Below are 144,179 nucleotides of genomic sequence, written 5' to 3'. Positions count from 1 at the left end.
TGAACATATACAGCTCAGGCAAAAATTAAGAGACCACCACATCAAATCCCTGTCATGGGCAGCCCAATCTCCAGACCTGATCCCCATTAAAAACCTCTGGAATGTAATCAAGAGTAGGGTTGAGCGAAACGGGTCGGCAATTTTCAGAAGTCGCCGACTTTTGGCAAAGTCGGGTTTCATGAAACCCGACCCGACCCCTGTGTGGGGGCGGCCATGAAGTCAGCGATCTTCTGAATCTGGAATCGGAATTCCGATACCGATTCCCGATATGTTTAAGATATCGGGAATTGGTATCGGAATTCAGATTTAAGTGTAAAATAAAGAATTAAAATAAAAAATATCGCTATACTTACCCTCTGATGCGCCCTGGTACTAAGCGGGAACCTTCCTTCCTTAGAATTAGCCTTCCAGGACCTTGCGGTGACGTCGCGGTTTGTGATTGGTCGCGCGGCCGCCCATGTGACCGCTCGCGCGACCAATCACAAGCCGCGACGTCACCGTGACGTCACCGAAGGTCCTGGAAGGGCTGATTCTTAGGAAGGAAGGCTGCCGGAAAGAAGCCGAGGGTGAGTATATTCCTATTAGGTATATACTCAACCTCGGACGCGCCCTGCTTCTTTCCGGCAGCCTTCCTTCCTAAGAATCAGCCCTTCCAGGACCTTCGGTGATGTCACGGTGACGTCGCGGCTTGTGATTGGTCGCGCGAGCGGTCACATGGGCGGCCGCGCGACCAATCACAAGCCGCGACGTCACCGCGACGTCACCGCAAGGTCCTGGAAGGCTGATTCTAAGAAAGGAAGGTTCCCGCTTAGTACCAGGGCGCATCAGAGGGTAAGTATGGCGATATTTTTTATTTTAATTCTTTATTTTACACTTAAATATGGATCCCAGGGCCTGAAGGAGAGTTTCCGCTCCTTCAGACCCTGGGAACCATTGGAAACCCAATGCACTGCATTGGGTTTCGAGTTTCGGCCGACCCCGACTTTTTTATAGGATCGGCCGATTTCACTCGACCCGACTTTTGAAAAAGTCGTGTTTCGTGAAACCCGACCCGATCCTATAAATGTAAAGGTCGCTCAACCCTAATCAAGAGGATGATGGATAGTCACAAGCCATCAAACAAAGCAGAACTGCTCACATTTTTGCGCCAGAAGCAGTGTGAAAGACTGGTGGAAAGCATGCCAAGAAGCATGAAAGTTGTGACTGAAAATCATGGTTATTCCACAAAATATTGATTTCTGAACTCTTCCTCGGTTTAAGCATTAGTACTGTTGTTTCTAAATTATTAGGAACTTGTTTTCCTTGCATTATTTGAGGTCTGAAAGCACTGGTATTTTTTTTATTTTATTTTGACCATTTCTCCTATTCAGAAAAAAACAAACAAAATTTATTGCTTGGAAATTCTGAGACGTTGTCAGAAGTTTATAGAATAAAAGAACAATTTCCATTTTATTCAAAAATATATCTATGAAGAGAAAAATCAGACAAACTGAAAATTTTACGGTGGTCTCTTAATTTTTGCCAGAGCTGTATATTATGAACACGTTTAGAAACAGCATATGTATTGTACCATTTTATTAATTAATATTGTCTCTAAACTTATGTCAGAAGGATTATCATCGGTGTGTTTTCATCGGATGTTATGGTCCTTTTATTTGGTAATTAATATTTTTATATCTGAAAAAATAATTCACATAGTCTTAAAAAGGGATTTTTAATTCTCTACTTTACAGCTCAATTTAAACCATGAAATACTTTTTTAAAATTTGATTTCCATGGTAACTTGGGCCGGTATATTAGCCCCAGTTACAGAGGAAATTAATCTTTCTGGCTATATAGCAGATATTTCTGTGTCTGCTAGTAACTCGCAGTGCTTCATATTCTGAATACACAGCATTTTTTCACCGCTGTGTATACATTGATACAGAAGGCACAAATGGTAATAATCCCTCTCTGCCATCTCTATGGGGGAGTGCAGCTGTGTCTGACAGCTGGCTCTCTGCTCTATGCAGTGGTATTTTAGAACTTCACTACAGAGTAGAAGATGGATGGCCCAGCCGTTTATTGTCCATGGGTGGTCCAGAAGTAGCTAATGGGAGTCTGGCATTTACATAGATAGGTGGTACTCGTGAGAACTTCTCTTTCAATCTGTGAGAGGGCTATCATGCATGCTTCTTCTCCATGGAGCACTACGTAGGACGCCATACCAGCTGCTATATTTTAAGGAGAACCTAATTGGCACACATGGAAATTTGCTTCCCATCTCTGCTGTTTTCTTCAGTAACAAAAACTCTGATAACAATCATAGCATTACCCTATATTTCACCAATATAACCAATGTATTACACTATTTTTCTATCCATTGTCTTAGATGTTTGAAAACAAGCTCAGTAATAAGTGCTGCTCATTCTTCGAATGCCAGGAAGGTGTGAGACGCTCAAAGATGGCGATCACTCCCAGAATCTCATTCCATTACCCATTAGAGCACAAATCATGATTGAGCAAGGAACACAGCCTCTAATTATAGGTCGTGCTGGTCAGTTCTGTAGCCATGCATTAGGGAGGGATTGGCTTTTGTTTGTCATTAATTACGGTGGCTCGAACATTTTTAGCCTTTTTGTTGCATTGTGCATTAATCAAGATTAATTAGGCTTCTTAATTAGCTGTAGACTGTAATTCGGCCATTAGAGTAGCAGGATTAAACCATGGACCTAGCACAGTGTGTCGGTGACAAGTGTAAAAGCAGCAGAAACCACCATTATAATCATTAAAATAACTTAGTTAACACAAAAAAATTAAATAAATATAGAAAATTGCTAGCACATATTGCCAAAATCTACAGGAATTTTCAAAAAGAAATGGTCCTACCCACCAGCAGCATGGTCAGATACATCAACTAACGATAAAAAGTACCAAAGTACCATGACTCCCTACTTTGAAAGACAGGAAAGAGAGACATGTATTGATGGCTCCCTGCTCCACCTCTTAATTCAAATGTATTTATGTAGTCATGACTCAGATACATGTGAAATAGGCCTCACGGGAAAATAGGCCAGCTTTACCAGCCCGTGAATGCCTACTGGATCCATTACAGTTGGAAAATATGCTGTCTACTTATCACTCCCTTACATTGAAATTACAACATCAATAAGGAAAAGTTGTGGAATTAAAGAAATCACTAGACGGATAGACATGCTAATGATATGCAAATGATGAAAAAATGGAAACTAGATTTTTAGACCATCTCTATTTATTATTGAATATGAGTGCCACGTATATCATGAGCATCATATAGCCTTGTGTTGCCATGTTTAAAAAGGGCTCCTGCGATACTGTGATGAAATGGCCACACCACTGGTTCTGGAAACCAAACCAATGTAATGCCGAGCTATTATTATGCCTGTAATAAAAAATTAGAGGTGTAGGCTACAATATATTATGCCACCCAACATCACAATCCCAGGAGTTGGGCTAATTTCATATTTTCTCGTGGAGGCCTCTTTATGGTGTTTGCCCAGGTGGTTTCAAGACCAATCTTCGGCTATCATTGCTTTCAAGACAAAAGTGGGACTCACCGCTGAAGAGAGATAGACTTTCATTCCAGCCTCCATTGCAGTCTTGCTCCATATCCTGATAGCCTTTAGGAGCGGTGGAATTAGGTCAATACATCCCCTGTAGCTGGATATCTGAATAATAGTTTGTGTAGACATTGGCACTTAAAGGGCCACTGTCACCCCCCCCCAGCCGTTATAAACTAAAAGAGCCACCTTGTGCAGCAGTAATGCTGCAGTCTAACAAGGTGGCTCTTTTAGTTTTTGATTCATTTATTACCTCAACAAAGCGTTTTAAAAATTGGCCACACATACCAGATATTGTACCAGGAGGCGGTCCGAATCGTCCTCTATGAATCTCCCAACTGCCGTCACTCTTCTCTTCAGGGCCGATGGTACCCGCCCCCTTCGCGTTGTTGCTTCTTAAATCCAGCGCCTGCGCTGTGCGTGCCTGACAGGGGCCTGTGCAGTGTTCTTTGTCAGTCACATCTCAGATGCCGGGTGCCTGACTGCGCCCTGTTACTGAATCCCCGCCCCGCACTGTGTTATTCATTATGCACAGTGCGGGGCTGGGGTTCCTGGGAAGGCGGGGGAGTGTCAGAGATGGGAGAGCGTCCGAGATGGGGGAGCGCCTGAACAGCGCAGTGCACATGCCCGGGAATGCCAGCCCCGCACTGTGCATAATGAATAACACAGTGCGGGGCGGGGATTCAGTAACAGGGCGGCCGCACTGCCCGTACAGGCGCAGTGAGGCACCCGGCATCTGAGATGTGACTGACAAAGAACACTGCGCAGGCCCCAGGCAGGCACGCACAGCGCAGGCGCCGGATTTAAGAAGCAACAACGCGAAGGGGGCAGGTACCATCGGCCCTGAAGAGAAGAGTGACGGCAGTTGGGGGATTCATACAGGACGCTTCGGACCGCCTCCTGGTACAATATCTGGTATGTGTGGCCAATTTTTAAAACGCTTTATTGAGGTAATAAATGAATCAAAAACTAAAAGAGCCACCTTGTTAGACTGCAGTATTACTGCTGCACAAGGTGGCTCTTTTAGTTTATAACGGCTGGAGGGGGTGACAGTGGCCCTTTAAGCTTGGTATTTGATGTCCAATTTCACTTGCAGTACAAAATGGATTTATCAAGGAACTAGTTCTATGGCCATTTATGGTGTGACATAGGGTGCTTTACCCAGACCCCCTCTAGTTTCATTCCAGTTACACAAAAAATTTGGTGTGACATTAACTGATTGTGGAAACAGTGGTACAACCATTTTTCGAAAATGTCCTAGGAGATATTTTTCAATACAAAAATGTCATGCCTCACACTGCTTGTGCTGCTATGTGTCTACATATGCTTTTATGTCCTACAGTGTCTCCAGATGTGTCTTCCATTGAGCACACCTGGAATGTCATTAGTCGGCAATTGCAAAGTGAGCTGCAAGATTTAGATCTTGATGATTTGCCCAAGTTCATTCCGCGTGACAGAACATTCCTCATACAACTATTATTAACGTCATTGATAAAAGCCAAGGCATGTAAATATGGGGATTTCTGCACATGGTTCTCATACTTGACACTAAATAAATCGAGATGTTTTGAAAATTTTGCTTTCATTTTTTCATCATTTGCATATCATTAATATGTCTATCGATTCTGTGATTTCTATTCCATGATTCTTACTAGTTGGTGTTTCAATTTTAACGTTGAAGAGTGTATTTTCAAGTTCTTATACAATAAAACAAGGAAAAATGACCCCATGTGCATTAGATTGAAGTAAGCGAATCTGGTCAGAGTAAGGGTACCGTTACACAAAACGATTTACCAACGATCACGACCAGCGAGAGGACCTGGCCGTGATCGTTGGTAAGTCGTTGTGTGGTCGCTGGGGAGCTGTCACACAGACAGCTCTCCAGCGACCAACGATGCCGAAGTCCTCGGGTAACCAGGGTAAACATCGGGTTACTAAGCGCAGGGCCGCGCTTAGTAACCCGATGTTTACCCTGGTTACCATCGTAAATGTAAAAAAAAAAAAAACGTACATACTTACATTCCGGTGTCCGTCAGGTCCCTAGCCGTCTGCTTCCCGCACTGACTGACTGCCGGCCGGAAAGTAAAAGCAGAGCACAGCGGTGACGTCACCGCTGTGCTCTGCTTTCACTTTACGGCTGGCACTCAGTTAGTGCGGGAAGCAGACGGCTAGGGACCTGACGGACACCGGAATGTAAGTATGTATGGTTTTTTTTTTTTTACATTTACGATGGTAACCAGGGTAAACATCGGGTTACTAAGCACGGCCCTGCGCTTAGTAACCCGATGTTTATCCTGGTTACAAGCGAACGCATCGCTGGATCGGTGTCACACACACCGATCCAGCGATGACAGCGGGAGATCCAGCTACGAAATAAAGTTCCAAACAATCTGCTACGACGTACGATTCTCAGCAGGGTCCCTGATCGCTGCTGCGTGTCAGACACAGCGATATCATATGGATATCGCTGGAACGTCACGGATCGTGCCGTCGTAGTGACAAAAGTGCCACTGTGAGACGGTACCCTAAGCCGACAGTCTAATGTTTATGAGAGCCTCATGACTTTCTGCTATCAGATGATGTAGACAGAGAAAGAATCTGGCCTGTTGGCTTTCTAATGGTCTATCCTACTTTTCTCTGAGAGGTTCTCTCATGAAGAACACATGAGCATTCAAGCTCTTATAGCCTTAAAGGACACTCAGTATTCATTTGCTATCCTTGTTGAGAGGGTCACCTCGGTTAACTAGGCTCCCTGAGCTGGTGACCATGTCCATTTGCAGTGGTATGGGAACTGCAGTGATAAATCTAAACCATACATCACCTGTTTTTCCTGTCTCACATAAGAAATGTATGGTCTTTTTTAGTTCCAGGGTTGCTCTAGCGATTTATTGTATGGCAATTTATAGTATGTACAGCTTGGCTCTTTCATTACTTTATGTATGGAGAAATGATTTGGCCACTATGTATTGGTTAAAGATTAGGGATGAGCGAACATGCTCAATGATACTCAGATATCACTTGAGTATTTGGGTGCTTGGGATTCGAGAAGTATTGGCTGGTGCTTGGATTTGAAGCTCAAATCTCCACCTGTTTGGCACTTGCTGCAGAGACAATGAGCATGCAGGGATTGCCTGCCAGTCACTGTAATGCTGTAGCCATCTAGTGGCATTACTATGATTGCCTCGCCACATTACCTCATCAGAGATTATAAAAGGACAGGTGCCGCCATGTTTGGCTCACTGATGACATTGCACAGCTCAGATTGATTGGAGGGAGAGAGCAGTTATCCAGACCTGTGTGTGCACAGTTTAATTAATCAGAGTACTCTAGTGTTGTTACTGGTTATTGAACCATCATACCAACAATCCTTCTAAGGGCTAATCATGTGATTTGCTGTTTGTATCAGATACAGTTATATGGAAAAGTGTTTGCCTCTTTCCTGATTTCCTATTATTTTGCGTGTTTGTCACACTTAAGGTACTGTCACACAGTACCATTTTGATCGCTACGACGGTACGATTCGTGACGTTCTAGCGATATCGTTACGATATCGCCGTGTCTGACACGCAGCAGCGATCAGGGATCCTGCTGAGAATCGTACGTCGTAGCAGATCGTATGGAACTTTCTTTCGTCGCTTGAACACCCGCTGACCTCGCTGGATCGTTGTGTGTGACAGCGATCCAGCGATGTGTTCGCTTGTAACCAGGGTAAACATCGGGTAACTAAGCGCAGGGCCGCGCTTAGTAACCCGATGTTTACCCTGGTTACCAGCGTAAACGTAAAAAAAACAAACAGTACATACTTACATTCCGGTTTCTGTCCCCGGCGTTCTGCTTCTCTCCACTGTGTGAGCGTCTGCCAGCCGGAAAGCGAGCACAGCGGTGACGTCTGACGTCACCGCTGTGCTTTCCGGCTATGGCGCTTACACAGTGGAGAGAAGCAGAACGCCGGGGGACAGACACCGGAATGTAAGTATGCACTGTTTGTTTTTTTTACGTTTACGCTGGTAACCAGAGTAAACATCGGGTTACTAAGCGCGGCCCTGCGCTTAGTTACCCGATGTTTACCCTGGTTACCGGGGACTTCGGCATCGCTCCAGCGCCGTGATTGCAACGTGTGACCGCAGTCTACGACGCTGGAGCGATAATCATACGATCGCTGCGACGTCACGGATCGTGCCGTCGTAGCGATTAAAATGGTACTGTGTGACAGTACCCTTAAATGTTTCAGATCACCAAACAAATTTAAAGATTAACATAGTAACATAGTAACATAGTTTTTAAGGTTAAAGGAAGACTTTAAGTTCATCTAGAACAACCCACAGCCTAACCTAACATGCCCCAACATGTTGATCCAGAGGAAGGCACAAAAAAAACCCATGTGGCAAAGAGTAAGCTCCACACTGGGGAAAAAAATTCCTTCCCGACTCCACATACGGCAATCAGACTAGTTCCCTGGATCAACGCCCTATCAAGGAATCTAGTTTATATAACATGTAACATTATACTTTTCAAGAAAGGTATCCAGTCCCTTCTTAAATTTTAATAATGACTCACTCATTACAACATCATACGGCAGAGAGTTCCATAGTCTCACTGCTCTTACAGTAAAGAATCCGCATCTGTTATTATGATTAAACCTTCTTTCCTCCAGACATAGAGGATGCCCCCTTGTCCACGTTTGAGGTCTATGAGTAAAAAGATCATTAGAAAGATCTTTGTACTGTATAAAAAAAAAAAGCACAAGTAAACAGAAAATACATGTTTTAAATGAAGGTCTTTATTATTAGGGGAAAAGGTAATCCAAACACTTTTTCACACAACTGTACATTCTGAATTTAGCCTAGAGACAGTTGCAGGAGCAGGGAGAGTGGCAGAATACAGCCTCTAGGCAAGGCTCAGGGCTTTGTAATCCGCTTCTAAATGTATAGCTGCTGCTCGTACCCACATTCTTTTTTTGGGGGGTGAAAAACTTGATCATGTTATCATCCATACAGTTTAATGTGCTTAGTGTTACATTACGGTAGTATATAAAACTCCATAAAATAGTATATAAAATTGCCCAAAAATGTTCAAAAATGTTTTTGTTGATTCAATTAGTCATCCATACACTTTAACACACTGCTTAGTGTTATATTACAGTGGTATATAAAACTATAAAAAACGTTCCAAAATGTTTTCTGCATTCAATTAGTCATCCACAGAGTTTTACATGTTTACTTAGTGTTACATGTTACAATATGGTGGTATATAAAACGCCCCAAAAATTAAATATTTTTTACTGGATTCAGTTAGTCATCCATACAGTTTCACATGGTTAGTGTTATAGTACAGTGGTATATAAAACTACAAAAAACATTCCGAAATGTTTTCTGGATTCAATTAGTCATCCATTAAGTTTAACGTGCTTAGTGTTGCATTGCAGTGGTATATGAAGCTCTAAAAACAAGTTCAAACATTTTTCTGGATTCAGTTAGTCATCAATAGAGTTTAGCATGCTTAGTGTTACATTTCGGTAGTATATAAAACTACAAAAAAAGACCAGTGATCCCACACTAGAACACTTTGAGGAGCTCTTTACAACATCATTTCTTGATTGTGATCTCCCACCCTGCATGTTCCAAGAGGGACAGTAGGAGATGCTATGTAGAGCTTAAAGCAGCCATCGTCACAAGGAAATGGCTAATGGGAATGGCAAACTTTGTCTAAGGAGATAGATGATGAGACACAGTTGCCGATAAGTCAGATTGTTGTTAAGTCATGAATTCAGGAGTACCAGGGTGCGGCGGTGGAAGAAGTGGTGCGTGAAGAAGTCACTGTTATGACCCCAATGGCAGAGGGTCTCAAAAGAACATACCAAGTCTGCAAACATAAAAAAAACAGCTCATAGGGCAGTGGTAACTGGGCTAACCGTATATCTAATCCTAGCACCACAAATAGCAGCAGCCGGGGAACGTGCCTACGTTGGTTCTAGACGTCTCGCGCCAGCCGGAGAACTAACTAACCCTAGAAGGGAAAAGATAGACCTTTCTTGCCTCCAGAGAAAAGACCCAAAAAGTTGGATACAAGCCCCCCACAAATAATAACGGTGAGGTAAGGAGAAAAGACAAACGTAAGAATGAACTAGATATTTAGCAAAGAGAGGCCCACTGACTAATAGCAGAATATAGTAAGATGACTTATACGGTCAGCAAAAACCCTATCAAAATTTCCACGCTGGATATTCAAGAACCCCCGAACCGTCTAACGGCCCGGGGGGAGAATACCAGCCCCCTAGAGCTTCCAGCAAAATCAGGAATCACATTTAGTACAAGCTGGACAGAAAATAAGAGCAATACAGATAACCAAAAAACAAGGAAGCAGGACTTAGCTTAATTTTGCAAGAACCAAGACCAGCAGACAGGAGCAAACAGAAAGGATCTGATTACAATGATGCCAGGCACTGGACTGAGGATCCAGGGAGTTTATATAGCAACACCCCTGGACTAACGACCCAGGTTGGTGCCCAACTGAGGAAAGACAATCCCAGAGTCATATCACTAGTGACCACAAGAGGGAGCCAAAAAAGTCTAATTCACAACAGTACCCCCCCTTTAAGGAGGGGTCACCGAACCCTCACCAGGACCACCAGGGCGATCAGGATGAGCAGCGTGAAAGGCACAAACTAAATCGGCCGCATGCACATCAGAGGCAACCACCCAGGAATTATCCTCCTGGCCATAGCCCTTCCACTTGACCAGATACTGAAGCCTCCGTCTGGAGAGACAAGAATCCAAGATCTTCTCCACCACGTACTCCAACTCGCCCTCAACCAACACCGGAGCAGGAGGCTCAACAGAAGGAACCACAGGCACAACGTACCGCCGCAACAAAGACCTATGGAACACGTTGTGAATGGCAAACGACACCGGAAGATCCAAGCGAAAGGACACAGGATTAAGGATTTCCAATATCTTGTAAGGACCGATGAAGCGAGGCTTAAATTTAGGAGAGGAGACCTTCATAGGAACAAATCGAGAAGACAGCCATACCAAATCCCCAACACGAAGTCGGGGACCCACACCGCGGCGGCGGTTGGCAAAACGCTGAGCCTTCTCCTGTGACAACTTTAAGTTGTCCACCACATTATTCCAGATCTGCTGCAACCTATCCACCACGGAATCTACCCCAGGACAGTCAGAAGGCTCCACATGTCCCGAGGAAAAACGAGGATGGAAACCAGAGTTGCAAAAAAAAGGCGAAACCAAAGTAGCGGAACTAGCCCGATTATTAAGGGCAAACTCAGCCAACGGCAAGAAGGTCACCTAATCATCCTGATCTGCAGAAACAAAACACCTCAAATAAGCCTCCAGAGTCTGATTAGTTCGCTCCGTTTGTCCATTAGTCTGAGGATGAAAGGTAGACGAAAACGACAAATCAATGCCCATCTTAGCACAAAAGGATCGCCAGAACCTGGAAACAAACTGGGATCCTCTGTCAGACACAATATTCTCAGGAATGCCGTGTAAACGAACCACATTCTGAAAGAACAAAGGAACCAGATCGGAAGAGGAAGGCAGCTTAGGCAAAGATACCAAATGGACCATCTTGGAAAAGCGATCACATACCACCCAGATGACAGACATGCCTTGAGACACCGGAAGATCTGAAATGAAATCCATGGAAATGTGTGTCCAAGGCCTCTTCGGGACAGGCAAGGGCAAGAGCAACCCGCTGGCACGAGAACAGCAAGGCTTAGCTCGAGCACAAGTCCCACAGGACTGCACAAATGACCGCACATCCCGTGACAAGGAAGGCCACCAAAAGGACCTAGCCACCAGATCTCTGGTGCCAAAAATTCCCGGATGCCCTGCCAACACCGAGGAATGAACCTCGGAAATGACTCTGCTGGTCCATTTATCAGGAACAAACAGTCTGTCAGGTGGACAAGAGTCAGGTCTACCAGCCTGAAATCTCTGCAACACACGTCGCAAATCCGGAGAAATGGCTGACAAGATAACTCCCTCTTTAAGAATACCAACTGGTTCTATGACTCCAGGAGAGTCAGGCACAAAGCTCCTTGAAAGAGCATCAGCCTTCACATTCTTTGAACCTGGTAAATACAAGACCACAAAGTCAAAACGGGAGAAAAACAATGACCAGCGGGCCTGTCTAGGATTCAGGCGTTTAGCAGACTCGAGATACATCAGATTTTTGTGATCAGTCAAGACCACCACACGATGCTTAGCACCCTCGAGCCAATGACGCCACTCCTCAAATGCCCACTTCATGGCCAACAACTCCCGATTGCCAACATCATAATTCCGCTCAGCAGGCGAAAACTTCCTAGAGAAAAAGGCACATGCTCTCATTACAGAGCAACCAGGGCCTATCTGCGACAAAACGGCCCCTGCCCCAATCTCAGAAGCATCCACTTCAACCTGAAAGGGCAGTGAGACATCAGGCTGGCACAAAACAGGCGCCGAAGTAAACCGGCGCTTCAACTCTTGGAAAGCTTCCACGGCAGCAGGAGCCCAGTTAGCAACATCAGAACCTTTCTTGGTCATATCCGTCAAAGGTTTAACAACGCTAGAAAAATTAGCGATAAAACGACGGTGGAAGTTAGCAAAACCCAAGAACTTCTGAAGACTTTTAACTGACGTGGGCTGAGTCCAATCATGAATAGCTCGGACCTTGACTGGGTCCATCTCCACCGCAGAAGGGGAAAAAATAAAACCCAAAAAGGGAACCTTCTGTACTCCAAAGAGACACTTTGAGCCCTTAACAAACAAAGCATGCTCACGCAAAACCTGAAACACCATCCTGACCTGCTCTACATGCGAGTCCCAATCATCAGAAAAAAACAGAATATCATCCAGATAAACAATCATAAATTTATCCAGATACTTCCGGAAAATATCATGCATAAAGGACTGAAACACTGAAGGAGCATTAGAGAGCCCAAAAGGCATCACCAAGTACTCAAAATGACCTTCGGGCGTATTAAATGCAGTTTTCCATTCATCTCCTTGCTTAATGCGCACAAGGTTGTACGCACCACGAAGATCTATCTTGGTGAACCACTTGGCACCTTTAATCCGGGCAAACAAGTCCGACAACAGAGGCAAAGGATACTGAAATTTAACAGTGATTTTATTCAGAAGCCGATAGTCAATACAAGGTCTCAAAGATCCGTCCTTCTTGGCCACAAAAAAGAATCCCGCACCAAGAGGGGAAGAGGATGGACGGATATGCCCCTTCTCCAGAGACTCCTTGATATACGAACGCATTGCGGTATGCTCAGGTACAGACAGATTAAATAGTCTTCCCTTAGGAAATTTACTACCTGGAATCAAATCTATGGCGCAGTCACAGTCCCTATGAGGAGGCAGAGCACTGGACCTGGACTCGCTGAATACATCCTGATAATCAGACAAATACTCAGGAACTTCCGAAGGAGTAGAGGAAGCAATAGACATCGGCGGGGAATCAACATGAATTCCCTGACAGCCCCAACTTGACACAGACATTGCTTTCCAATCCAAGACTGGATTATGGGTCTGTAACCACGGCAGACCCAAAACGACCAAATCATGCATTTTATGCAGAACAAGAAAACGAATCACCTCCCGATGTTCAGGAGTCATGCACATGGTTACCTGTGTCCAAAACTGCGGTTTATTTTCCGCCAATGGCGTAGCATCAATACCTCCAAGAGGGATAGGATTTACCAAAGGCTCAAGAACAAAACCACAGCGCTTGGCAAATGACAGATCCATAAGACTCAGGGCAGCACCTGAATCCACAAACGCCATAACAGGGTAGGAAGACAATGAGCAAATTAAAGTCACAGACAAAATAAATTTAGGTTGCAAATTACCAATGGCGACAGGGCTAACAACCCTTGTTAGGCGTTTAGAGCATGCTGATATAACATGTGTAGAATCACCACAGTAAAAACACAACCCATTCTGATGTCTATGATTTTTCCGTTCATTTCTAGTCTGAATTCTATCACATTGCATTAAATCAGGTGTTTGTTCAGACAACACCACCAGAGGATTAGCAGTTTTGCGCTCCCGCAAACGCCGGTCAATTTGAATAGCCAGCGCCATGGAATCATTCAGACTTGTAGGAATGGAGAAACCCACCATCACATTCTTAATGGCTTCAGAAAGGCCATTTCTGAAATTTGCGGCCAGAGCACACTCATTCCACTGAGTAAGCACGGACCATTTCCAAAATTTTTGGCAATACACTTCAGCTTCATCCTGGCCCTGAGAAATAGCCAGCAAGGCTTTTTCTGCTTGAATTTCAAGATTGGGTTCCTCGTAAAGCAATCCGAGCGCCAGAAAAAACGCATCAATATTTGCCAATGCCGGATCTCCTGGCGCTAGCGAGAAGGCCCAATCCTGAGGGTCGCCCCGTAAGAAAGAGATAACAATTTTAACTTGCTGAGCTGAGTCTCCAGATGAACGGGGTCTCAAAAGAACATACCAAGTCGGCAAACATAAAAAAACCAGCTCATAGGGCAGTGGTAACTGGGCTAACCGTATATCTAATCCTAGCACCACAAATAGCAGCAGCCGGGGAACGTGCCTACGTTGGTTCTAGACGTCTCGCGCCAGCCGGAGAACTAACTAACCCTAGAAGGGAAAAGATAGACCTTTCTTGCCTCCAGAGAAAAGACCCAAAAAGTTGGATACAAGCCCCCCACAAATAATAACGGTGAGGTAAGGAGAAAAGACAAACGTAAGAATGAACTAGATATTTAGCAAAGAGAGGCCCACTGACTAATAGCAGAATATAGTAAGATGACTTATACGGTCAGCAAAAACCCTATCAAAATTTCCACGCTGGATATTCAAGAACCCCCGAACCGTCTAACGGCCCGGGGGGAGAATACCAGCCCCCTAGAGCTTCCAGCAAAATTAGGAATCACATTTAGTACAAGCTGGACAGAAAATAAGAGCAATACAGATAACCAAAAAACAAGGAAGCAGGACTTAGCTTAATTTTGCAAGAACCAAGACCAGCAGATAGGAGCAAACAGAAAGGATCTGATTACAACGATGCCAGGCACTGGACTGAGGATCCAGGGAGTTTATATAGCAACACCCCTGGACTAACGACCCAGGTTGGTGCCCAACTGAGGAAAGACAATCCCAGAGTCATATCACTAGTGACCACAAGAGGGAGCCAAAAAAGTCTAATTCACAACAAGTCACTGACCCAACCTGGGAAGCTGGCATGCAGACAGATGCCATCAGTGCTGAGTGGAATGGATCTGCAGCACCAAAAGAGGCAGTAAGAGGCAGTGAGGTGACAAGAGGGAGAGTGTGGGCAAATGTTTCGCAGAGCACCGGCACTTGTGAATTGCTCCGTCAAAGATTTAGGTGTTCCACTGTTCTGAGACAAAAACAATGGTCATTTGCAACCTGTGCCATGCCAAGATCAGCAGGGGCCTGACCACTAAGAGCATAACCATGCGTATGATCAGGCACATGTCTTCTAAGCACCCGAATTAGTGGGCAAAATTCCTAGGTCCACGATTGGTGCCAGCAGCTGCCACCACTGCCTCTTCCTCTGTGCTAGGTGTTTCGCAATCCCCTGCACCTGTCCTTGCACATTCTGAGGCACCATCACAGGCACTTCAAAAAGTGTCCCAGCACAGCGTTCAGCTGCTCATATAACAGGCCTTGAAATGAAAAAGATAGTTCCCATCCACCCACCCAAAGATCCAAAGGCTAAACTGGCACATTTCCAGGCTGCTTGCCTTGGAAATCTTGCCATTTAGGCTTGCAGACATGGAGGATTTCTGCCTACTCATGGCTGTAGCCATCCCTTGGTACTCGGTCCCCAACCGCCACTATTTTTCCCTGTGTGGTGTCCCCGCCTTGTACCAGCACATGTCCAGAAACATCACCCGTGCCCATACCAACTTGGTTATTGGGATTGTACACTTAATGACTGACATATGGACAAGCGCTTGTGGCCAGGGATGCTACATTTCCCTGACTGCATACTGGGTGAACATTGTGGAGGCTGGTGTCGAATCCCACCCTGGCTCAGCACATGTGCTACCTACGCTGATGATTGATGGCTCATCTTCTATCAAGGTTTTCTCCAACTACTACACCAGTTCCTGCACCCCCTTCTGTTTCTTCTTATCCTCCATGTCCAATTTGGTGTCTCAGAACACGTCGTCCACATCTGTCTTTGTGACGCAGCAACGAGCTCTTCTAAAACTGATTTGTCTAGGAGTCAAACCACATACCATGGCAAAATTATTGGAAGGCTGTATCCATATAGCAGTTGTCAAGCTTCGCAAGCTCCCACATGTATCATTCTTGGCCTATGTGTGATACTTGGTGATTCATTGGTTTTTGAAAACCTACCCAGATTTGCTAGAGTTTCTGGTCAAGGTGCACCATGTCAGCACCCATTTCTGCCAGTTGGCTACAGCTGCTAGCACTCTGACAGTACTGCAGCAGTGCATGGAAGTGAAAGCTCACCAACTGGTTTGCAACATTATCATGCATTGGAAAGCCACACTGTAGATGTTGGCATGGCTTTGTGAGCAGCAGAGGCCAATTGTCATATACCAGCTAAAATATGCCAGTCAGTATTCTGGGCATCATCCGCACATAACAGCTGAAAAGTGTGCATGGATTACTGACATTTGAGTGGCTCTCCAAGACGTTGAGGACTGCACAAAGATGTAAAGCAACAATGACGCCATAATCAGTGCAACAATCCCGCTTCTGTGCCTACTTAAGCAATTGCTGCTGACAATTAAAACTGAAGTTTTGCATGCATATCAGGTGGAGATGGAGGAGTACAGAGAGATACTACCTAGCCCACCTTCATCTCATCTCCTCAGTGTGGATTGGGTAACAATGAGGAGGTGTAGAATGAGTAATAGGAGGAGAAACAGCAACTACTTGCTAGCACAACAGAAGCTAGTATCGACACAAGCTTTTTCTGTCTATCCTACATGAATGAGTTGAGGAGGGGAATGAGGAGGAAGAGATGGAGGTGGAGAAGGAGATGGAGAGTAGGCATGGAGGAGACAGGGAAGTGTTAGCTCTATGGAGCTTGGCACATATGGCCCACTTTAGGGCCATAGGGTCGCCTTATATTCAACTTATCCAAAAAAGAGTACTGGTTGTTTACCCTGCTAGACACATGTTACAAGAAGAACCTTGCATCTCTTGTTCCTGAGGCGAAGAGTTCTACTAAAATGGTCCTATACTTGAACGCTATTGTGGAAAATATGTTGAAATTCCCACCAGTCAATGCTAGTGGTAGAGGGCAAGCTTCTTTGCCCAACCAAGGAGGAGCAACGAAAAGGCACACACCAGGTACAGCAGAGGCCTTTCTCATGAGACCTTCCAAGCGTCCATGCCCTGATGACCATGACTTTTTGACAAAGAGGGAAAAGTTTTTAAAGATGGTCAAACAATACCTGGCTGACAAAACCAGCTTACTCCCTGAGGCTAAGTTCACATTTGCGTTGTGCGCCGCAGCGTCGGCGACGCAACGCACAACGCAAATGTAAACGCATGCACAATGCAGCGTTTTGTGACGCATGCGTCCATTTTTGCATGGTTTTCGGCGCAAAAAAAACTGCAACTTGCTGCGTCCTCTGTGCCCTGACGCATGCACCACAGTAATGCATGCGTCACAAAACGCAAGTGCAACGCATGTCCATGCGCCCCTATGTTAAATATAGGGGTGCATGACGCATGCGGTGACGCTGCAGCGCCCGACGCTGCGGCGCCGAACGCTAATGTGAACGTAGCCTAATTCCTCTGTGACTTTCAACTATTAGGTCTCAAAGCTGGACACCTTGTATGAGCTGTCCCTCTATGCCTTGGAGGTGTTGTCCTGCCCTGCTGCTAGCATCTGAGTGGATTTTTAATGCCACCGAGGGGTTCATAACAGACATGCGCTTTCACATGTCAACATAAAATGCTGACAGGCTCATTCTGATAAAAATGAATAAAGCATGGATTAACCCTGACCTTTCCATGCCACACGATGACAGCAGCACATAATGAACTTTTAATCTTCAATATTTGAAAGAGACCTGACAGTTGTTGCCTTCAAGGATCTATGGATGACCCTCCTTATAATTTTTTCCTGTCTTTGCATTGTGTGTAGAAGTGCCACCAAACTATACTTATTTTTTATATGAGGCACTCCAGTTGGTACCTTCATGTGTGTATGGATTACCCTGCTTGTAATTTTTGGCAGGCTTTGCACTGTGTGCAGACATTTTATGAATATGGGAGTAACACAACTACATTTTGTTCACAATGTTTGAATGAGATATTACAGTTGCTGCCTTGAAGGTTGTATGGATGACCCTACTTGTAATTTTGGCAGACTTTGCACTGTATGCAGATCTGTTATGAATGTTAGAGTACCACAACTACACTTTGTTCACAATATTTGAATGAGATACTGCAGTAGGTGCCTTAAAGGGTGCATGGATGACCCTGCTTGTAATTTTTGGTAGGCTTTGCACTTAGTGCAAAGCCTTTTTGAGTCTAGGAGAACCACTACATGACAATGCAAACAGTATGTGCATAAGACCCCCCTTTAAGTCTAATACTGGGTGTATCTGAGTTAATCTGCCTTCAAATTTTTGGCAGTTCTTGCTTCCTTCATATATTCATATATTCCACTGCAATTTCCAATTTTTACAAATTATTTCAATTTTGGTTTACTTAAATTATTCTTTTTTTTTATCCTTTTTACATTTCGCCTTATATGCAACTCATTATACAGTAAAAAATGTTTCTTAACATTATTTTTCCTGTCCAATTTCTCATTAATTTTGGATGTTTTATTGTCAGTCCTTAAACTAATGTGGAAGTGTGACACCATTGTTCTCAGCAGCAATCTGGGAGTCTGAGATGCTTTCAGGGGTCTTCAGCCATGCTATTCTTCTTTCATTTGGCACTTTTTCCATCCATTTCAACATTTTCACTGCCCCCCAGATCTCCTTGTAGGGTCTGTCAGAAAACTGCTCATATTTCTCATTGATTCCCATTATACTCGGAATGATTATCTGAGCAATAATTGCTCAGTTCGAGTAATGGACATTCAAGCATTTTAGTGCTTGCTCATCCCAACGCACCAGGTCTGAAGACTAGAGATGAGGTCATGCAGGGCCAACAAATCAAAAGAGACACTAGGGATGTTGAGAGGCAAGAAGTGGTTCTCAAAGCTCCTATCTAGCAACTATGGAATACTGTTGTTACCACTGGAAAAGAGTCCTGTAAATTGATTCGCTGATCTCTAATATTATTATTATTTAAGCACTGTTTGGTAGAACTTACTTTATACTGCACTGATACTTAGGTAATGTATAGTTTACTGTTTTGTTCTATATGTTAGGAGTAATATATGTCCAATGCATGTCACAGTTACTTAGGCCTCAGTTAGCGCTTTATGGCGGAACACTTTGTGCCCGAATCATTAAGCTTAGGCTACTTTCACATTTCCGTCGGTACGTGGCCGTCGCTAAGAGTCGGCGCGACGTACCGACGGACGTTGTGAAAATTCGGCACAACGTGGGCAGCGGATGCAGTTTTTCAACGCATCCGCTGCCCATTCTAAAGTCCTGGGGAGGAGGGGGCTGAGTTCCGGCTGCGCATGCGTGGTAGGAAATGCAGAACCCGACGTACGATAAAAGTTCCCTTGAATGTTTTTCTGTGACGGTCCGCCAAAACACGACACATCCAGTGCACGACGGACGTGACGTATGACCATACGTCGCGATCCGTCGGCAATAGAAGTCTATGGGAAAAAACGCATCCTGCGGGCACATTTTTTTCCCTAAACGACGCATTGCGACAGAGGCCAAACGACAGAAGTGTGAAAGAAGCCTTAGTGTTGTGCATAACAGTTTTCCAGGTTGCCCAGTGTGGCTCAGTGATGTCATCTACCTAATCACATTTAAGACACATAAGGACACAAAGCAGTGTCCTAGTATTGACACTCTAAGCCAGGGGTGGCAATTAATTTTCCTGAGGGGCCACATGAGAGACCATGACTGTTGTGGAGTGCCGAACCAATAGGTTGAAATGAAATAAGCTCAATATTAATATCATCAAATAATTATTAATAATAACAATTATAATAAATATTAATTATCATTCAATATTGAGCAGAATTAAGTATGCCGACATTACCCTATATACCATTTGAACTCGAATACAGCCTGTCCTATATATCGTATGAGTCCCACACAGCCCGCCGATGTCCAGCATATGAGGCCCACACAGCGTCCCCATGTCCAGCCCACACAGCCTCTCCATGTCCAGCATATGAGGCCCACACAGCCTCCCCATGTCCAGCATATGAGGCCCACACAGCCTCCCCATGTCCAGCCCACACAGCCTCTCCATGTCCAGCATATGAGGCCCACACAGCCTCCCCATGTCCAGCATATGAGGCCCACACAGCCTCCCCATGTCCAGCATATGATGCCCACACAGCCTCTCCATGTCCAGCATATGAGGCCCACACAGCCTCCCCATGTCCAGCATATGAGGCCCACACAGCCTCCCCATGTCCAGCATATGATGCCCACACAGCCTCTCCATGTCCAGCATATGAGGCCCACACAGCCTCCCCCATGTCCAGCATATGAGGCCCACACAGCCTCCCCATGTCCAGCATATGAGGCCCACACAGCCTCCCCATGTCCAGCATATGAGGCCCACACAGCCTCCCCATGTCCAGCATATAAGCCCCACACAGCCTCTGCATGTCCAGCATATGAGGCCCACACAGCCTCCCCATGTCCAGCATATGATGCCCACACAGCCTCTCCATGTCCAGCATATGAGGCCCACACAGCCTCCCCATGTCCAGCATATGAGGCCCACACAGCCTCCCCATGTCCAGCATATGAGGCCCACACAGTCTCTCCATGTCCAGTATATGATCCCCCACAGCCTCCCCATGTCCAGCATATGATGCCCACACAGCCTCCCCATGTCCAGCATATGAGCCCCACACAGCCTCTGCATATCTAGCATGAGCCCCACACAGCCTCCCCATGTCCAGCATATGAGGCCCACACAGCCCGATGTCCAGCACATGAGGCCCACACAGCCTCCCCATGTCCAGCATATGAGGCCCACACAGCCCCTGATGTCCAGCACATGAGGCCCACACAGCCTCCCCATGTCCAGCATATGAGCCCCACACAGCCTCTCTAGTACATGAGGCCCACACAGCCTCCCCATGTCCTGCATATGAGGCCCACACAGCCTCCCCTTGTCCATAGTAAGATCCCCATAGCCTCCCCATGTCCACAGTAAGTCCTCCATAGCCTCCCCATGTTCACAGTAAGACCCCCATAGCCTCCCTATGTCCACAGTAAGTCCCCCATAGCCTCCCCATGTTCACAGTAAGACACCCATATCCTCCCAATGTCCACAGTAAGACCCCCATAGTCTACTCATGTCCATAGTAAGACTCCCATAGCCTCCCCATGTCCACAGTAAGACCCCCATAGCCTCCTCATGTTCACAGACGCCCATAGCCTCCTGATGTCCACAGTAAGAGCCCCATAGCCTCTCCATGTGCAGCCAAACATATACATAAATAACTAAAGAAAAACACATACTCACCTCGGTCACATTCCCCGGCACTCTGTTTCTGCTCCTGTCTCGGTGTCTCTGGTGCGCTGACTCTCTGCACTACACAGCAGATGCGATGAAATGATGTAATCGTATCAGCTGTTTCACATGCTGATTGGTGGAGAAGAGCAGAGGCCCCTCCTCCACAAATGCAGTCAGCATGGATATAGACAGCGAAGACAGCGAGCGGGCACGGTGCGGACTGTGGGTGACTGTTTTCAGCCCCTTGGCTGTCTCGTGTCCGACAGCCAGAGGACCAGATGTGGTCCCTGGGCCGCACTTTGCCCAGGTCTGCTCAGGACTTATGTTTGATGTGTTCCACCTTATCAGCATACTGTGCTTCAACTTGCTTTCTTCCTTGCTTGGTTCCTCTTCATCCATCCTGCTGCTCCTGAGATTCCTGACTTTGTCAAGCTCTCACTTCCCACTTGCTTTTCTGCTTGATGAACCAATGCCTGGGATCCGTGTGCCCACTGGTACGGGAGGCAGTAGATAGAAAAAATAATTATCAACTTTGAGAGTCCTCATTGATTGATACTTTTTAATGGTAATTTGATGACACATAACAAGCAAAGCTTAAACCAAATTCTGAACATTTACATATACATAGAAAATCTGACATAAGGATTGTACAGTTAATAAGTCAAATTATGTTAAGCAGAACAATCATTATGAGAAGGAGATAAAAAGTTGTGGCTGCAAATATTGGTGCAGCTCTTTGATAAGGAATGTGAAAGCTTTTTTGTCCACTGATTAAGGTCTGGAACAATGGTTTTAATCAAAACTGCACCAAGCAGCTTAGTATTCTATACATCTCTGGAATCAGAGTCACTGCCCCTACATCATTTCTGCTGCTCCCTTAAGAATTCTGTTTTTTTTTTTTTTTTAAATCCACCATATGGTTCCAGAAATATGGACCTTGTTACACTTCTGCCCCAGCTCTGCAGGGCTTCGTCACCTTCTCCTATAGCCTCTGTTCTCTATTATGCTCCATGCAAGTGACCTAGCGTGGTCCCATGTGATTATAAGGCCCATCAAGACACAACCTGTGTTCTGGTACTAAGTCTTTTAGTTTTCACGTGCCCTGTATGCCGGCTGCCTTGAGTGTTTTTAGTACTTGCTTAATACCAGCTTTCTGGTGTCCTGCCTGCCTGTGGCAGCCAGTGCCTCTAGTGCCTGCACTATACCTACATTCCTGTGTTCTGTATGTCTGCTGCCTTCAGTGTTTTTAATACCTACCCCATACCGGATTTCTGGTGTCCTGCCTGCCTGCAGCCTCCAGTACTTCTGATGCCTGCTCCATACCAGATTTCTGGTGTCCTGCCTGCAGCCTCCAGTGCTTCTAATGCCTGCTCCATACAAGATTTCTGGTGTCCTGCTTGCCTGCAGCCTCCAGTGCTTCTAATGGCTGATACATACCAGATTTTTGGTGTAATGCCTGCCTGCAGCCTCCAGTGCTTCTAGTGCCTGCTCTATACCTGTTTTCAGGTATCATTTCTGCATGCCGCCTCCAGTGCTTCTAGTCCATATATCTTACCTACCTGCTGTATCAATCCCCGAGATCCGTGTGCCCACTCGGACTTGGCCAAAGAGGATCTACGTCATTGGCTTGCATCGCTCTAGAGGCCAGGAGAGAAGACGGAAGCTGCGGTGCCAGGATTCAGGATGAGGTGAGTATAAACTTCATTATTTGTTATATGAACGGGCTGTGGGGCCATCATACTATATATATGGGGGCTGGGACCATCATACTGTATATATGGGGGCTGGGGCCATCATACTGTATATATGGGGCTAGGGCCATCATACTTTATATATGGAGGAACTGGGGCCATCATACTGTATACTGTATGTGGGGGCTGGGGCCATCATACTTTATATATGGGGGAAACAGGGGCTATCATACTGTAATACTGTATATATAGGGGCTGGGGCCATCATAGTTTATATATGGAGGAACTGGAGCTATCATACTGTATATATGGGGCTAGGGCCATCATTACTTTATATATGGGGGGAATAGGGGCTATCATACTGTAATACTGTATATATGGAGGCTGGGGCCATCATACTTTATATATGGGGGCTGGGGACATCATACTTTATATATGGGGGAACTGGGGCCATCATACTGTAATACTGTATATATTGGGGCTGGGGCCATCATACTTTATATATAGAGATACCTAGAGCCATCATAGTCTATGTATGGGGATGGGGCCATCATTCTGTATACAAGGGGGGAACTGGGGCCATCATACTATATATATGGGGGCTGGGGCCATCATACTTTATATATGGAGGAACTGGTGCCATCACACTATATATATGGGGGAACTGGGGCCATCATACTATATATATTTGGAGGAACTGGGGCCATCATACTATACATATATGAAGGAACTGGGGCCATCATACTATACTTGGGAGAATTGGAGCTATCATACTGTATATAGGGGCTGGGGTCATCATACTATATATATGGAGGAACTGGGGCCATCATACTTTGTAAACTGGGGCCATCATACCATACATGGGGGAAATGGAGCCATCAAACTATATATATATATATATATATATATATATATATATATATATATATATATATATATATATATATATATATACTGTATATAGGGGCTGGGGCCATCATACTTTATATATATGGAGGAACTGGGGCCATCATACTGTATATATGGGGGCTGAGTCCATCATACTATAAATGGGGGAACTGGAGCCATCATACTATATATATGGGGGAACTGGGAACATCATACTACATATATGGGGAGAACTGGGGCTATCATACTATATATATGGGGAGAACTAGGACCATCATACTATATATATGGGGGAACTGGGGCCATCCTACTATATATATATGGGGAGAACTAGGGCCATCACAATGTATATATGGGGGAACTGGGGCCATCATACTATATACAAAGGGGAACTGGGCCATCATACTATATACATGGGGGAACTGGAGGCATCCTACTATATAAATGGGGAGAACTGGAGCCATCCTACTATATACATGGGGAGTACTAGGGCTATCATACTATATATACGGGAATCGGGGCCATCATACTACATACAAGGGGGGAACTGGAGCCATCCTACTATATACATGGGGGGAACTGAAGCCATCCTACTATATACATGGGGGAACTTGGGCCATCATACTTTATATATAGGAGAATTAGGGCTGGAGTTCTAGATTTCTATGCAGCTGCACACTCTGGTCCGAGTGCCGGCGGCAGTGCCGGGTACTGATGCGAGAGACTCACGCGCATCACACTCGCAAGTGTGACCCCGGCCTAACAGAAAAAGTGACTCAAACAATGAAAACCAGTCTGAATAGGTGCACTCTGTCCTTCACCATGCAGTGATTTTAATGACATCTAATCACATCAGGTTCCAACAAACCCATAAATGTAGGCTTTATATCCATCCATACATTCAGAGATTAGCCCTATAGGTAAGTGTTCACACTAGGCAGCTAGGTCGGGGACCCATCCGATTCATGAGATTACCTTGATGATAGTGGATGGGCTCACATTATTTGGCCAAATTTTGTGCTAAGCATCTCATGTGTACTTTTCCTAAATTTCAAAAGCCATTTTGCTATTCACACTTCATGTATTTCATATTGACATGCTTTAAAACTATTGAGTGCAACTATTTTTTGTATTTTGATATACTGTATAAGTTGTTTTTTTGGTATGCACCTATTCAGACTAGTTCTCATTGTTTCAGTCATTTTTTACTTATATGGGGAGAACTGGGACCATATAAGTATAAGTATATATATGGGAACTGGGGCCATCATGCTATATATATGGGAGAGCTGGCGCCATCCTACTATATATATGGGAGAACTAGAGCCATCATACTATATATGTGGTGAAAACTGGGGCCATATATAGGGGCAGTGGGGACAATGATACTATATAAAGGGGTCATGTGGGGTCTATCATACTATATATGCGGGGCAGTGGGGACATCACATTGTATATAGGGGCTATGTAGCCATTTTACTATATGGAGAGCTGTAAGGTCCTCATTGTATAATAAAGGGCTTTGAGGACCACCATATTGTGTATTGGGGGCTGTAAGACCATCATTCTGTATAGGCAGAGCTGTGTGGGCACTCAGGACATTATTTGTTATAAATGGGGACATTAATAGTTTTGATAGGGGCACTCGGGTTCCAGTATTTTTTTTGGGTGGGGAGTGGGGACATTGTTATCTTGAAATGGACATTCAAGTGTATTTTTATACATTTCAAACGTCCAAACTCATAAATATAACCTCCAAACGAATACAACTAATCAAGTCCCTCATATATATAATAAAGAGGAAACAAGAGGAAAAACAAAAATCACGTATCATTAAAATCAAATGATTTTTTAATGTATAAATATTAAAAATAAAACAAGGGAAAATCACAAACAATTGAGGGTCAAGCTAGCAGTAAGCTAGGTTCTGGTACTATATCAATGTAGTAATCTAGATTCTGGTAGCATATGCATGCCGTAAGCTTGGTTCTGTTCCTGTATCTATGTAGTAGACTTAGTAAGCTTGGTTCTGCACCCTTATCTCTGTAGTAAGCTCGGTTTTGCTCCCATATCTCTGTAGTAAGCTCAGTTCTGCGCCCATATCTTTGTAGTGAGCTTGGTTCTTCTCCCACAGCTCTTTAGTAAGCTCTGTTGTGAATTCTGCTTTTGGGTTCCCTCCGGTGGTAGTAGGTGGTAATGCAGTTGTCCCTGGGTTGCAGTCCTAGTCAGGTGTGTCTGCTGATTGCAGTTCTGACTGGGGTATTTAGGTGTGCAGGATTCATTAGTCCTTGCCAGTTGTCAATTGTTGTTGGGAGGTGTTGGATCTCTGCCTGGTTCCTCCTGCCTTTCTGCCAAATCAGCAAAGATAAGTGTCTGGTTTTTTTTCTGTGGCTCACATGCTGTGTGCTTCACAATTCAGTGCTATTCTTTGTGTTTTCTTGTCCAGCTTAGATTGTGTCAGTATTTTCTCAGTCTTGTTGGATTCCCTGGAGTGGCAGATATACATTCCATGTCTTTAGTTAGATTGTGGAACTTTTTGTATTATCTGCTGTGGATATTTTTGGAAGGGTTTTAATACTGACCGCCTAGTAATCTGTCCTATCCTTTCCTATTTAGCTAGTGTGGCCTCTTTTGCTAAATCCTGTTTTCTACCTGTGTGTGTCTATTCTTCTCCTACTCACAGTCATTATTCATGGGGGGCTGCCTATCCTTTGGGGGTCTGCTCTGAGGCAAGGTAGCATTCCTATTTCCATCTATAGGGGTAGTTAGTCCTCCGGCTGTGTCGAGGTGTCTAGGGTATTGTTAGGCACAGCCCACGGCTACTTCTAGTTGCGGTGTTAGTTCAGGATTTGCGGTCAGTACAGGTTCCACCGACTCCAGAGAAAGTTTCATGCGGCTCCAAGGTCACCAGATCATAACAGTACAACTGGCCAATAATGAGTTAAATGCATCTCAGAAGAAGGGAAGAAATGTGTTGAGCCATTTTTTTTTTTGCAGTCTGTTTTGTCTTTTCTTCCCTCTTTATTTATGGGTGGCTGAGGAGTCTTGTGCCAGCATGGATGTTCAGGAATTAGCTTCTCATGTAGACCAGCTTGTTGCTAGGGTACAGGGTATTTCTGATTATATTGTTCAGACTCCTGCTTTAGAGCCGAAGATTCCTACTCCTGATTTGTTTTTTGGTGATAGGTCCAAATTTTTGGGTTTTAAAAACAATTGTAAACTGTTTTTTGCTCTGAGACCGCGATCCTCCGGTGATTCCATTCAGCAGGTTAAAATTGTCATCTCCCTGCTGCGTGGCGATCCACAGGATTGGGCATTTTCCCTGGAATCTGGGAATCCGGCCTTGCTTAATGTAGATTCCTTTTTTCAGGCTTTAGGATTATTATATGATGAACCGAATTCTGTGGATCAAGCAGGGAAAACCTTGTTGGCCCTGTCTCAGGGTCAAGAGGCGGCAGAATTGTATTGTCAGAAATTTAGAAAATGGTCTGTGTTGACTAAATGGAATGATGATGCTTTGGCGGCAATTTTCAGAAAGGGTCTTTCTGAATCCGTTAAAGATGTTATGGTGGGGTTTCCCACGCCTTCCGGTCTGAGTGATTCTATGTCTCTGGCCATTCAGATTGATCGGCGCTTGCGGGAGCATTAAACTGTGCGCGCTGTGGCGTCATCCTTAGAGCAAAGTCCTGAGCCAATGCAGTGTGATAGGATTTTGTCTAGAACGGAATGACAAGGATTCAGACGTCAGAATAGGTTGTGTTATTATTGTGGCGACGCTTCTCATGTCATTTCAGTCTGCCCTAAGCGGACAAAAAGGATCGCTAGTTCATTTACTATCAGTACTGTATAACCTAAATTTCTGTTATCGGTGTCCTTGATCTGCTCATTGTCATCATTTTCTGTCATGGCGTTTGTGGATTCAGGCACCGCCTTGAACTTAATGGATTTTGAGTTTGCCAGGCGTTGTGGTTTTCCCTTGCAGCCTTTGCAGAACCCTATTCCTTTAAGGGGGATTGATGCTACACCTTTGGCTAAAAATAAGCCCCAGTTTTGGACACAGGTGACCATGCACATGGCGCCAGCCCATCAGGAAGATTGTCGATTTCTGGTGTTGCATAATTTGCATGATGTTATCGTGCTGGGTTTCCCGTGGTTGCAGGTACATAATCCTGTGTTGGATTGGAAATCTATGTCTGTGACTAGTTGGGGTTGTCAGTGGGTTCATAATGATGTTCCTTTGAGGTCAATCTCCTCTTCTTCCTCTTCTGAAATTCCAGAGTTTTTGTCTGATTTTCAGGATGTATTCGATGAGCCCAAGTCCAGTTCCCTTCCACCGCACAGGGACTGTGATTGTGCGATTGACTTGATTCCAGGCAGTAAGTTTCCTAAGGGCCGACTTTTCAACCTGGCTGTGCCTGAACATACCGCTATGCGGAGTTATGTTAAGGAGTCTTTGGAAAAAGGGCATATTCGGCCATCTTCTTCACCGTTGGGAGCAGGTTTTTTTTTTTGTTGCTAAGAAGGATGGCTCCTTGAGACCTTGTATTGATTATCGCCTCTTGAATAAGATCACGGTCAAGTTTCAATACCCTTTACCTTTGCTTTCCGATTTGTTTGCTAGGATTAAGGGGGCTAGTTGGTTTACGAAGATTGACCTTCGGGGGCATATAATCTTGTTCGTATTAAGCAGGGTGATGAATGGAAAACTGCGTTTAATACGCCCGAAGGCCATTTTGAATACCTTGTGATGCCATTCGGGCTCACTAACGCTCAATCTGTTTTTCAATCCTTCATGCATGATATCTTCCGGACTTATATTGATAAATTCTTGATTGTATATTTGGACGATATTTTGATTTTTTCCGATGATTGGAAGTCTCATGTGGAACAGGTCAGGATGGTATTTCAGATCCTTCGTGACAATGCTTTGTTTGTGAAGGGGTCTAAGTGTCTCTTTGGGGTGCAGAAGGTTTCTTTTTTGGGCTTTATTTTTTCTCCCTCATCTATGGAGATGGATCCGGTTAAGGTTCAGGCCATTCATGATTGGATTCAACCCACATCCGTGAAGAGCCTTCAGAAATTTTGGAGTTTTGCAAATTTTTATCGCCGTTTCATTGCTAACTTCTCCAGCGTGTTTAAACCCTTGACTGATTTGACGAAAAAAGGCGCTGATGTGGCGAATTGGTCCTCTGCGGCTGTCTCTGCCTTTCAGGAGCTTAAACGCCGATTTACTTCTGCTCCTGTGTTGCGCCAACCAGATGTTTCTCTTCCGTTTCAGGTTGAGATTGATGCTTCTGAGATTGGGGCAGGGGCCGTTTTGTCTCAGAGGGATTCTGTTGGTTCTTTGATGAAACCGTGTGCCTTCTTCTCCCGCAAGTTTTCGCCTGCTGAACGCAATTATGATGTCGGCAATCGGGAGTTGTTGGCTATGAAGTGGGCGTTTGAGGAGTGGCGACATTGGCTTGAGGGAGCTAAGCACCGTATTGTGGTCCTAACCGATCATAAGAATTTGATTTACCTCGAGTCTGCCAAACGGCTGAGTCCTAGACAGGCTCGATGGTCCTTGTTTTTTTCCCGTTTTGATTTCGTGGTTTTGTATCTTCCGGGTTCTAAGAATATTAAGGCTGATGCCCTTTCTAGGAGTTTTTTGCCTGATTCTCCTGAGGTCCTTGAACCGGTCGGCATTTTGAAAGAAGGGGTGGTCCTTTCTGCCATTTCCCCTGATTTACGGCGGGTTCTTCAGGAATTTCAGGCTGATAGACCTGACCGCTGTCCTGTGGGAAAATTGTTTGTTCCTGACAGATGGACTAGTAGAGTGATATCTGAGGTTCACTGTTCTGTGTTGGCTGGCCATCCTGGTATTTTTGGTACCAGAGATTTGGTTGGTAGGTCCTTTTGGTGGCCTTCGTTGTCACGTGATGTGCGTTCTTTTGTGCAGTCCTGTGGGACTTGTGCGCGGGCCAAGCCTTGTTGTTCCCGTGCTAGTGGGTTACTTTTGCCATTGCCGGTCCCTGAGAGGCCCTGGACGCATATTTCTATGGATTTTATTTCTGATCTTCCGGTTTCCCAGAGGATGTCGGTTATCTGGGTTGTTTGTGACCGGTTTTCTAAGATGGTTCATTTGGTGCCTTTGCCTAAATTGCCTTCCTCTTCAGAGTTGGTTCCGTTGTTTTTTCAGCATGTGGTTCGTTTGCATGGTATTCCGGAGAATATTGTGTCCGACAGAGGTTCCCAGTTTGTTTTTAGGTTTTGGCGGGCCTTTTGTGCTAGGCTGGGCATTGATTTGTCTTTTTCTTCTGCATTTCATCCTCAGACAAATGGCCAGACCGAGCGAACTAATCAGACTTTGGAGACTTATTTGAGATGCTTTGTGTCTGCCGATCAGGATGATTGGGTGGCCTTTTTGCCATTGGCCGAGTTTGCCCTTAATAATCGGGCTAGTTCGGCTACTTTGGTTTCGCCTTTTTTTTGTAATTTTGGTTTTCATCCTCGTTTTTCTTCTGGGCAGGTTGAGCCTTCTGATTGTCCTGGTGTGGATTCTGTGGTTGACAGGTTGCAGCAGATTTGGGCTCATGTGGTGGACAATTTGGTGTTGTCTCAGGAGGAGGCTCAACGTTTTGCTAACCGTCGTCGGTGTGTTGGTTCCCGACTTCGGGTTGGGGATTTGGTTTGGTTGTCTTCCCGTCATGTTCCTATGAAGGTCTCTTCCCCTAAGTTTAAGCCTCGGTTTATTGGTCCTTATAGGATTTCTGAGATTATTAATCCGGTGTCTTTTCGATTGGCGCTTCCGGCCTCTTTTGCTATCCATAATGTCTTCCATAGATCTTTATTGCAGAAATATGTGGTGCTCGTTGTTCCCTCTGTTGATCCTCCGGCCCCTGTTTTGGTTGATGGGGAGTTGGAATATGTGGTTGAGAAGATTTTGGATTCTCGTTTTTCGAGGCGGAGGCTTCAGCACCTTGTCAAATGGAAGTGTTATGGCCAGGAGGATAATTCTTGGGTTTTTGCTTCTGATGTCCATGCTGCTGATTTGGTCCGTGCCTTTCATCTGGCTCGTTCTGATCGGCCTGTAGGCGCTGGTGAGGGTTCGGTGACCCCTCCTCAAGGGGAGGGTACTGTTGTAAATTCTGCTTTTGGGTTCCCTCTGTTGGTAGTAGGTGGTAATGCAGTTGTCCCTGGGTTGCAGTCCTGGTCAGGTGTGTCTGCTGATTGCAGTTCTGACTGGGGTATTTAGGTGTGCAGGATTCATTAGTCCTTGCCAGTTGTCAATTGTTGTTGGGAGGTGTTGGATCTCTGCCTGGTTCCTCCTGCCTTTCTGCCAAATCAGCAAAGATAAGTGTCTGGTTTTTTTTCTGTGGCTCACATGCTGTGTGCTTCACAATTCAGTGCTATTCTTTGTGTTTTCTTGTCCAGCTTAGATTGTGTCAGTATTTTCTCAGTCTTGTTGGATTCTCTGGAGTGGCAGATATACATTCCATGTCTTTAGTTAGATTGTGGAACTTTTTGTATTATCTGCTGTGGATATTTTTGGAAGGGTTTTAATACTGACCGCCTAGTAATCTGTCCTATCCTTTCCTATTTAGCTAGTGTGGCCTCTTTTGCTAAATCCTGTTTTCTACCTGTGTGTGTCTATTCTTCTCCTACTCACAGTCATTATTCATGGGGGGCTGCCTATCCTTTGGGGGTCTGCTCTGAGGCAAGGTAGCATTCCTATTTCCATCTATAGGGGTAGTTAGTCCTCCGGCTGTGTCGAGGTGTCTAGGGTATTGTTAGGCACAGCCCACGGCTACTTCTAGTTGCGGTGTTAGTTCAGGATTTGCGGTCAGTACAGGTTCCACCGACTCCAGAGAAAGTTTCATGCGGCTCCAAGGTCACCAGATCATAACAGTACAACTGGCCAATAATGAGTTAAATGCATCTCAGAAGAAGGGAAGAAATGTGTTGAGCCATTTTTTTTTTTGCAGTCTGTTTTGTCTTTTCTTCCCTCTTTATTTATGGGTGGCTGAGGAGTCTTGTGCCAGCATGGATGTTCAGGAATTAGCTTCTCATGTAGACCAGCTTGTTGCTAGGGTACAGGGTATTTCTGATTATATTGTTCAGACTCCTGCTTTAGAGCCGAAGATTCCTACTCCTGATTTGTTTTTTGGTGATAGGTCCAAATTTTTGGGTTTTAAAAACAATTGTAAACTGTTTTTTGCTCTGAGACCGCGATCCTCCGGTGATTCCATTCAGCAGGTTAAAATTGTCATCTCCCTGCTGCGTGGCGATCCACAGGATTGGGCATTTTCCCTGGAATCTGGGAATCCGGCCTTGCTTAATGTAGATTCCTTTTTTCAGGCTTTAGGATTATTATATGATGAACCGAATTCTGTGGATCAAGCAGGGAAAACCTTGTTGGCCCTGTCTCAGGGTCAAGAGGCGGCAGAATTGTATTGTCAGAAATTTAGAAAATGGTCTGTGTTGACTAAATGGAATGATGATGCTTTGGCGGCAATTTTCAGAAAGGGTCTTTCTGAATCCGTTAAAGATGTTATGGTGGGGTTTCCCACGCCTTCCGGTCTGAGTGATTCTATGTCTCTGGCCATTCAGATTGATCGGCGCTTGCGGGAGCATTAAACTGTGCGCGCTGTGGCGTCATCCTTAGAGCAAAGTCCTGAGCCAATGCAGTGTGATAGGATTTTGTCTAGAACGGAATGACAAGGATTCAGACGTCAGAATAGGTTGTGTTATTATTGTGGCGACGCTTCTCATGTCATTTCAGTCTGCCCTAAGCGGACAAAAAGGATCGCTAGTTCATTTACTATCAGTACTGTATAACCTAAATTTCTGTTATCGGTGTCCTTGATCTGCTCATTGTCATCATTTTCTGTCATGGCGTTTGTGGATTCAGGCGCCGCCTTGAACTTAATGGATTTTGAGTTTGCCAGGCGTTGTGGTTTTCCCTTGCAGCCTTTGCAGAACCCTATTCCTTTAAGGGGGATTGATGCTACACCTTTGGCTAAAAATAAGCCCCAGTTTTGGACACAGGTGACCATGCACATGGCGCCAGCCCATCAGGAAGATTGTCGATTTCTGGTGTTGCATAATTTGCATGATGTTATCGTGCTGGGTTTCCCGTGGTTGCAGGTACATAATCCTGTGTTGGATTGGAAATCTATGTCTGTGACTAGTTGGGGTTGTCAGTGGGTTCATAATGATGTTCCTTTGAGGTCAATCTCCTCTTCTTCCTCTTCTGAAATTCCAGAGTTTTTGTCTGATTTTCAGGATGTATTCGATGAGCCCAAGTCCAGTTCCCTTCCACCGCACAGGGACTGTGATTGTGCGATTGACTTGATTCCAGGCAGTAAGTTTCCTAAGGGCCGACTTTTCAACCTGGCTGTGCCTGAACATACCGCTATGCGGAGTTATGTTAAGGAGTCTTTGGAAAAAGGGCATATTCGGCCATCTTCTTCACCGTTGGGAGCAGGTTTTTTTTTTTGTTGCTAAGAAGGATGGCTCCTTGAGACCTTGTATTGATTATCGCCTCTTGAATAAGATCACGGTCAAGTTTCAATACCCTTTACCTTTGCTTTCCGATTTGTTTGCTAGGATTAAGGGGGCTAGTTGGTTTACGAAGATTGACCTTCGGGGGCATATAATCTTGTTCGTATTAAGCAGGGTGATGAATGGAAAACTGCGTTTAATACGCCCGAAGGCCATTTTGAATACCTTGTGATGCCATTCGGGCTCACTAACGCTCAATCTGTTTTTCAATCCTTCATGCATGATATCTTCCGGACTTATATTGATAAATTCTTGATTGTATATTTGGACGATATTTTGATTTTTTCCGATGATTGGAAGTCTCATGTGGAACAGGTCAGGATGGTATTTCAGATCCTTCGTGACAATGCTTTGTTTGTGAAGGGGTCTAAGTGTCTCTTTGGGGTGCAGAAGGTTTCTTTTTTGGGCTTTATTTTTTCTCCCTCATCTATGGAGATGGATCCGGTTAAGGTTCAGGCCATTCATGATTGGATTCAACCCACATCCGTGAAGAGCCTTCAGAAATTTTGGAGTTTTGCAAATTTTTATCGCCGTTTCATTGCTAACTTCTCCAGCGTGTTTAAACCCTTGACTGATTTGACGAAAAAAGGCGCTGATGTGGCGAATTGGTCCTCTGCGGCTGTCTCTGCCTTTCAGGAGCTTAAACGCCGATTTACTTCTGCTCCTGTGTTGCGCCAACCAGATGTTTCTCTTCCGTTTCAGGTTGAGATTGATGCTTCTGAGATTGGGGCAGGGGCCGTTTTGTCTCAGAGGGATTCTGTTGGTTCTTTGATGAAACCGTGTGCCTTCTTCTCCCGCAAGTTTTCGCCTGCTGAACGCAATTATGATGTCGGCAATCGGGAGTTGTTGGCTATGAAGTGGGCGTTTGAGGAGTGGCGACATTGGCTTGAGGGAGCTAAGCACCGTATTGTGGTCCTAACCGATCATAAGAATTTGATTTACCTCGAGTCTGCCAAACGGCTGAGTCCTAGACAGGCTCGATGGTCCTTGTTTTTTTCCCGTTTTGATTTCGTGGTTTTGTATCTTCCGGGTTCTAAGAATATTAAGGCTGATGCCCTTTCTAGGAGTTTTTTGCCTGATTCTCCTGAGGTCCTTGAACCGGTCGGCATTTTGAAAGAAGGGGTGGTCCTTTCTGCCATTTCCCCTGATTTACGGCGGGTTCTTCAGGAATTTCAGGCTGATAGACCTGACCGCTGTCCTGTGGGAAAATTGTTTGTTCCTGACAGATGGACTAGTAGAGTGATATCTGAGGTTCACTGTTCTGTGTTGGCTGGCCATCCTGGTATTTTTGGTACCAGAGATTTGGTTGGTAGGTCCTTTTGGTGGCCTTCGTTGTCACGTGATGTGCGTTCTTTTGTGCAGTCCTGTGGGACTTGTGCGCGGGCCAAGCCTTGTTGTTCCCGTGCTAGTGGGTTACTTTTGCCATTGCCGGTCCCTGAGAGGCCCTGGACGCATATTTCTATGGATTTTATTTCTGATCTTCCGGTTTCCCAGAGGATGTCGGTTATCTGGGTTGTTTGTGACCGGTTTTCTAAGATGGTTCATTTGGTGCCTTTGCCTAAATTGCCTTCCTCTTCAGAGTTGGTTCCGTTGTTTTTTCAGCATGTGGTTCGTTTGCATGGTATTCCGGAGAATATTGTGTCCGACAGAGGTTCCCAGTTTGTTTTTAGGTTTTGGCGGGCCTTTTGTGCTAGGCTGGGCATTGATTTGTCTTTTTCTTCTGCATTTCATCCTCAGACAAATGGCCAGACCGAGCGAACTAATCAGACTTTGGAGACTTATTTGAGATGCTTTGTGTCTGCCGATCAGGATGATTGGGTGGCCTTTTTGCCATTGGCCGAGTTTGCCCTTAATAATCGGGCTAGTTCGGCTACTTTGGTTTCGCCTTTTTTTTGTAATTTTGGTTTTCATCCTCGTTTTTCTTCTGGGCAGGTTGAGCCTTCTGATTGTCCTGGTGTGGATTCTGTGGTTGACAGGTTGCAGCAGATTTGGGCTCATGTGGTGGACAATTTGGTGTTGTCTCAGGAGGAGGCTCAACGTTTTGCTAACCGTCGTCGGTGTGTTGGTTCCCGACTTCGGGTTGGGGATTTGGTTTGGTTGTCTTCCCGTCATGTTCCTATGAAGGTCTCTTCCCCTAAGTTTAAGCCTCGGTTTATTGGTCCTTATAGGATTTCTGAGATTATTAATCCGGTGTCTTTTCGATTGGCGCTTCCGGCCTCTTTTGCTATCCATAATGTCTTCCATAGATCTTTATTGCAGAAATATGTGGTGCTCGTTGTTCCCTCTGTTGATCCTCCGGCCCCTGTTTTGGTTGATGGGGAGTTGGAATATGTGGTTGAGAAGATTTTGGATTCTCGTTTTTCGAGGCGGAGGCTTCAGCACCTTGTCAAATGGAAGTGTTATGGCCAGGAGGATAATTCTTGGGTTTTTGCTTCTGATGTCCATGCTGCTGATTTGGTCCGTGCCTTTCATTTGGCTCGTTCTGATCGGCCTGTAGGCGCTGGTGAGGGTTCGGTGACCCCTCCTCAAGGGGAGGGTACTGTTGTAAATTCTGCTTTTGGGTTCCCTCTGTTGGTAGTAGGTGGTAATGCAGTTGTCCCTGGGTTGCAGTCCTGGTCAGGTGTGTCTGCTGATTGCAGTTCTGACTGGGGTATTTAGGTGTGCAGGATTCATTAGTCCTTGCCAGTTGTCAATTGTTGTTGGGAGGTGTTGGATCTCTGCCTGGTTCCTCCTGCCTTTCTGCCAAATCAGCAAAGATAAGTGTCTGGTTTTTTTTCTGTGGCTCACATGCTGTGTGCTTCACAATTCAGTGCTATTCTTTGTGTTTTCTTGTCCAGCTTAGATTGTGTCAGTATTTTCTCAGTCTTGTTGGATTCTCTGGAGTGGCAGATATACATTCCATGTCTTTAGTTAGATTGTGGAACTTTTTGTATTATCTGCTGTGGATATTTTTGGAAGGGTTTTAATACTGACCGCCTAGTAATCTGTCCTATCCTTTCCTATTTAGCTAGTGTGGCCTCTTTTGCTAAATCCTGTTTTCTACCTGTGTGTGTCTATTCTTCTCCTACTCACAGTCATTATTCATGGGGGGCTGCCTATCCTTTGGGGGTCTGCTCTGAGGCAAGGTAGCATTCCTATTTCCATCTATAGGGGTAGTTAGTCCTCCGGCTGTGTCGAGGTGTCTAGGGTATTGTTAGGCACAGCCCACGGCTACTTCTAGTTGCGGTGTTAGTTCAGGATTTGCGGTCAGTACAGGTTCCACCGACTCCAGAGAAAGTTTCATGCGGCTCCAAGGTCACCAGATCATAACAGTACAACTGGCCAATAATGAGTTAAATGCATCTCAGAAGAAGGGAAGAAATGTGTTGAGCCATTTTTTTTTTTGCAGTCTGTTTTGTCTTTTCTTCCCTCTTTATTTATGGGTGGCTGAGGAGTCTTGTGCCAGCATGGATGTTCAGGAATTAGCTTCTCATGTAGACCAGCTTGTTGCTAGGGTACAGGGTATTTCTGATTATATTGTTCAGACTCCTGCTTTAGAGCCGAAGATTCCTACTCCTGATTTGTTTTTTGGTGATAGGTCCAAATTTTTGGGTTTTAAAAACAATTGTAAACTGTTTTTTGCTCTGAGACCGCGATCCTCCGGTGATTCCATTCAGCAGGTTAAAATTGTCATCTCCCTGCTGCGTGGCGATCCACAGGATTGGGCATTTTCCCTGGAATCTGGGAATCCGGCCTTGCTTAATGTAGATTCCTTTTTTCAGGCTTTAGGATTATTATATGATGAACCGAATTCTGTGGATCAAGCAGGGAAAACCTTGTTGGCCCTGTCTCAGGGTCAAGAGGCGGCAGAATTGTATTGTCAGAAATTTAGAAAATGGTCTGTGTTGACTAAATGGAATGATGATGCTTTGGCGGCAATTTTCAGAAAGGGTCTTTCTGAATCCGTTAAAGATGTTATGGTGGGGTTTCCCACGCCTTCCGGTCTGAGTGATTCTATGTCTCTGGCCATTCAGATTGATCGGCGCTTGCGGGAGCATTAAACTGTGCGCGCTGTGGCGTCATCCTTAGAGCAAAGTCCTGAGCCAATGCAGTGTGATAGGATTTTGTCTAGAACGGAATGACAAGGATTCAGACGTCAGAATAGGTTGTGTTATTATTGTGGCGACGCTTCTCATGTCATTTCAGTCTGCCCTAAGCGGACAAAAAGGATCGCTAGTTCATTTACTATCAGTACTGTATAACCTAAATTTCTGTTATCGGTGTCCTTGATCTGCTCATTGTCATCATTTTCTGTCATGGCGTTTGTGGATTCAGGCGCCGCCTTGAACTTAATGGATTTTGAGTTTGCCAGGCGTTGTGGTTTTCCCTTGCAGCCTTTGCAGAACCCTATTCCTTTAAGGGGGATTGATGCTACACCTTTGGCTAAAAATAAGCCCCAGTTTTGGACACAGGTGACCATGCACATGGCGCCAGCCCATCAGGAAGATTGTCGATTTCTGGTGTTGCATAATTTGCATGATGTTATCGTGCTGGGTTTCCCGTGGTTGCAGGTACATAATCCTGTGTTGGATTGGAAATCTATGTCTGTGACTAGTTGGGGTTGTCAGTGGGTTCATAATGATGTTCCTTTGAGGTCAATCTCCTCTTCTTCCTCTTCTGAAATTCCAGAGTTTTTGTCTGATTTTCAGGATGTATTCGATGAGCCCAAGTCCAGTTCCCTTCCACCGCACAGGGACTGTGATTGTGCGATTGACTTGATTCCAGGCAGTAAGTTTCCTAAGGGCCGACTTTTCAACCTGGCTGTGCCTGAACATACCGCTATGCGGAGTTATGTTAAGGAGTCTTTGGAAAAAGGGCATATTCGGCCATCTTCTTCACCGTTGGGAGCAGGTTTTTTTTTTTGTTGCTAAGAAGGATGGCTCCTTGAGACCTTGTATTGATTATCGCCTCTTGAATAAGATCACGGTCAAGTTTCAATACCCTTTACCTTTGCTTTCCGATTTGTTTGCTAGGATTAAGGGGGCTAGTTGGTTTACGAAGATTGACCTTCGGGGGCATATAATCTTGTTCGTATTAAGCAGGGTGATGAATGGAAAACTGCGTTTAATACGCCCGAAGGCCATTTTGAATACCTTGTGATGCCATTCGGGCTCACTAACGCTCAATCTGTTTTTCAATCCTTCATGCATGATATCTTCCGGACTTATATTGATAAATTCTTGATTGTATATTTGGACGATATTTTGATTTTTTCCGATGATTGGAAGTCTCATGTGGAACAGGTCAGGATGGTATTTCAGATCCTTCGTGACAATGCTTTGTTTGTGAAGGGGTCTAAGTGTCTCTTTGGGGTGCAGAAGGTTTCTTTTTTGGGCTTTATTTTTTCTCCCTCATCTATGGAGATGGATCCGGTTAAGGTTCAGGCCATTCATGATTGGATTCAACCCACATCCGTGAAGAGCCTTCAGAAATTTTGGAGTTTTGCAAATTTTTATCGCCGTTTCATTGCTAACTTCTCCAGCGTGTTTAAACCCTTGACTGATTTGACGAAAAAAGGCGCTGATGTGGCGAATTGGTCCTCTGCGGCTGTCTCTGCCTTTCAGGAGCTTAAACGCCGATTTACTTCTGCTCCTGTGTTGCGCCAACCAGATGTTTCTCTTCCGTTTCAGGTTGAGATTGATGCTTCTGAGATTGGGGCAGGGGCCGTTTTGTCTCAGAGGGATTCTGTTGGTTCTTTGATGAAACCGTGTGCCTTCTTCTCCCGCAAGTTTTCGCCTGCTGAACGCAATTATGATGTCGGCAATCGGGAGTTGTTGGCTATGAAGTGGGCGTTTGAGGAGTGGCGACATTGGCTTGAGGGAGCTAAGCACCGTATTGTGGTCCTAACCGATCATAAGAATTTGATTTACCTCGAGTCTGCCAAACGGCTGAGTCCTAGACAGGCTCGATGGTCCTTGTTTTTTTCCCGTTTTGATTTCGTGGTTTTGTATCTTCCGGGTTCTAAGAATATTAAGGCTGATGCCCTTTCTAGGAGTTTTTTGCCTGATTCTCCTGAGGTCCTTGAACCGGTCGGCATTTTGAAAGAAGGGGTGGTCCTTTCTGCCATTTCCCCTGATTTACGGCGGGTTCTTCAGGAATTTCAGGCTGATAGACCTGACCGCTGTCCTGTGGGAAAATTGTTTGTTCCTGACAGATGGACTAGTAGAGTGATATCTGAGGTTCACTGTTCTGTGTTGGCTGGCCATCCTGGTATTTTTGGTACCAGAGATTTGGTTGGTAGGTCCTTTTGGTGGCCTTCGTTGTCACGTGATGTGCGTTCTTTTGTGCAGTCCTGTGGGACTTGTGCGCGGGCCAAGCCTTGTTGTTCCCGTGCTAGTGGGTTACTTTTGCCATTGCCGGTCCCTGAGAGGCCCTGGACGCATATTTCTATGGATTTTATTTCTGATCTTCCGGTTTCCCAGAGGATGTCGTTTATCTGGGTTGTTTGTGACCGGTTTTCTAAGATGGTTCATTTGGTGCCTTTGCCTAAATTGCCTTCCTCTTCAGAGTTGGTTCCGTTGTTTTTTCAGCATGTGGTTCGTTTGCATGGTATTCCGGAGAATATTGTGTCCGACAGAGGTTCCCAGTTTGTTTTTAGGTTTTGGCGGGCCTTTTGTGCTAGGCTGGGCATTGATTTGTCTTTTTCTTCTGCATTTCATCCTCAGACAAATGGCCAGACCGAGCGAACTAATCAGACTTTGGAGACTTATTTGAGATGCTTTGTGTCTGCCGATCAGGATGATTGGGTGGCCTTTTTGCCATTGGCCGAGTTTGCCCTTAATAATCGGGCTAGTTCGGCTACTTTGGTTTCGCCTTTTTTTTGTAATTTTGGTTTTCATCCTCGTTTTTCTTCTGGGCAGGTTGAGCCTTCTGATTGTCCTGGTGTGGATTCTGTGGTTGACAGGTTGCAGCAGATTTGGGCTCATGTGGTGGACAATTTGGTGTTGTCTTAGGAGGAGGCTCAACGTTTTGCTAACCGTCGTCGGTGTGTTGGTTCCCGACTTCGGGTTGGGGATTTGGTTTGGTTGTCTTCCCGTCATGTTCCTATGAAGGTCTCTTCCCCTAAGTTTAAGCCTCGGTTTATTGGTCCTTATAGGATTTCTGAGATTATTAATCCGGTGTCTTTTCGATTGGCGCTTCCGGCCTCTTTTGCTATCCATAATGTCTTCCATAGATCTTTATTGCAGAAATATGTGGTGCTCGTTGTTCCCTCTGTTGATCCTCCGGCCCCTGTTTTGGTTGATGGGGAGTTGGAATATGTGGTTGAGAAGATTTTGGATTCTCGTTTTTCGAGGCGGAGGCTTCAGCACCTTGTCAAATGGAAGTGTTATGGCCAGGAGGATAATTCTTGGGTTTTTGCTTCTGATGTCCATGCTGCTGATTTGGTCCGTGCCTTTCATCTGGCTCGTTCTGATCGGCCTGTAGGCGCTGGTGAGGGTTCGGTGACCCCTCCTCAAGGGGAGGGTACTGTTGTAAATTCTGCTTTTGGGTTCCCTCTGTTGGTAGTAGGTGGTAATGCAGTTGTCCCTGGGTTGCAGTCCTGGTCAGGTGTGTCTGCTGATTGCAGTTCTGACTGGGGTATTTAGGTGTGCAGGATTCATTAGTCCTTGCCAGTTGTCAATTGTTGTTGGGAGGTGTTGGATCTCTGCCTGGTTCCTCCTGCCTTTCTGCCAAATCAGCAAAGATAAGTGTCTGGGTTTTTTTCTGTGGCTCACATGCTGTGTGCTTCACAATTCAGTGCTATTCTTTGTGTTTTCTTGTCCAGCTTAGATTGTGTCAGTATTTTCTCAGTCTTGTTGGATTCTCTGGAGTGGCAGATGTACATTCCATGTCTTTAGTTAGATTGTGGAACTGTTTGTATTATCTGCTGTGGATATTTTTGGAAGGGTTTTAATACTGACCGCCTAGTAATCTGTCCTATCCTTTCCTATTTAGCTAGAGTGGCCTCTTTTGCTAAATCCTGTTTTCTACCTGTGTGTGTCTACTCTTCTCCTACTCACAGTCATTATTCGTGGGGGGCTGCCTATCCTTTGGGGGTCTGCTCTGAGGCAAGGTAGCATTCCTATTTCCATCTATAAGGGTAGTTAGTCCTCCGGCTGTGTCGAGGTGTCTAGGGTATTGTTAGGCACAGCCCACGGCTACTTCTAGTTGCGGTGTTAGTTCAGGATTTGCGGTCAGTACAGGTTCCACCGACTCCAGAGAAAGTTTCATGTGGCTCCAAGGTCACCAGATCATAACAAAGCTCTGTTCTGCTCCCATGTTTCTGTAGTAAGCTCGGTTCTGTTCCCATATCTCTGTAGTAAGCTCCGTTCTGCTCCTATATCTCTGTGGTAGCTCGGTTATGCTCCTATATCTCTGTAGTAAGCTCTGTTCTGCCCCCTTATCACTGTAGTAAACTCAATTCTGCTCCCTTATCTCTGTAGTAAGCTCTGTTCTGCTCCCTTATCTCTGTAGTAAGTTCTGTTCTGCTCCCTTATCTCTGTAATAAACTCCATTCTGCTCCATTATCTCTGTAGTAAACTCCATTCTGCTCCATTATCTCTGTAGTAAGCTTGGTTTTGCTCCCTTATCTCTGTAGTAAGCTCAGTTCTGCTCCCTCTTCTATGTAGCAAGCTCTGTTCTGCTCCCTTATCTCTGTAGTAAACTTTGTTCTGCTCCATTATCTCTGTAATAAGCTCGGTTCTGCTCCCATAACTCTGTAGAAAGCTCTTTTCTGCTCCCATGTCTCTGTAGTAAGCTCGGTTCTTCAGTTCTGCTCCTATATATCTCTAGTAATGTCGGTTCTGCTCCCTGATCTACATAGTAATCCATCCTTCTTGTGTCTATGTAGTCAGCTTGCTTCTGTTACAGTATCTATGTTTGCAGTAAGCTTGGTTCTGCTCCCATATCTATGCAGCAAGCTCCATTCTATTTATATCTCTATGTACAAGCCTGTTTTTAAAGCCTGTTATCTCTGTTGCTTTAATGCAGCAGCCAGCGGTAAGTAGGGCAAAGGTGGGCGACTGCAACTCAAGGGCCACTGCCTTGTGATTGCCCCCCAGGCTGAAAAGTGCCAGCCAGCCCCTGCTTATCTTTATGGTCTTTACTAAGGGATGTGGCTTACATGATCCTCTGGGGTGTGTCTTTAGGCTGTTCTACATTGTTACCCTCAGTAAAGACCATAAAAAGTAACACTAACTAAAAAGTCCCATATCTCTGGAACTGTGTGGCTGATTTAAAAAAAAAGTAAAGAAATTCTAATAGTCATATGAGCAGCAAGAACAAAATAAGATAAAAAACTTTCCCATTTTGACATAGTGACAAGTCCTCTTTAAGGTTTTCTATGGCTTGGAAGTTTCATGGAGTCATGCACACGAAGCCTTAAACAAGCCATCACAGAGGCTGAAGGACAGGCATTGTTTTTCATTGATTCTGTCAGCTCATTAAGGATACAGGATATGTGAGTATCATCTCCAATATATTCTGTCATTTAATTTGACAATGGGTTTGTGCTTGCGGCTGACATCCTGGAATTGTTCCATGAAGTGGAGACATTGATTTCAGATTAATGTTTCATTCTCTCCAATCAACAGATCTCCATCCAATGAATCATATGTGACATGGTGTTAGAGTAGAGCTTTGTCACCCGGTAATCTTCTCCACCATTAATGAGGCACAGCTGGTGGCCATGGTCATCACTGTTTTATGCTACAGTTACAGCTGAGGTTTCACGGCATTGGTAGAGTCACTGCAGTTTTACTAGAGATCTCACAGTATATTTATAATAACACAAGTTTGATCTGGAGGTTTCCCGGGGCTATTGATAATCACAGCATATACTATTAGTGAGCTCTTGGCCTCTTTCACACTTCAGTCTTTTTGTTTCAATCACAATCAGTCATTTTGTGATAAAAACGGATCCAGCAAATGTTGGTGCTGGATCCGTTTATTTCTCATAGACTTGTATTAGCAACGGATTGTGACGGATGGCCTTCCGTTTCATCCATCAAATGACGGATTCGTTGTGAATTGTGTGTCCGTCGGGTAGAGACAACACAGCTAGAAACATTTTTTGTGAATGTCGGAAAATCGCGCAGCGACGGATCCTGCACTGTCCGTCATAGGCTATAATGGAAGCCTATGGACGCAGAATCCGTTGCTGTGTTTCAAAAGACGGAATCCAGCGACGGACTCCGTTTTTTGAAACAGAGCATGCCTGGCAGGATTTCTGATACTTTTCCATTCAGGGTAAAATTCTCTCTCTCTCTCTCTCTCTCTCGCTCGTATTTCTGACCAGCCGCTTCACCGATGCTTCCACCTTGTGCCAGCCATTACACTGGTTGCCCATTCGCTACACAATATATAAACTCATATCTCTCACCCTCAAAATCCTCCAACCTATATCTTCTCCCTCATCACTCTCTATCGCCCAACACATGCCTTCCCTCATTTCTGTCCTAAGACTAACATCTTCCATAATTTAAACCTCGCACCTCTGTCTCCAAGATTTCTCCTGTGCTGCACCAGTTCTCTGGAATGCATTACCCCAGACAATTCGACTGATTCCTAGCCCTCATGTTTTTAAGTGTGTTTTAAAAACACATCTCTTTAGACAAGCCTATCATATTAACTTAATAACCTAACTCTCCCATGTTCCCTCCTTCTAAATATTATTCAGAATCTGCTCTCTCCTATTCATCTCTCACCACACCCTCCATTTACTTGATAACTACACTTAAACTTACTGGCTGATGACTGGATCTTGCAGCTTTATATGAAAATCCCTATTTATTATCATTGCTGGACCTGAAATAACAAGCACTTTTCACCTATTGTGTCTCCATATGTCCTTGTAGATTGTAAGCTTGTGAGCACAGCCCTCACTCCAGGGGTGGGGAACCTTTTTCCAGTCGGGGGTCATTTGGAAATTTCTACCATCATTTGGGGGCCACAAAAATAATGATCACCTTGAAAATTATCCCGGTATATTTAGTCAAACAATTAATTACGGTAACTCTCCCTTAATGTGATGGCACCACAGGAGACAGTGGGGTCATATAAATTAGTGGGGGCATAGACATCACAGGAGATGCTGGGACATATTCATCACTGGGGAGGCTGTGGGGAATAAACAACACTGAGGGGCTATATACATTACCAGGAAGCACGGACAGCACTGGGGATGTATATGTCCCTGGGGGGAATATACATCAATGGTGGGGTCACATACATCACTGGGGGCTATATACCTCACAGGTGGGGGGATATACAGCACTGTGGGGATATATAGCACTTCTGGGGTAAATGCTAAATACAGCAATGTTGAATATACATATCACTTAAGGCGCATACAGCCCTGGGGGGTATATGCAGCAATGGGGGAGCACTGGGGGAGGGGGATATACAGCACTGGGAGGAGGGGGGATATACAGCACTGGGGGGACAGGCATCGCCGGGCAGGCACATAGATCACCTGGTGGGACTCAGAGATCACCAGGGGGACACATAGATCACCGGGGAGTGGCATGAAGATCATAAGGGGGCAAACAGATCATGGAGGGGCATATAGCTTGGGGGCACATAACTAGAGGGGATAGAGATCACAGGGGGCACAGAGAACACATGGGAGCACAAATATCACAGTGGGTACATAGCAGGGGGGCACAGGGATCACAGGGGGCACATAGATCACAGGGGGCACAAAGCTGGGAGCCACAGAGATCACAGAAATCACAACTCACTAGCAGACAGGCACAGAGCTGCCAGCACAGAGATTGCTCTGGACTCTCTGGCAGCAGCTCCTCTTCCAGGACAGGAATATGGGAGTGCATTGGGCACTAACCATGCCCACCCCAATGACATCATCATTCATGTGCAGGCAGGCAGCATTCTGTAATGAATGCTGCATACTGTGCACTTGGGGATTAAAGGACCGGCAGCTGGCAGGATACGGCTGCTGCCCGAGCATTGTGGACTCTGGGGACCTGCCTGCGGGTTGCATGAAAAGTCACTGCGGGCCGCATTTGGCCCACGGGCCGGAGGTTCCCCACCCCTGGTCTAAACTGTCTTGCCTTGTATAGAATTTACTCTCTGTTTATGTCCCCAATTAATTGTAAAGTGCTGCAGAATATGTTTATTTATTATTATATTGTATTGGAATTCTCCAGGTATTTAAAATAGATGATGAACTGTAGATTTTACTGGAGTTCTCCTGGTATGAGGATAATCACGCAATATTGTACTGGAGGTCTTCTTGTATATGGATGATCAATTATAAATTTTACAGAAGGTCTCCTGATGTATGGATAATGGCTGTACTGGAAGATTCCCAGTATATGGAAAATGATTGTATATTGTACTGGAGGTGCCCTAGTATATGAATATTCACTGTATATTGTACTAGAGGTTACGCGATATGTGCATAATTACTGTAGATTGTAATGGAGGTGTTGTGGTGAATAGATAATACAGTTGTACTCACAAGTTTACATACCCAGCCAAATTTTTGCTCTCTTGGCCTTTTTTCAGAGAATATGAATGATAACAGGAAAACTTTGTCTCGACTCACGGTTAGTGGTTGGTTGAAGCCATTTATTGTCAAGCTACTGTGTTCAGAATGACAGCCCAAAACATCCAAATGACCCTGATCAAAAGTTCCCATACCCCATTTGTTAATACCGTTTATTGACCCTCTAAAATCAATGACAGCTTGAAGTCTTTTGTCGTAGTTGTGGATGAGGTTCTTTATTTTCTCAGATGGTAAAGCTTCCCACTCTTCTTAGCAAAAAGCCTCCAGTTCCTGTAAATGCCTGGGCTGTCTAGCATGAACTACGTGCTTGAAATCTCCCCAGAGTGGCTCAATGATATTGAGGTCAGGAGACTGAGATGGCTACTCCAGAACCTTCACTTTGTTCTGCTTTAGCCAATGAAAGGTCGATTTGGCCTTGTGTTTTGGATCATAGTCATGTTGGAACGTCCAAGTACGTCCCATGCAGGGCCATATTTGCCACTAGGCACTTGAGGGCACGTGCCTAGGGTGGCACGATGCGGGGGGCACCTGAGCAAGTTTTTTTTTTTTTTTTTAAAGTCCGGAGTCACTGGCTGCCCGCCCACCTCCCCTTCAAGATGGAGCGGGGGAGCAAAGCCATGCATACAAGATGGGACAGGGAGAGTAGAGCCATGCATACATGGGATGGGGGGAGCAGAACCATGCATACAAGATAAGATGGGGGAGCAGAGCCATGCATACAAAATGGGACGGGGGAGAAGAGCCATGCATACAAGATAGGATGGGGGGAGCAGAGCCATGCATTCAAGATGGGAGGGGGGAGCAGAGCCATGCATACAAGATGGGATGGGGGAGCAGAGCCATGCTTACAAGATGGGACGGGGCAGCAGAGCCATGCATACAAGGGAATGGGGCGAGCAGAGCCATGTATACAAGATGGGATGGGGGAAGTAGAGCCATACATACAAGATGGGATGGGGGAGCAGAGCCATGCGTACAAGATGGGATGGGGGGAGCAGAGCCATGCATACACGATGGGACGGGGGAGCAGAGCCATGCATACAAGATAGGATGAGGGGGAGCAGAGCCATGCATACAAGATGGGAGGAGTGAGCAGAGCCATGCATACAAGATGGGATGGGGCAGCAGAGCCATGCTTACAAGATGGGACGGGGCAGCAGAGCCATGCATACAAGATAGGGGGGGAGCAGAGCCATGCTTACAAGATGGGACGGGGCAGCAGAGCCATGCATACAAGATAGGGGGGGAGCAGAGCCATGCATACAAGATGGGACAGGGGGAGAAGAGCTATGCATACAAGATAGTAGGGGAGCAGAGCCATGCATACAAGATGAGGAGGGGGGAAGCAAAGCCATGCATACAAGATGGGAGGGGGGAGCAGAGCCATGCTTACAGGATGGGAGGGGGGAGCAAAGCCATGCTTACAAGATGGGACGGGGGTGCAGAGCCATGTATACAAGATGGGAGGGGGGTGCAGAGCCATGCATACAAGATGGGATGGGGGAGCAGCACCTTGCATACAAGATAGGATGGGGGGAGCCGAGCCATGCATACAAGATTGGACAAGGGAGCAGAGCCATGCATACAAGATGGGACAGAGGGAGCCATGCATACAAGATGGGTCGGGGGGAGCAGAGCCATGCATACAATATGGGACCCAGGGGCGGGAAAGCATACAAGATGGGACCAGGGGAGCCATGCATACAAGATTGGATGGGGGAGCCGAGCCATGCATACAAGATGGGACTGGGGGAGCAGAGCCATGCATACAAGATGGGACTGAGGGAGCAGAGCCATGCATACAAGATGGGACTGGGGGAGCAGAGCCATGCATACAAGGATGTGATGGGGGAGCTGTTGTGAAATTGGATTCTGGGCTCCCCCGGTGGCCACTTGTGGAATTGTACTTGTGTGCATCATCCCCTCTGTTCACCTGCTCCTATCAGGATGTGGGAGTCGCTATATAACCTTGCTCCTCTGTCAGTTTCATGCCGGTCAACAATGTAATCAGAAGCCTTTCTGTGCATGTTCCTGCTACTAGACAACTCCCAGCTAAGTTGGACTTTTGTCCTTGTGTGTTTTTGCATTTTGTTCCTGTTCACAGCTGCTGTTTCGTTACTGTGTCTGGAAAGCTCTTGTGAGCGGAAATTGCCACTCTGGTGTTATGAGTTAATGCTAGAGTCTTAAAGTAATTTCTGGATGGTGTTTTGATAGGGTTTTCTGCTGACCATGAAAGTGCCCTTTCTGTCTTCTTTCTATCTAGTAAGCGGACCTCGATTTTTGCTAAACCTATTTTCATACTACGTTTGTCATTTCATCTAAAATCACCGCCAATATATGTGGGGGCCTCTGTCTGCCTTTTGGGAAAATTTCTCTAGAGGTGAGCCAGGACTGTCTTTTCCTCTGCTAGGATTAGGTAGTTCTCCGGCTGGCGCTGGGCATCTAGGGATAAAAAAACGTAGGCATGCTACCCGGCCACTTCTAGTTGTGCGGCAGGTTTAGTTCATGGTCAGTATAGTTTCCATCTTCCAAGAGCTAGTTCTCATATATGCTGGGCTATGTTCTCTCGCCATTGAGAATCATGACAGGGAGCAGAGCCATGCATACAAGATGGGATGGGGGAGCCATGCATGCAACAGTGGGAGCCACACTAAGCAGGACAGGATGGGGGAATCACTCATACTGGGTTAGCAAAGAGGGGACAATGCATACCCGGCTTATACTCGAGTCAATAAGCTTACCCAATTTTCCGTGGTAAAATTAGGTGCCTCGGCTTATACTCGGGTCAGCTTATACTCGAGTATATACGGTATTTAATATATACACATATATGTGTGTGTGGCTATATATATATGGCTTTGTCGCCATAAAAGGAGGGGGGCCCAGACACAGTTCTTGCACAGGGGCCCCAAGCTGTCCATGTCCGCCCCTGCCCAGGGATCAATTGTACTCGCATCTTACAGAAGTGAGTACAATTGAGGCTCTGACTGCTGGGTCAGAGCGACGTGATCTGCATGATCAGATCTTGTGATCACACTGCTGACGTCGCTCACTTGCACTGCAGAGGCCATATTTGCCACTAGGCACTTGAGGGCACGTGCCTAGGGTGGCACGATGCGGGGGGCACCTGAGCAAGTTTTTTTTTTTTTTTAAAGTCCGGAGTCACTGGCCGCCCGCCCACCTCCCCTTCAAGATGGAGCGGGGGAGCAAAGCCATGCATACAAGATGGGACAGGGAGAGTAGAGCCATGCATACAACATGGGATGGGGGGAGCAGAGCCATGCATACAAGATGGGACGGCGGAGCAGAGCCATGCATACAAGATGGGACGGGGGAGCAGAGCCATGCATACAAGATAGGATGGGGGGAGCAGAGCCATGCATTCAAGATGGGAGGGGGGAGCAGAGCCATGCATACAAGATGGAATGGGGGAGCAGAGCCATGCTTACAAGATGGGACGGGGCAGCAGAGCCATGTATACAAGGAATGGGGCGAGCAGAGCCATGTATACAAGATGGGACGGGGGAAGTAGAGCCATACATACAAGATGGGATGGGGGGAGCAGAGCCATGCATACACGATGGGACGGGGGAGCAGAGCCATGCATACAAGATAGGATGGGGGGAGCAGAGCCATGCATACAAGATGGGAGGGGTGAGCAGAGCCATGCATAGAAGATGGGATGGGGGAGCTGAGCCATGCATACAAGATTGGATGGGGGAGCCGAGCCATGCATACAAGATGGGACTGGGGGAGCAGAGCCATGCATGCAAGATGGGACTGGGGGAGCAGAGCCATGCATGCAAGGATGTGATGGGGAGCCAGGCATACAAGGATGGGAGAGCCATGCATACAAGATGGGATGGGGGAGCCATGCATACAACAGGGGGAGCCACACAAAGCAGGACAGGACAGGGAATCACTCTTACTGGGTTAGCAAAGAGGGGACAATGCATACCCGGCTTATGCTCGAGTCAATAAGCTTACCCAGTTTTCCGTGGTAAAATTAGGTGCCTCGGCTTATACTCGGGTCCGCTTATACTCGAGTATATACGGTATTTAATATATACACATATATGTGTGTGTGGCTATATATATATATGGCTTTGTCGCCATAAAAGGAGGGGGGCCCAGACACAGTTCTTGCACAGGGGCCCCAAGCTGTCAGTGTCCACCCCTGCCCAGGGATCAATTGTACTCACATCTTCAGAAGTGAGTACAATTGAGGCTCTGACTGCTGGGTCAGAGCGACGTGATCTGCATGATCTTGTGATCACGCTGCTGACGTCGCTCACTTGCACTGCAGAGGCGAACACTGGTGGTAAGTGCTCCAGTGGAGCTGAAGACATCAAAGATTAAGTGCACGGGGGGCATTTGGAGTGGGGATTGGGGGATTTATTATGTGGGGATGGGGAGATTTATTATGTGTGGGGAGAATTGGAGTGGGGATGGAGGGACATATTGTGTGTGGGAGATTTGAGGACACAAAATGAAGAGCAAAGGGGGAGATGGGGAAACAGTACAGGGGAATGAGGGGCATGTATGAGGAAACAGTACGGGGGAATGGGGGCATGTATGAGGAAACAGTATGGGGAATGGGTGGCATGTTTGGGGAAACAGTATGGGGAATGGGGGGCATGTATGAGGAAACATTATGGGGGAATGGGGGGCATGTATGAGGAAACAGTACGAGGTAATGGGGGCATGTATGAGGGAACAGTATGGTGAATGGGGGGCAAGTATGAGGAAACAGTACGGGGGAATGGGGGCATGTATGAGGAAACAGTACGGGGAATGGGGGGCATGTATGAGGAAACAGTATGGGGGAATGGGGGCATGTATGAGGAAACAGTACGAGGTAATGGGGCATGTATGAGGAAACAGTACAGGGGAATGAGGGACATGTATGAGGAAACAGTACAGGGGAATGAGGCACATGTATGAGGAAACAGTACGGGGGAATGGGGGGCATGTATGAGGAAACAGTATGGGGAATGGGGGGCATGCTTGAGGAAACAAAATGGGGGCATGCATGAGGAAACAGTATGGGGGAATAGGGGGGTATGTATGCGGAACCAGTACGAGGTAATGGGGGCATGTATGAGGAAACAGTATGGGGAATGGGGGGCATGTATGAGAAAACAGTACTGGGAATGGGGGGCATGTACGAGAAAACAGTATGGTGGGATGGGGGCAGACCGTATGGGGAGCAAACAAGGGAATGCATGTGGACACAGTATGAGTAGAGATGTGAAAAATGTATGTGGACAGAGTACGGGGAGTGATGATGGGATGTGTGCAGACACAGAATGGGGAGTCAGGTGAGCAGGCAGTATAGCAAGTGAGGGGGTAAATATATGAGGAGACAGTATGGTGAACAGGAGGGATGTGAGGAGACAGTATGAGGAGGGAGGGGAATAGTGTGAGAAGACAGTATGGGGGAGAAAAGTGAGTGGGCACAGAATAGAAACTGAGTAGTGGGGGAGTAGCATGGGGAGACAGTGTAAGGGCACAGCCAGGAGGGGACAGTATACCAAGGAGGGGGGATGTGATGAGAGAGTACAGTATAAATACAGGGCCCTATAGGGGGGGACACAGTGTGAGAGGACAGTGTGAAGAAGGGGCCGGTATGGAAAGGAGAGGTCAGTGTGAAAAGCATGTACCATAAGATGGACAGTGTGGGGGTCATATTTTGTGCAGACAATATAGTGAGGGGCAATTTTTTTATTCAGGAGCATTATAATGACACTTGTATTTTTAAGGGCATCATGTGGAGATTTTCTGCAAAAGAGCAGAGAAGATGGAAGTCTGCAGAGACGGCTGTGGATGAGAAAAGTCGTCATGGAGTCTGGACAAAATGAAGAAAAGAAGGAGAATGACTCCAGAGACAACATCATCTATAAGGTACCTGAATCTAAATGTTATTTGTGATACTAACTAACTCTCATGTTTTTATTTATGTTAGGAGCATTAAATGGGATGTCCAGGTTTGTGATGAGTCTGCAGTCATTCTTTGTGTCTGCAGACTTCTGAATTCTCACAGTGCGCCCTGCATGCTGTCAGTATTCTCTAGTGCTGATGATTTACATTCATGCCGTCATGTGCTGACTAGACATATGTGGCCTCCGTCATGGAAAATGAACTGAGTGAGGCCGGGCACATCTAGTCGGAATGTGGTCAGAAGTATACAAATTACATGCTTGTGCTGACATGACTGTCCACCGGCAAGGGAGAATCCTAAAAGTATGCAGTGCATTCGTTGTGAGAATTCAGAAGCTGTGATGTCAGGATTCAGCTCTGCAGGTTCCAGTAGTCATCACATGGACACTTCAATCACATGCGACTTTCAAATTTATGGTCCTGTGACAACAAGCTTCTCTTCCTGCTTCTCTCAGTTTTTCACTAAACATTGAGAGCATTAGGGAGAGGAGCTCGTTGATACATGACTAAGTGTGCAAATCGCATTTAACCTTGGTAGGGGGGTAGGCCAGTCTGGCAGAGGGATGTCTGTGCACAGTGCAGCGCAGGCAGGGACTGAGGGTGTGCACAGAGAGAGAATGGAGACCCGGAGACTGCCCATCCCAGTTTACACCGTAGCCTGGAGCCCTCATTATCGTAGGAATATGTCAGCTAATAAATTGCTTTTCTAAAGCTTTATAGTGTAGTTTTAGGTCAAGGAGGGATAGTTAGTGATGAGCTAGCAAGGTGCAGGGACAGGTAGTGATGGCTACTTGTGGACATGTGCGGCACTTGCGGTTTTGCACTTGCAGTGAGACAAAAAAAACACTGCTAGCAGTGTTTTTTTTTCCATTGCTGCAAGTACCACATTTGCCGAAACATGGCAAAGCTGCAAGTGCCGCACATGTCATCAAGTCCCATAGAGAATGAATGAGGCCGAGCGCAGTGTTGCAGTAAGTGGTCCGTTACGCTGCAGATGCAGAAAAACTGCTGGATCTGCTGCAAAAGGCTACTTTCACATTTTTGCCAAAGTCACTGCCGATAGTGTTATCACACCAATGGGGGAGGCAGCACTAAAAGTGCCTAGGGCAGCATAAACTCTAAATACGGCCCTGGTCCCATGCGCAGCTTCCGGGCTGATGAGTGCAAATTTGCCTCCAGTATTTGCTGATAAAGTGCTGTGTTCATCTTTCCTTCAACTTTGACCAAGTTTCCTGTGCCTTTGTAGCTCACACATCCCCAAAACATCAGCGATCCACCTCCGTAATTTACAGTAGGAATGGTGTTCCTTTCATCATAGGCCTTGTTGACCTCTTTCCAAATGTAATGTTTATGGTTGTAAGCAAAAAAGTTCAATTTTGGTCCCATCACTCCAAATTACCTTTTTCCAGAAGTTTTGAGGCTTGTCTCTGTGCTGTTTTGCGTATTGTAGGGGAGACACTTTGTGGCATTTGCACAGTAATGGCTTTATTCTGGCGACTCAACCATGTAGCCCATTTTTCTTCAAGCGCCTCCTTATTGTGCATCTTGAAACAGCCACACCGCTAGTTTTCAGAGAGTCCAGTATTTCAGCTGATGTTATTTGTGGGTTTTTCTTTGCATCCCGAACAATTTTCCTGGCATTTGTGGACAAAATTTTTGTTGGTCTACCTGACCATGGTTTTGTTTTTAAAGAGCCCGTGATTTTCCATTTGTTAATCACAGTTTGAGGGCTGCTGACTGGCATTATCAATTCCTAGGATATTATTTTGTATCTCTTTCCTGTTTTATACAGTTCAACTACCTATTTCCGTAGATGCATTGATAATTCTTTTGCTTTCCCCATGACTCACAATCCAGAAATGTCAGTGGTGGGATGAAAGATGCAAGAGTCTGTCTAGATCCCAGAAAATAGCTCATCTTTTATGCACACACAATGATTACAAGCAAACAGATCACAGGTGAGTAACTGAGGATGTTACCTTTAGTAGTCATTCAAACCCATTTGTGTCAACTTCTGTGCATGTTATCAGGCCAAAATCACCAGGGTATGTGAACTTTTGATCAGGGTCATTTAGATGTTTTGGGTTGTCATTATGATTTAACCCCTTAGTGACAGAGCCAATTTGGTACTTAATGACCAGGCCAATTTTTACAATTCTGACCACTGTCACTTTATGAGGTTATAACTCTGGAACGCTTCAACGGATCCTGCTGATTCTGAGACTTTTCGTGACATATTGTACTTCATGATAGTGGTAACATTTCTTCGATATTACTTGCGATTATTTATGAAAAAAACAGAAATATGGCAAAAAATTTTAAAATTTTGTGATTTTCAAACTTTGTATTTTTATGCCCTTAAATCAGAGAGATATGTCACAAAAAATAGTTAATAAATAGCATTTCCCACATGTCTACTTTACATCAGCACAATTTTGGAAACAACATTTTTTTTTTTAGGGAGTTATAAGGGTTAAAATTTGACCAGCAATTTCTCATTTTTACAACACCATTTTTTTGTAGGGACCACATCACATTTGAAGTCATTTTGAGGGGTCTATATGATAGAAAATAACCAAGTGTGACACCATTCTGAAAACTGCACCCCTCAAGGTGCTCAAAACCACATTCAAAAAGTGTATTAACCCTTTATGTGCTTCACAGGAACTGAAAAAATGTGGAAGGCAAAAATGGACATTTAACTTTTTTTTGCAAACATTTTACTTCAGAACCATTTTTTTTTATTTTCCCAAGTGTAAAAACAGAAATTTAACCATAAATGTTGTTGTGCAATTTCTCCTGAATACGCTGATACCCCATATGTGGGGGAAAACCACTGTTTGGGTGCACCGTAGAGCTTGGAAGAGAAAGAGCGCTGTTTGACTTTTTCAGTGCAGAATTGGCTGGAATTGAGATCGGATGCCATGTCACGTTTAGAGAGCCCCTGATGTGCCTAAACAGTGGAAACCCCCACAAGTGAAACCATTTTGGAAACTATACCCCTTAAGGAACTTATCTAGATGTGTGGTGAGCACTTTGAGCCCCTAAGTGCTTCACAGAAGTTTATAAAGTAGAGCCGTGAAAATAAAAAATCGCATTTGTTTACACAAAAATGATCTTTTCGCCCACAAATTCTTATTTTCACAAGGGTAACAGGAGAAATTAGACCACAAAAGTTGTTGTACAATTTCTCCTGAGTACAGCGATACCCCATATGTGGGGTTAAACCACTGTTTGGGCGCACCGCGGAGCTTGGAAGAGAAGGAGTGCCGTTTTACTTTTTGAATGTAGAATTGGTTGGAATTGAGATCGGACACCATGTCGCATTTGGAGAGCCCCTGATGTGCCTAAACAGTAGAAACCCCCCACAAGTGACCCCATTTCGGAAACTAGACCACATAAGGAACTTATATAGATGTGTGGTGAGCACTTTAAACCCCCAAGTGCTTCACAGAAATTTATAAAGTAGAGCGGTGAAAATAAAAAATCCTTTTTTTTTCCTCAAAAATGATTTTTAGCCTACAATTTTTTATTTTCTCAAGGGTAACAGGAAAAATTGGACCCCAAAATTTATTGTTCAATTTATTCTGAGTAGGCTAATACCCCATATGTTGGGGTAAACCACTGTTTGGGCGCATGGCAGAGCTCGGAAGGGAAGGAGCGCAGTTTTGGAATGCAGACTTTGATAGAATGGTCTGCGGGCGTTATGTTGCGTTTGCAGAGCCCCTGATGTACCTAAACAGTAGAAACCCCCCACAAGTGACCCCATTTTGGAAACTAGACCCCCAAGGAACTTATCTAGATGTGTGGTGAGAACGTTGAATGCCCAACTGCTTCACAGAAGTTTATAATGCAGAGTCGTGAAAATAAAATTAAATTTTTTTTTCCACAGAAAAGATTTTTAAGCCCCCAAATTTTTATTTTGACAAGGGTAACAAGAGAAATTGGACCCCAAAAGTCGTTGTCCAATTTGTCCTGAGTACACTGATACCCCATGTGTGGGGGGACCACTGTTTGAGGGCATGGCAGAGCTCGGAAGGGAAGGAACGCCATTTTGTAATGCAGACTTTGATAGAATGGTCTGATGTACCTAAACAGTAGAAACCCCCCACAAGTGACCCCATTTTGGAAACTAGAGCCCCCCAGAAACTTATCTAGCTGTGTGGTGAGAACTTTGAATGCCCAAGTGCTTCACAGACGTTTATAATGCAGAGTTGTGAAAATAAAAAATATTTTTTTTTCCACAAAAAAGATATTTTAGCCCCCAAGTTTTTATTTTCACAAGGGTAACAGGAGAAATTGGATCCCAAAAGTTGTTGTCCAATTTATCTTGAGTACGCTGATGCCCCATATGTGGGGGTAAACCACTGTTTGGGTGCACGGCAGAGCTCGGAAGGGAGGGAGCACCATTTGACTTTTTGAGCGCAAAATTGGCTGTGGCGTTTAGAGACCCCCTGATGTACCTAAACAGTGGAAACTCTCCAAATCTAACACACCCCTAAGGCTTCTTTCACACTTAAGTTGTTTGGCTTCAGTCAGATCCGACATAGTGACGGATCGACGGATCCGTCACAATTGTTGAGAAAACGGTTCTAACGGATCCGTTTTTTTGATGGATCCGTTACTTGGGGTTGTCTGGGAAAAGTATCTACTATTTGGAGCATGCGCAATTGAAAAAGCGGATTGGGGCGACGGATCCGCCGAAATGACGGTAACGACGGATCCGTCACCCATAGGCGGCCATACTATGGAATGACGGACGAGACGGATCCGTCGCGAACCGCCATTTCGGCGCAGACAAAAAACGTTACAATGGCCGTCAATATCTATATGACGTCTGCCAAATTTTGACGGATCCGTCGCATGGCGGATGGAATGGATGACCATCCGCCACAATCCGTCGCTAATGCATGTCTATGGGAAAATAGCGGATGCGCCAAAAAAAATGTCGGATCCGCTATTTGACGAAAATGGTGGTTTCAGACTGACGCCAAAAGACTGAAGTGTGAAAGAGGCCTAACCCTAATGCCAACCCGATCCATAATCCTAATCACAACCCTAAGGATAATCGCAACCCTAACCCCAAAACAACCATAACCCTAATCAGAACCCTAAATCCAACACACCCCTAATCCTAATCTCAACCCTAACCTCAAACCTAACCCTAATCCTAATACACCCCTAATCCCAACCCTAACCTTAACCCTAATCCCAAACCTAACCCTAATCCCAAACGTAACCCTAATGCCAACCCTAATCCAAACCCTAATCCCAACTCTAACCCTAACTTTAGCCGCAACCCTAGTCCTAACTTTAGCCCCAACCCTAACCCTAACTTTAGCCCCAACCCTAACCCTAAATTTAGCCCCAACTCTAACTCTAGCCCTAACTTTAGCCCCAACCCTAACCCTAGCCCTAGCCCTAACCCTAACCCTAACCCTAACCCTAAATTTAGCCCCAACTCCTCTAGCTGCCAGTCGGCAGATCATGGCGGGCGCACTGCGCATGCGCCCGCCATTTTCTTACCGAAGGAAGAAGCCGGCGGCCAGAAGAGGACACAGGAGGACCCAGGGACACCGGTAAGTATGATAGGGTCCCCGAATCCCCCTATTTCTCTGTCCTCTGATGTGCGATCACATCAGAGGACAGAGAATTACACATCGCTTTTTTTTTTTTTTTTTGCGGTCGCCGGTAAACAGTTAATTACCGGCGATTGCAAAGCAGGGGTCGGTGAAAACCGACCCCGATCATGTTCTTTGGGGTCTCGGCTACCCCCAGCAGCCGAGACCCCAAAGATCTCCGGGGTGCCGGCCGGCGGGCGCACTGCGCATGCGCCCGCCATTTTTTTGCCGGAAGAAGATGGCGGCGCCCATCGGGAGCCACAAGGAGCACCGGGGGAAACAGGTGAGTATCGGGGGGCCATCGGGGGCTATCGGGGACCCCATTTCTCTGTCCTCAGATGTGCGATCACATCGGAGGACAGAGAAATTAAATGGGAAATCGCGTTTTGTTTTTTTTTTGCGATCGCCGGTAAACGGTTAATTACCGGCGATCGCAACTCGGGGGTCGGTAAAAAACCCCCGAATCATGTTCTCTGGGGTCTCGGCTACCCCCGGTAACCGAGACCCCAGAGAAAATCCGACTCTGGGGGGCGCTATTCAGTTTAAGTACCATTAGCGGCCGCCGTTAAAAGGCGTATCGGTGGTTAAAAAGAGAAAACAGTAGTTTGACAATAAATGGCTTCACCCAACCACTAACCATGAGTGGAGAAAATGTTTTGCTGTTATCATTCATATTCTCTGAAAAAAAGGCCAAGAAAGCAAAAATTCTGCTGGGGTATGTAAACTTTTGAGCACAACTGTATCTGTAGATTATACTGGAGGTCCCTTAGTATATAGATCTAGACTGTAGATTGTACAGTCAATATGTCATTGTATAACTGCAAAGTCATATGTGACAGGGGCAAACATTTAATTGATGCAGCCTGTGCACCCTCACAGGGGTCCAAGAGGCAAGGGGGTCCACTGGTATCTTCAAAGCTAGTGGAACTGTATATTATGATGATCAATAGACTGCAAAGGGCTCTCTTCTGTCTGTGTCAACCACTGATACGTGCTAATATCTAACCATAGACTAATGTACGGGTTAAATTTTTGTTTTCTTCCTTTTTTTAAGGAGAAGGAGAAAGAGGGAGATGCAACTCATGGCAGTCAGAAATTGCGTTTTGCTGTGCAGCAATGTCCGGTGATTACGTTTTATTTAAATAAAATTACAATTTAGTACAGACTAGTTTATTTTTATTTTAAGGAATAAAGTATGTTTATGCCTTTATATGTTGTTTATGCTGCATTTCTGTAATAGGAAATATTTTATTACTTGCTATGATCATACTTTTTCATACTCTTTGCATACACAACCTGAGAGGCTGGGGAACATTTAATTGAAATCTTAAAAATATTTAACTTTCATCTGATAAGGAAATTGCAATTCTCTAGGCTGATGCTGTGCTCCTTGCTTGCAGCACTGATTTAGTCGTTCACCGGGACACCATTTACAAAATATTTTGGGGGTGGAAAAGATTTTAAAGAACAGAACAAGAATGTCTTGTGGAGGTTTGGAAAGTTCTGGTCTTTTAGTTTAATTTTGTCATAGACATTTGGCAAAGAAGACAGTTGCCATTAGTATAGCTTGAGAAACGTAAATTATATTATATACTTTATGCTGACTTGATAAAATATGTAAAGGTCAGAAGGAAGACAGTGGCTGGAAAAAATGTCAACCTCCATTGGTATCTTCTCAAAAGGAAGGACACAAACTACAGCTTGGTCAACGGTGGCTGGAACCTTGGACACCATGGGCAGCATGAATCAGAGCCTGGCTTCGGAGAGATGTGACTTGTCCAGTATGGCCCCAAGGCAGTGTCTCTCTGCACTGTTGCAGGTAAATTACAGGTCTCTGTGCATATAAAGAGGAGACCTGTCAATATCCAGCAGTGGGGTGTTGAGAAGCTGGCCTATGATTGAACCAAACAAGTCATGTGTCACCCTATAGCATTTAAGAGTAAAGGCCCCGTCTCACATAGCGAGATCGCTAGCGAGATCGCTGCTGAGTCACAAGTTTTGTGACGCAACAGCGACCTCAGTAGCGATCTCGCTATGTGTGACATGTACCAGCGATCAGGCCCCTGCTGTGAGATTGCTGGTCGTGTCGGAATGGCCTGGACCTTTTTTTGGTCGTTGAGGTCCCGCTGACATCGCTGAATCGGTGTGTGTGACACCGATCCAGCGATGTCTTCACTGGTAACCAGGGTAAACATTGGGTTACTAAGCGCAGGGCCGCGCTTAGTAACCCGATGTTTACCCTGGTTACCAGCGTAAATGTAAAAAAAAAAAAAACAGTACATACTCACCATCTGTTGCCCGTCAGGTCCCTTGGCGTCTGCTTCCTGCTCTGACTGAGCCGCCGTAAAGTGAGAGCACAGCAGTGACGTCACCGCTGCGCTCTGCTCTCACTGTATGGCGGCTCAGTCAGAGCAGGAAGCAGACGGCAAGGGACCTGACGGGCAACAGATGGTGAGTATGTAGTGTTTTTTTTTTTTTACATTTACGCTGGTAACCAGGGTAAACATCGGGTTACTAAGCGCGGCCCTGCGCTTAGTAACCCGATGTTTACCCTGGTTACCCGGGTGCTGCAGGGGGACTTCGGCATCGTTGAAGACAGTTTCAACGATGCCGAAGTTGTTCCCCTGATCGTTGGTCGCTGGAGAGAGCTGTCTGTGTGACAGCTCCCCAGCGACCACACAGCGACCACACAGCGACGCTGCAGCGATCAGCATCGTTGTCTGTATCGCTGCAGCGTCGCTGTGTGAGACGGGGCCTTAGATCATACCTGGATACAACAACGTAGCCATGCTTAGGTTTATGATTTGGCCAGCATGAATCTACTGGCAAGAAGATCTTAAAATGTAAAATCTGGATAGATCAAAAGTGCATAGATAGGGTAGTACCATAAGGAACAACATAGAAATGAGGGTGATGGTAGTGCTCACCTGTAAGAGTTGTGTAAGGACATAACACCTGTAGAAGCCTGATGTGCCATAGCTGAAGTCATGTCGCAGGCTGGAGGAAAGTATAGTCCAGATAGCAGTTTGGCAAAGTTGTGATTATCAAGATATGCAGGCTGGGTATTACTGTAACTCTATGTACTTTTATTTATTATTGAAGCTTAGTATTATTTCATTTTGGGATTTGTCTTATCACCGTGAATCAACACTTAGTGCAGCTTGGTCTGTGGAGCCACTGGGTGATAGCTTGGTGGGTGGAGCCTCTGAGAGAACTACTAAAAATAGCTGTAACCGTTATTCCAGTCCGAGTTGCATTGAGCACCTCAGAGTGCAGTCACCAGCCAGTGAACCAGCCAAAAACCATGTGAGGGAATTATTTTTCCCCTTCCAGAGGGCCGAATAGAGATGGACTGACCAAAAGAAACTTGTAGGATAGCCTGAGGAATATCTCACAGAACATCAATAAACGTGTCCTACTTATATCTGCTCACCGTATATGACACTATAACAAATGCTATAAATTACACCGATAAAACTTAACATTTACTGATTTAGATAATAATAAAATTTACAACATACACGACCTAAAAACATATATGACTGCTATCAAAGATACAAGGTGCACACGTTCCCTATGGGACCAACTATCTGTTTCCTACCTTGCAGCGGAGGTTGGCACCCTATAAGACCTGCGCATTGGCGCCCCCGCTCACCGTCGACTAACCCCAACTGACCCTGTTGGGCCCTATCGTGAGGAAAATACACAATCAGCAGACCTTACAGACAGACAAGATGGACAGAGACCGGCAGGTGCTGGATGGACACTGCTCCCCACTGTGCGAGAGGTTTTATCGCTCCTTAGAACATAGTCAGATAAGTTACTATTTTGTTCAGTTATGATATGGGTATGTCTCCTGATGAACCTACAAAGGGGAAACGCGTCGAGCAAAGCATACTCAAGGCTATAAGCTAGGCATAATTTAATGCTCTTACATACTTGGTCATACTTTAAGTCACGGGGTTAACGGCAATTGATGCACTTTATATGCACTATTTTTTGCACTTTTATTTTGCCTGCACTGTGTTATTACACTTTATCCCGCCTGCCATTATATGACAATCCAATACCTATTTGAGGGTTTAATAGGGAAAGACGACTAGAGCGGGGGCGCCATTTGCGCAGGATTATAGGGTGCCAACCCCCGCAGGCAGGTAGGGTGAATATATAGGTGCAGCCTAGGCTCAGATTGTGCAATACGATATACGAGTCAGTACTCGTTGCACGTCCTTTGCACCGAACCATAAGTGCAATAGTATCTCTTTATTGAGTACAATATTCCCCTAAGTGACTTTTCTATTTATGTTTTGTCTTGTCTGTCTGTAAGGTCTGCTGATTGTGTATTTTCCTCACGATAGGGCCCAACAGGGTCAGTTGGGGTTAGTTGACGGTGAGCGGGGGCGCCAATGCGCAGGTCTTATAGGGTGCCAACCTCCGCTGCAAGGTAGGAAACAGATAGTTGGTCCCATAGGGAACGTGTGCACCTTGTATCTTTGATAGCAGTCATATATGTTTTTAGGTCGTGTATGTTGTAAATTTTATTATTATCTAAATCAGTAAATGTTAAGTTTTATCGGTGTAATTTATAGCATTTGTTATAGTGTCATATACGGTGAGCAGATAGCCTGAGGACTATGACTTCTGAGGCAGATGGAATTCCCTGGTCTGCACAGCAGCCTTAGCTTACCACAATATTATGCTGTGGACTGGAGGGTGGTTCCCCATAATGGAGATGGGAAAACAGGAATCCTACAACATAACGAAGGTCTGAGGAAACCGGGATATGGGGGTCTACTGGGGAACGTCTCCCCAGTGAGATAGAAGAAGACTGTATCGTGTCTGCTTGGATATCAGAATAGGCTCTGTATACATTTGCTGTTTATCACGACTTATATGTGCCGTTTCCTGCATTTGTTGCTAAGTGCCAGCCTGAGGAACTTTGTCATCTTCACATGTAATGTTATGCCTTCTATGGCTGGGATCCTTTTTGAGTGTGTTACAAGTAAAAGTTTTATCTGTTTTTAAAGTTAATCTGCCTCCTGACTCTCATGTCTCCCTCCTCACCAAAACCATGTGGAAAGCCACCACTACCACCACAGAAAGACAGGGAACAGTATAAGAACCAGTGTTAACACCCACACACCCACATCCTTGTACCAATTTTTTCACTGCACCAGAGTGCCAGGCACCGGGCATGGCCTTCAAACCCCATGTAGGGATTGGCTCGGGTGAGCAGTGGTAGGGCCGCAGTAATGAGGCAACACACAGGCTTACAGTCCAAACTTCCGTGGTTTATTGGCACTTTAAACATTCCATGACAGAAAGTAAGAGAAAAAACCAAACATACTCCAGCTTGGAGAACCACTGGTCTCAGACTCACCCTTACACGGGACAGGCTTAACTAAGCGGCTGCCAAGTCAGCGGCTTCCGCCAGGTGCCATTCCCAGGGTTGCTAACAGTCATGTCACCGTCCTTTGTGGCATATGTGGCAGAGAAAAACAGTTCAGGCTCATTCCAGCCCAGCTCCAAACCCAGAATAACATGTGCCAAACAAAAGAAACTCCATTACATAGTCTATAGCAACACCCACAGGTGAGGTACCCATCACATGGGCTGATTACGAGATTGTGACATCACTGCAGGTCCTCAACCTTAGGAAAATAACAGGCCAAAACTTATCCTGCTGGGATAAATATATCTTCCGTCCAGCACTACATCTTTTATTGCACCACATACCTCCCCCCTTTGTTCAACCCTATGGGGGTGGACACATGACATTACAGTGGACTCTGGACAGGGCATCTGCATTCCCCTGTAGTCTGCCTGCCCTATGTTCTACTGAAAATTTTAAATTTTGCAGGGACAGAAACCATCTGGTAACTCGTGCATTTCTTTCCTTAGCTTGACTCATCCATGTAAGAGGGGAGTAGTCAGTCACCAAGCAAAATTTTCTCCCCAGCAAATAATAGCGAAGAGACTCAAGTGCCCATTTAATGGCCGGGCACTCTCTCTCCACAATACTGTACCTGCTTTTGGCTGGGGTAAGCTTCCTGCTCAGGAAACTAATGGGATACTCTTCCTTATTAATTTCTTGAGACAACACGGAACCAAGACCTATCTCAGAGGCATCGGTTTACACGATGAACTCTCTTTTGAAATCGGGTGTAATCAGAACGGGTGTACCACACAGTACTGATTTTAACTTTACAAAGGCCTCTTCTAACTAATCATTCCATTGGACCATCACAGACTTCCTCCCTTTCAAGCAGTCTGTTAGAGGCGCGGACAATGTTGCAAAGTTGGGAACAAATCGCCTGTAATATCCCACTAAGCCTAAAAAGGCTTTTACCTGTTTGGTTGTGAGGGGATGGGGCCAGTTCTGAATTGCCTCCACTTTGTTTATTTGGGGCTTAAGGACCCCTCTCCCAATGACATAACCCAAGTACCAAGTTTCCTCCAACCCTATGGAACACTTCTTAGGATTGGCTGTTAGCCCTGCTTGTCGGAGGGAATCTATCACCGCCTGTACCTTGGGTAAGTGACTTTCCCATTCTGCACTGTACACAATAATATCATCCAGATAGGCTGAGGCATAACGGCGATGGGGACGGAGAACAATATCCATTAGCCGTTGGAACATCGCCGGCGCGCCATGCAAACCAAAGGGTAATACCTTATACTGAAACAGCCCTTCGGGCGTTACAACGGCCATTTTTTCCTTAGCTGCCTTTGTTAGGGGCACCTCCCAATACCCTTTTGTAAGGTCAAGGGTTGAAAAATACCGTACCTGCCCAAACCGCTCTATCAACTCATCCACCCGGGGCATAGGGTAAGCATCAATTTTGAAACTTCATTAAGTTTTCAGAAGTCATTACAGAATCTGAGCATCCCATCAGGCTTAGATATTAGGACTATTAGACTGGCCCAGTCACTCTGCGACTCTTCTATGACCCCTAATTGTAACATATTTTCCACCTCCCATGATATGTCTTGGACCTCAGGCACCAGATATGGCTTTAATCGGACTTTGACCTGTGGCTCCGTAACAATGTCATGTTGGACTATGGAGGTACGTCCAGGGAACTCAGAGAAAACGTCCGTATTTCAGCTAACAAACTCCCGGACCTCCTGAACCTGTTTAGGAGACAAAGTATCTGGTATTTTGACTACAGACAAGGCTTCTCCTGACTCACTCAGCGGTAATGGAACCTTCTCTACAGGAAATGCAGGCAGCGGACTATCCCCGCCAAGGTGGTCTCTGTCTTTCCACAGTTTAAGCAAATTAATATGATAAACCTGCTCTGGCTTCCTCCGACCTGGTTGATGTACCTTATAGTCAGGGGCGGACTGGGCCGGGTGGCAGGAATGCATATGCCCCCCGGGCCGGTGCCTGAGCAGCTGCACAGGGCCGCTGGAGGACCGGCAGCGATTTTAATACATAGCGCGCCGGCCCTTTAAAACTAAGCCAGGTCCTGTGTGTGCGCGTTGCCCGCACTGATAAGTGCCGCAGCGGCCCACGCTAGTGCACTAGCACGGCCGCGGTCGTAGTTCCTGCGCGTGCTCGTCTGCTGCCCGTTTCAGCGCGGGCAAGCAGGAGACCACGCGCACACGTGTTATTTGAAAAGGCCGGCGCGCGCATAGGACGCCTCCACCTGACTGTGTCTGACGCTGGCCGGCCTATACCAGCGTCAGAGAAGACTGCTCACCAATGCCTGGGATCCTCTTCACCGCCGACGCTGGAGAGGACCCGACCCACCTCAGCTCTTCATCCTCCCGACCTCCCCCCCCAATCTCAGGGACCTGGGTGAGTCCCAAGATGATTTTTTAATGTATATACAGCAGTTGCACCTATATAATGTGTATAGACTGCTATATATATGTTATATAGGTGATACTGCTGTATATAATCACTATACCACTAAAATGTATGTAGAGCAGCCTATATCTTATATAGGTGACACTGCTACTGATGTGTATATACCTTATATAGGTGACACTGCAGTGTGTGTGTGTATACATACTGTATATACAGTGTACTGTACACATACATGTATGTATACACATATATGTACATGTATACACAGCAGTATCACCTATATAACGTATATACACATCAGTAGCAGTGTTACCTATATAAGATGTAGACTGCTATACATACATTATATAGGTAGTATAGTGATTATATACATCAGTGTCACCTATATAATGTATATTTAGTAGTCTATACACATTATATAGGCAATACCGCTACTGATGTGTATATAGGTGATACTGCTGTGTATACACTCACCGGCCACTTTATTAGGTACACCATGCTAGTAACGGGTTGGACCCCCTTTTGCCTTCAGAACTGCCTCAATTCTTCGTGGCATAGATTCAACAAGGTGCTGGAAGCATTCCTCAGAGATTTTGGTCCATATTGACATGATGGCATCACACAGTTGCCGCAGATTTGTCGGCTGCACATCCCAAAGATGCTCCATACAAGGCAGGATGGATCCATGCTTTCATGTTGTTTACGCCAAATTCTGACCCTACCATCCGAATGTCGCAGCAGAAATCGAGACTCATCAGACCAAGCAACGTTTTTCCAATCTTCTACTGTCCAATTTCGATGAGCTTGTACAAATTGTAGCCTCAGTTTCCTGTTCTTAGCTGAAAGGAGTGGTACCCGGTGTGGTCTTCTGCTGCTGTAGCCCATCTGCCTCAAAGTTCGACGCACTGTGCGTTCAGAGATGCTCTTAGGCCTACCTTGGTTGTAACGGGTGGCGATTTGAGTCACTGTTGCCTTTCTATCAGCTCGAACCAGTCTGCCCATTCTCCTCTGACCTCTGGCATCAACAAGGCATTTCCGCCCACAGAACTGCCGCTCACTGGATTTTTTTTCTTTTTCGGACCATTCTCTGTAAACCCTAGAGATGGTTGTGCGTGAAAATCCCAGTAGATCAGCAGTTTCTGAAATACTCAGACCAGCCCTTCTGGCACCAACAACCATGCCACGTTCAAAGGCACTCAAATCACCTTTCTTCCCCATACTGATGCTCGGTTTGAACTGCAGGAGATTGTCTTGACCATGTCTACATGCCTAAATGCACTGAGTTGCCGCCATGTGATTGGCTGATTAGAAATTAAGTGTTAACAAGAAGTTGGACAGGTGTACCTAATAAAGTGGCCGGCGAGTGTATATGTCGTTATATAGGCGATACTGGTGTGTGTGTGTGTGTGTGTGTGTGTGTATGTGTGTGTGTGTATACACACACGTACATATATACACAACAGTATCACCTATATATAACATATATACACATCAGTAGCAGTATTGCCTATATAATGTATATAGACTGCTGTATACATGACATAGGTGATACTATCATTATATACAGCAGTAGCAGTATAGCCTATATATCGTGTATCCAACATTTGCAGTATCACCTGTATAATGTATAGACTACTGCATATACGTTGTATAGGTGATACTGCTGTGTATAGCAGCACTATCTATCTGTGTCTAATATATATATATATATATATATATATATATATATATATATATATATATATATAATTTTATCTTTTCAGTTTCATCTATATAATGTGTGTACACCAGTCACAGTATCACATACAATATATAGGTGATACTACAACTATACACATCAGTCGCAGTGTCAACTATATATTGTACATACAGTAGTTTCAATGTGATATATATTCAGCAGTCGCGGTGTCTCCTATGTACGTCAGCCTCGGTGTCTCCTACGTGATGTATGCATCATAACATAGTATAATGCTGTCCTCATAACATAGTATAATGCTGTCCTAATTACCGTATATTGTAGAGATGTGTGTGTGTGTATATATTTTTTGAATATAGATATATTATATATAGAGAGGGAGAGTGTAGTGATGTTTGAATAGTGTAGCGATGTTTATATAGTATGGCGCTATGTATATAGTGTGGAATTCACACTATATATACACTGCTGCCACATCTCTACACTATCTACTATATAATTGTCTAAGGGTCACTTCCGTCTGTCTGTCTGTCCTTCTGTCTGTCACGGATATTAATTGGTCGCGGCCTCTGTCTGTCATGGAATCCAAGTCGCTGGTTGGTCTCGCCAGCTGCCTGTCATGGCTGCCGCGACCAATCAGTGACGGCCACAGTCCGATTAGTCCCTCCCTACTCCCCTGCAGTCAGTGCCCGGCGCCCACTCCATATTCCCCGAAGTCACCGCACACAGGGTTAATGCCAGCGGTAACGGACCGCGTTATGCCGCGGGTAACTCACTCCGCTATCGCCGCTATTAACCCTGTGTGACCAAGTTTTTACTATTGACGCTGCCTATGCAGCGTCAATAGTAAAAACATCTAATGTTAAAAATAATTTTAAAAAAATAAAAAATCATTATATACTCACCTTCCGCCGCCTTTCCCACTCCTCGCGACGCTCCGGTGACCGGTCCATGCAAGCAGCAGGTTCCGTTGGCAAGAATGGTCTGCGAGAAGGACCTGCAGTCACGGTCATGTGACCACGACGTCATCACGGGTCCTGCGCGAGAAGGACCTGCGATGATGTCACGGTCAAGTGACTACGTGGCTGGGCAATATACTACGTCACTGGGCAATATACTACGTGACTGGCCCATATACTACGTGGCTGTGCAATATACTATGTGGCTCTGTGCTGTATACTACGTCGCTGTGCAACATACTATGTGGCTCTGTGCTGTATACTACGTCACTGGGCAATATACTACGTGGCTGGGCAATATACTACGTGGCTCTGTGCTGTATACTACGTGGCTGGGCAATATACTACGTGGCTCTGTGCTGTATACTACGTGGCTGGGCAATATACTACGTGGCTGGGCAATATACTACGTCACTGGGCAATATACTACGTAGCTGGGCAATATACTACATGACTGGCCCATATACTATGTGGCTGGGCAATATACTACGTGGCTCTGTGCTGTATACTACGTGGCTGGGCAATATACTACGTCACTGGGCAATATACTACGTCACTGGGCAATATACTACATAGCTGGGCAATATGCTACGTGACTTGCCCATATACTACGTGGCTGGGCAATATACTATGTGGCTCTGTGCTGTATACTACATGGCTGGGCAATATACTACGTGGCTCTGTGCTGTATACTACGTCACTGGGCAATATACTACGTGGCTGGGCAATACACTACGTGGCTCTGTGCTGTATACTACATCGCTGTGCAATATACTACGTGGCTCTGTGCTGTATACTACATTGCTGTGCAATATACTACGTGGCTCTGTGCTGTATACTACGTAACTGGGCAATATACTACGTGGCTGGGCAAAATACTACGTCGCTGGGCAATATACTACGTCACTGGGCAATATACTACGTGGCTGGGCAATATACTACGTGGACATGCATATTCTAGAATACCCGATGCGTTAGAATCGGGCCACCATCTAGTATAATATATACACTGCTCTATATTCCTTAACACGGTATATAATATGCCTCTGTGTATATAATAGATTGTATTTTACCGTATAAACTCGTGTATAAGCCGAGTTTTTCAGCATATTTTTTTTGTCCTGAAAACACCCCCCTCGGCTTATACACGAGTCATTGTCCCAGAAAAACGGAGGGGGAGCAGCGAGTCACAGAATATTCCAGTGCCGTGAATATTCATTTCTCTTATAGCGTTCACAGCCACAGCCGCCGGCTTCCAGCACACATTCTACTTACCTTCACTGCGCTCCCTCGCTGCATCTTGTTCCGGCGCCAGCAGCTCTTCAGGCCGAGCGATCATGTGTCTTCCTCTCATTAAGGTAATGAGTATTCACCCCTCTCCACTCCCATAGGCGTGGGTAAATATTCATTACCTTAATGAGTGGGGGACACTTGATCACCCGGCCACAGGAGCTGCTGGCACCAAAACGAGATGCTGTGAGAGCATGCAGGAAAAGTAAGTAGGATGTGTTTTTTTTTTTTTTTTATCGGAACCATGCATACATGAACAAGGAAGGAACCATGCATACAAGTACGGGGATAAGGAGCCATGCATACAAGGAAGAGGATAAGGAGCCATGCATACAAAAATGGGAATAAGAGGCCCATGCATACAAGGACGGGGATAAGGAGTCATGCATACAAAGATGGGGATAAGGCGCTAAGGAGCCCATGCAGACACGGATGGGATAAGGAGCCATGCATACAAAGACGGGGATGAGGAGCCATGCCTACAAGGACGGGGATAAGGAGCCATGCATACAAGGACGGGGATAAGGAGCCCATGCAGACAAAGATGGGGATAAGGAGCCATGCATACAAAGACGGGGATGAGGAGCCATGCGGACAGGGACGGGGGAGCCATGCAGACAAGAATGGGGATGAGGAGCTATGCATACAAGGACTGGGATAAGGAGCAATGCATACAAGGACAGGGATGGGGGAGCCATGCAGACAAGGATGGGGATAAGGAGCCATGCATACAAGGACTGGGATAAGGAGCAATGCATACAAGCACAGGGATGGGGGAACCATGCATACAAGGACAGGGATGAGGAGCTATGCATACAAGGACGGGGATAAGGAGCCATGCATACAGGGACAGGGGAGCCATGCATACAAGGATGGGGATGTGGGGACAATGCATACCTGGCTTATACTCGACTCAATAAGCTTTCCCAGTTTTTTTTCTGTCAAAATTAGGTGCCTCGGCATATACTTGGGTCGACTTATACTCAAGTATATACTGTATATTGTGGAGCTGTGTATACTTCTACTGTCCTGCATAAATGGTGTAATTCTTAGTATCTATTCTTATTATGTATGTGTGTGTATCTGTCTATCTATCACTCTGATTAATTGTGAGAAAAGTAGCATACTCCTTATTGGCCCATGTGGCAACGTTTCGGATCCATAACTGCACATTTCTCTGATATGGAAGTGAAATGTTGCCATATGGACTAATATAGAGTATAAAAAAAAAAAATCGGTTCCATTTTCTTCCACAAAAGTGGTACGATTCTCTTTTCACTTGCTGTCCGTGTGCAGTCATTTTTTTTTTTCTCAGCAGATGTTGCAGTCTGATACACGGCGAGTCAGACCATTGAGAAGATGGAGAAATTAATTTCTCCGTCTCCTCCACACTTGTGCTGCGAGAGCATTGGAGCACTGACACTTGGCTCATGCTCACAGCAGAGCAAGAGCCAAGTATCATTAGCAGATCACATCCGATGCCATATGCTAGTCTTATTCCACCCTAATGAGCACCTTTAAGCTGATGGTATTAAATGGCAACATCACGTGAATGAGGTACATGTGTACACTCGATGTTGCATACTAGCCGGACTTATGACCAACCCAGTCGTAGCTACATAATATGGGGGGGGATGTGGAAACCACAGAAATATGACAAATAGAGGTAAACTAAATGTAAAAAAGCAATCTTTATTAAATGCAAATTACATGCAATTTTAAAAATTCGGACAAAAACATGGAACACAGTGACGAAATAGTGCAGAATACAGAAGGACTGCTGCCTGTGCAAAAACAGGACATGCAGATAAGGAACTGGCTCCTAGTTGTACCTATATGATGTTATAAATAGGGGATGTAGCAAACCACCTAAACCACCTACTATATATATATAGTTGGTGTGCATGTGTGCCTCATTTGTCAGACCCTAAAACACATAATGCGATAGCTAATACTGTCCTAACGGTCATGACCGGTAGGCAAGTGCATGTAATGGGCCCAAATATATAGAACAGTGTATGGTGACAAGTATAGGAGGTCACACAGATGATACCAATGTATCGGACTACACCCAAAGCTACTACCCCATAGCCGCAAAAACTACAGTGCAAAGACTCCTCACATAACTATTAAGCAGACACCGCTGCTCCCAAGTATATTACCTGATGCGGCCAGCTAACTGTTAACTGCCAGATCCTTAGACTGCAATCTAAGGATCTGGCAGTTAACAGTTAGCTGGCCGCATCAGGTAATATACTTGGGAGCAGCGGTGTCTGCTTAATAGTTATGTGAGGAGTCTTTGCACTGTAGTTTTTTGCGGCTATGGGGTAGTAGCTTTGGGTGTAGTCCGATACATTGGTATCATCTGTGTGACCTCCTATACTTGTGTCACCCTACACTGTTCTATATATTTGGGCCCATTACATGCACTTGCCTACCGGTCATGACCGTTAGGACAGTATTAGCTATCGCATTATGTGTTTTAGGGTCTGACAAATGAGGCACACATGCACACCAACTAATATATATATATATATATATATATATATATATATATATATATATATATATATATATATATATATATATATATATATATATATATATATATATATATATATATAGTAGGTGGTTTAGGTGGTTTGCTACATCCCCTATTTATAACATCATATAGGTACAACTAGGAGTCAGTTCCTTATCTGCATGTCCTGTTTTTGCACAGGCAGCAGTCCTTCTGTATTCTGCACTATTTCGTCACTGTGTTCCATGTTTTTGTCCGAATTTTTAAAATTGCATGTAATTTGCATTAATAAAGATTGCTTTTTTACATTTAGTTTTCCTCTATTTGTCATATTTCTGTGGTTTCCACATCCCCCCACCTAATGAGCACCTGTATTAAAGGGAACCTGTCACCCCCCCCTGGCGTTTTTAACTAAAAAAAGCCACCTTGTGCAGCTCTAATGCTGCATTTTGTGAAGGTGGCTCTTTTAGTTCTGGTCCCTTCCAACGCTGAAGTAATCGTTTTTAGAATTTGCCTGTCATACCTGTATTTTGTCAGGGGGGCATGTCTTTTCCCCTCTGACACAAATGCCTCCCTCAGTACTCTGTGTGCCAGGTGCCACCTCCTCTTCCTTCATTAGCGTCCCCAGCGCCTGCGCTGTAAGTTTTTTTCCGAGCATGCGCAGCTTGCGCTGCCCTTCCAACTTACAACGCAGGCGCCGGGGGCACTAATGAAGGAGAGGAGGCGGCACCTGGCTCCGGAGCAGAGACTGCTGGGCGGCAGGAGGAGCGCTGGTCCCCTGTGAGGGAGATGGCCCCTCTGCTGTGAGTCCTCTGCAGAGCGGTCACTGGGCGCTGTCCTCCTCAGTCCTCTGCCATCCTCTGGGCTCTCCTCATCCCTGATGCCTGCCTGCGGTGTAAAGAGCACCATGTAAATGGACCTGTGTTCGATCATGCGCACTGCGGCGCCATTCACATGTGGCTCTTCAAATAACGCCTTTAAGAGGAGTGTTGAAGGGCAGGACAAAGTATAGCAAAATTCACTGATCAGGATGGGGAGTTTTATAGTATGTGGGCTGGTAGGGTTTGTGTGGCAGGGCTGTTTTTTTTTTGTCCCAGTCCGGCCCTGTGTGTGTGTGTGTGATTATACAGTGTGTGCATGAGATTATACAGTGGGGCTGTGCCTGTCATTATACAGTGGGGCTGTGCGTGTCATTATACAGTGGGGTTGTGCCTGTCATTATACAGTGGGGCTGTGCCTGTCATTATACAGTGGGGTTGTGTGTGTGACTGTCACTGTATACAGTAGGACTGTGTGTGTGTTATATATATATATATATATTATATTCATTTGCATGCTTGCAGTCACAAGACCACCTGTTCCCGGCGCCGGCACCAGAGAATCCTCACAGTGTGCACGATATGGGGATTCACACACAGTGACTGTAGACATGTAGCTTAAGATCCGACAACCTTTTTAAGGATGGGCCGCGACTCATGGGCCACTGCTGTGTGGTTGCCCCCCAGGCTAATATTTGCCAGCCAGCCCCTGCTTATAGTCTACCGGTCCCACCTTCTCCATAATCTCATAGGGCCCCTGCCACCTTGCCAGAAATTTGCTGTCCACTGTAGGCACAAGTACCAATACCCGATCCCCAGGACTAAAGGTTCTTACCCGAGCCTCCCAGTTATAGACCTGACTCTGAGACCGTTGTGCTGCTTCCATATGTTCCCGGACTAATGGTAGGACTGTCTCCATCCTTTCCTGCATTTTTGCAACATGCTCTATTACACTCTTGTGGGGGGTTGGTTGGTTCTCCCAAGCCTCTTTGGCTATATCAAGTAAACCCCGGGGATGTCGGCCATACAATAATTCAAAGGGCGAGAACCCCGTAGATGCCTGCGGCACCTCCCGTACTGCAAACAACAAATATGGGAGTAAAAGATCCCAATCCTTCCCATCTTTAGAAACTTTTTTTTTAGCATGCTCTTTAGCGTCTTATTGAATCTTTCTACCAGCCCATCTGTCTGGGGATGATAAACTGAGGTGCAAAACTGTTTGACATTTAACAAGCGGCAGAACTCTTTCATAATTTTTGACATAAAGGGGTTCCTTGGTCTGTTAAAATCTCTTGCAGAATCCCCACCCTAGAAAACATACCCATGAGTTCCTTTGCTATGAGCTTAGCTGACGTGTGGCGCAGCGGAACAACCTCAGGATACCGGGTGGCATAATCTAGAAATACTAAAATGTGTTGGTGTCCCCTTGCTGACTTATTGACAAGACCGACCAGATCCATTGCCACTCTGTCGAAAGGCACCTCTATAATAGGTAAAGGCACTAAAGGACTCTGAAATTGTGGCTGGGGACTGGTTACCTGGCACACAGGACAGGAATTACAATACCGTTTAACTTCTTCATGGACCCCTAGCCAGTAAAACCGCTGCAAAATTCGGTCTAGGGTTTTCTTTTGGCCCAAATGCCCACCGAGTACATGCGCATGCGCTAGGTCCATTACCAGCCTACAATAGGCCTGAGGTACCAATAACTGCTCTACCATTTCCCCACGTACTTTCTCAACTCGATACAACAGGTCTCGGTTTAGCTCAAAGTGTGGCAACTCGGTGGCTGCCCCAGGTTGTTGGGGTTCCCCGTTAACAAATAGTACATTTTCCCTGGCCCGAGTCAAAGTAGGGTCTCAGAGTTGTGCTGTACCAAAATTATCGCACGATACATTTAAGTCTAACAATTCAGGTCCTGGCGGCAAGTCTTCCACATCCCTGGCCAACACTTCTATGGCAGAATTTTCCCCCTCCTCCACCAAAGGTGAGGCCACCCCTACCGCTAACACTTTTTCCTCTGGGCTTCCAGGTTCATGCCCCACTTCTGGAGAATGTAACCTGGTTGTCACCGGTGTCAGCAGTTGTCCACTGGGTGAGACCACTGTTGGCCAAAGTACAGAAAATAAAGGAAAATATCTACCAAGTATCAATGCATAATGTAGGTTAACAACAACCCCCACCTCGTGGCACCGCCTCCCCGCTGGCGTGTTTATCACCACTAGTGTGGTAGGATAGTCTTTTAAGTCCCCTTGTATACATAACACCCCAATTTTCCGACCAGTGTACTCACTGGACTGAACTAGACTGGCTTGTACCAGAGTCACGAGACTCCCTGAGTCCAGTCGGGCCACGGATGGGGTACCCTTTACATCCACCTGTCCCATATTGGATCCCTCCTGGATGCCTGTAGCGCAAATCAGTTCAGCATAATTGGATTGGCGATACCCAAAGTTTGTCTCCATTGACTCAGCCAGGTGGGGGCAATCAGCTCTCATGACTAGGCTCCTGGCACCGCCAGCAGACTATGGGGCTTCTTTCTCTTTCAGACAAGTCTTGAGTGGCCTTCCTAGGCTCTGCTCACCGAGCCAGGGGTGGAGATTTAGGGAATCGTCCGGACACCTTCTGGGGAGTCCCTCCCTGGAGCTCTTTGGTTGCCCCATATCGTTCTATCAGGTCCATCATCTGGAGCGCATTAGTAGGGGATGCTTGCCCGACCCATGATTGGAGGGAGTGGGGCAAACCCCTCCAAAATATATCAGTCACTATGCGGTCCAGCATGGCCAAGGGAGACAGTACCTCAGGCTGCAACCATTTCTGAAATAAGTGGAACAGGTCATAATACTGAGAGCGAGCTGGCTTGGAGGGGTTAAACTCCTACTGATGTACCCACTGGGCCCGGACCAACACATTTACCCCAAGACGTGCCAGTATCTCACCCTTGACGACTGTGCAGTCCTCCCTCTGCTCGGGGGGTAGGACTTGATAGGCTTTCATAGGTCCTGGAGCCAGAAACGGAGCAATGACTTCTGCCCACTGGTCCCGGGGTAGTCTCTCCCGCTCAGCCACTCCCTCAAACATCTCCAGGTATGTCTCGACGTCATCGGATTTCTCCATTTTGGGGATCGCTGTACAAACCGCTTTCCGGACATCATGGATTCCCCGTGAAGCTCCTCTTGTCTGCGATGCCGTGATATGCTGTATCAACAGCTGGTTGGTTTCCTGCTGCTGCTTCATAGCCTGCTGCTGTTGTCACATAGCATCCACAAGCACTTTTATTGTGGCCTCCATTTCTGCAGAGTTCCCCAACTGGGTCTGCGCCACTCCTTTCACCCAGGACATAAGCCGGAGTTCAGAGTAAAAATAAGCAAAAATAGCCTGGCCTCACTGCGATTGCTCGCATTCGAACACCAAAATGTAGGGATTTGCTCGGGTGAGCAGTGGTAGGGCCGCAGTAATGAGGCAACACACAGGCTTACAGTCCAAACTTCAGTGGTTTTTAATGGCACTTTAAACAGTCCGTGACAGAAAGTAAGAGAAAAAAAACAAACATACTCCAGCTTGGAGAACCACTGGTCTCAGACTCACCCTTACACGGGACGGGCTTAACTAACCGGCTGCCAGGACAGCGGCTTCCGCCAGGTGCCATTCCCAGGGTTGCTAACAGTCATGTCACCGTCCTTTGCGGCATATGTGGCAGAGAAAAACAGTTCAGGCTCATTCCAGCTCCAAACCCAGAATAACATGTGCCAAACAAAAGAAACTCCATTACATAGTCTATAGCCACACCCACAGGTGAGGTACCCATCACATGGGCTGATCACATGGTCGTGACATCACTGCAGGTTCTCAACCTTAGGAAAATAACAGGCCAAAACGTATCCTGCTGGGAGTAATATATCTTCCGTCCAGCACTACACCTTTTACTGCACCACACCCATAAAAGCAAAAAAGGATCTGACCCATGCCCCGTGTAATGAGTTTAACTTTCTCAAAGTAAAAAACAAAAATGTAACTTTTTTTTGTAGTAAGAAAGGTGCAGAGTCACATTAGTGTGACTAAAAAAAGCTTGAATATCTTCTCTGGATCTCATCCTTTTCAAGAGTGCAGCCCAAACATTGTGATAATCTCTACTTTGCCAAAAATTCCGTAAAAAAGGCTCATCTGGTGGAATCTCCTAGCAATATGTTATAAAGAGCAAATGGGACCAGGAGCAATAGAGCAGGGGAACATGTTTTGATGAACACCATGTTAGCCAGTGGAGACCAGGACAGTGATATATGCAGGATGTGTGACAGACAAGTAGAGCAGGAACACCAAAAGAAGTAGAGCCAGCTGTTTGGATACACACAGAGGTATAGTAGATGCAGAGCAACGGCTATGTGTTACAGCCAGGACTTGCCTCTAACAATCGCATGGTAAAATGATGCATTGCCCACGGTTATTGACCTGTTACATTCCCCTGTCAAACCTTGACAGAGGCATTTAACACTCGCCGGCATGGGAGTTCATCATTCCATGTGCTTATCGGCGTGCCGTAACACGATCGTGGGTCGCTAATTGGATGCTATGACAGTAGGGGGTCTGTTGAAGATCATTGCGCTTGTCATTATGGAGTTCCCTTGACACCCTGCCTGTGGCCAGGCTTCAGAGGAGACTGATTTCTGCTATATACAAACGATTGCAGCTTCAAGTCCACTAATGGGACTATTAAAGCATTGAAACATGTGAAAAATGTTTTAAAACATTAAAAAATAATTAAAGTTCAAATAATATCCTTTTTCCCAAACCATAATTAATAAAAAATGTAAAAAATGCACATATGTAGTGTCACCATGTTCAGAAAAGTCTGATCTATCAAAATACATAACCCAATTAGTAAACACCGTAAATGAAAAAAAATAATGACAAAATTATGTTTTTTGGATGCTGCAATACCACAAAAAATGCAGTAACAACAAATCAAAATGTTATATCTATTCCAAAATTATATCAATAAATGAATTGTGTCACCCTGTAAGGGGGTACAAGGACTAGTTTGTGCCCCACTCCCTCGCCTGTGTTCTTACGTCCATGACAAGCTGGTATATTTAATACATTATGCTGTGAACTGCATAATGCTGCTATATGGTATATGACTGTTAAATGTTATGTGCACTGTAAGATTGCTAATGCCATGCATTTGTTATTGTCTAGGGAAAGTGCAGTATTCTGATTGGCCCACTAGAGGGGGCACAATAGTATAAGACATCAGTAGGATAGGAACTAGTTAATTAGGAGGGGCCAACTGTGTAAGGTGTAGAGAGCTTCCTGCATTTAGTCAGAATGGCCTCACAGCCCATGCAGGGCAGTTGAGCCATGTAAAGTTTCTCAAGGTAAAGAGCCCAGCTCATCCAGGGCTAGCAGTAACGATTGCCGGTGAAGCAGAGGAATACAGGGCAGCTTTGTCATGATGGCTGTCAGCTACTTAGGAAGATGCCTGCTTGTCTGGGGCGAAACAGACTGGAAACTCCTACAGTTAGTCAGACTGGTCAGACCGAATGCTGTGGTACCGGGGACAACGATGTGACCCGGTGATACTCCTGAAGAAGAGAGGGACAGCACAGAGACAGAAAATGTCGTGCCTTGTGAAGTATCTTGTGCTGTACCTAAATGTGAACTGGAGGAGCTGAGAAAGGAACAGAAATTGTTTGTTTTAAGTTGGAACTTGACTCTGTCTCTCTTTATATAGAATCTCAAGAAAGAACCCCCCAACAAGAGGGGACCCAGATGGACAGGAAAGTGGATAAAAAGGTACGCTACCACTGGGACATTGTGTGCATGTGACGGAGGGCCAGGGTGCGCTATAGCAGCCATCATTGAAAGCCACGATTACAGCCCTGGCCCCCGTTACAACCACACAAAAAATAAGTCATCACACAGCTTCATCGCCCAAAAAATTAAAACGTTATGGGTCTCAGAAAATGGTATCACAACAGCCTTTTTGTTTTTTCAAGCTTCTGATTTTTTTTTCACCACTGAAATAATAAAAAACTGGACAAGTGGACATGTTTGGTATCACTGTAATTCTACTGAGGAGGAAAATCATATTGTGAGATAATATTTACTACAAAATATATACTGTAAAAACAGATCCCAAAAAAACAATGTTAGGGTACGTTCACACAGGACTTTTTTGCTGCTTTTTTTTTGCTGCTTTTTTTTATGCTAATTTAGGTGCGTTTTTTTGGTGCGTTTTTGGTGCGTTTTTTGGGTACGTTCACACAGGACTTTTTTGCTGCAGATTTTTGCTGCAGATTTTTGCTGCTTTTTTTATGCCAATTTTCAGCTGCTAGGACACCTCACAATGGCTCTTCACACCTTACTACCAGGAACTCCCTCACAATAGATCACAATCAGGACACCTCACAATGGCTCTTCACACCTCACAATGGCTCTTCACGCCTCACAATGGCTCACAATGGCTCTTCACACCTCACTACCAGGAACTCCCTCACAATAGATCACAATCAGGACACCTCACAATGGCTCTTCACACCTCACAATGGCTCACAATGGCTCTTCACACCTCACTACCAGGAACTCCCTCACAATAGATCACAATCAGGACACCTCCCAATGGCTCTTCACACCTCACAATGGCTCACAATGGCTCTTCACACCTCACTACCAGAAACTCCCTCACAATACATCACTATCAGGACACCTCACAATGGCTCACAATGGCTCTTCACACCTCACTAACCACACCCTTAAGCTCTTGGCTGTGAGATCCCTTCCTGCTGGCCATGATTTTCTGCACAAAAAACGCAGCAAATAATGCTACATGCGTTTTTTCAGCGTTTTTGCAGCGTTTTTTTCATCACCCATTCAAGTCAATGGGTGAAAAAACGCTGCAAAAACGCAGCAAAAACGCTGAAAGAAGTGACATGCCCTATGTCCAAAAAAAGCAGCAAAGCAGAAAAAACTGATCAAACAAAAAACCAACGTGTGTGCATGAGATTTCTGAAATCTCATAGGCTTTACTGGTACTGTAAAAAGCAGCTGAAAATTAGCATAAAAAAAAGCAGCAAAAAAAAGCAGCAAAAAAGTCCTGTGTGAACGTACCCTTAGAATTGATTTTCATAATTTTTCCACACTTGGAATTTTTTTCCCGTTTTCCTGTACACTGTGTGATTAAATATATGGTGTCATTCAGAAGTATAACTCGTCCTGCAAAAAAACGCTCTTATATGTCTATGGGAACAGAAAAAAAAGTTATAGCTCTGGGAAGAAGATGAGGAAAAAGTAAAAATGCAAAAAAAGAAACTGGCTGCATCGGGAAGGAGGTAAAGACCTTGGGTGATCATGTCATGGATAGTTTTATTTTTACTAGAGTTATTATCCATGGATTAGCTGCACAGGGAGTCAGAAATCAGATCAGTGGAGTATGCCAGTTTGGTGGTTGAGGGTCATGTGCCTGGATCGTATATAAAAGAAAGTAATACAATCGCAAGTCAGATGAGTGGTGTGATGGTCAAATCTGTAAATAGTTGTCAAATACAAATGCTACACTCTACACCCTACACGCTACACGCTACACCCTACACTCTACACCCTACATGCTACACGCTACACTCTACACCCTACACGCTACACTCTACACCCTACACGCTACACGCTACACTCTACATGGTACACTGTTGTGAAATTGGATTTTGGGCTCCCCCGGTGGCCACTGGTGGAATTGAACTTGTGTGCATCATCCCCTCTGTTCACCTGTTCCCATCAGGATGTGGGAGTCGCTATTTAACCTTGCTCCTCTGTCACTTCCATGCCGGTCAACATTGTAATCAGAAGCCTTTCTGTGCATGTTCCTGCTACCAGACAACTTCCAGCTAAGTCGGACTTTTGTCCTTGTTTGTTTTTTGCATTTTGTTCCAGTTCACAGCTGCAGTTTCGTTTCTGTGTCTGGAAAGCTCTTGTGATCTGAAATTGCCACTCTGATGTTATGAGTTAATACTAGAGTCTTAAAGTAATTTCAGGATGGTGTATTGATAGGGTTTTCAGCTGACCATGAAAGTACCCTTTCTGTCTTCCTGCTATCTAGTAAGCGGACCTCGATTTTGCTAAACCTATTTTCATACTACGTTTGTCATTTTCATCTTAATCACCGCCAATATATGTGGGGGCCTCTGTCTGCCTTTCGGGGAAATTTCTCTAGAGGTGAGCCAGGACTATATTTTCCTCTGCCAGGATTAGTTAGTCCTCCGGCCGGCGCTGGGCGTCTAGGGATAAAACGCAGGCTACGCTACCCGGCTACTGTTAGTTGTGCGGCAGGTTTAGTTCATGGTCAGTTTAAGTTTCCATCCTTCCAAGAGCTAGTTCCTATGTATGCTGGGCTATGTTCTCTTGCCATTGAGAACCATAACAGTACACCCTACACTCTACACCCTACACGCTACACGCTACACTCTACACTCTGCACCCTACACGCTACACCCTACACTCTACACTACACGCTACACCCTACACCCTACACGCTACACTCTACACCCTACACTCTACACCCTACACTCTACACTCTACACCCTACACGCTACACTCTACACCCTACACGCTACACTCTACACCCTACACACTACACGCTACACGCTACACTCTACATCCTACACGCTACACTCTACACCCTACACGCTACACTCTACACCCAACACGCTACACTCTACACCCTATACGCTACACCCTACATTCTACACCCTACACCCTACATGCTACATGCTACACGATACACGCTAAACTCTACACCCTACACGCTACACTCTACACTCTACACCCTACACGCTACACGCTACACCCTACACTCTACACCCTACATGCTACATGCTACACTCTACACCCTACACGCTACACCCTACACTGTACACCCTGCACGCTACACCCTACACGCTACACGCTACACTCTACACCCTACACCCTACACGCTACACCCTACACTCTCCACCCTACACCCTACACGCTACACGCTACACCCTACACGCTACACCCAACACTCTACACCCTACACGCTACACCCTACACGCTACACTCTACACGCTACACGCTACACTCTACACCCTACACAGGTCAGTATTGGAGTGTAAAGGTACTGTCACACTCAGCAACTTTGCAAAGAGAACTACAACAATCCGTGACGTTGCAGCGTCCTGGATAGCGATCTCGTTGTGTTTGACACGCAGCAGCGATCTGGATCCCGCTGTGCCATCGCTGGTCGGAGCTAGAAATCCAGAACTTTATTTCGTCGCCAGGTCGGCGTGTATCGTCATGTTTGACATCAAAAGCAATGACGCCAGCAACGAGCATAGGGGGCGTCGCAGCATCTCCTTCTAGCCAGTCGGTACACTCCGGCTGTTTGACATGGAGCTAACAACCAGCGAGAACGAGAAGTGAGTCGCCGTTACTCTACTGGATCGCTTCTGCATCGTTCTGGAGTTGCTGTGTTTGACGTCTCTACAGCGACCTAAACAGCGACACTCCAGCGATCTAGTTTAGGTCGGCTCGTTGTCTATATCGCCGCAGCATTGCTGAGTGTGACGGTACCTTTAATCCACTATAGATCATCCATTAAAAATTGTAACATGAGGTATAATCTGCTCCAGAATGTAAAAGTTCTTATATCTGGTGCCCTCCTTTTCTAAGGTACTCAAAACAATAAATTGCTATCACACTCAAGATAGATCATATGTCCACCATGAAACCTGGTCATCTAACATATTTCACGCTCCAAATGGTACCTGCATGTTTTTCTTACCCGTAACTCTATTTGTTCCCCTCTTCAAGAACTTGCCCCAATCTTTTTCTCCATTACTGTTTAATATAACCTCAGTGGCCTCATCTCTTCCTTCGCTGTATAATAAATTTTGAACAATTCTTTAGGAAAAACAAGTTTATTGCAACAGGCAATGCTTAATAAGAAAAATAAAGGAAAAGGAAGGAAAAAAATATAAACCAGATAGACAGAGCTATTCATATACAACGTGAATATGAAGAACACTTCAGACCTAAAGAAAGGACTAGACTTTCTAAAGATGTAGTAACTGTACGGATAATAAAAGATATTTATACCATAGACTGAGTATAACACACTCTCACCAACAGAGTGAAGTATTCTACTAATTTGTCCTTCCAGTCCTTCCCCGAGCCCTTATCATACATCATACATCTTATTATCCACAAATATGTGGCATGTACTGTATTGAACGGGTCAACAGGTCCGTGGTTGTAGATTCACAAATGAGAGTTATAATTGGGTTTCAACTTTGATTCTCTCCGCCTATAAATGTATTTTTCCTATAAGATCATTACTGGGTAACGTTCACAATGGACACAGAAGGAGGCTCATCTGTCGCTCAGAACAACAATAGATTTTCTTTCACAAACTAATTTCTCAAGGAAATTGTAATGCTCCACTGCATTTACTGAAGCCTCCTCCATATACATTACATCAAGTCCAATTACACACAGAGCCCATATATTATGTGGAGAACACCATTCATGGAATCCTTGTGATCTGTATCATGAAGGTCAGGAAACTTCTACAGCTGAGGATGTGTTAACAGTAGATAAGAGAGGCCTGTGTAGACTGTTCAACTGCAAAGTGGACCAAAGGGCCTACATTGGCCACAGATGATTTAAACACCTTATTGTAAGTCATGTTGCAATTCAATTGCTATTCTCCAACAGGAGGCACCGAAGTTCTATCCCTCATCCTCTTTGAAGAGGTTATTTGCAAAATAATTTAAATTCCTAGAAGAGCATTGCATGGCCTATAAGTGTCCTATGCCACCTTAGTTCCCTCCATAAGGAAAAATGTTTCCCCTTAGACCTCAAGTCAGAGAAATCTCACCCAGCCTAATCATACCTCCTAATTTGCACTGATGAGGAGCAAACACCCTGAAACACGTGTCTGCAATGGATTGTTTAGTTTGTTCTTTTATAATAAATCATGTGGTAAGGCTCTTTAAAGGATCAATATTTTGGTTTGTGTCACCATTTTTCAAGACTCATATCATTTGTATTTTTTGGTCAATGGAGCTGCATAAGGAGTTGTTTTTTTGCACGCACGATGAGCTGACAATTTTATTGAAACCAAGTTAGGGTACATATGAAGTTTTCATTGACATTTAATTGTATCATTTTAGGGAGGAGTGGTGCCTCAAAAAACACAATTCTGGAGGTTTTTAAAAATCTAATTATGACTTTTACCATATGAGTTAATTCATTTTATATTTTGATAGACGAGACTTTATTTGATGCCGTGATTTGAAAAATGTTTATTTTTATTTTATCTGTTTAGTTTTAATGGGGAAAAGGGAAGTTATTCAAATTTTTATGTTTCTTAATTTTTTGGTTATATTTAAAAAAAAAAATTACAATCGAGTTGAGCTTCCCTGGAGTACCAAAAAGATAGTGATGACGGCTTTAAATAGGTCCCCAGCTGCCATGTTAAGCTATTGGTGCATGCGATCACATTGCAGAGCGCGGATGGGGGTTGATGGGTGCGAGCACCGGAAATTGGTATACTTAAACATCATCATTGTAGATTGGCATTAACATTTGAAAGGTTAACACCAGCAATTGGATCGCAGCACTGACCGCTGCTAGAGACAGATGTCAGTTTTGTAGTATAGCCAACATCTACAGCATGTGGAGGGAGTAATGAAAAAAGGTGGAGAAAACTGCACATCCCAAATCCTTGTATAAAAACATCCAAATTGTATACTATCTTAAATAAAAAAAACAGCATATTGTAATATTGCATATACTTTTTGCATATTGATCACCTCCGGTCACAGATATGGGCTGATGGGACTGATACTACCATCAGCCTACACCTGCTGTCGCTGATAGGAGCGAGAGCGTGTGCCGGACTATTCATCAGCTGGCGCCTGTGCTATAAATAAATATTAAAAAGTAGTAATCCCATCAGCCAACGCCTGTGACTGAGGGTAAACTTTCTACCGCCTCTCACAGCTGCTAGCTCATACTGTCATTTGACAGTGTGGGAGCCACAGCTCTCCGACTGGTCATAATAATCTTACCGCCGATCAGACTGCCAGTGTTTTTCTCGCAATGTCATGCAGATGACAGTGTAGGTACCACCCGATGTTCAGGGTGCAGGACCCGAATTGTAACACAGACTTCCTGGAGAAGGCTGTGTTCAGGGTCAGTGCCCGAACAGTAGGTGTTCAGTAGGGACCCCAAACTTTACTGTTTAGGGTTCGCCTGTATCTACTCAGCAATAACAGTCTATGTGTCCCTGAAAAATTGAACACCATTCAGATGCTATCCAAGTGCTGTCCATTTTTCACTGATTGATAAGAGAAGATGTGCAAACTTTTTTTACTCATTAGACGAAATCTGATGAAACTCTGACAATCTCTCCCAAACTCTGATGAAACCCTGATCAAAAACGCTGATCAAATTTGGACCGATATTTTGACGTATGCATGAGCACTTAGAGAAGCATGCTTCATCACTATACACCACTCATTTCTACTGTTGCACTGTTAGAACTTCTACAGAGGCACTCCATCCAACACTTAGCATTATCATTGGTCATAAAAAGGCTTATTTAGCTGTTTGGCCAGAAAAAATCCATATCATAAAGTTGAGTGTCATAGGAGGTTTAGGCTTTGCAATTATGAAGTCAGCTGGTTACTTTTATACACTAGGGCACCTCAGCACATGGTGACCCCTCTCTTTAACTTTTAAATGGTCTGCCACTGTTTGGCTAAGATACTGTGGATCATAAATGCTTCTGCTTTTCAATAACACCACTTACAGTAGATCATCAAATTTTTAGGAGGGAAAAAAATTTCCAACCTGGCTTGCTGCAATGAGGACATGCTATTATGTTACCATGATTGAATTCAATGAGCTCTTTATAACAGCCTATTCTTTCACAAATATTAGTGGACTGCATGGCTTTTATTTTATTCAACCTATTGCAATGGGACTGAAAGAAAAATGTGCTCTTTTAGGGCAGACAGGAACATGCATTGTGAGGGCACCTATACCCCATTTCTTTTATCTCTCCCCTTCCCTCTGTTAAACTTGATGGTTGTCTATTTTTTCTACTGCACATTAAGTATGTGATTGTGTTTTGAGATTTTTATCCGTAAGGGGTATAACAGAATACATTTGGTTTTGACAAGGTGTGTGTCACTGTGACGGGTTAAATAGTAGAGATTTCAAAACAGATGTGAAGAAAGCCTAAAAAATGGCTGAAAATGTTCGCCAAAGTTATTGGCACAGTTTTAATACCTCTGGCATGGTTTCGGTCACTCCTGAAGACTCAGTTCACTCAGTTTGGTGTTTTCCTTGTATCTGGCGGGAACCACTCATCCATCCTTTCTTTCTGTACCGTGCAGTCTTAAGATATTCATTCTCAAACTCTACGGCTCCTTAATACATAGAGTTAGACCTATTTACTCCAGTGAAGGGTGACCTTCGCTTGTATTTCAGATCTGGCTTAGGGCAGTGTATTTGGGATAGAATAAATCAGCATCCAGATATTTCAATCTATAAATCTACAATACTTCTGCTGACCTTTAGCCTCATGGTATCTCATGCAACACAAACCATTTGGAAAGAGTTTATACAGTCAGTGAGCTGGCACCTTTACTTGATGGAACATGGTCACGTCGTTGACCTGCATACTGCACACTATAAAAATATGAAAATTAGAATAAAAAGCACGAGATAAGAGAGATCGATGATAAACTGCTGAGCTGGTAATAAAAGGCTACACGTCAAGATCCATGGAACAATACACAAGAAAATGCAATGTTTCACCTTTTTTTCAGAAGTGCCGGTACCATACGTGTAACTTTTAAAATTTGAACTTTGTTTCACTACAAACTAGAAATATGATGGATGGATAGATGATCTTTCTATAATATAACTGCAAGAGTCACTATGTATTTAACTTTCACTTCTCTAATAAAATGCACAACAGATTTCTTTCAGTTTACAGAATCTTTAAGCGTTCCATTATCTCGTAAAGCCTACAGCTGTTGACCACAAGATGACATTACTGATCTTTTTCTAACACTTCATAATATTTTTTTTCTATTTCTTTTGACAGTTTGCGTTCACATCTTGGAAGAAAAAGCATAATGTGGAACCTTACGTAACCTCATCACTTTGTGCCGAATGAAAAGAAAACCTCAAAATAATAGACACTTTCTTATTTATGGCCCAATATATACGAATTATAATATAATTTTTCAAAAATAATAACAAACTGGATTAATTTTTAATTATGAGTAAGCAAGGCGCAACTATTAAAACAATGAAGTAGGGGATGGACTAGGCAGCAAGATTGACTGAGAGATGGTGCTCCAGTTTACCCACAATGTTAGAGCACCAAATTTGTATATTACTTCAAAAATTATTTTCTTTATAAGTAGCTTACAGATTTTGGAGTCAGAGGTATGCATTTTCTCAGGGAAAGATGTCCGAGCTTAAGATTTGTTAATAACAATAGTGATTTTATTATTAGAGTGCCAATTTATTTTACGGCAGTTTACAATTCAGAGGGTAGATACACAATCAATATCGGACTTTACAGAGTAGCACATAATGCTGCAATTCAAGCAAGAGTAACGAGGAGAGAGGGCCCTGTCCACAATCTAAAAGGATAACGGGGGTTAAAAAAGATGAAACGGTGGTTGTATTTGTATGACTCAGCCATCATTATAATAACTATACAGGTCATGCATCTAAAACGGCATAAGACGGTCACCAGCCTGAATATGTCGAGTGCATGGAGTGTGTGTAAACAGATGATAAAAGTAACCAGATTCTGAAGAAAATGTAGGAAGGCAGGATTGAAAACAGTTAAGGCTAAGGTTAATGTCAGTTGACCAATGGGTTCGGCCAACGGGCTAATGTGTTTGAGGGCGTAGGCCAGCTGAAGGTCCGGAGAGATGGCAATTGTGCATGTTTGATTTTGGGCTGTCTGTGCCATTAATCTCCATGAGATAAACCACCAGCTCCAGGAACCCTCACCTGAGCGAGGACTTCTGTGTATAATAATAATATAATAATTTTATTTTTATAGCGCCAACATATTCCGCAGCGCTTTACAAATTATAGAGGGGATTTGTACAGACAATAGACATTACAGCATAACAAAAATCACAGTTCAAAATAGATACCAATAGGAGTGAGGGCCCTGCTCGCAAGCTTACACACTATGAAGAAAAAGGGGAGACACAAGAGGTGAATGGTAACAATTAATTTGTTGTTCGGACCAGCCATAGTGTAAGAATCGGGTGTTCATGTAAAGCTGCATGAACTAGTTAACAGCCTAAGTATGTAACAGTGCAGACACCGAGGGCTATTAACTGCATAAATTGTATGAGAACATGATGCGAGGAACCTGATTTTGGTTTAACTTATATGAATGGGCCACCCAGGGATAACTAGGTTAATGCGTTGAGGCGGTAGGCCAGTCTGAACAAATGCGTTTTTAGGGCACGCTTAAAACTGTGGGGATTGGGGATTAATCGTACTAACCTGGGTAGTGCATTCCAAAGAATTAGCGAAACACGTGAAAAGTCTTGGAGATGGGAGTGTTAGATTCTGATTATTGAGGATGCTAACCTCAGGTCATTAGCAGAACGGAGAGCATGGGTAGGGTGGTAGACTGAGACCAGGGAGGAGATATAGAGTGGTGCTGAGCCATGGAGCGCTTTGTGAATGAGGGTAATAGTTTTGTACTGGATTCTGGAGTGGATGGGTAACCAGTGTAATGACTGGCACAAGGTAGAGGCATCGGTGTAACGGTTGGTGAGGAATATGATCCTGGCTGCAGCATTCAGGACAGATTGGAGCAGGGAGAGTTTGGTAAGAGGGAGGCCGATTAGTAGAGAGTTACAATAGTCCAGACAAGAATGAATGAGTGAAACAGTAAGAGTTTCTGCAGAGTCAAAAGTAAGAAAAGGGCGAATTCTAGAAATGTTTTTGAGATGCAGATAAGAAGAGCGAGCCAATGATCGGATGGGGGGGGGTGAAGGAAAGCTCGGAATCAAGAATGACCCCAAGGCAGCGGGCATGTTGCTTGGGAGTAATGGTGGAACCACACACAGAGATGGCAATGTCAGGGAAAGTTAGGTTAGTAGAGGGAGAGAACACGAGGAGTTCAGTTTTTGACAGGATCAGTTTCAGATAGAGGGAGCACATGATGTTAGAGACAGCGGCAATGTATGGGAGAGTTGGCAGAAATGGCTGTTGGCAAAACAATCAGCAGAAACATCAGTCGGCCAACAGTCATTTAATGTTCATGGCCAGCCTAGATTAGTGAGGTAATAGGTATGTAAGAAGAGATGCGATTTTAAGGCATGGTTACAACTATGAACATTGGAAATTGACTCAATTATCTAGGTTAGTGTATTCAAAAAACCTGATGCAGCTTGAAAAATATCTTGGGGCAGAACTGGGCTGTTTGAATTATGGGGCATGCTATTGTCAGATCAGAATAAAGAGCACGGGCAGGATAGTATACATTAATTATTAAGAACCAACTCGATAAACCAGGGTCTCTATCAAAAAGAAAACCAATTAAATCAAAAGAACCCCTAAAAATAACTTTTATTAATTATTTAAAAAGATAGCCAAGAAAAATCTTTTCAATTAAAAGGAATAATGAGAGGTCTGGTAGTAGTAATGCCAGTCAACTTGAATCACCAAGATACAAAGATAACATATTGATTTAGCACTAATTAAAAAAACAGAGGAAATATCTAGGGAAGGTAGATTGTGCATGACCCTATGTAGATAGATATCCCTTCCTATCAGCGGAGGTTGGCACCCTAGGGAGCGATGTGGTGCCCCCGCTCCACGTTGACTGACCCTTAGGGTATGTGCACACGTCCGGATTTCTTGCAGAAATTTCCTGAAGAAAACCGGAAATTTTCTGCAAGAAATCCGCATTTTTTTTTTTGCGTTTTTTTTCCGTTTTTTTTGCGGTTTTTTTTAGCATTCTGAAAGCGTAATTAGCTTGCAGAATGCTAAAGTTTTCCAAGCGATCTGTAGCATCGCTTGGAAAACTGACTGACAGGTTGGTCACACTTGTCAAACATAGTGTTTGACAAGTGTGACCAACTTTTTACTATAGATGCTGCTTTTGCAGCATCTATAGTAAAAGATAGAATGTTTAAAAATAATTAAAAAAATAAAAAAATGCTTATACTCACCTGCAGACCTCAGCGGCGTCCGTTCCGTATAGATGGTGTGTGCGCGCAGGACCTTCCATGACGTCGCGGTCACGTGAGCGGTCACATGACCGGTCTTGACCAATCACAGGACCGTGACGTCATCGCAGGTCCTTCACCGCACACCAGCTGCAGGAACCGAAGCGGGAGCATGCACCTGAGAGGCGGGAAGACATCGAAGGTGAGTATATCACTATTTTTAATTTCAATTCTTTTTTTTTTACTACTTATATGGTGCCCAGTCCGTGGAGGAGAGTCTCCTCTCCTCCACCCTGGGTACCAACCGCACATAATCTGCTTACTTCCCGCATGGTGTGCACAGCCCCGTGCGGGAAGTAAGCAGATCAATGGACTCCTAGGTGTGCGGAATCCCCGCAATTCCGCATTTTTAATGAACATGTTGCTTTTTTTTCCGCGATGCAATTTTTTCGCGGAAAAAATCGCAACATTTGCACAAAAAATGCGGAATACACTGTAAATAATAAGAGGCATAGGTTAGCGTTTTTTTCGCGTTTTTATCACGTTTTTATAGCGAAAAAAACGCGAAAAATCCTGAACGTGTGCACATAGCCTTATTTATCCTCAACTGGAATCCTTATCAAAAGCCACCACCAAACACCTATAACAAATAAAGTGCTATTAGTTCAAAAAGTACATCTGATCCATTGTGCTTAATCTGTACTGAGCCGTGCACAGATATGGCTCGATGTTACAGAACAGAAAAGATGCTAGCATACATATATCCTCCATATGTCTAATATCTCGTAATGATATAGAAAAGAGAAAACAAGATGTCACGGAGCAGAGACAAAATACATAGCTCATATAGACCTACTGCTCAAATGCGAGAAGCCTAAAAAAGCAGAAGGCCCAAAAAGAAAATACGGTATATAATTTTTTTTACAGCTATTGCTCATATAGTGTGTAAGCATGTAAATTCCATAGCACAACATAAGACTATGCCCACAATACAGGTCCGCACTTATCTGAAAGGGGCTAAAACTCCATCCTGTATATGCATTAAAAAGGCCTCAATAGCATAATATTATATAAGCATGTGAAGTCTCAATAATGCAATGGATTATTCATAGCAGAAACATGCCCAATATACAGAAACACACTTATTTTGGAGGGGCTAATACTCCATCCTATATTAACATATAAATAGCCCAGGCAGCAAAAAGGAAAAACATAGGTGTCGAGTTCCCCCGCTGCACAGGAGGACTCTAGAACCATGTCCTCTGCGGTCTCCCACTTTTCCCCAGCCGCAGAGGAGCCTGCTTAGCAGAGACATCGGTCCCAGCGTCTCGCTCAAGCTGATGCGGTGCGTCTGATTCCTGCTAGCGTCCCAGGTCCAGCTATTGTAACCAGCATTAGTCAGTGGCGAGTGGACGTTCCTGGGACCAATTCCTGCTTTTTGCCTACTGAGCATGCTCGTGGGTCAACCTCTCATTGGGGTAGGGGGTCACATGCCCAGGTCCTCAAGCGGCTCTGATTGGACCACAGGGAAGGTCCCTGGAGGCTGCAACTATAAAAGGTTCACCTGTCCATTCGGTCATGCGCTAGTATATCCTCTATGCATGGATGCATGTATGTTCTTGTGAAAGCTCCTAGTTGAACCCCTTCCCCAGTGTTGTTGTTTGAGTGTGGATGATTGGAGTTGACTAGGGCCAGTTAAGTGCTATCCAGCACTCAGCACGTTTCCTACAGCGTCATTAGCAGCATTCGCCAGTGCGGCGCCGTGTGCAATTAGTGCGCTTTCTGGTCCCTAGTTAGGGTGATTAGTGGTGTCAACAAGAGCGGCGCTGTGCTAAATTTATTATTATGGTTTTTCCCTGGCACCGCAGGTGCAGTGCTGAACTCTAGTGGGTCTAGAGGTACTCTAACCCTGTGTCTTTGGGGTAGAGTTCTGTGACCAAACACTAGCGTTCATTCAGCGGTATAGCGGCTTTGTGACACAACAGGGTCCGTTTCCATGCATACCGGGTGAAGTAAATCTGTGTGTGTTCTCATTATACCACCATATACTGTCCGCCATTACCAAGCAGCGGGTAATATCTCTGCACGGTGGTCCCCGGGCTGCGAACGCACCTTATGTCTTCCTCTATATTATTTGGTGTGTTCCGCTAGCCTTAACAATAGGTATATCAAAAAGTCATGTACATAATAAGGTTGACACTTATCTCAAAGGGGCTGGTACCCCATCGCAATGCATTGTCCAAAAGGGGCTCATCAGGGGACAGGTTACTATGAGTCATAGGCAGCTTCTAGCAGTGGAACGCTACGTGAGTTCCAGTGGGTGTGGGTCCTATTTATTCCACCCGCCGGAGCACAAATGCGCTCCAGGTGGCACATGCATGGTTGCAACTTCTGGGGCCGGAAGTTTTCGCTGGAACGCAATATTCGCTCCAGCGGTCATGCGACCAGAAGTGATTTAGGCCGGGAACGCAGTATGTGCTCCAGCACGACAAAGACAGGATGCAGATTCCGGGGGAGGTATTCCTTTCAAAAGAGACCCGGGGAGGTATGCATATTCAATAAGATCCAGGGGAGAAATGCACCATGGCCTGGGTCTCCAAATTGGACAGATGGCCTGAACTTGACCTTTATGCCTTGAAGGTGCTGGCTTGCCCTGTGGCAAATGGGCTGTTGGAACATGTGATTAACACGGCAGGTTGTGTGATCACAGAAAGGCGCATCAACCTGTCCTCAGCCAGCGTGGGGAAGCTCACAATCATAAAAATGAACCAGGCCTCCAGAAGACGCGAGCAGCCAATCAGCACCCGTTGGGTGTGAGGGAAGCACAGTCAGCTGCACGGACCACAGCACCATTTCTCACTCAAGTTATGATCACAGATGTATCAGCACCTTATTGCCCCTACTTGGATACTTTTGCAGGGTTTGGTGTAAACCTATGGGACCAATTCCTTGGAGTGCTTTTTTTATCTTGTGGGGATATTATTGATATATAAATATAGAGAATTGCTGCATGTAACAACCCTGCCAGCATCACTGCATGGCCTTCCATTCCCCACCTGCCTGTTACATCAACTCACTCACCCAGTGCCATGCTGTGAGATCTGTCTTCTGCCGGCTCCATGCCATGTGCTTCATGGCCGCTTGCTCTGTGTTCACTTCCTGGCTGTGTGCATAGGGGGACGGCGCCACCCACTGCAGATTCTTATTGAGACTGTGTGCCCCTCCCTAAGGTGTCCCTGGCCAATGGCCTAGAGGCCTCTGATACTTAAGGCATCCTCACCCATTGGAGGATGCCTGAGCAAACTATTTCCCTCAGTTAGCACTTGCTACTGAGCTGCCAGGTCGTGTCTGTTTCCTGTCTCAGAGGGCTGCAATTAGCAGGCCTTCATCTGTGTTCTGTTTGTGTATCCGTGTCCGTTCCTGTCTGTACTCTGGTCTATGTCCGTTCCTGTTCCTTCTTTGTCATTTGTCATTTCCCACTCTGCTGTGTGTACCTCCGCCTTATCTTTCTGCCTGAGTGCCAGCCGTGCCCCCTTCAGAGCCTCTGCCATACCTGTCCGTCAGCCAGTGTCACAGCCGTGCCTGCCTGCCAGGGTCTTGTCCCCGGTGGGATCAGCATCCACAGTCCAACTCCACCCTGGAGTGGTACCTGGTAGCTTCCTATTGCACAAGTCTGACCTCACCATCAGAGGCTCCAGCGAACACCTAGGAAGCTACTTAGTTACGCCCCTTCCAGGGAAGTTTGGTCTGTGGTCCAGTAGGGCAACACCCCCAGACGCCCGCGCCAACCAGTCTCGGCACGAGCGTTACACTGCACTTGCATACCCCAGCACCTGCATTTTTACAGCCTCCTGGTATTGAGTATTATTAATTGCTTTATTTTTTTTTCTAGACTTCCATTTAACCCACTAGCACTGAACGGCACCTCCATACTGCATAATATTTACCATTTAATGGTCAGCACTCACTCTGGTGCATCTCAGTGTATTTTAGTGGTTCTTTCCATTGCTCATCTCTTTTTTTGGTCCCTTTGTATTTTTCTTCCATCTTTTTTTGGAGGTTTATAGTCCTGTCTTTTTTAGTCTTTACTATTTTATTGTCTTTTAGTCTTATTAAATAAAAATTATTTTTTATTATTTGTTAGTTGGAGTCGCTTCTTGTCTAGTGGCAATGGACCGCAATAAACCATGTTCATTCATAAAAATTAACCAGGTGTGGATCCCACAGGAATTACCCATACTTTTGGCTGACTGAGAAGCAGACCAAGCGCACCCAGCCATTGTTATACTTCATCGCAGTTTGTCCATTCTATACATTTGTTCTATTAAAAACCTACGCCTCTGTATTTCAGATTATTTTTTACTTTTTTATGCTATGTTCTTTTAAATTATTTCCCTAAAAAAAACACAAACACACAACCCCGCCCAGAAAAACAATGTTGGCTACCTCCTCCCCTGTCTCTTCCACCTATACTGCCACACGTCTACCACCATGTTCTCCTCCACGTGGACCTGATTTAAGATTATTATTATAATTTTTTTTATTCTATGTTATTTTTCTGTCCACATTTGTTTTCTGAGCAGTTGTCCTGATCTTGCCCCCATTTTGTTTCCTTTTCAGTCTCCTAGCCACTACTAGGACCATTTTACAGCCATTTTACAGTACCAAAGTTCAGGTCTCCATTGACTTCTATTGGGTTCGTGATCAAGTTCGGGTCAAGTTCTGATGCCCAAACTGAACTTAAGGCTACAGTTCGTGTGAACCCGACCAACCCCTATCATCCACAAGCCCACTTTATTCATCACCATTGAGATGGTATGAATAATCTAATATGCTAATGACTTGTCCAGAAGAACCTTTATAGAGAGTGTTAGGATAAGGGGACCTAGTACTGTTGTCAGAGGAAAATCCAACATTTAGGAGAAAATGAGAGGAAGAAGAGCCAGCAGATGATACAATGGAAGAGTGGTCAGAGAGGTAGGAAGAGAAGCAAGAGAGTGGTATCCTTGAGTGCAATTATAATGTAACTTTTCCTTGATAGACTTGTTTTAAAGCACAATAATGCCATTAGATAATGCCTTTCTTTCATTACAATGTTATTTGTATTTGATAGACTTGCTAACATCAGACATTCTAAAGCTTAGTGATAAAGAAAGTTTTCAATGTTTATTATAACATCATAGCAAGAACCTAGACAATAACCACAACCATCACTTTCACTATTGTTCATATATTTCTCATTTTAGAGCCATTTCTTAGTACAATAAATCATATAACACGAAGACAAAGGGCAACATCATCAAGAGAAATGGCTCTGTTTTCCTCTGTCTAATCATTTTCTTAGAATTTTAGATATTCTTGCTCTTCATACACAAGTTCATTCATCTTGGATCATCATCTGACCTTTATTATTACAAGTCTTGTAGATCAATAACAACAAATGCATTATAAACCTTATAACTTTCCTCCATTGTAGCTGAAAAAGAGTTGTCTTTTAAGGGGTTGCCTCATTTTCTTAGGATATGTGCTTACCTTCATTATTTGCTGCAGTCGTTGGGGCTGCTAATACTGAAGTGTTGGTAGGAAAAATGGAGATTGATGAAGCGCATTTTTGCAGGAAATTTAATCTTTAGCATGTTTTTTGTTGCATTATTGATATTTTTTTTCCTATTCATTGGAATAGGTGAAAAATGCTAAAACACTGAAAGAATTCATTTGAAACGTGCGTGAGACTTCTGAAATCTAATTCACTTTGTTGGCACTAGGAAATCCTTCAGTTTTTGTGACAAAATTGAGCAGAAAAATGTGACAAAAGTGAAGCAAATACTTAACCCTTAAATGACTAAAATTGCAAAGTCCCTGGGGAAAAAAATAAACTTTGCGATTTCACTCCTACTAAAATTCTTCTCTAGTCTCAAGAATGGCAGAATTGTGAATTTTATAGTTTATTGCTCTTTGGATAGGCTACAAACCTCCTCTGTAGGCTACCAATGGTGGCTGGTCTCCTAAGCAAAAAAAACAACTTTTAGAAATTCTTTGCTCTGATCCTAGCAAGAATGCTGGTGCCAGCTAGCTTTAGTGCCTCTGTGCTCCTCCGACATAGCAATGGCAAAGTTGTCACTTCTTGGAGCATCAAAGAGCGCAAAGATGGGGAGCTACTGGTCCAAACTGTCAATCATCAAGGTAGAAGATGAGAATAACCCCTTGAGAAGCACCACTGTAGTTATTCAATAGTAGTGGCAAAAGTTTTTGCGAGCTTCTCCTCTATCCATCTTTCATTTTCAAGCTCCTTGTAGAAAAACCCAACAAACAACGGTCAGTAAGCAACTTGATTGAACTGAGGCAGTTAGCGACATTTACCAAAACCATTATTTCTACATTTCTACCTGGTATCACTAAAAATTTTCTTATTTCATGCTTTTTTTGTGAACACACATTGAGTAGCATTATTCTTAGCTGTCCCCCATGCCCTATGCTGACAAATCCTGCTTCATACACTGCGTTTAGACTGCTATTCTCTGAACACACGAAGGCTATGATTATAACTGGCACATAGTGGAGCAGATCCTGACAAATCCTTATGGATTTCATTAACATATATTAAGGTGAGTCAGAATTCAGTTGGTGTTACGTAGTTTTTCTGCTAAACTAAATAATTTAATTTTTTTAGAAATATAGACAAAAAACGTTAACAAACAAGGAAACCAGAAAGAATAGGTGAAATCAGTAAACAGTTGAAGACCAGGCTACTTTTTCCTCTTTTTGACAGACGCTTTTTTGTTCTTTATACACTTTTAATGGCTTTAGAAAATGTTTCTCCTTCAGATATTAATTTATATTATGATATATAGGGCTTAATTTTTATATACTTTTTATATTACTTATTGTTTTGTTTATATCGGGGAAAGGGTAAAGAAAAATAGGAAATATGTGTCAATTTTTCACATTCTCTTAACTTTTTTCTACGACCACAAAGGACCACTAAAAACAATTCAAATTATATTCCATTTTCCATAGAAATTACTTTTAAATATTAATCATATTTTTTTCCATGTGAGTTGGTGCAATATACAGTGATTGGCATTGTCTCTTTTTTAAGTTTTAATTATGTGTCTATTTATTTATTTTTATAACTTTTTTTGGCATTGATTTCACAAACCGTGCACCCAATAAGGTCAAAAAAGAATTTTGGGATGGGACATTTGACATTAATATAGTATTTTTATTGTTAAATTCCCTGTAACTGGGGTTGCTATATTAGCAACAGTTACAGGAAATATATAGCCATCTAACAGAGCTGCATAACAGAGCTGACTGGGTCTTCTAGGACACAGTATCTTCTGCACTCTCGCTCTGCAATGAGTGTTCACATAATCACTGGGTTCGGTAGAGGAAGGACTGTCAGTGTTACCCATACTCTATGCACAGTGCATGTTTAGTGCTGTGTATACAGTGATCAGGAGGGCAGAGATGGCAATGCACCATCTTTGCCTTCTCTGTGGGGATTCCGGCTATATCTGACAGCTGTCTCTTTGACCCTGCAGCTGCAATATCTCATGCAAGCAGTTAACGCTGATTTAGAAAATCAGAGAAGATTTTTAAAGTCTATGGGCAGTCCATAATTGTATAAATAAAATAAAATTAAAAAAGGTCATCAAATTAAGTGACTTTGATGGAACCGACTGTACCAAATCTCAGGATAACCCATAGCACCCTATAGTCCTCAGTCCCTGAAGGTCAGTATGATTTGTTACATGACCAGTCATTAATTTAATTGTCCAATATTGCACCTTTCACCACCGATCCTCAATATTGTTATTTATTCTAAAAAAAAATGTAAAAAAAGTTTAGAAAGCCTTAAAATTGAACCCCCTTCACTGGGCAACTAACATGCAGCCTGCCCCATGTCCCAAACATCACAAGTGTGAACACTATTTCTCGGAAGTTAATATGGTAATAACTAGCAATAAATATAAATACGCATAGAACTATAAAACTGATTAAATATTAATATAAAAAGACTTCTAAAAACGTTATGATGACCAATATTGACATTTTTGCATTTTCAGCAGTAAAGTTATGATGAATGATAGAAATGAACACTAAGAAGTAAAAAAATTCCATTCTCATTATTAATCTATTGAAAAGGCTTTTAAAAGCACCTTGTAATGCTGGTGAAGATGAGAGAGCTGCCGGTCCTGCGGTTACATTGTTCTAGTGGTTAATGCATATGGTTTTAATTGACAAAGGCTATTTTCTAAGGCAGCATGAAAGCCATGAGATTCTTTCAGCTCCAAAACTTGTTCTATTCATGGAAGTTTTAATTAAAGTTACTTTGCTTCTTGAATTTCTTCCAACTCAAATTAAGGTTGTCTAGAGCAGAAAAGGAAACTTAAAAATGTAGGCACCAAACACTTTATGAAACATTAGGAAATTAAGGAGTTTATTCTTTGGCTATCTTAGGGGAGGCTCACATCACATTTCAGCCACTTGTTGGTAAAACCACTGGGGGTTCCACCTGGACCAAAACATGGAGTCTAAAACATGCAACTTTCGACTCCTTCTTACTTTTTTTCTTTTTGACTGTATTAGTTTTTGAAGTCAAAAACAATTAAGTAGTCTACATTACTTCCAATAGCCGAAAAAAAAAGCTCAAATGAATTCCAAAGTTCCTTATTTGGACTGTTTGATGACTGAAGTCTACAGCTTTGTCGGGGGCATGTCCAAATCCCCTGATGAAGTGTGTTTGAAAAGGGATGTGAGCCCATCCTTAGGAAATTATTCAAACATGTTTTCTATTTTTTTTGTAAGACATTAGACAATTGACAGTTTTTTATTTGTAACATTGTGAGAATTCACAACAATTTCCTAGTTTAGAAATTTGGCTTGAAATACATAATGTTACATAAATACATTGTAGACAAATTGATTATTTCCTCCAGGAAACATTTAGTTCTTACATTAAAGAACAGCATTTATTTAGCAACTCTGACTGCAATCAATGGAAATGGAATGTGTAATTTTTGTGATCAGTCACATTCCCCGACCATGGATTGCCACTGCTGTTCTCTGAAAATCCTCCGTTGCTTTTAGACCACAGCTAAAATTTAGCTCCCATAACTATAATTAAAATGAGTCTACCTTCTTTCGCTGGTGTATACTCTTGCAGATTTGATTGTTTGTGCGGGTAAATTGCACACCAGTTTTAAGACCTATTTACATCTCCCACTAACCTTTGTAGTAAGGGATGCTAGAAACGCTCTTGGATCCTCTCACTATAGGTATCTAATAGCAAAAAAAATAAGAGGTATGAAATTAGATCAAAAGCAGATAAATGATGTCAGAAAATATAGAGTGCACATACAACAATAAGACTAAAATACCAGTGTTCTAGTGGCAAACATTATTAAAAAATAATGAATATAATTATCTGTAGATGTCCGAAGAAGGGGTTGGACCTTGTAACAGATAAGGTTGAATTCATATGTTTGTAAAACGGTGTGCGCATGGACCATGATGTAGGATCGAGCCAAAGGACTACAGGCCTGGACTTAACATCCCCATAAAGTGTTGAGTTCAAATGAAGGAACCCATAACCCATCTGGCATATCACACTCCATACTCACACTCCATACACAGTATTTCACAGGTGTCTGAATTTGTTCAAACACTGTTACAAATGGAGGAATCTGGGACTGCTGCTGCGTCAAAATTAGACATGCATTAAAGAGTTGTGCATCCAGTACAACTGACCAAAGTGAGTAGCTTAGCACAACTGATAAAAGTGAGTAGCTGAGCACAACTGATAAAAGTGAATAGCTTAGCACAACTGATAAAAGTGAGTAGCTGAGCACAACTGATAAAAGTGAATAGCTGAGCACAACTGATAAAAGTGAGTAGCTGAGCACAACTGATCCTCGCAATGCTCCTGGCAGCTCACATTCACAGTGATGCCTTGCGAAATTACCCGGATAACATAGGATCACGCGAGACCGCTACGTCATCACAGGTCATTGTCTCGCATTACCGGGAATGGAGCTGCCAGGAGCTAAGACCTAGGCTAGATCCGGGGGCCGCCAGAAGGTGAGTATATAACTATTTTTTATTTTAATTATTTTTTTAACAGTGATATGGTGCCCACACTGTTATATACTACGCAGGCTGTGCTATATACTATGAGGGCTCAGCTGTGCTATATATTACGTGGGCTGTGTTATATGCTATGTGGGCTGTGCTATATACTACGTGGGCTCAGCTGTGCTATATACTACATGGCTGTGCTATATGCTATGTGGCTGTGCTATATACTACATGGCTGTGTTATATACAAGGAAAAAAGATGTGCGGACGGCACTAGGGTATACGGCTATATGCTTTCTTTCTGAGCACTGAGGATCATGGGATTCACTTGGCAGTACAATTTGCAGGCTTGACAGGGGGTGCTCGACATGAATTAACCAAAGTGTGTCCATAAAAAAGTGAAAAAGAAATGTGGCACTCACCCTTCAGCACTGCTTTTTCAGAGTCCTTTATTCGTCTTTATAATAAAACATGTGTCATGCGGAGAGGCGGCTGGGATCGGGAGACAAGAGACAGAGGAGGGGGAAGGACGACGGCCGTTTCGCGCTTATGCGCTTCCACGGGTCCACCCGGTGGACCCGTGGAAGCGCATAAGCGCGAAACGGCCGTCGTCCTTCCCCCTCCTCTGTCTCTTGTCTCCCGATCCCAGCCGCCTCTCCGCATGACACATGTTTTATTATAAAGACGAATAAAGGACTCTGAAAAAGCAGTGCTGAAGGGTGAGTGCCACATTTCTTTTTCACTTTTTTATGGACACGCTGTGTTATATACTATGTGGCTGTGTTATATACTACATGGCTGTGCTATATACTATGTGGACTGTGTTATATACTATGTGGCTGTGCTATATGCTACGTGGGCTGTGTTATATACTACGTGGGCTCTGTTATATGCTATGTAGGCTGTGTTATATGCTACATGGCTGTGTTATATACTATATGGCTGTGTTATATACTACGTGGGCTGTGTTATATGCTATGTGGCTGTGCTATTTGCTACATGGGCTGATATATGCTACGTGGCAGTTCTATATGCTATGTGGGCTGTGCTATGTGCTACATGGGCTGTGTTATATGCTTCTTGGCTATGCTATATACTACGTAGCTGTGCTATATGCTATGTGGGCTGTGTTATGTACTACGTGGGCTGTGTTATATACTATGTGGGCTGTGCTATATACTATGTGGCTGTGTTATATGCCACTTGGGCTGTGTTATATACTATGTGGATGTGCTATATGCTACGTGGCTGTTCTATATGCTACACATTTTGCACTTTTACAAATGTTTTACGTTAATACTTTCTAATGTTTACTTTAAAAAGTTTTCCATTAAAAAATTGTCATATTCAATGTATGCAGTTTTTTCTTTGCAGCAAGTTTAGCTGACAATCAAATGCCTACTGGTAACTGAGGAAGAGGGAGTAGGTCACAAAAATTGGCATATAAGGGGTTGAATTATATAAAGCCCCTCCGCTGTATGGTATTGTAGAATTTACAATAGCTATCACTCATGTAAGAAGTGAAATCTGGCATTGTACTATACCTATATTTCTCTGCTGTATCTGTGCATCATGAATCGTGGTATGTGTTAAAGAGGGGGCCTACTGAGACTCTTTCGCCCGGGGCCCTCAAAAACCTGGAGCCGGCCCTGGTCACTGATCTACAGCCATGGCAAAAATTAAGAGACCACTGCACAGTTTTACAAAAATCAGCTTCTCTACATGTCTGACAGCCATTCCATTCCAATGTCAGTTGAATTCCAACCAGAGTACACCTCATTCTACTTAATATGCTTCTTATTAGGTGATCACTTGAACCAAATCTTATTTAACAAAGGAACGTATAAAAAACCCTGCTGCGGTGTTCACAATTCTCTTGCAATAGGACAAGCTGTATGGCAAAACTAGTGCTAGTGATATTCCAAAAGTCATTGGAATGAAAAAAATAACTTTTAACCATGCCAAAGGAGTTGAAAAGAATAGTCTTGAATGAGGAAAGAAGGGCTCAATTCTGGCTTTACTAGCAGAGGGACACAGTTAGCATCATGTTGCCTCCATCCTTAAAATTTGTAAGACAGCAGTCAATTACATCAAGATCAAGCAGCAGACATTTTTGGACAACAAGGCTACAGACCGGCAGAGGGTGAAAACGACTCTCCACTGACTAGGATGACTGTCATCTTATTGAAATGTCACTCAGCAACAGCAGGATGACATCAAGTGACCTACAAAAGGATGACAAATGGCAGCTGGGGTGAAGTGCATGGCAAGAACAGGCTCCTAGAGGCAGGCAGGGCCACCATCAGGGCAATGCCCTTACTACAGTATGGGGCCCGGTGATTAAGAGCAAAAAGGGGGGCCCGAGCACGCTGGCAGCCCGGTCTGCGCTCGGGCCCCCTGACATTTTGTAAATTGTTCAGGCTTCCAAACTTCCAATGCATAACAACACTATGGTATTTTAAAGAGACACCTACAGTGTTGTAAATGCAGCTGGTGAACGGAAATGGGCACTGTAGCTTTAAGCTGTGGCCCGGTGCATCATGGTCCAGGTCCTGACATCACATGCTGCTCTGCTCCACTTCCTCATTCTGGAGCAGAGCAGCGTGCGCAGGCAGGACTCAAGTCATGTAAATATAGAAAAAATACTTTCATCAATGAGAAGCAAAGGAGAACCAGGCTGACGTTTGCCAAAGACCATAAGGATTGGACTATAGAAGACTGGAGTAAGGTAATCTTCTCTGATGAGTCTAATTTTCAACTTTGCCCAACACCTGGTCTTCTAATGGTTAGACGGAGACCTGGAGAGGCGTACAAGCCACAGTGTCTTGCACCCACTATGAAATTTGGTGGAGGATCGGTGATGATCTGGGGATGCTTCCAGCAGGGCTGGAATTGGGCAGGTTAATCTTTGCGAAGGACATATGAATCAAGCCACATACAAGGTTTTCCTGGAAAAACAGTTGATTCCTTCTGCTCTTGCAATGTTCCCCAACTCTGAGGACTGGTTTTTCCAGCAGGATAATGCGCCATGCCACTCAGCTAAATCAATCAAGGATGTAGGACCACCACATCAAATACCTGTCATGGGAAGCCCAATCTCCAGACCTGCAACTCTTTGAAAACCCCTGGAATGTATTCAAGAGGAAGATGGATAGTCACAAGCCATCAAACAAAGAAGAATCGCTTACATTTTTGTACCAGGATTGGCATATGGTCACTCAGAAGCAGTGTGAAAGACTGGTGGAAAGCATGCCAAGACGCATGAAAGCTGTGATTAAAAATAATGGTTATTCCATAAAATATTTATTTCTGAACTCTTCCTGAGTTAAAACATTATTATTGTAAATGATTATGAACTTGTTTTCTTTGCATTATTGGAGGTCTGCAAGCACTGCTTTTTTTGTTATTTTGACCATTTCTCATTTTCTGAAAATAAATACAAAATGTTGTCAGTAGTTTATAGAATAAAAGAGCAATTTACATTTTACTCAAAAATCTAATATATAAAGCTGAATGTGTGTGTGTGTGTATGTATGTATGTATGTATGTATGTCCGGGATTGGCATCTGAACCGTAGCAGCTACAGCCACAAAATTTTGCACAGTCACACGTCTGGACCCCGAGAGCGTCATAGGCTATGTTGTGAGGTGAAATTTTAACCCCGCGCTTTCCAATTCACCAAACAATTTTGCCCCTATCTACATAATGGGGAAAAAGTGAAAGGAAAAGTGTTGGAGGCGTCGCAGCTACAGGCACAAAATTTTGCACAGTCACACGTCTGGACCCTGAGAGCGTCAAAGCTATATTGTGAGGTGAAATTTTAACCCCGCGCTTTCCAAGTCACCAAACAATTTTGCCCCTATCTACATAATGGGGAAAAAATGAAAGGAAAAGTGTTGGAGGCAAATTAACAGCTGCCAGATGTGAACAAGGGGGACTTAAAGAATGACAGCGATGGCACCAAAGAGTATATACTGTACAGTTGCTAAGGTGGGGCCCCAACATGGGATAATCACACCACCACGGGGATATGAACACACACACAAAATGCGCCACACACTACCACGTGCTCGAACACATATACCACCCTCAGTGCACATTTCACCACACATACACCAACCTCGCCACATAAAAGTAGAAACACAAAAGTCGCCGCTCAAAACTCGCCACGCGCAAAACTCTCCACATGCAAAACTCGCCACACGTGCAAAACTCGCCACACGCAAAACTTGCACACGCAGAAAAATTGCCACACGCAGAAAAATTGCCACATGCACAAAAGTTGCAACACATGCAAAAGTTGCCTCACACAAAACTTGCACATACTCAAAAGGCACCACACATAAAACTCGCCACGCGCAAAACTCGCCATGCGCAAAACTTGCTGCACACAACTTGCTACACTAACCTGTCACATGCAACTCGACACACAAAAAGTTGCTACACGCATGTCGCCACACAAAACTCATCTCACAAAAGTCCCTACATGCATGTCGCCACACGCAACTCAACACACACAACTTGACACACGAAACTCGCCCTAAAACACACACAAGTCTGGTATCCTTCAAAAATAAAAATCTGATTAATAAGCAGACAAACTACAAGAGCAACAAATGTACCATATAGGAATCCGGCAGCTGTCAGTCACATGACCAGTCTATTATGTGTATGTGTGAGCTAATATATACTGCCAGGGGGTGGGCTTACTGTTGGCTGGGGATTTATCAGGCTGCCATTTTAGCTTACAAATACTGAGGTAAAAATACTGACCAAATAACGTGTGAACGAGGGCTAATACAGGAGGAGATGGCATACAGCTATATACTATATACAGGAGATGACACACAGGTATATACTATTTACAGGGGAGATGACACACAGGTATATACTATATACAGGAGGAGATGACACACAGATATATACTATATACAGGAGAGATGACACACAGGTATATACTATATAGAGGAGGAGATGACATACAGGTACATACTACATACAGGAGGAGATGACATACAGGTATATACTATATACAGGAGGAGATGACACACAGGTATATACTATATACAGGAGCAGATTACCTACAGGTATATAGTATATACAGGAGGAGATGACACAGGTATATGCTATGTATAGGAGGAGATGACATACAGGTATATACTATATACAGGAGATGACACACAGATATATACTATATATAGGTGAGATGACACACAGGTATATACTATATACAGGAGATTACATACAGGTATATCTAATATATAAAGCTGAATGTGTGTATGTATGTATGTGTGTATGTCCGGGATTGGCATCTGTACCGTCGCAGCTACAGCCACAAAATTTTGCACAGTCACACGTCTGGACCCCGAGAGCGTCATAGGCTATGTTGTGAGGTGAAATTTTAACCCCGCGCGTTCCAATTCACCAAACAATTTTGCTCCTATCTACATAATGGGGAAAAAGTGAAGGGAAAAGTGTTGGAGGAAAATTGACAGCTGCCAGATGTGAACAATGAGGACTTAAAGAATGAGAGCGATGGCGACAAAGAGTATATACCGTACAGTTGCTAAGGTGGGGCCCCGACATGGGATACTCACCACACACGGGGATATGAACACAAACACAAAATGCGCCACACACTACCACGTGCTTGAACACATATACCACCCTCAGCACACATTTCACCACACACACACACCAACCTCGCCACATAAAAGTCGAAACACAAAAGTCACCACTCAAAACTCGCTACATGCAAAACTCGCCATATGCAAAACTAGGCTCACGCAAAACTCGCCACACGTGCAAAACTCACCTCATGGAAAACTCACCTCATGCAAAACTTGCACACACAGAAAAATTGCCACATGTACAAAAGTTGCACCACATGCAAAAGTTGCCTCACACAAAACTTGCACATACTCAAAATGCACCACACATAAAACTCGCCACGCGCAAAACTCGCCATGCACAAATCTTGCTGCACACAACTTGCTACACTAACCTGTCACATGCAACTCAACACACAAAATGTTGCTACACGCATGTCGCCACACAAAACTCATCTCACAAAAGTCGCTACATGCATGTCGCCACACGCAACTCAACACACACAACTTGACACATAAAACTCGCCCTAAAACACACACAAGTCTGGTATTGTCCTTCAAAAATAAAAATCTGATTAATAAGCAAACTACAAGAGCAACAAATGTACCATATAGGAAATACGGCAGCTGTCAGTCACATGACCTGTCTATTATGTGTATGTGTGAGCTAATATATACTGCCAGGGGGGAGGGCTTCCTGTTGGCTGGGGATTTATCAGGCTGCCAATAGCAACCAATCACAGCTCAGCTTCTATTTTGCTACAGTTAATTAACCTGAGCTCTGATTGGTTAATATAGGCAACAAAGACATTCTCAGTATAACAAAGCTAATATATGTTGTGAAATGCTTCTATTTGCTTAGTTTTTGCCTTTTAATAATTACATTTCTATCTATTTGTTTTGTGGTTTTTGTGTGCAGAATAAATTTTTGTTAACACATTCTATTTTGCTAACAGCAGTCATTAACCCGGGCGAAGCCGGGTAGTACAGCTAGTCTAATATATAAAGCTGAATGTGTGTATGTGTGTGTGTATGTATGTATGTATGTATGTATGTCCGGGATTGGCATCTGAACCGTCGCAGCTACAGCCACAAAATTTTGCACAGTCACACGTCTGGACCCCGAGAGCGTCATAGGCTATGTTGTGAGGTGAAATTTTAACCCCGCGCTTTCCAATTCACCAAACAATTTTGCCCCTATCTACATAATGGGGAAAAAGTGAAAGGAAAAGTGTTGGAGGCGTCGCAGCTACAGGCACAAAATTTTGCACAGTCACATGTCTGGACCCTGAGAGTGTCAAAGCTATGTTGTGAGGTGAAATTTTAACCCCGCACTTTCCAATTCACCAAACAATTTTGCCCCTATCTACATAATGGGGAAAAAATGAAAGGAAAAGTGTTGGAGGCAAATTAACAGCTGCCAGATGTGAACAAGGGGGACTTAAAGAATGACAGCGATGACGCCAAAGAGTATATACTGTACAGTTGCTAAGGTGGGGCCCCAACATGGGATAATCACCACCCCACCACGGGGATATGAACACACACACAAAATGCGCCACACACTACCACGTGCTCGAACACATATACCACCCTCAGCACACATTTCACCACACATACACCAACCTCGCCACATAAAAGTAGAAACACAAAAGTCGCCGCTCAAAACTCGCCACGCGCAAAACTCTCCACGCGCAAAACTCTCCACATGCAAAACTCACCACACGTGCAAAACTCACCTCATGGAAAACTCGCCACACGCAAAACTTGCACACGCAGAAAAATTGCCACTCGCAGAAAAATTGCCACATGCACAAAAGTTGCAACACATGCAAAAGTTGCCTCACACAAAACTTGCACATACTCAAAAGGCACCACACATAAAACTCGCCACGCGCAAAACTCGCCATGCGCAAAACTTGCTGCACACAACTTGCTACACTAACCTGTCACATGCAACTCGACATACAAAAAGTTGCTACACGCATGTCGCCACACAAAACTCATCTCACAAAAGTCCCTACATGCATGTCGCCACACGCAACTCAACACACACAACTTGACACACGAAACCCGCCCTAAAACACACACAAGTCTGGTATTATCCTTCAAAAATAAAAATCTGATTAATAAGCAGACAAACTACAAGAGCAACAAATGTACCATATAGGAATCCAGCAGCTGTCAGTCACATGACCAGTCTATTATGTGTATGTGTGAGCTAATATATACTGCCAGGGGGTGGGCTTCCTGTTGGCTGGGGATTTATCAGGCTGCCATTTTATCTTACAAATACTGAGGTAAAAATACTGACCAAATAACGTGTGAACGAGGGCTAATACAGGAGGAGATGACATACAGATATATACTATATACAGGAGGAGATGACACACAGGTATATACTATTTACAGGGGAGATGACACACAGGTATATACTATATACAGGAGGAGATGACACACATATATATATACTATATACAGGAGAGATGACACACAGGTATATACTATATAGAGGAGGAGATGACATACAGGTACATACTACATACAGGAGGAGATGACATACAGGTATATACTATATACAGGAGGAGATGACACACAGGTATATACTATATACAGGAGCAGATTACCTACAGGTATATAGTATATACAGGAGGAGATGACATACAGGTATAAGCTATGTATAGGAGGAGATGACATACAGGTATATACTATATACAGGAGGAGATGACACACAGATATATACTATATATAGATGAGATGACACACAGGTATATACTATATACAGGAGATTACATACAGGTATATCTAATATATAAAGCTGAATGTGTGTATGTATGTATGTGTGAATGTCTGGGATTGGCATCTGCACCGTCGCAGCTACAGCCACAAAATTTTGCACAGTCACACGTCTGGACCCCGAGAGCGTCATAGGCTATGTTGTGAGGTGAAATTTTAACCCCGCGCGTTCCAATTCACCAAACAATTTTGCCCCTATCTACATAATGTGGAAAAAGTGAAGGGAAAAGTGTTGGAGGAAAATTGACAGCTGCCAGATGTGAACAATGAGGACTTAAAGAATGAGAGCGATGGCGCCAAAGAGTATATACCGTATAGTTGCTAAGGTGGGGCCCCGACATGGGATACTCACCACACACGGGGATATGAACACAAACACAAAATGCGCCACACACTACCACGTGCTTGAGCACATATACCACCCTCAGCACACATTTCACCACACACACACCAACCTCGCCACATAAAAGTCGAAACACAAAAGTCACCACTCAAAACTCGCAACGCGCAAAACTCGCTACATGCAAAACTCGCCATATGCAAAACTAGGCTCACGCAAAACTCGCCACACGTGCAAAACTCACCTCATGGAAAACTCACCTTATGCAAAACTTGCACACACAGAAAAATTGCCACATGTACAAAAGTTGCACCACATGCAAAAGTTGCCTCACACAAAACTTGCACATTCTCAAAACGCACCACACATAAAACTCGCCACGCGCAAAACTCGCCATGCACAAATCTTGCTGCACACAACTTGCTACACTAACCTGTCACATGCAACTCGACACACAAAATGTTGCTACACGCATGTCGCCACACAAAACTCATCTCACAAAAGTCGCTACATGCATGTCGCCACACGCAACTCAACACACACAACTTGACACATGAAACTCGCCCTAAAACACACACAAGTCTGGTATTATCCTTCAAAAAAAATCTGATTAATAAGCAGACAAACTACAAGAGCAACAAATGTACCATATAGGAAATACGGCAGCTGTCAGTCACATGACCTGTCTATTATGTGTATGTGTGAGCTAATATATACTGCCAGGGGGGAGGGCTTCCTGTTGGCTGGGGATTTATCAGGCTGCCAATAGCAACCAGTCACAGCTCAGCTTCTATTTTGCTACAGTTAATTAACCTGAGCTCTGATTGGTTAATATAGGCAACAAAGACATTCTCAGTATAACAAAGCTAATATATGTTGCGAAATTCTTCTATTAGCTTAGTTTTTGCCTTTTAATAATTACATTTCTATCTATTTGTTTTGTGGTTTTTGTGTGCAGAAAAAATTTTTGTTAACACATTCTATTTTGCTAACAGCAGTCATTAACCCGGGCGAAGCCGGGTAGTACAGCTAGTGTACCTATAAAGAGAAAAATCAGACAAACTGAAAATTTTGCAGTGGTCTCTTAATTTTTGCAGAGCTGTATATGCTATTGGTCCCATTTGTGGCATCTCATTCTTTAATTGTGCCCCATTTTACTGCATTTTAATGCATTTTTAATGCCAACACGCAACCTCCGATCCTCTCAAGACCTCCTTCTCTACTCCCCTCTCATCTCTTCTTCCCACAACCGCATCCAAGACTTCTCCCGTGCTTCCCCCATACTCTGGAACTCTCTACCCCAGCACATCAGACTCTCGCCTACCATAGAAACTTTCAAAAAGAACCTGAAGACTCACCTCTTCCGACAAGCCTACAGCCTGCAGTGATCCTGAACCTACTGAACCGCCGCACAACCAGCTCTGCCCTCTCCTAGTATATCATCACCCATCCCCTGCAGATTGTGAGCCCTCGCGGGCAGGGTCCTCCCTCCTTATGTACCCGTGTGCCTTGTTTTTTGCTCATGTTTAATGTATTTGTCTATATTTGCCCCGTATTTCACATGTAAAGCGCCATGGAATAAATGGCGCTATAAAAATGAATAGTAATAATAATAATAATAATAATTTTTACACAAGCTAATTATTTTTTCCCTCGATCCATGTTTCTTTCACTGGTCATGACGTTATATAAAGCTGTGTTAATCATTTTGTTTGATTCAGCACTGAGATTATTACACTGAAGTTGGAAGGTGATGGCCCTGTCCTTGTTCTCTAATTACAAAGCAAAGATTTTCTGGATCCAACTTGCAACTCATCTGAAGGACTCAGCAAAATCTGCAGCTGTTCTGAAAGATCAGTCAGGAGTTGACTTTTCTTGATTGTATGTGATAGAATTTGTTCATGTGTGGAACTAATCACAGAAAGCTGTCACCTGCTGTTGTATAACCGATATTGAACAGTTAAAGGAATATAAAAGTCATTTCTTAAAAATAAAGAAACAACACTTTTTTGCATTAAAGATTCTGTTATAAAATATATATTCCCAGAATTTCAAGTCACTCCATATCCACAGGATAGAAGGCAACTTCCTGATAACTGATCACTAGGATCTCCAGCAATCCTGGAAATGAGGCTCTGAAGGTGTCCTATCTTGAATGGAGCCAAGGTTGGGTATGCCCACCTCTGGTTCATTCAAGACAGAGCTTTGTAGAGCCTCATTCTCGTGAATTGGATCTCTGGCAATCAGTAAGGTAATTCCCTATTCTATGGATTAGTAGATAACTCTGAATTGTGGGAACACCCTTTTAAATAAATCATCTCCTCCCAAGATCTACTATTAGTGCTAAGTTATTAATTGCAATCATTCCCACTAAATACCTTTTAGTGGCAAACTCTAAAAATTACAACCCCCATCCTGTTACGCATCTGCCTCGGCAATCCAAGACTTTATCACCTTCCCCTATGACTTCTACACTCTGCTCTGTTCAGCATGCTCTCATGTGATCATCTGCCTTTTGCCTATATAAAGCCCACTAAGACACACGCCAGTGTCTTGGTATTAAGACTCTTAGTTTGACTGTGCACCACTACCTGCTCCATACCTGCTTTCCTGTGTCCTATCTGCCTATGGCCTTCATTGCTTCAAGTCCTCGCTCTATAGTTGCCTTTCTGCTGCTGCATCAATGGCTAGGATCCTTGTGCCCACCCAGACCTGGGCTTAGAGGATCCACCTCACAAGGTGAACCTTAACACTTCCTCCCATCCATGCACACTCCCAGATCAATCAGAAGCTTTGAGAGGGGTCATGGGTTGTGACTTTCCATTCTTATCTCCCCCTGTATGTTTTCATACTCATTAGTGCTTCAGTCTTGTATTATGAGTAGAACTTGACCTTTTCAGAACTTTTGACCAAGAGGTGACATACAAAATTTTCAAATACATTGCCCCCCAATGGAGATTTTGAGAAGGAGAAGCCTTGGAGTTCATTGCATAGCCCATAAAAAGCTCTGTTCTTAACATCATTGAGGCTACCTAGGAATACATGAAGAGATAGAAGGATTTATGAAAGCCTACATGTACAGAAGATCTGTCGTTAGATCTCCAAGACATTTGGAAAAACCTCCATGCCGAGTAAATTCAATAACTCTGTGCAAGTTTATCTAGAAGAATTGATGCTATTTTGAAAGCATTAAATGGTCAAACAACATATATATTTGATTTAGATTTTTCTTTTGTTCATTTACCTCATCTTTAACAAAAATAAATTAACACCACTATTTCAAAAAAATTGTCCTCACAGTACTGCATTTTTTTCACACCTGCCTAAATCATTTACAGTGCTACGGAAAGAAACTAGTCAGGAACGCTGTTCCAAAAATCTTGAAGAACGAACAACAGATATGTGGATATAGGCTTGCACAAATCCTTCTTTCTCTTTATGTAATTCCAGACAGAATCATTGATGTTGAGATCAAGGCCCTCTGGGGGCCCTATCATCATTTTCAGGGTTCCTTATTATTTTTTATGACATCAAACTGCAGAATAAATTTGGAGTAAATCAGATATTCCCTTGTGAAGGCCTCTTTTGTTCCCAAACCAATCTCCATCTATCTCTGTATTCAATATGAAAGTGGGAAGCAATGTGGAAGGGGATAGATCTCCATTCTTTCCTCCATTGATCAATTATCGTCTTCAACATTCACTACCAAATAATACTTCTATACAAAGCTTTTATCTTTTCTAGTTTTTGTGGCAAGTGATGCTCTATTCGGCATCTTTCTTAACTTGGCACCTATGCTTACTGACATCAGGACGTCACAATATGCATCACCTGAGATCTACTCATTGCAAAATTAAGGTAGATGGGGAAGAGGATGTCGCTTTTCATGAAAACCAGTAGAGACTGAAACAGAAATGAGGCAGTGTAGGACTTGGCAAAGAGATGCGGTGGTGAGATAGGTGAGAGATGAGTTAATTATACTTTTGTTTTCTTTAATCTCTACATTTATAATGCTTGGAGATCTGGAGAGGCCCCAGAGCATAATAAGGCACATTTGACTGTTATCAAATAAGTTCAATACAAATCAAATTTTCTGACAAAATTTTGAGCAAACTGGTGAATTCAAATTTTGCCTCATTCGCTAATCACGAACACTGTTGTACATTCAAAGTCCGTGGCCTGGTGGAAGAGACACAATGAAGTGATGTGCTCAGACCACCAAACTCCCTATTCCTCCATCACCTTTCCCCTGTGCTACCACATCAGAGAGTTCACAAGCTTAACCCCTTTAGAACATTGCAATTTTCAATTTTTGCGCTTTTGTTTCTTCCTCCCCTTATTTCAAGAGCATTAACTTTTTTATTTTTCCATCCTCATAGCTGTATGAGGACTTGTTTTTTTGTGGGACGAGTTGCACTTTTGAATGACACCATTCAGTTTATCATGTGATGCACTGGAAAGCGTGAAAAAAAAACAAGTGAGCTGACTTTGCAAAAAAAGTGCTATTGCACAATTGTTTTGCATTTTCTTTTTACCATGTTCATGACATTGTAAAACCTGGCAATATGATTCCTCAGATCAGTACCAGTACGCAGATACCAAACATGTATAGTCCTGTAAAGTTATCATTTTTTGAGATCTGAGGCTGTGTGATGCCCTATTTTTTGAACCCTGAGCTGGCATTTTTATTTGTAGTGGGTACGGAAAGTATTCAGGCCCCTTTGCATTTTTTCCCTCTTTGTTTCATTGCAGCCATTTGGCAAATTCAAAGAAGTTCATTTTTTTCTCATTAATGCACCCGATCTTGACTGAAAAAAAAACAGAAATGTAGAAAATGTTGTAAATTTATTAAAAAAGAAAAACTGAAATATAACATGGTCATAAGTATTCAGAACCTTTGCTCAGACTCATATTTAAGTCACATGCTGTCCACTTCCTTGTGATCCTCCTTGAGATGGTTCTACCCCTTCATTGGAGTCCACCTGGGTTTAATTAAACTGATAGGACTTGATTTGGAAAGGCACACACCTGTCTATTATAAGACCTCACAGCTCACAGTACATGTCAGACCAAATGAGAATCATGAATTCAAAGGAACTGGCCAAGGAACTCAGAGACAGAATTGTGGCAAGGCACAGATCTGGCCAAAGTTACAAAAGAATTTCAGCAGTACTCAAGGTTCTGAAGAGCACAGTGGCCTCCATAATCCTTAAATGGAAGAAGATTGGGACCACCAGAAGTATTCAGACCCCTTTAAATTTTTCACTCTTTGTTTCATTGCAGCCATGTGGTAAATTCAAGAAAGTTTATTTTTTTCACATTAATGTACACTCTGCACCCCATTTTGACTGAAAAAAAACCCAGAAATGTGCATGTAGAAATTTTTTAAAATGTAATAAAAAATAAAAAATGAAATATCACATGGTCAAAAGTATTCAGACCCTTTGCTCAGACACTCATATTTTAGTCACATGCTGTCTATTTCCTTGTGATCTTCCTTGAGATGGTTCTACTCCTTCATTGTCTATATAAGACCTCACAGCTCACAGAGCATGTCAGACCAAATGAGAATTATTAGGTCAAAGGGACTGGCCAAGGAGCTCAGAGACAGAATTGTGGCAAGGCACAGATCTGGTCAAGGTTACAACACGATTTCTGCAGTACTCGAGGCTCCAAAGAGCACAGTGGCCTCCATAATCCTTAAATGAAAGAAGTTTGGGACCACCAGAAGTCTTCCTTGACCTGGCCATACAGCCAAACTGAGCAATTGTGGGAGAAGAGCCTTGGTGAGAGAGGTAAAGATGAACCCCAAGATCACTGTGGCTGAGCTCCAGAGATGTAGTAAGGAGATGGGGTGGCCTGATGGAAGCCTCTACTCAGTGCAAGACATATGAAAACCTGCATAGAGTTGGCTAAAAAAACACATGAAGGGCTCTCAGACTATGAGAAATAAGATTCTAAAATAGACCTTTTTGGTGATCATTCTAAGCGGTATGTGTGGAGAAAACCAGGCACTGCTCATCACCTGCCCAATACAATCCCAACAGTGAAACATGGTGGTGGCAGCACCAAGCTATGAGGGTGTTTTTCAGCTACAGGGACAGGATGACTTGTTGCTATTGAAGGAAACATGAATGCACCAAGTACAGAGATATTCTGGATGAAAACCTCTTCCAGAGTGCTCTGTACCTCAGACTTGGCCAATGGTTCACCTTCCAACAAGACAATGACCCTAAGCACACAGCTAAAATAACAAAGTAGTGGCTTTAGGGCAACTCTTTGACCATTCTTGACTGGCCCAACCAGAGCCCTGACCTAAACCCAATTGAGCATCTCTGGAGAGACCTGAAAATGGCTGTCCACCAATGTTCACTATCCAACCTGACGGAACTGGAGAGGACCTGCAAGGAATAGGGTTGAGCGAAACGGATCGGACAAATTCAAAAATCGCCGACCTTCGGCAAAGTCGGGTTTCATGAAACCCGACCTGATCCTTGTGTGGGATCGGCCATGAGGTCGCCGATCTGCACGCAAAAGTCACGTTTCGTATGACGCTTTCAGCACCATTTTTCAGCCAATGTATGAGGACACAGAGTGTGGGCAGCGTGATGACATAGGTCTCGGTCCCCACCATCTTAGAGAAGGGCATGACAGTGATTGGCTTGCTTTCTGCGGCATCACAAGGGCTAAAAAGGGGCGTGCATGCTGACCACCATCTTACTTCTGCCGATCTTAGCATAGGGAGAGGTTGCTGCAGCTTCATCAGAAGAAGGGATATAGTTAGGGAGGGAAGATTAACCCCCAAACTGCTTGTGCTGTAGCGATTTCCACTGTCCAACACCAGCCTTTTTTTGCAGGGACAGTGGAGGCTTTATTTTTTTGCATCAGCTCTGTAGCTTATTAGGCTGCCTTATAAGGCTCCCTGATAGCTGCATTGCTGTTTGCACGCTGCTGTGCAAGCCAACTGCTTTTTTAAAAGCAAAAATCCTGTTGCTCCTTTCTGCACAGTTATTTTGTTTATTTGTCCACACTTTTATGTGCAGCAGTCCTTTTTATTACTGCCATACTTGTCCTGAGATCATTGTAGGGAGATTGAAATTGTACTACAGTCATTGTATTTTTTCATATAGCTTCCAGACACTTTCTGCCACTTACATTGTGTTGTTTTATACACTGGGCCTGAGTTTTGGTTCAGTCTCTAAAAAAAAAAAGTGAGATTCAAATTCTCACAAAGTGGATATACTTCAGTCCTGTTAGTTTGTTGTATGTCAGCCAGCCACCTTCTGCCACTTAGATTGCGTTGTTATATACACTGGGCCTGATTTTTGGTTCAGTCTCCCCCAAAAAAGGGAGATTTAAATTCTCAACAAGTTTATATACACCTTCTACCTTGTTTTACAGTACCATATAACAGTTGTTATTTTGGTTATATTTTCCAAAAAATGAGGAAGTCTGGTGTAAGAGCCCGTGGGCAGTGGTTGCCAGCTGGTACTGATGGTGGTGGTGGTGGTGCATCTGCTGGTAGTGGCAAAAGCACAATAGCACCTAAGGCTGGAGGTGTTGAGCCAGCATCATCGTGATGATCTAACCTTCATTAACCCCTTCCCGACCTTTGACGCATACGCTGCGTCATGAAAGTCTGTGCCTTCCCGACCTATGACGCAGCGTATGCGTCATGGAGGGATCGCGTCCCTGCAGATCGGGTGAAGGGGTTAACTCCCATTTTACCCGATCTGCAGAGACAGGGGGAGTGGTGCTTCAGCCCAGGGGGGGTGGCTTCACCCCCCTGTGGCTACGATCGCTCTGATTGGCTGTTGAAAGTGAAACTGCCAATCAGAGCGATTTGTAATATTTCACCTAAAAAACTGGTGAAATATTACAATCCAGCCATGGCCGATGCTGCAATAACATCGGCCATGGCTGGAAAACCTAATATGTCCCCCCCACACCCACCGATCGCCCCCCCAGTGCTCCGTTATGGGGTCCGGTCCCCTCCGTCCGCCTGCCGGCTCCCCCGTCCTCCTGCCCGCTCCCTCCTTGTTTGAATAAACCCCCCCTGTGGTCCGATCACCCCCCCTGTGCTCCAATCCACCCCCCCACCACCCCTTCATACTTACCGATCCTCCCGGTGTCCGTACGTCTCCTCGCTGGGCGCCGCCATCTTGGAAAATGGCGGGCGCATGCTCAGTGCGCCCGCCGAAATCTGCCAGCCGGCAGATTCCTTACAAGTACATTTTGATCGCTGTGGTAGGTTCTATCACAGCGATCAAAATAAAAAAAAAATAATAAATACCCCCCCTTTATCACCCCCATAGGTAGGGACAATAATAAAATAAAGAAATTTTTTTTTTTTTTTTTTTCGTTTTCCACTAGGGTTAGGGTTAGAACTAGGGGTAGGGTTAGGGGTAGGGTTAGGGTTACGGGTAGGGGTAGGGTTAGGGTTATGGCATGTGCGGATTTGGCTGCGGATCCGCAGCGGATTGGCCGCGGATCCGCAGCGGATTGGCCACGGATCCGCAGCGGATTGGCCGCGGATCCGCAGCGGATTTGGCTGCGGATCCGCAGCGGATTTGGCTGCGGATCCGCAGCGGATTGGCCGCTGCGAATTCGTTGCAGTTTTCCATCAGGTTTACAGTACCATGTACACCTATGGAAAACCAAATCCACTGTGCCCATGGTGCGGAAAATTCCGTGCAGAAACGCTGCGTTGTATTTTCTGCAGCATGTCAATTTTTTGTGCGGATTCCACAGCGTTTTACATCTGTTCCTCAATAGGAATCCACAGGTGAAATCCGCACAAAAAAACACTGGAAATCTGCTGTAAATCTGCAGGTAAAACGCAGTGCCTTTTAGCTGCAGATTTTTAAAAAATCGTGCAGAAAAATCTCACACGAATCCGCAACGTGGGCACATAGCCTTAGGGTTAGGGTTGGAATTAGAGTTAGGGTACCGTCTCACAGTGGCACTTTGATCGCTACGACGGTACGATCCGTGACGTTCCAGCGATATCCATACGATATCGCTGTGTCTGACACGCAGCAGCGATCAGGGACCCTGCTGAGAATCGTACGTCGTAGCAGATCGTTTGGAACTTTTTTTCGTCGCTGGATCTCCTGCTGTCATCGCTGGATCGTTGTGACAGCGATCCAGCGATGCGTTCGCTTGTAACCAGGGTAAACATCGGGTTACTAAGCGCAGGGCCGCACTTAGTAACCCGATGTTTACCGTGGTTACCAGCGTAAAAGTAAAAAAAAAAAAAACGTACATACTCACATTTCGGTGTCCTTCAGGTCCCTTGCCGTCTGCTTCCCGCTCTGACTGTCTGCCGGCCGGAAAGTGAGAGCACAGCACAGCAGTGACATCACCGCTGCGCTCTGCTCTCACTGTACGGCGGCACTCAGTCAGAGCGGGAAGCAGACGGCAAGGGACCTGAAGGACACCGAAATGTGAGTATGTACGGTTTTTTTTTATTTACTTTTACGCTGGTAACCACGGTAAACATCGGGTTACTAAGCGCGGCCCTGCGCTTAGTAACCCGATGTTTACCCTGGTTACCCGGGACCTTGGCATCGTTGGTCGCTGGAGAGCGGTCTGTGTGACAGCTCCCCAGCGACCACACAACGACTTTCCAACGATCACGGCCAGGTCGTATCGCTGGTCGTGATCGTTGGTAAATCGTTATGTGAGACGGTACCCTTAGGGTTGGAATTAGGGCTAGGGTTGGAAATAGGGTTAAGATTAGGCTTGTGGTTAGGGTTAAGGATAGGGTTAGGGTTGTGTTGGGGTTACAGTTGTGGGTAGGGTTGGGATCAGGGTTAGGATTAGGGTTAGGGTTGGATTTAGGGTTACGGGTGTGTTGGGGTTAGGGTTGTGGTTAGGGGTGTGTTGGGGTTAGGGTTGTGATTAGGGTTATGGCTACAGTTGGGATTAGGGTTATGGGTGTGTTGGGGTTAGTGTTGAAGTTAGAATTGAGGGGTTTCCACTGTTTAGGCACATCAGGGGTCTCCAAACGCAACATGGCGCCACCATTGATTCCAGCCAATCTTGCGTTCAAAAAGTCAAATGGTGCGCCCTCCCTTCCAAGCCCCGACGTGCGCCCAAACAGTGGTTTACCCCCACATATGGGATACCAGCGTACTCAGAACAAACTGGGCAACAACTATTGGGGTCCAGTTTCTCCTGTTACCCTTGCAAAAATAAAAAATTACTTGCTAGAACATAATTTTTGAGGAAAGAACAATTATTTTTTATTTTCATGGCTCTACGTTATAAACTTATGTGAAGCACTTGGGGGTTGAAAGTGCTCACCACACATCTAGATAAGATCCTTTTGGGGTCTAGTTTCCAAAATGGGGTCACTTATGGGGTGTTTCTACTGTTTAGGCACATCAGGGGCTCTGCAAATGCAACGTGACGCCCGCAGACCATTCCATCAAAGTCTGCATTTCAAATGTCACTACTTCCCTTCCAAGCCCTGACGTGCGCCCAAACAGTGGTTTACCCCCACATATGGGATACCAGCGTACTCACAACAAACTGGGCAACAAATATTGGGGTCCAATTTCTCCTGCTACCCTTGTGAAAAAAAAATTGCTTGCTAAAACATCTTTTTTGAGGACAGAAAAATGATTTTTAATTTTCACGGCTCTGCGTTGTAAACTTCTGTGAAGCACTTGGGGGTTGAACGTGCTCACTACACATCTAGATTAGTTCCTTGGGAGGTCTAGTTTCCAAAATGGGGTCACTTGTGCGGGAGCTCCAATGTTTAGGCACACAGGGGCTCTCCAAACGCGACATGGTGTCCACTAACGATTGGAGCTAATTTTCCATTCAAAAAGTCAAATGGCGCACCTTCCCTTCCGAGCCTTGCCGTGCACCCAAACAGTGGTTTACCCCCACATATGAGGTATCGGCGTACTCAGGAGAAATTGCCCAACAAATTTTAGGATCCATTTTATCCTGTTACCCATGTGAAAATGAAAAAATTGAGGCTAAACGAAATTTTGTGTGAAAAAAAAGTACTTTTTCATTTTTACGGCTCAATTTGTGAAGCACCTGATGGTGTAAAGGGAACCTGTCACCCCGTTTTTTCGGTATGAGATAAAAATACTGTTAAATAGGGCCTGAGCTGAGCATTACAATAGTGTAGTTTGTGGACCCCGATTCCCCACCTATGCTGCCGAAATACGTTACCAAAGTAGTCGTTTTCGCCTGTCAATCAGGCTGGTCAGGTCAAAAGGGCGTGGTGTCTTCCCCCAGATTTTGCGTAGTTTTCCGTTGGTGGCGTAGTGGTGTGCGCATGCCCAAGGTCCGGAATCCTCTGCCAGGGTATTTAAAAGAGCGCGCTGTTCGTTATTTCATTGGTGATCAGTGGGCGTGGCCATCTTCCTTTGGCCGCGCGTGCGCAGAAGCGGCGCTCTGCTGGCCGCGGCGCTCTGCTGGCCGCGGCTTCAGGAAAATGGCCGCGGGATGCCGCGCGTGCGCAGATGGATATCGCGGTGGCCATTTTCCTGAAGCCGCGGCCAGCAGAGCGCCGCGGCCAGCAGAGCGCCGCTTCTGCGCACGCGCGGCCAAAAGAAGATGGCCGCGCCCACCGATCACCAATGAAATAAGGAACAGCGCGCTCTTTTAAATACCCTGGCAGAGGATTCCGGACCTTGGGCATGCGCACACCACTACGCCACCAACGGAAAACTACGCAAAATCTGGGGGAAGACACCACGCCCTTTTGACCTGACCAGCCTGATTGACAGGCGAAAACGACTACTTTGGTAACGTATTTCAGCAGCATAGGTGGGGAATCGGGGTCCACAAAATACACTATTGTAATGCACAGTTCAGGCCCTATTTAACAGTATTTTTTTCTCATACCGAAAAAACGGGGTGACAGGTTCCCTTTAAAGTGCTCACTATGCATCTAGATAAGTTCCTTGGGGGGTCTAGTTTAAAAAATGGGGTCACTTGTGGGGGAGCTCCAATGTTTAGGCACACAGGGCCTCTCCAAACCTGACATGGTGTCCGCTAACTATGGAGATAATTTTTCATTCAAAAAGTCAAATGGCGCTCCTTCCCTTCCGAGCCTTACCATGTGCCCAAACAGTAGTTTACCCCCACATATGAGGTATTGGCGTACTCAGGAGAAATTGCCCAACCAATTTTAGGATCCATTTTATCCTGTTGCCCATGTGAAAATGAAAAAATTAAGGCTAAAAGAAATTTTGTGTGAAAAAAAAGTACTTTATCATTTTTACGGATTAATTTGTGAAGCACCTGGGGGTTTAAAGTGCTCACTATGCTTCTAGATAAGTTCCTTGGGGAGTCTAGTTTCCAAAATGGGGTCACTTGTGGGGGAGCTCCAATGTTTAGGCACACGGGGGCTCTCCAAACGCGACATGGTGTCCGCTAAAGATTGGAGCCAATTTTTCATTCAAAAAGTCAAATGGCGCTCCTTCCCTTCCGAGCCCTGCCGTGCGCCCAAACAGTAGTTTATCCCCACATATGAGGTATCAGCGTACTCAGGATAAATTGGACAACAACATTCGTCGTCCAGTTTCTCCTTTTACCCTTGGGAAAATAAAAAAATTGTTGCGAAAAGATCATTTTTGTGACTAAAAAGTTAAATGTTAATTTTTCCCCTCTCCATGTTGCTTCTGCTGCTGTGAAACACCTGAAGGGTTAATAAACTTCTTGAATGTGGTTTTGAGCACCTTGAGGGGTGCAGTTTTTAGAATGGTGTCACTTTTGGGTATTTTCAGCCATATAGAACCCTCAAACTGACTTCAAATGTGAGGTGGTCCCTAAAAAAATGGTTTTGTAAATTTTGTTGTAAAAATGAGAAATCACTGGTCAAATTTTAACCCTTATAACTTCCTAGCAAAAAAAAAATTTGTTTCCAAAATTGTGCTGATGTAAAGTAGACATGTGGGAAATGTTATTTATTAACTATTTTGTGTCACATAACTCTCTGGTTTAACAGAATAAAAATTCAAAATGTGATAATTGCAAAATTTTCACATTTTTCGCCAAATTTCCGTTTTTTTCACAAATAAACTCAGAAATTATCGACCTAAGTTTACCACTAACATGAAGCCCAATATGTCACGAAAAAAAAATCTCAGAACCGCAAGGATCCGTTGAAGCGTTCCTGAGTTATTACCTCATAAAGGGACACTGGTCAGAAATGCAAAAAATGGCAAGGTCATTAAGGCCAAAATAGGCTGGGTCATGAAGGGGTTAAAACTAAATTATTTTGCCCCACCTTCCCCTGCTGACACGTAGCTTGCCTGAAAAATAAATGTCTTGCTTTTGGCCTCCTCTTACTGACTTCTCCAATTCCTCCATTTGCAGCTGCTGAATGTCCACTATAGGCCATTTTTATACCTCCCTAAATGGGCAGACTCCCCCCACAGGGCCTTGGTCACCACCTAGCGCAAGCACCCGTGCGAGTACCGTTTGCCTGGACAGGTGGGTGTGCCCACTCTAGGGTGACGGCACAGGCACAGGGTCCCTCATAGTATAATGAAGTGTCTCTGATGGTGGTGGTGCACAACCAACATCCGACACACCTTCGTAATATGAGGGGCCCTGTGCCAGTACCGCCGCCCACGAGAGAGTGTTCCTCCCCAGCTCGAACAGTGCTCTACCACTTGCAATATTTACCTCTCCCTGCTCCACCACTGTGTAGTCTGTGCTGTTAAATCCTTCAATGGCACTGCCAATACAAATTTGTTGAAATGATAGATGATAGTTAAAATATACAGGGGCCCTGGCCTCCATTTAGACCATTTAATACTTTGCGCCTACTACCACTGTCTGCTACTCAGCAGAGGAGCCCACCCCTGTACCTAGCTATGCCACCTGTTTATTTATGAACAATTTTTTGTCAGACATTTAGCCCACTTTATTATTTGGGCCTACTAACTGTGTCTGCCACTCATTACAGTTTTCCTCCACTGAACAAAGCAATGCCGCCTGTTTAGTCCTGTTACCACATTTGAACTGCATTTAGCCTACTTTATTATTTGGGCCTACTAACTGTGTCTGCCACTCATTACAGTTTTCCTCCACTGAACAAAGCAATGCCGCCTGTTTAGTCCTGTTACCACATTTGAACTGCATTTAGCCTACTTTATTATTTGGGCCTACTCACTGTGTCAGCCTCTCATTACAGTTTTCCTCCACTGAACAAAGCAATGCCGCCTCGTTAGTCCTGTTACCAATTTTGAACTGCATTTAGCCCACTTTATTATTTGGGCCTATATCTGTGTTTCCTCCTCATCCTGCCCATTGCCAAGCCACTGCTAGATGAGTCTGCTGGTACATTGACCCAGACCACTACATTGCCCTTGCACTCTACACAGCCAGAATCTGACCCTGCTGAAAGTCAGGTTCCCCTTCCCGCATACTATACCACCTTACACGGGGACAAAGAGGAAGGTGCAGATGAAAGTGTAGGTTCCTTCATCAGGTGGGGGGCATACTCGTTGGTGACGTCACTGGCACAGGGCCCCTCATAGTATGCAAAAGTGTCTCTGCCAGTGGGAGACGCCACCCGTCATCAAACACACCGCCGTACTATGAGGGACCCTGTGCCAGTGCCAATGAGTGGGCCCCCCCTGCTTGCTCAGGATCACAGCACTTGCAATGTTGAAATACTGACCTCTCCCTGCTCCACCGCCGTGACATATTCCGCGTTTCCTGGGCCCACGAAAATCTTGAGCCAGCCCTACCCCCCCACAACTTTAGCCAAATGACCCCCAGTTTTCAATGCCTAACTATTATTATAAAGTAAATTAAGATTGACAAGCTTAAGTAAGAAGAATTTATGTTTTGGGCATTAAAATGGGCACTGTAGATGTTTTCCTGTCCTCCACTCACTGCCGACTTTGATTCCCCATTGACTTGCATTGGGTTTCGTGTTCCAGTCGGCCCCCGACTTTTCGCAATAATCGGCCAATTTAACCCGACCCGACTTTTGACAAAGTCGGGTTGCGCGAAACCTGACTCGATTCAAAAAAAGTAAAAGTCGCTTATCTCTAGCAAGGAAGAATGGCAGAGGATCCCCAAATTCAGGTGTGAACAACTTGCTGCATCATTCCCAAGAAGACTAATTGCTGTACTAGTTCAAAGGATGCTTCTACTCAATACTGAGCAAAGGGTCTGAATACTTATGACCATGTGATATTTCAGTTTTTCTTTTTTAATAAATTTGCCAAAATGTTTACATTTCTGTTTTTTTAGTAGAGATGGGGTGCAGATTGTGCATTAATGAGAAAAAAATAAACTTTTTTTTTAATTTACCAAATGGCTGCAATGAAACAAAGAGTGAAAAATGTAAAGGGGTCTGAATACTTTGTGCACCAACTGCATACCATTTTGGGGTAGATACATTGTTTTGACTTCCTCTTATTGCATTTTATTGCCAAGTTTCGGCCACCCAAAAATGTAATTCGGTTGTTTTTATTTTTTTTTTATTTTGCTATTTGTGATAAGATTAATTCATTTTATATTTTGATAGATCAGACTTTTACTAATCACATATGTGAATTTTTATATTTTTTCAACTGTTTTATTTTAAATGACTCATAGAGGGGCTGATTTGAACTTTTGGGGGGTTCTTTTTCACATTTTTTTAAACTTTTTACTGCATTGAATCATCATTTTTGGAGACTTGGAGCTGCAATCATCCCATTGTTTGTGCTAGATATAGTAGTGAATAAGGTCAGCATTCACAGGGGTATTATTATTATTATTATTATTATCTAATATATAAAGCTGAATGTGTGTGTGTGTGTATGTCCGGGATTGGCATCTGCACCGTCGCAGCTACAGCCACAAAATTTTGCACAGTCACACGCTTGGACCCCGAGAGCGTCATAGGCTATGTTGTGAGGCAAAATTTTAACCCCGTGCGTTCCAATTCACCAAACAATTTTGTCCCTATCTACATATGGGGAAAAAGTGAAAGGAAAAGTGTTGGAGGCAAATTGACAGCCAGGAGGAGATGGCATACAGGTATATACTATATACAGGGGAGATGATATACAGTTATATATTAGCAGACCTCTGACTGTCATGACAAACCATTGGCGCCCCAAGATCACATGATGGTATCGCCGATGGGCAGCTGGCGCATGATAAAACCCACTGTCAGTGATTAACAGCAGAGTTTATCCTACTAACTGCCACAGAGATCCATCCGCGGCTATGAAAGGTACATGATGGCTGATTAAATCAGCCATCATGTGCTGGGAAAGATGTGGGCTTGGTGTGTGAGCCCGCATCAAAGGCCAGAAAACGACCCTTAACGTAAATGTATGTCAAAGGATGTGAAGGGGTTAAAGAATCCTTTGGATTGCCATAGTAAGTGGAGAAGTGACTCTTACTACGTTCTTGAACATTTTGGAAAAGTGATGCAAAAAAATTGTGACAATTGGTTGTCTGAAATGGACCATACACTACTAGAGATGTTTCCTTCCAGACTAATGTTTTATACTTTTGTAAAAATCCTCAGAAATAATAATGGTGAGATTTATTATATCCATGTGGATGGCTGCAGGGAAGATGTCTGTTTGGATAACATGAAGCGTGGTTTGTTACACCCTATGTATTTTAAGACGGAAGCCAGTGAGACTGTTTGTACTATGTTGACAGCAGTGTTTTCCCTGACGAGATGAGAGCAGACCTTAGGTCTTTGACTCAGACAGGAGGAGATGATGACAGTCTCCAGAGACAATCATAAAATTGTGATAATGATTTAATCTTGAAGATCCAGATCAAGTGGTTGGAATGAAAGCAAATGTAGCTGAGTTTTATTTCTTTATTTTGCCATGAAGAGTTAAGAGTCTACAAATGGAAGGAAAGAAGCAGAATTGTCTTTGTAAGCAGTGCACAAATCCATCTGCCCTCAATATGCTTTAAAAAGGAAAAAAGTGCATAAAATCTTGGAACAAGCTCAAAATATTTACCCTTTAGGTCACTTGTCCAGATTCATCCAGATCATGAGTGGCTGAAGGTCATCATTGCTGTGCAGAGTCCTACGTGACAGACTGCGGGCAATAACAAAGCTTTACATCTCAGGTGGAAGGTAGCGCTGTAGAAGGAGACTGACAGGTTGCTTCCAACATTTGACAGAGCTGTCAATCACACAATCACTGCGGCTCTGACTGCATGTTCTTGGCAAGTTTTCCTGGATTGAGAAGAGAAAATAGGAGAAAAATGTGCAAGTTTACGGAGAAAAAGAAATGTATAAATAAAATAGTAAACTCGGAAAATGATTGGATGCATTGTTGGTCCCAATGTTGGCCACTTAGGATTTGCACATAGGTTCTCTTTAAATCCTATCTCTTGATGAAAAAACCACTGAGATAAATAACATAAAAATGCAGAGCTCTATTGATCATTCTGCTGTTATCCATTTTACACTGCTTATGAATCGCAATATGTGAAATCTCAGCTTATAGTTCAACTGATCGTTTCTTCAGAGCTTATTCTGGGGGCATGTGCTTTTCACCTCTTCCTTCTAGATGCTGCCAATCATGGATCAAAAGCTGATCTAGCCTTCTTAGAAGCTTCCAAGCTGTGATTGGCAGTGTCTGGGAGGGAAGGAGTAAAATGAGCCTTCGCAGAGAAGTAACGCTCAGTTGAACTATGAGTAAATATTTGACATAATGAGATGCACAAGCTACAAATGTGAATATCTTTGAAATTGAGAAACATGGCACAAAGAAGAAAAGAGAAGAAAAACTAGAGTGACCCAGGGATTTTTTTCAATAGTTAAAGGGAACCTGTCACCCTAAAAACACTATTAACCTGGGATTAATGTGAAGGGTAATTGTGCTACTAACCTGCTCTGTGGCTGCAGTAAGCCGAATGCCGTGGGGAAAAAATTTATTCCTCCCTCCTCCCTCCCCTGCAGCATTTGGGCTTCAGTCACAGGGGCACTGGTTTAACAACGGCTGTGAATTTACAGTACGACGGCTATAACTCCGCCCCTGACTGACAGCCATCCTTAATGCAGAGCCATTGACAGCCGGTTACAGCCACCACTCTGCACAATCAACCGAACCAGCCCCCATGACTGAAACCCAACACTGCTGGGGGCAATAAAGTTCATTTTCTCCCAGCAGCGTTCTGTTAAGTGCAGTCACTGGGAAGATTAATAATGCTATTAACCTGCATATTAACCCCATACCTGCAGGTTAATAGTGTTTTTTTTTCTGGTGACAAATTCCCTTTAACTAATATTTTTTGTAAGTAACAGGTACTGTTTAAAGATGCCGTTCTAGGACATGTGGATAACAGAGGTTGGCGTTGCCTGATCTATGAGTAAAAAAGGAGATCCCTAGTTTCCCTATAAAAACAAATGTGTTTTGAGCCATCCTTGTATTACATGGACAGTTATATATATGATTTGCAGCTATGTTCTATTAAATTACCACCTGCCGTTATTATTGTCCCAACATCCAAGATAAGCTTCAATTTGTTGACTGTATAATAAGTGGAGTAAATGAATACAGATTATCATCTCTGCAGACCCTGAATGAGCAGGGGATGCAGGAAAACTAGAGCTCAACTGCTAATAATACTTCAAATGAATCCTTAAAAGAAAATAAGTTACCTGTAGCACAAAACAGTTTCAAAAAGTGTTTGATTATTTACTTAGATTATGAAATACAGCATCTATATGCTGTACATTGTGCAATGGTGATCAGGGGACCATATCCAGAGTCCTGGATTCTAAAGATGCTGAAATATATTTCAGTGGAATTGACTTCCACTCAAATTTTACAAAAATTTTCATTTGTCAAAATGTTGATTTTTTTAAATTTAATTCCCACTCACGCGGATTCCACAAAATGTCAGCTATTTTGCTGACCAGTAAAGTGCCATCAAAAGGTTAAAAATAAACAAAAATACCTATACCCACCTTCCAGGTCAGTTCTCTGACCCCTCTGCTCTCAAACATTCCCCATCAGGGCCTCGTTGTATCTTCCTACTGTAGGGGAGAGCACTGAAATTCTGGTTCTGCTCAATCCAGCGTAAGATCACGGAGCACATTGTGATGTTGTCTCCTTATACGTTCATGGCCAGATCCGTCCTGGGACTTATCAAAGCAAAACTCCCAGCCAAGCGTAAAGAGGCCTGAGATGGTTCTGCCCATGCGTCCATAAGGTTACAACACTATCTTACCTTTCATGCAAAGAGGTATCCTGGACCTCATGAGTAGGGTTGAGCGAAACGGGTCGATCATTTTCAAAAGTCGCCGACTTTTGGCTAAGTCGGCGTCTCATGAAACCCGATCCGACCCCTGTGCTTGTCGGCCATGCGGTACGCGACTTTCGCGCCAAAGTCGCGTTTCAATGACGCGAAAAGCGCCATTTCTCAGCCAATGAAGGTGAACGCAGAGTGTGGGCAGCGTGATGACATAGATCCTGGTCCCCACCATCTTAGAGAAGGGCATTGCAGTGATTGGCTTGCTGTCTGCGGCGTCACAGGGGCTATAAAGGGGCGTTCCCGCCGACCGCCATCTTACTGCTGCTGATCTGAGCTTAGGGAGAGGTTGCTGCCGCTTCGTCAGAAGCAGGGAGAGCGTTAGGCAGGGTCCACTAACCACCAAACCGCTTGTGCTGCAGCGATTTCCACTGTCCAACACCACCTTCGGTGTGCAGGAACAGTGGAAGCTATTTTTTTTTTTTTTTTCCTCAGCGCTGTAGCTCATTGGGCTGCCCTAGAAGGCTCCGTGATAGCTGTATTGCTGTGTGTAAGCCAATGTGCAAACCAACTGCTTTTTTCAAAGCACATATCCTCTTGTTCCTTTCTGCACAGCTATCTTTTTTGTTTGTCCACACTTTTTATTTAATTTGTGCATCAGTCCACTCCTATTGCTGCCTGCCATACCTGGCTTAGATTACTGCAGGGAGATAGTAATTGTAGGACAGTCCCTGTTTTTTTTTTTTTTTGTGGGAGATTAAGATTGGCATTTCTGCTACAGTGCCATCCCTGTGTGTGCCATCTCTCACTGAGTGGGCCATAGAAAGCCTATTTATTTTTTCCGTGATTTGTGTTCTAAATTCTACCTCAACACAAAAACACTACATCAATCAGTGGGAGAAAAATATGGGCCTCAGTCAGGGCTTGTGTGCCACTGCTGTGTGTGCTATCTCTCATTCAGTGGGCTATAGAAAGCCTATTTATTTATTTTTTTTTTTTCTTATTATTTGGTTTCTAAAGTCTCCCTGAAAATAAAAAAAAAAAACTTAAAAAAACAGTGGGAGAGTAATATTGCCCTTTCAGCTTGTGTGCCAGTCTTGACTCCTGGGTGTGCCACCTCTCTCATTCAGTGGGCCATAGAAAGCCTATTTATTTTTTTTTTTAAATATTATTGGGTTTCTAAAGTCTCCCTTAAAAAACAAAAAATACATGAAAAAACAGTGGGAGAGTAATATTGCCCTTTCAGCTTGTGTGCCAGTCTTGACTCCTGGGTGTGCCACCTCTCTCATTCAGTGGGCCATAGAAAGCATTTTTTTTTTTCTCCTTGATTTGTGTTCTAAAATCTACCTCAACACAAAAACACTACATCAATCAGTGGTAGAAAAATATTGGCCTCAGTCAGGGCTTGTGTGCCACTGCTGTGTGTGCTATCTCTCATTCAGTGGGCTATAGAAAGCCTATTTATTTATTTATTTTTTTTCTTATTATTTGGTTTCTAAAGTCTCCCTGAAAAAAAAAAAAAAAAAAAAAAACAGTGGGAGAGTAATATTGCCCTTTCAGCTTGTGTGCCAGTCTTGACTCCTGGGTGTGCCACCTCTCTCTCATTCAGTGGGCCATAGAAAGCCTATTTATTTTTTTGGTTTTTTTAATATTATTTGGTTTCTAAAGTCTCCCTGAAAATAATAAAAAAAAAAACTTAAAAAAACAGTGGGAGAGTAATATTGCCCTTTCAGCTTGTGTGCCAGTCTTGACTCCTGGGTGTGCCACCTCTCTCATTCAGTGGGCCATAGAAAGCCTATTTATTTTTTTTTTTAAATATTATTGGGTTTCTAAAGTCTCCCTTAAAAAACAAAAAATACATAAAAAAACAGTGGGAGAGTAATATTGCCCTTTCAGCTTGTGTGCCAGTCTTGACTCCTGGGTGTGCCACCTCTCTCATTCAGTGGGCCATAGAAAGCATTTTTTTTTTTTCCTTGATTTGTGTTCTAAAATCTACCTCAACACAAAAACACTACATCAATCAGTGGTAGAAAAATATTGGCCTCAGTCAGGGCTTGTGTGCCACTGCTGTGTGTGCTATCTCTCATTCAGTGGGCTATAGAAAGCCTATTTATTTATTTATTTTTTTTCTTATTATTTGGTTTCTAAAGTCTCCCTGAAAAAAAAAAAAAAAAAAAAAAAAACAGTGGGAGAGTAATATTGCCCTTTCAGCTTGTGTGCCAGTCTTGACTCCTGGGTGTGCCACCTCTCTCTCATTCAGTGGGCCATAGAAAGCCTATTTATTTTTTTGGTTTTTTTAATATTATTTGGTTTCTAAAGTCTCCCTGAAAATAATAAAAAAAAACTTAAAAAAACAGTGGGAGAGTAATATTGCCCTTTCAGCTTGTGTGCCAGTCTTGACTCCTGGGTGTGCCACCTCTCTCATTCAGTGGGCCATAGAAAGCCTATTTATTTATTTTTTTAAATATTATTGGGTTTCTAAAGTCTCCCTTAAAAAACAAAAAATACATAAAAAAACAGTGGGAGAGTAATATTGCCCTTTCAGCTTGTGTGCCAGTCTTGACTCCTGGGTGTGCCACCTCTCTCATTCAGTGGGCCATAGAAAGCATTTTTTTTTTTCCTTGATTTGTGTTCTAAAATCTACCTCAACACAAAAACACTACATCAATCAGTGGTAGAAAAATATTGGCCTCAGTCAGGGCTTGTGTGCCACTGCTGTGTGTGCTATCTCTCATTCAGTGGGCTATAGAAAGCCTATTTATTTATTTATTTTTTTTCTTATTATTTGGTTTCTAAAGTCTCCCTGAAAAAAAAAAAAAAAAAACAGTGGGAGAGTAATATTGCCCTTTCAGCTTGTGTGCCAGTCTTGACTCCTGGGTGTGCCACCTCTCTCTCATTCAGTGGGCCATAGAAAGCCTATTTATTTTTTTGGTTTTTTTAATATTATTTGGTTTCTAAAGTCTCCCTGAAAATAATAAAAAAAAAACTTATAAAAACAGTGGGAGAGTAATATTGCCCTTTCAGCTTGTGTGCCAGTCTTGACTCCTGGGTGTGCCACCTCTCTCATTCAGTGGGCCATAGAAAGCCTATTTTTTTTTTTTTTAAATATTATTGGGTTTCTAAAGTCTCCCTTAAAAAACAAAAAATACATAAAAAAACAGTGGGAGAGTAATATTGCCCTTTCAGCTTGTGTGCCAGTCTTGACTCCTGGGTGTGCCACCTCTCTCATTCAGTGGGCCATAGAAAGCATTTTTTTTTTCCTTGATTTGTGTTCTAAAATCTACCTCAACACAAAAACACTACATCAATCAGTGGGAGAAAAATATTGGCCTCAGTCAGGGCTTGTGTGCCACTGCTGTGTGTGCTATCTCTCATTCAGTGGGCTATAGAAAGCCTATTTATTTATTTATTTTTTTTCTTATTATTTGGTTTCTAAAGTCTCCCTGAAAAAAAAAAAAAAAAAAAAAAAACAGTGGGAGAGTAATATTGCCCTTTCAGCTTGTGTGCCAGTCTTGACTCCTGGGTGTGCCACCTCTCTCTCATTCAGTGGGCCATAGAAAGCCTATTTATTTTTTTGGTTTTTTTAATATTATTTGGTTTCTAAAGTCTCCCTGAAAATAATAAAAAAAAACTTAAAAAAACAGTGGGAGAGTAATATTGCCCTTTCAGCTTGTGTGCCAGTCTTGACTCCTGGGTGTGCCACCTCTCTCATTCAGTGGGCCATAGAAAGCCTATTTATTTTTTTTTAAAATATTATTGGGTTTCTAAAGTCTCCCTTAAAAAACAAAAAATACATAAAAAAACAGTGGGAGAGTAATATTGCCCTTTCAGCTTGTGTGCCAGTCTTGACTCCTGGGTGTGCCACCTCTCTCATTCAGTGGGCCATAGAAAGCCTATTTTTTTTTTTTTTAATATTATTGGGATTCTAAAGTCTCCCTTAAAAAACAAAAAATACATAAAAAAACAGTGGGAGAGTAATATTGCCCTTTCAGCTTGTGTGCCAGTCTTGACTCCTGGGTGTGCCACCTCTCTCATTCAGTGGGCCATAGAAAGCATTTTTTTTTTCCTTGATTTGTGTTCTAAAATCTACCTCAACACAAAAACACTACATCAATCAGTGGGAGAAAAATATTGGCCTCAGTCAGGGCCTGTGTGCCACTGCTGTGTGTGCTATCTCTCATTCAGTGGGCTATAGAAAGCCTATTTATTTATTTATTTTTTTTTTTTCTTATTATTTGGTTTCTAAAGTCTCCCTGAAAAAAAAAAAAAAAAAAAAAAAAAACAGTGGGAGAGTAATATTGCCCTTTCAGCTTGTGTGCCAGTCTTGACTCCTGGGTGTGCCACCTCTCTCATTCAGTGGGCCATAGAAAGGCTATTTATTTTTTTGGTTTTTTTAATATTATTTGGTTTCTAAAGTCTCCCTGAAAAAAAAAAAAAATAAATTAGGTGGGAGATTAATATTGACATTAGTGCTTGAGTGACAGTCCTGCGTGTGTGTCATCTCTGTGATTTTGTGCCACAGAAAACAGAGTGTGTAACATTGTGCCTGATTTTCCTTGTGGTCTCACCAACCTGTTAAGGGATATTGAAATCATACTGAAGTTATAGCTCACCGTGTAAGTTGTTTGACAGCAACAAATAAAGTTACTTTGGTTAAGATTTTAAAACAATGAGGAAGTCTGGTGCAAGAGGTCGTCGTGGGCGTTCATTGTCAGCTGGTAATGATGGTAGTGGTAGTGGAGCATCAGGTGGTCGTGGGGATAAAAATATTCCACCTAAGTCTGGAGCTGTGGAGCCAGTTTCGTCGTCAGGCTACACAAGGCCTCGAACGCTCTCTTTTCTGGGAGTAGGAAAACCGCTTTTAAAGGCGGAGCAGCAACAGCAAGTTTTGGCTTACATTGCAGACTCAGCCTCTAGCTCTTTTGCCTCCTCTTCCGAAACTGGTAAATGTAAAAGCAGCGCGTCGCTTGTGGATGTTCACGGTCAGGGACAAGTCGCTTCCTTGTCCTCCTCAGCAAAAACTACAACAAGAGAGAAGGATGCAGCAGGCGACACAACGGGTCACTCCATGGAGCTCTTTACACATACCGTCCCTGGCTTAGAAAGTGAAACATTTAACAGGCCATGCCCATTACAAGTATATTCTGACATGGAGTGCACTGATGCACAGCCACAGCCAGAGTACTATGCTGCTCCTTTGACTCAGACCACCACATTGCCCTCTCAGGGTACAGATCCACAATCAGACCCTGATGAGACTATGTTGCCCCGCCACGAACGCTATACCACCGACCGACACAGTGACACAGACGAAGTTGCACATGAGCTCGAAGAGGAGGTAATAGATGACCCAGTTATTGACCCCGATTGGCAGCCATTGGGGGAACAGGGTGCAGGCGGCAGTAGTTCAGAAGCGGAGGTGGAGGAGGGGCCGCAGCAGGCATCAACATCGCAACAGGTTCCATCTGCCGGGCCCGTATCTGGCCCAAAACGCGTGTCAAAGCCAAAACCTGTTGGAGGACAGCGTGGCCATCCGGTTAAAGCTCAGTCTGCAATCCCTGAAAAGGGATCCGAGTCTAGGAAGAGTGCAGTCTGGCATTTTTTTAAACAACATCCAACTGATCAGCGCAAAGTCATCTGTCAAAAATGTTCAACTAGCTTAAGCAGAGGTCAGAATCTGAAAAGTCTAAATACTAGTTGCATGCATAGACACTTAACCACCATGCATTTTCAAGCCTGGACTAACTACCAAACGTCCCTTAAGGTTGTAGCACCCTCGGCCAATGAAGCTAGTCAGCAACGCAACATCCCTTCCGTCACTGTAAGGCCACCATTTTCCGCACCACCGGCAGTATCTGTGCAGGTTTCTTTGCCAGCCAAAAGCAGTCAGGGTCAGGGAACCACCAGTTTTGTAGGAGGAAATATTGCATCTAGGGCACCGGCGGAAACAATACCGTCTCCAACCGTCTCTCAGTCTGCCATGTACACCGGCACACCCGAAAGTTCCACGATCTCCAGCTCTCCAGTCCAGCTCACCCTACATGAGACTCTGGTTAGAAAAAGGAAGTACTTATCCTCGCATCCGCGTACACAGGGTTTTAACGCCCACATAGCTAGACTAATCTCATTAGAGATGATGCCCTACCGGTTAGTTGAAAGCGAAGCTTTCAAAGCCCTGATGGAGTACGCTGAACCACGATACGAGCTACCCAGTCGACACTTTTTTTCCAGAAAAGCCATCCCAGCCCTGCACCAGCATGTTAAACAGCGCATCGTCCATGCACTCAGGCAATCTGTGAGTACAAAGGTGCACCTGACTACAGATGCATGGACCAGTAGGCATGGCCAGGGACGTTATGTGTCCATCACGGCACACTGGGTGAATGTGGTGGATGCAGGGTCCACAGGCGACATCAATTTAGGGACAGTTGTGCCTAGCCCACGGTCTAGGAAACAGTTGGCTGTAGGCATTCGCACCCCCTCCTCCTCCTCCTCCTCGTCCTCCTGCAGAAGCTACAGCTCTTCCACAGAACGCAGTCTGCCAACCACTCCATCGGCAGATGACACTGTTGCACACCAGTTGTCCCATTATGGGCCAGCTACTGCCAAGCGTCAGCAGGCTGTATTGGCTATGAAGTGTTTGGGCGACAACAGACACACCACGGAAGTTCTGTCCGAGTTCTTGCAACAAGAAACGCAGTCGTGGCTGGGCACAGTAGATCTTGAGGCAGGCAAGGTAGTGAGTGATAACGGAAGGAATTTCATGGCTGCCATCTCCCTTTCCCAACTGAAACACATTCCTTGCCTGGCTCACACCTTAAACCTGGTGGTGCAGTGCTTATTGAAAACTTATCCTGGCTTCTCCGACCTGCTCCTCAAAGTGCGTGCACTTTGCTCACATATCCGACGTTCGCCTGTACACGCCAGCCGTATGCAGACCTATCAGCGGTCTTTGAACCTTCCCCAGCATCGCCTCATCATAGACGTTGCAACAAGGTGGAACTCAACACTGCACATGCTTCAGAGACTGTGCGAACAGAGGCGTGCTGTTATTTATTTGTGGGAGGATACACGGGCAGGCAGTAGGATGGCAGACATGGAGTTGTCAGGTGTGCAGTGGTCTAAGATACAAGACATGTGTCAAGTCCTTCAGTGTTTTGAGGAATGCACACGGCTGGTTAGTGCAGACAACGCCGTAATAAGCATGAGCATCCCCCTAATGCGTCTGCTGATGCAAAGTTTGACGCACATAAAGGAGCAGGCGTCTGCACCAGAGGAAGAGGAAAGCCTTGATGACAGTCAGCCATTGTCTGGTCAGGGCAGTGTACAGGACGAGGTAGCGGGCGAAGAGGAGGTGGAGGACGAGGAGGATGATGGGGATGAGTATATTTTTAATGCCGAACCTTTCCCGGGGGCACAGGAAATTGGTTGCGTGTCACGGCCGGGTTCTGGTTTTTTGAGGGACACAAGTGACGTAGATTTGCCTGCAACTGCCCCTCAACCAATCACAACCGGAGATTTGACAACTGGAACTTTGGCCCACATGGCGGATTATGCCTTACGTATCCTAAAAAGGGACACACGCATTACGAAAATGATGAACGATGACGATTACTGGTTGGCCTGCCTCCTTGATCCACGCTATAAAGGCAAATTGCAAAATATTATGCCACATGAGAACTTGGAACTAATATTAGCAACCAAACAATCAACTCTTGTTGACCGTTTGCTTCAGGCATTCCCAGCACACAGCGCACGTGATCGTTCTCACACGAGCTCCAGGGGGCAGCAGACTAGGAGTGTTAGGGGTGCACACATCAGAAGTGGCGTTGGACAGAGGGGTTTTCTGACCAGGTTGTGGAATGATTTTGCTATGACCGCAGACAGGACAGGTACTGCTGCATCAATTGAAAGTGACAGGAGACAACATTTGTCCAGTATGGTTACTAACTATTTTTCATCCCTTATCGATGTTCTCCCTCAACCGTCATTCCCATTTGATTACTGGGCCTCCAAATTAGACACCTGGCCAGAATTGGCAGAATATGCATTACAGGAGCTTGCTTGCCCGGCAGCAAGTGTCCTATCAGAAAGAGTATTCAGTGCTGCAGGTTCAATATTAACCGAAAAAAGGACTCGTCTGGCTACCCAAAATGTTGACGATCTAACATTCATTAAAATGAACCACAACTGGATTTCGAAATCTTTTGCCCCACCTTGCCCGGCCGACACCTAGCTTTCCTATGAAAAGCTCTTGCCTGTGAATTACTTTTCTAATGTCTAATTTGCTGCAGCTGATTGTACAGCATACGACATGTTTACACCTCCCTAAATGGCAAAACTCCCCACACGGGGCCGTGGTATCGCGACTTGGCGCAAGCACCCGTGAGACTGCGGTTTGTCTGAAGAGGTGGGTGTGCTCGCTTTTGGTTGACGGCATTGCTACTGGGTCCCTCATAGTACAATGTAGTGTCTCTGGCGGTGGTGGTGCGCACCCAACGTCAGACACACCGTTGTAACATGAGGGGCCCTGGGGCGGTCCCGCCGGCCTCAAGAGAGTTCCCCCCTACCCCAGCTCAAAATGTGCTCTACCACGTGCAAAATTATGTCGCACAGCTCCACCAATCTTTAGTCTATTCGCTGACATCATTCAATGTCTGGCACTGACAATACAAATTTGTAGACATCTATGATGCAACTTAAAGTAGTCTGTGTCTGTGTCCTATATTGGCACCATTAAATAGTTACTGCCAAATTACTATGTCAGAAACTCAGTAGATGAGCCCACCCCTGTACCTAAGTATGCCACCTTTTCTTTTGTTTTGGTTGTTTTGCGAGACATTAACATCTATTTATATTTTGGGAGTACTGGGACAGACACTCCTTGCACTACTCCTCCACTCACCACCAAGCTGCCTGTGTATCCATGTAACCGCTGTAAAGCTGCCATGAGCCTATTGTTTGTTATTTTAGGCCTTTGATAGCCTGTCTGCGGTCCCTACTTTAAATACTCCTCCACTCACCACCAAGCTGCCTGTGTATCCATGTAACCGCTGTAAAGCTGCCATGAGCCTATTGTTTGTTATTTTAGGCCTTTGATAGCCTGTCTGCGGTCCCTACTTTAAATACTCCTCCACTCACCACCAAGCTGCCTGTGTATCCATGTAACCGCTGTAAAGCTGCCATGAGCCTATTGTTTGTTATTTTAGGCCTTTGATAGCCTGTCTGCGGTCCCTACTTTAAATACTCCTCCACTCACCACCAAGCTGCCTGTGTATCCATGTAACCGCTGTAAAGCTGCCATGAGCCTATTGTTTGTTATTTTAGGCCTTTGATAGCCTGTCTGCGGTCCCTACTTTAAATACTCCTCCACTCACCACCAAGCTGCCTGCCCGTGTATCCATGTAACCGCTGTAAAACTGCCATAAGCCTATTGTTTGTTATTTTAGGCCTTTGATAGCCTGTCTGCGGTCCCTACTTTAAATACTCCTCCACTCACCACCAAGCTGCCTGCCCGTGTATCCATGTAACCGCTGTAAAACTGCCATGAGCCTATTGTTTGTTATTTTAGGCCTTTGATAGCCTGTCTGCGGTCCCTACTTTAAATACTCCTCCACTCACCACCAAGCTGCCTGCCCGTGTATCCATGTAACTGCTGTAAAACTGCCATGAGCCTATTGTTTGTTATTTTAGGCCTTTGATAGCCTGTCTGCGGTCCCTACTTTAAATACTCCTCCACTCACCACCAAGCTGCCTGTGTATCCATGTAACCGCTGTAAAGCTGCCATGAGCCTATTGTTTGTTATTTTAGGCCTTTGATAGCCTGTCTGCGGTCCCTACTTTAAATACTCCTCCACTCACCACCAAGCTGTCTGTGTATCCATGTAACCGCTGTAAAGCTGCCATGAGCCTATTGTTTGTTATTTTAGGCCTTTGATAGCCTGTCTGCGGTCCCTACTTTAAATACTCCTCCACTCACCACCAAGCTGCCTGCCCGTGTATCCATGTAACCGCTGTAAAACTGCCATGAGCCTATTGTTTGTTATTTTAGGCCTTTGATAGCCTGTCTGCGGTCCCTACTTTAAATACTCCTCCACTCACCACCAAGCTGCCTGTGTATCCATGTAACCGCTGTAAAGCTGCCATGAGCCTATTGTTTGTTATTTTAGGCCTTTGATAGCCTGTCTGCGGTCCCTACTTTAAATACTCCTCCACTCACCACCAAGCTGCCTGCCCGTGTATCCATGTAACCGCTGTAAAACTGCCATGAGCCTATTGTTTGTTATTTTAGGCCTTTGATAGCCTGTCTGCGGTCCCTACTTTAAATACTCCTCCACTCACCACCAAGCTGCCTGTGTATCCATGTAACCGCTGTAAAGCTGCCATGAGCCTATTGTTTGTTATTTTAGGCCTTTGATAGCCTGTCTGCGGTCCCTACTTTAAATACTCCTCCACTCACCACCAAGCTGCCTGTGTATCCATGTAACCGCTGTAAAGCTGCCATGAGCCTATTGTTTGTTATTTTAGGCCTTTGATAGCCTGTCTGCGGTCCCTACTTTAAATACTCCTCCACTCACCACCAAGCTGCCTGTGTATCCATGTAACCGCTGTAAAGCTGCCATGAGCCTATTGTTTGTTATTTTAGGCCTTTGATAGCCTGTCTGCGGTCCCTACTTTAAATACTCCTCCACTCACCACCAAGCTGCCTGCCCGTGTATCCATGTAACCGCTGTAAAACTGCCATGAGCCTATTGTTTGTTATTTTAGGCCTTTGATAGCCTGTCTGCGGTCCCTACTTTAAATACTCCTCCACTCATCACCAAGCTGCCTGTGTATCCATGTAACCGCTGTAAAGCTGCCATGAGCCTATTGTTTGTTATTTTAGGCCTTTGATAGCCTGTCTGCGGTCCCTACTTTAAATACTCCTCCACTCACCACCAAGCTGCCTGTGTATCCATGTAACCGCTGTAAAGCTGCCATGAGCCTATTGTTTGTTATTTTAGGCCTTTGATAGCCTGTCTGCGGTCCCTACTTTAAATACTCCTCCACTCACCACCAAGCTGCCTGTGTATCCATGTAACCGCTGTAAAGCTGCCATGAGCCTATTGTTTGTTATTTTAGGCCTTTGATAGCCTGTCTGCGGTCCCTACTTTAAATACTCCTCCACTCACCACCAAGCTGCCCGTGTATCCATGTAACCGCTGTAAAACTGCCATGAGCCTATTGTTTGTTATTTTAGGCCTTCGAAGCCTGTCTGCGGTCCCTCCTTCCACTAGGCCTCCACTGACCAGACCACTGCTGCCCGTGTACCCCTGGAACCAATTATAAAGTGCCTACAGCCAGCCCATTTTATTGTGTTAGGCCTTCGAAGCCTGTCTGCGGTCCCTCCTTCCACTAGGCCTCCACTGACCAGACCACTGCTGCCCGTGTACCCCTGGAACCAATTTTAAAGTGCCTACAGCCAGCCCATTTTATTGTGTTAGGCCTTCGAAGCCTGTCTGCGGTCCCTCCTTCCACTAGGCCTCCACTCACCTGACCACTGCTGCCCGTGTACCCCTGGAACCAATAATAAAGTGCCTACAGCCAGCCCATTTTATTATGTTAGGCCTTTGAAGCCTGTCTGCGGTCCCTCCTTCCACTAGGCCTCCACTGACCAGACCACTGCTGCCCGTGTACCCCTGGAACCAATAATAAAGTGCCTACCGCCAGCCCATTTTATTATGTTAGGCCTTCGAAGCCTGTCTAAGGTCCCTCCTTCCACTAGGCCTCCACTCACCTGACCACTGCTGCCCGTGTACCCCTGGAACCAATAATAAAGTGCCTAGAGCCTATTTTTTTATTTAATTTAATATTAATAAAGCCAGGATGAACTACGATATACCACGCTATGAGCTACCCAGTTGACAATTCTTTTGCGAGAAAAGCCATCCCACCCCTCCACCTGCATGTTAAAGACCGCATTGTCCTTGCATTCTGTCAATTTGTCAGTCCAAAGGTATACCTGACAACAGACACATGGACCTGTAGGCCTGGCCACGGAAGGTTACGTGTCCTTTGTGGCTAAATGGGTTAATGTATTGGATGCATGGTCCACACAGGGGACAGCCTGCAAAGTCTGTCTGCAGTCCCTAGTTCAAGTTGTCCTCAACTGAATAAAGCTGAGCTTCTACCTTCTGGCTCTGATTAACTGCTGTTTTTAAAAAAATTGGCTGTTCCGTCCTTCTAAAGGTGTCTGCCCCTGCCTGGTGTTGTCCTCAACTGAATAAAGCTGAGCTTCAACCTTCAGTTCCAAACATACAACAGAAAACTGGTACAATACAAAAAGTGGCCTCCAGCTACAAAAACTTTCTCCTACAAGTAGTTAACTGACAGTTTTTTTTCCAGTGAAAACACAGATATGGCATCCAACGAGTGTTGTCCTGTCTCGTCTTCTTTATATTATTGCCAAGAAGCTGCAACTGAATAAAGCTGAGCTTCAACCTTCAGTTCCAAATTACCATTTTTAAAAAAGCAATTGGCTGTTCCGGCCTACTAAAGGTGTCTGTCTGCCCCTGCCTGGTGTTGTCCTCAACTGAATAAAGCTGAGCTTCAACCTTCTGTTCCAAATTACCATTTTTAAAAATGCAATTGGCTGTTCCGGCCTACTAAAGGTGTCTGTCTGCCCCTGCCTGGTGTTGTCCTCAACTGAATAAAGCTGAGCCTCAACCTTCTGTTCCAAATTACCATTTTTAAAAATGCAATTGGCTGTTCCGGCCTACTAAAGGTGAATGTCTGCCCCTGCCTGGTGTTGTCCTCAACTGAATAAAGCTGAGCCTCAACCTTCTGTTCCAAATTACCATTTTTAAAAATGCAATTGGCTGTTCCGGCCTACTAAAGGTGAATGTCTGCCCCTGCCTGGTGTTGTCCTCAACTGAATAAAGCTGAGCTTCTACCTTCAGTTCCAAATTACCATTTTTAAAAATGCAATTGGCTGTTCCGGCCTACTAAAGGTGTCTGTCTGCCCCTGCCTGGTGTTGTCCTCAACTGAACAAAGCTGAGCTTCCACATTCTGGCTTTCGCCCTATACTATCAGATATTAAACTGCATTTGGCCTACTAGTGTGGTTATGCCCTTGAAACAGTGTCTGCTGCTCTTGGGTTTGCTACTCCACTGAACAAAGCAATGCCGCCTGTTTAGTCCTGTTACCAATTTTGAACTGCATTTAGCCTACTTTATTCTTTGGCCCTATATCTGTTTCCTCCTCATCCTGCCCATTGCCCAGCCACTGCTAGATGAGTCTGCTGGTACATTGACCTAGACCACTACATTCCCCTTATACTCTACACAGCCAGAATCTGACCCTGCTGAAAGTAAGGTTCCCCTTCCCGCATGTTATACCACCTTACACAGGGACAGAGAGGAAGGTGCAGATGAAAGTGCAGGTTCCTTCATCAGGTGGGGGGGCATACTCGTTGGCGACGTCACTGGCACAGGGCCCCTCAGAGTACGCAAAAGTGTCGCTGCTGGTGGGAGGCGCCCCCGCCATGCAAACACACATCGCTGTACTTTGAGGGGCCCTGTGCCAGTGCCAATGCGAACGAGTGGGCCCCCCCTGCTTGCTCAGGATCACAGCACTTGCAACGTTGAAATACTTACCTTTCCCTGCAACACCGCCGTGACGTAGTCCGCATTTCCTGGGCCCACGAAAAACTTGAGCCGGCCCTACTCCCCCCACAACTTTTGCCAAATGACCCCCAATTCCCTATGCCCAACTATTATTATAAAGTTAATTAAGATTGACAAGCTTCAGAAACAAGAATGGATGTTTTTGGCATTAAAATGGGCACTGTAGGTGTTTTCCTGGCCTCCACTCACTGCCGACTATGCTTCCCCATTGACTTGCATTGGGTTTCGTGTTTCGGTCGATCCCCGACTTTTAGCGATAATCGGCCGACTGCACTCGACTCGACTCTGGACAAAATCGGGTTTCACAAAACCCGACTCGATCTTAAAAAAATGAAAGTCGCTCAACTCTACTCATGAGAGCTGAAGGTCCAGGCCTAGCTTGACGGGGCCCAGGATTTTAGCGCTCTCAGTAATGATCAAAAGATGTGTTAAGGATGGGGGATGTTGAGGAGCAAAGGGGACAGAGAAGTGAGCAGAACAAAATAAGTGACATTCAATTTTCAAAAAATAACTTTGTGCAAATTTTCTTAGTAAATTTGATTTTTCAACAATTTAGCAAATTCAAATGTTTGCCATATCCACTTATCTTATTTGATTCATCTATTGTTCTCTTTTTTCTTCTATTGGTGAAAAGTGTGAAGCAAAATAATAAAAAATTATACAATTAAATTAGATTAATTATAGTTAATTTTAGGTAAGACCTGATCTCAACAGACCTCTAAAAAAAACCCTTACGTAAATAAATGACCGTCTGTCATGCTTCTGACTCAGGTTTGAATTTGTGAAAATAACACGTTTGTGACCTACTTGCAAGACCTGTACAACAGTAAAATCCTTGTTCTGGCATTCGTTCAGCAAAAAAAACTTAATATGTGTAAAGTCGTCTCTTTTAATTGAGGAACCAAGCAAACTGAAATAAAGCTATCCGAATATGCAGAGGTTCTTCTTGGCTACACCTTGTCCTGGTGGCCATCACCTTCTGAAGTCCTTGCATCACCAGAACTTTAGTAAAGAAATTGTTAAATTCAGAGTTTCTTCTGCATTTCATATACCTGGATTGAAAGTCAATATTGTTTCTTTAGTGATTTCTTTGAGAACAGAAGTGTTATTTTCCATAAATCTGATCCTGGAGGTGTTTGGCGAATTCACATTTTTAATATAAATTTCTTGACGGTGATGAATTCTTTCTGCTTTTAGCTTCCGTGGGTTTTTGTTTCCACCGCATGCCCTGAATTCCTATGTCGTTATATAACTTTATTGATCGATTAAAGGAACATGAACTACAAAAAGAAATCCAATTAACATACTTGTACGCAAACATTCAACATATCTAAAATGATTTTTTTTCCGAAGAGTTTTTACTTTACAAGGAAAGATTGGAAGGATGCCAAATTGAGCAAGTAGTGACCAGGATTTTTTCAGATGGCCATTTCTCCATGGTTAAGACAATGTGGTCTCCTCTACAGAGTACATACAGCAAAGTGGCATGTTACCTGGGCGAAAGTCCCTGAATAAAAATATTTTTAGGGACCATGTCCTAAGTAACAGTTTAATTTAATATATGGGGAATGTTAAGGAGAATCTGTCACCAGATTTTTGCTACTTCGTCTGAGGGCAACATAATGTAGAGACCAAGATCTTGTTTCCAGTGATGTCACTTACTGGGCTGCTTGTTGCAGTTTTGATAAAACTACAGTTTGCTGTAGATCAAGCAGTTCCCATGATGCTAAGCTCAGTATAACTCCACACCACTGATTGGCTGCTTGGTGTGTACACTGTGCATGGGCAGAAAGCTGCTCCGATCATTGGTACAGATCTCATGAGTATGGAAGGCTACATGGCAGGAGATTTAGTAATCCTCTTGTGATAATCTTCTGCTGATAAAACATTGATTTTATCAGAATTACAGCAAGCAGTGACACATCCTTGGAATTAGGATCTATGTTGCTATATTATGCTGCTCTGAAGTGGCAACAAGCTGATCATTCACATTAGATGGAGGGATACTGGAAAATGTTGGCAATCTAATGTCTATGGGACAATCATCACTGTGCACAAATGTTTGCCGATGCCGGGAAAAGTATTGAGCATGATTTATTTTGTAGAAAAGGTTTCTACCAGAAAATTTTTCTTAACAGCGGTACTTATGGCACAAAACATGAAGGTTTGACCAATGGAATTCCTCTACTTATTAGTGCAGATTAGCCTAAAATGAAGCTCCAACCCTTCTGTCTTACAAGATGCTCAAGAAAATTAGAAAGATAAGAGGCGGGGGAGAAAGCATAATAAAATACTGATAGGAGTATGTCTTCAAATATAACAGAAGTGGAAGAAAATATCCTCATAGAGCAGATAGATGAGGCAGGGAATCAAGGAGAAGTTATTATTATGGGGGACTCCAACTACTCTGACATAAAGTGGGGAGAAGAAACCTGCCGGTCCAGCAAAGGAAACAAGGTTTTGATAACAATAAAAGATAATTACTTACTTTTCCCACTTCTAGACCTAATATTGACCAAGAGAATGAACCTCTTATCAAATATAGAAGTTGGGTAAAGGTGATTACAAAATAATACATTTCCATGGCTGATTTATTAAGATGTATTGTAGAGAGGCTAGAAGGACACTAATCTTCAGGAAAGTAAATTTCCGTTGGCTAAGAGATGAACTTAGTGCCATAAACTGGGTCAATGTCCTGAGAAATT

Source organism: Ranitomeya variabilis, chromosome 1, assembly GCF_051348905.1.
Source record: "Ranitomeya variabilis isolate aRanVar5 chromosome 1, aRanVar5.hap1, whole genome shotgun sequence".
Classification (NCBI taxonomy): domain Eukaryota; kingdom Metazoa; phylum Chordata; class Amphibia; order Anura; family Dendrobatidae; genus Ranitomeya; species Ranitomeya variabilis.
This window is presented reverse-complemented; position numbering follows the sequence as displayed.